Here is a 110998-nt window from a genome sequence, read left to right as displayed (position 1 = left end):
GATCAAATAAATGCAGGCTTGGTGAGCAGAAAAGACTTTCTTTAAAACATTAAAAATCTTACTGTTCAAAAACATTTGACTGGTAGTGTATTTAATAGAAAAGAGTTATTTTTCACAGTATTTCTGTTTTTACTGTATTTTGATCAAGTAAATGCAGCCTCCCGCACTTAAACTACTGGTTATGCAAGCAATTAATAAATGCACACAGTTTTATGCACAATCTTAACGGCTCCATTCAAACACTAATTTCTCTATGCATGTGTGCAGTTTTAATGATTGACATAATTTACAGAAAAAAATCCCTTCTCTACTGTCACATGTAAATGATTAATCCATTAATGTTCAGATTCCTAACCCACATAATTCTGACACACACTCATTACTCAGTCAAATACTCTGTGCATGTGACATTTGTTGTATCAAATTTAATATTCCTCTTTGCGCTCTCTCCGCTGCCTTGAAGGCAGATTAATGAGAAGAAGTCTAATTGGCTGAAATTGGATTGATAAGTGGCTGCCGCAAATTTGCATAGAGAAAGTTATGAATTTTAATCTGTTTTTTCCTTTAAGTGGATATGTGTGATGGAGCAGCTGCTGAATGTTCATTTAATAGAAAAAAAATTTGGAAGATAGGCACCGGAAAGCGAATGAAACAGAGAAGTACAGAGGAAAAAAAAAGTTAGAAGACGAATATTTCGAAGCCTTCTCTCTGGTTTTGAGGCATCTGTACCAAACCTTTCGACATTAGCAAGGACAACATTGATAGGTTTTCACTCCAAAGGGCATGAAGAGCTCTACATATCTGAAAAACACCAAAGGATGAGTTAGAACAACAAAACCCCATGCGCCGTGTGCAGTATGTCTGTGTTTGTGTGAGGTTACCCACATAAAACAGAGAGTCATGTCCTTACAGGCCCCTCTCCCACCTGTGCTGAGACAACAAAGAAAAAGGATTTAAAGGAAAAAAGATTTAGCGTCTTTGAGTGGATCTGAGAGGACGAAAATTAGTCTTTCTCTGAGATATAAAACAGAGAAAGAGAATCCAAGGGCGAAACATGTCTAAACACAATCTCTGTGTCCAAACACATCACACAGAAGTGCTTTAATAAAAGAATATATACGTCAGAACTGCTTTACAGTGTCACATTCAAAGCTGAAAGCTGGTCTCATTGTTGTATTACTCATTATTGCATTAAGGTCATTTTTTAACTCAATAATGAATTCTTAAGTGGCCTTACTAAAATGATTCAGAAACTGAAAATGGAAAAATAAAATTAGTGTAAAATCAAAATGTTAAGAAGTTTGTTTCAATATCAAGGCAGCTAAAAGGTAAATTAGGTAAAAGGCCCCCAGGGGCACAATAATAAAATGTCTTCTCATCTGCAATTACTTCTGATGTAATCACGTTCAACTACTTAATCAACATATGTCAAGCTTCAATGATTTTATTAGCTTCAAACTCAAAACATTTTAATCTAGGAATAAAGTAAAAGAAGCATAAGTATATATTAAGGATGGACGTGTCTTGAGCAGACAAGAAACAAACAACAAGGAGGAAAAAAGTGACAGCTCTCTTCTGTTGATAAATGAGCGGTGAGTGATTGTTTTACAAGGCGGCAAATAAATGAAATATATATTCACACTACCGCACCGAAACTCCATCTCATTAATCCTTGGAAGAAATATTTGATAACACAATTCATATGCAAATAGGTTTAATCCATATTTAATCTGTGTTGGAGAAGCTGGTGTGTTTGTGGATGAATGTGTGACTGGGGTTGCTCTTCATCACTCATATTACTATTTTGCCGCTGTCATTTCTGTTTATCAATGACTTTGACGAGTTCAGAGGATGGCGCAGACACTTACACAAACTCCTGCACATACAAATCACTTTATACTTACATAATGCAGTCTTTTATGAAGAGTAGGATGCAACTGGAGGTTTGATTCAACTGAATTCATGGCCAAATCAAGCTTTTATCAAAGCAGCCAATATGCTGGACAATTAAGATATTTTAAGTTATAAAGGCAAAATAACTTAGTTAACACTCATGCTTCTAATAAGACACATTTCTATCTCTCTTTCCTCAATATTTTCATGTCTGTCTCTACTGTCTAAGTGCTAAATCACCCCCTAAAATGGTTCAACCTTGATTTTATGTTTAATAAAGTCATTATTTTTGTTTTCTTTGCGCACAAAAAGTATTTTCGTAGCTTCATAACATTGCAGTTGAACCACTGATGTCACATGGACTATTTTAACAATGCCCTTACTACTTTTCTGAACATAATAATTACATTGCTTTCTATTCAGGGTCAGAAAGCTCTTGGATTTCATCAAAAATATCTTCATTTATGTACCGAAGATGAACGAAGGTCCTACGGGTTTGGAACGACATGAGGGTAAGTAATTAATGACAGATTTTTTTTTATGGGGTGAACTTTCCCTTTAAATAATTAAGTTGACATAATATTTATTCTATAATTGATGTGTTTAAAGTGGCCCAAGTAGTATTTAGACACTTGAGTCACTTTTTAAAATATATACATAATTACTGGTATTACTATCCTTGTGGGAACATTTGGTCCCCATAACGTAGGGACATTTTTTGTCCCCATGAGGGAAATAGCTTATAAATCATACAAAGTGATGTTTTTTTTCTAAAAAAAAGTTTTTTTTGTGAGGGGTAGGGTTAAATAATAAAAAAATATAGTCTGTACAGTATAAAAATCTGTCTATGGTCCCCATAAAACATGGAAATCAGTGTGTGTACGTGCATGTTTATCCTCCATTTGTGGAGGATATAACAAGCGACTATATATAAGTGTCACTGAATCACTTAATTAACTGATTCATCCAAAAACACTGAGTCTGAAGAATTAAAGAATTGAGTTTTTAAATGAATTTGTTGATGAGTTATTAATGAGTGTGTCACCGAATCATTTAATCAACCGATTTGTTCAAAAACACTGATTCACTAAGGAACAAAACAAGTATCTTTATGAGTGATTTACTGAATCACTTAATCAACCAATTTGTTCAAAAACACTGATTCATTTATGAACAAAGCAAGTATCTTGATAAATGATTCATTACATCATTCAATCAACCAATTTGTTTAAAAACACTGATTAATTCTGGAATGAAACAGGTGACTATATATGAGTGAGTCACTGAATCACTCAATTAACTGATTTATCCAAAACCACTGAGTCTACAAATTAATATAATTTTTGTATTAAGTCAATTTGTTGATGAGTTATTTATGAGTGTGTCATTGAATCATTCAATCAACCGATTTGTATAAACACATTCATTCAAGAATGAAACAAGTATCTTTATAAGTGATTCATTGAATCATTCAATCAAACTATTGGTTGAAATGCACAGATTTACCGAGGAACAAAGCAAGTATCTTCATGAGTGATTCATTAAATCATTGAATCAACCGATTTGTTCAAAAATACTGATTCATTGAGGAACAAAACAAGTATCTTTATGTTCAAAAATATTGATTCATTCAGGAATGAAACAAGTATCCTTATGAGTGATTCACTGAATCATTTAATCAAACATTTTGTTCAAAAATACAGATTCACTGAAGAATGAAGCAAGTAGCTTTTTTTATGCATTTTATTTTGAAGGATTTTCTTAACAGAAGGAACAAATACAGACAACACACAACTCACAGACAGAACACAAACCAACACAAGACATCACAAAGACAAACTACTAATACTGCCAGTCCAAACAAAATTTGCATCTCAGCAGGTCAGTCCATCAGATGGTGAAAATGTTCTTTAGGTGACAGGAATTGTCCATAAAATGAAGAGCAGAGAGGTCCAATGAAGCAAGTAGCTTAACGAGTGTTTCATTAAACCATAATTAAACAAGTGATTATATATATGAGTACATCACTGAATCACTTAAATAACTAATTCATCCAAAAACACTGAGTCTAAAGAATTAAAGTTTTAAAGTAATTAAAGAATTAGTGTTTCAAATAAATTTGTTATTAAGTTATTTATAAATGGGGACCAAATGTCCTGAAATTTCCAGGGGTACCAGGGGTCCCCACAAGGGAAAAATTTTAAAAATTAATAAATGTTTATCTGACAATGTAAATTGCAAAAAAAAAAAAAAAAAAATCTGTGAGTGGTAGGTTTAGGTTAGTGGATAAAAAATATTACAAAACCAATAGAAGTCTATGGCTAGTCCCCATAGATAGCTGTGCAAATGTGTGTGTGTGTGTGTGTGTGTGTGTACCTGGTATTCATCACGTTGTGGGGACCAAATGTCCCCACAAGGATAGGAATACCAGTAGATTTTGACCTTGTGGGGACATTTCTCAGGTCCCCATGAGGAAACAGGCTTATAAATCATGCACAATGAGTTTTTTTGATGAAGTAAAAGTGTGCACAATCTCCTGTGAGGGCTAGGTTTAGGTGTAGGGTAGGTGTAGGGCGATAGAAAGTACGGTTTGTACAGTATAAAAACCATTACGCCTATGGAATGTCCCCATAAAACATGTAAACCCAACATGTGTGTGTGTGTGTGTGTGTGTGTGTGTGTGTGTGTGTGTGTGTGTGTGTGTGTGTGTGTGTTTTATGCTCTCTAGAAGTCAACGACATTGAGTCCAGTGGCAAACTTTATTATCACTGTCTAGTGTGTGGGAGAGAGAGAGATTAGAGTCTCTTGGGGAAACCAGAGATCCCAGTGGCCCTCATTATCTGCCTATTTGGTGTCACTTGTGGTCAAGCATAAATATGTATTGAAAGATCAATGTTTGTGAGTGTGTGGGTGCGGGTGTGTGTTTGCTCAGTCCCAACATCACTGCTGGGCCTTTATGCTCATTGAGACACAGGCCAGACTCTGTTTACTTCAAAGAGACCCTTGTTCACAGCCAAGAATTATGTCTATTAGTGTCATATTCATTTACAAAAACCCATTACAGTCTAAACACTCTCTCAAGCCACAAACAACAAGAGCCACGGACCCATACAACAAATTACGTTATTCCTTCATGAGGAACATTACTTTGACTTGCTTAGTGTACAAAATCGCATTAAGGTGCATATGTTTTCACTCAGGATCAAAGACATTTCTTTCATATGGGTGCACGCTTTCGAAAATCACACATTTATTAAACCCCTCAGTTCATTTCAGCGTTAGTCGCATCTCTTTCACTCTCTAAATGGCTGCGTCTCAGCTTTTTGCTTAAAATAACTTGCTCAATTGAGAGCCTAACCAACCGTATTTCCCTTGGGAGAGACGGAGTAGGCAGAAAGAAAGAAAAGGAGGAGGAAACGAAGAGGAGGCAGTGGACTGTGTCTTTCTTGGGCCCCCTGCAAAGTCTTCTGGGAGCTGGAGGGAGTGTCTGGTCATCAAAAAAAGGCGTGGTTGCATTCAACCATCAAAAAGATCTCCGATCCCTTGGGCCGAGGCCTCCTGTCCAATTCATTCGGAGGAGCTGTCAGTCAAATGAATCGCCTCACTTTCTGACACTGAAGTGCAGCATTTCTGTTCCCAATTAAATGATGGACTCTCTCCTTAAGTACAGCATATACATAAATGCAGCTGGTCCACAAAAGGGTCATTCATTAGTCTGCTCTTCCCGCCATCTGGGATTTTAGAGATGTCGAACTTCATAGCCCTGAGCCATATTCGATGAAGTGATCGAATTTGAGATTTTTACATTTTTTTATCTGCTGATGGTGCAATACATGAGGAGAGAAAAACAGAAGGAGCCTACAGAAGAATACAATCTATTGAGGTGGAAAGTTTGAAAATTCATTAGATGATGTTTTTATGGTTAATTGATTAAAAAATACCTTATATGATGTCTTAGGCCGAAAAAGTTGCCCTGGGATTTGTCAGTAACACTTCACATTTTGTGTATCATGAGTGAATTAATGATTAATTCCCTGAATTGATTTGTTCAAAACAATGATTCATTCACATATAAAATATGTATCTTTATGAGAGAGTCTTTGATCTTGCACTTGACCAGTTTGTTCAAAAACACTAATACATTCAGGAATAAATAATGAATGAGTTACTGAATCATTCAACCAACCGATTTGTTAAAAAAATAAATTAATGCGGGAACAAAATAAATACACAAAAACACTGAGTCTAAATAATTATAGAATTAGTGTTTTAAATAAAGTTATTTATGAGTGTCACTGAATCATTTAATCAATCAATTTGTTTAAAACACTTACTCACTGAGGAACGAAACAAGTATCTTTATGAATGATTTTAGAGATGTCGAACTTCATAGCCCTGAGCCATATTAGATGAGGTGATCGAATTTGAGATTTTTACATTTTTTTATCTGCTGATGGTGCAATACATGAGGAGAGAAAAACAGAAGGAGCCTACAGAAGAATAAAATCTACTGAGGTGGAAAGTTTGAAAATTCATTAGATTAGATATTGATTGGATATTGTTTTTATGGTTAATTGATTCAAAAGTACTTGCTCCATATGATGTCTTAGGCTGAAAAATGCAAAGTTGCCCTGGGGTTTGTCAGTAACACTTTACATTTTGTGTATCATGAGTGCATTAATGATTAATTCACTGAACTGATGCATTAAAAACAATGATTCATTCGCATATTAAATAAGTATCTTTATTAGAGTCTTTGATCTTGCACTCCACCAATTTGTTAAAAAACACTAATATATTCAGGAATAAATAATGAATGAGTTACTGAATCATTCAACCAATCGATTTGTTAAAAACAAATTTAAACAGGAACAAAATACATACAAAAAAACACTTAAGTCTAAACAATTAAAGAATTTGTGTTTTAAATTAGTTTACGAGTTATATATGAGTGTGTCACTGAATCATTTAATCAAACAATTTGTTCAAAAAGAAAAAGGAAGGAAAACAAAGGACGTGAAGTGTGGCCAAGTATGGTGACCCATACTCAGAATTTGTGCTCTGAATTTATTTAAAACACTAATTCATTAAGGAATAAAAACAAGTATCTTTGAGTGATTCACTGAATTCATTGAGTTATTTATGAGTGTGTCACAGAATCATTCAATCAACCAATTTGTTCAGAAACACTGATTCATTGAGGAATAAAACAAGTATCTTTATGAATGAGTATATAATGAATAATTCAATCATTCGATTTGTTCAAAAACACTGATTCCTTCTGAAATTAAATAGGTGACTATATGTGAGTGCTTTACTGAATCACTCAATTAACTGATTCATCCAAAAACATTGAGTCTAAAGAATTAGTTGATGAGTGTGTCACTAAATTATTCAATCAACCAATTTGTTCAAAAACACAAATTAATTGAGAAATGAAATAAGTATCTCTATGAATGAGTCAATGAATCATTCAATCAACGGATTTGTTCAAAAACACTGATTCATTCCTAAATGAAACAAGTGACTATATGTGAATGTCACTAAATCACTTAATTAACTGATTCATCCAAAAACACTGAGTCTAAAGAATTTGTTGATGAGTGTGTCGATAAATTATTCAATCAACCAATTTGTTCAAAAACAAATTAATTGAGGAATGAAATATCTCTATGAATGAGTCAATGAATCATTCAATCAACCGATTAGTATTATTATAAAACACTGATTCATTCCTAAATGAAACAATTGACTATATATGAGTGTCACTAAATCACTCAATTAACTGATTCATCTGAAAACACTGATTCTAAGGAAATAAGTATTTTAAATAAATTAATTGATGAGTTATTCATGAGTGTGTCACTGAATCATTCAATCAACAGATTTGTTTAAAAACACTGATTAATTCCCAAATTAAACGAGTGACTAATGAGTGTCACTGGATCACACAAACTGATTTATCCAAAAATACTGAGCCTAAAGAATTAGTGTTTTAAATAAATTCATTGATGATTTATTAATGAGTGTGTAACTAAATCATTCAATCAACTGATTTGTTCAAAAACACAGATTCATTAAGGAACAAAATAAGTATCTATGAATGAGTCAATGGATGAGTATCTATGAATCAGTCACTGAATCATTCAATCAGCCGATTTATATAAACACAGTGATTCATTCAAGAATGAAACAAGTATCTTTATAAGTGATTCATCGAATCATTCTAACTATTGGTTGAAATACACTGATTCACTGAGGAACAAAACAAGTATCTTCATGAGTGATTTATTAAATCAACCGATTTTTTCAAAAACACTGATTCATTGAGGAAAGAAACAAGTATCTTTAAGAATGAGTCAATGAATCATTCAATCAACCGATTTTTTCAAAAATCGAAATCGTTCGATTTGATTAATTCAAAAAATGAAACATCACAATTGGGTGTTGCTCAGATTCAAGTTTAGATTTTTTTGGTGGAGCAAAAATGAAAAAAAAAAAAAAGCAACTGCCAATATCTGCCTAAAATGTAAGTTACTCAATATTAACTTATAGCAACCTTCCATGACATGTGCTAAAATGACTCAGAACTTTTGATATGCAGGACTTCTTGTATGACTTACATGTAAAGCTCAAGACAGATAAGAAATGTTTCACGTATGTTACTCATGCGGATTACTTTGTGTAGGCTTGTAAATTGAGCTTTCATTAGCGATAGAGATTCCACTGGAGACTGAGGAATTGTCAATCACAGTGATCTCTGCTGTGAGAAACACACAATGTCTTTGCTCTCTCACAAAGACACGCACACATAACGGAGCTGCTTATTAGAGCAGACAGGGGAATCTGGGAGGTCGTCGGGTCAAGAGATCACAGGTCACCGTGTCTGATTTCCCTGTGCTCTGTCATGGGTTGGAGGGGGTGTGGTTTGCAATAAACCTGCCTCTGGCACTAAAACGGAGAATCTCTCCTAGCAAAGCATGATTGACACCTCTGCTGCCTCTAGCCTGGCGTGAGGGTTGTGAAGGTCACATATACAGTATGTTTCAGAGAATCAATGCACACACACATACTGCTCAAGGCTTGTAAATGATGCTGGAGGTGAAGATGCATTGGGAATATGAATCTGAATATCAATTACATTTTAAAGAATTTGCATATCTGCATGCATGATTAAGACTTCATATATGAGATAGCTGTGAAATACATATTCTAAGATAAACCAGTTCTCACTTTATCAAGGAAGAATCCTTTTTGTGCTACTGTGCAGCAAAGACAGGTGATATTCTAGTCTCTCTTCTCTGAGGACCCCTTCAGCTGTCTAACTGCAACCTGCCCCCATTTTCTTTTCCTTCATTTCAGTGCAACAAAGAATCTACTTAACAGATAATTACAGCCCAAGGCTCGGAGAGATTAAGAGACACTGGGAGAAAGAAAGAGAGAATATCAACTGAAATTGAGTTTTCAGATTTTTTCCCCAGATATTATATTTTGATCAAGGCTTTTTCTTCTTCTTTTTCTTCTATTATTAACATTGGGATATATCACTATTGTTATTATATTATTAAACTTGGGACATTGTTACTATTATTATGAATGTTATTGTTGTTTTATTGACATGGGATCATTATAATAATAATTATTAGTATTAGTATTATTTAGTTATTATTATGAATACTAATATTAATAAATTATTATTAACTTATTGATAACAATAGTTAAATCATTATTATTATCTTTTAAAATAATATTACTAATAAATTATTATTAACTAACAGTAATTAAAATATTATTATCATCATTATTATTATATTTTATTGACACAGGGTGTTATTATTGTTGTTTTATTGAGATGGGGCATTAATAATAATAATAATAAATTATTATTATTATTATTAACTTAATATTAAAAATAAATTATTATTTATTATTTACTATTATTATTATTATTTAGTTTATCATTGTTGTTTTATTAACACAGGGTGTTGTTATAATAATAATAAATTATTATTAACTTAATAATAAAAATAAACTATTATAATATTTATTATTATTAACTATTAATAATGATTAATAAATATTACTATTAATAAATATTAAATATGATTATTGTTGTTTTATTGACATGGGGGCATTATTATTATTATGTATACTACTACTAATAAATTATTATTATTCATTTATTATTAATGATAGTTAAATTATTATTATTTTATTTATTGTTATTGTTATTATTGTTGTTGTTGTTTTATTGACATAGGGTAATAAAATAACTAATAATAATACATTATAACAATAATAATAAATTATTATTATTATTATTATTATTATTATTAATATTATTATTAATATTAATATTACTACTAATAAAATAGTATTATCATTATTATTATTTTATTAACATGGGGTGGTGTTGTAATTATTATTGGTGTTGTTTTATTGAGATGGGGCATTAATAATAATAATAATAAATTATTATTATTATTATTATTATTAACTTAATATTAAAACAAATTATTATTTATTATTTACTATTATTATTATTATTATTTCGTTTATTATTGTTGTTTTATTAACACAGGGTGTTGTTATAATAATAATAAATTATTATTATTAACTTAATAATAAAAATAAATTATTATAATAGTTATTATTATTAACTATTAATAATGATAGTAAAAATATGATTATTGTTGTTTTATTGACATGGGGGCATTATTATTATTATGAATACTACTACTAATAAATTGTTATTATTAATTTATTATTAATGATAGTTAAATTATTATTATTTTATTTATTGTTATTGTTATTATTGTTGTTGTTGTTGTTTTATTGACATAGGGTAATAAAATAACTAATAATAATAAATTATAACAATAATAATAAATTATTATTATTATTATTAATATTAATATTACTACTAATAAAATAGTATTATCATTATTATTATTTTATTAACATGGGGTGGTGTTGTAATTATTATTGGTGTTGTTTTATTGAGATGGGGCATTAATAATAATAATAAATTATTATTATTATTATTATTATTAACTTAATATTAAAAATAAATTATTATTTATTATTTACTATTATTATTATTATTATTTAGTTTATTATTGTTGTTTTATTAACACAGGGTGTTGTTATAATAATAATAAATTATTATTATTAACTTAATAATAAAAATAAATTATTATAATAGTTATTATTATTAACTATTAATAATGATAGTAAAAATATTATTATTGTTGTTGTTTTATTGACATGGGGGCATTATTATTATTATGAATACTACTACTAATAAATTATTATTATTAATTTATTATTAATGATAGTTAAATTATTATTATTTTATTTATTGTTATTGTTATTATTGTTGTTGTTGTTTTATTGACATAGGGTAATAAAATAACTAATAATAATAAATTATAACAATAATAATAAATTATTATTATTATTATTATTATTAATATTAATATTAATATTACTACTAATAAAATAGTATTATCATTATTATTATTTTATTAACATGGGGTGGTGTTGTAATTATTATTGGTGTTGTTTTATTGACATGGGGCATTATTATTATTATTATTATTAACTTATTAATAATGATAGTTAAATTATTATTAGTTTTGCTTTATTTATTTTGTTATTATTATTATTGATATTGGGGATTATTTTTTTATTATTAATAATAAATTATTGTTATTTTGAATACTACTACTAGTATTATTATTGTTAACCTATTAATAATGATTTAAATTATTAATAGTATTATTGACATGGGCATTAATAATAATAATAAGATGAAGAAGAAGAAGAAGAATTAAACAATACAATATTATTTACTTTATATTATTACAATATTATTAATAAATTGTTATTATTATAAACATATTAATAATGATAGTTAAAGTATTATTATTATTATTCAATTAATAATAAAGATAGTTAAATTATTATTGTAGTTTCATTGACACATGGGCATTATTATTTTTATTTTTATTATTAATAATCAATTATTAAAATATTCATAACCGTATTAATGCTTAATAGTGTTTTACCTGATTCCCAAAGTATAATGAATAACATTTAACAAACTGACATTACAAAAAACACTAAATAAAGCTATAAAAGATCATTTTGTCCTTGAAAAATTTGGTAAGAAATAAAAAAATTTAAATAAAAATCTCTGACTTTGGTTTTGTGACAAATGTGAACACAGTTTGAGACACTGTTGAGATCTCTTTTGCCTTTCCAGAGGTACATTTCAGACTTTTACTCAAATCAAGTCTCCATTTGCTTGCAACTCTCCATTTAATCTGATTGCTGTCTAAGAGAAGCATCTGCGGTATTACAGAGATCTCATGCAATTTTTCTTTCCAGTGGGTCGCTACTGGAGCTCTGACATCATTATTAACAACATCATACTGCCTCATCCGATCTCTCAAGCTCTCTTTGCACAGATAATGAAGCTTCTCTCCTCTCAACTCTTAACTAAAGCGCTTGTACATTAGCAGAAAACTCAGCGTCTCTGGGTTTATCTCTTAGTTCATCTCTTTTATCTGAGTAAAAAGCAGGCTTTCATCTCCCTGTTTCAAGTGTGCGCCTGTCCCCACCCAGCCTCTCTGCTCAACCAACAGACACCTGCACACGTGCACGGATGTGCGTGAGCGCCGGAGTGCCTATAAGTGCCTCTCCTGCCATAAACCCCTCTGGTTGCCAGGCAACAGGCCCCTTGCTCTTGTCAGAGAGGCTGAATAAGCATGTGTGTTTGTGTTTGTGTGTGTGTGTGTGTGTGTGTGTGTGTGTGTGTGTGTGTGTGTGTTTATGGGGCTTCCCAACCTTTTATACATCGCAAGCAAATACTTAAACTGCAAGCAAATGGTGAATCAGCCAGTGCTAGGATTGTTGTGTCAGCTAATCACTTACGGCAGTCCGGATGTATATTGATGATTGCTAGAAAATTACTTTTTGATTTGAACTGGTGTATAGTTTCTCTATGAGAGTAGCTTTTTATTAAACTGTTTATTATACTTTACTAATGATAATGTGAGTGATACTGACTCTTTTTTTTTTTGGTCAACTAGGTGATTACTTACAAATCATTACAAGCAAACCATTTGATGAATGAGGCGTTTATCTGACAAATTGCAGAATCTAATCAGGTAAACATCTTACAAACCTATGGTACACATCACAGTAATGGTTGCTGTCGTGAGTAATCGGCAATGATGTTTGACCATTGGAGAAAGCATAACGATCAACTTGGCTCATGTGCACCTTGATAACCAATCACATTTTAGCCTTGACATTATTGAGTTTCTGTCAGGGTTGTGCGACAGTCAGTCACCGGTTGTGTATATTGCTGAAATGACTGAGAAGGGCCATAAAATGAATCCTGTCACAAAACTGTCCATGACTTCTCTTATAAAACAGCTGTTTTTTTCAGTGTTAACTCTAAAAATAGACAAAACTTAAATTAAAGTTAAGATAAAATTAGTGCTGGTCAACAATTAATCGTGATTAATAGCATTCAAAGTAAGTTTTTGTTTCTATAATATGTGACACAAAAACATTATTCATACCCCTGGCAAATTCTGACTTAAAGTTACTTTTATTCAACCAGCAAGTTTTTTTTTTTTTTTTGACCGGATATGACACAGGCTTCTCCCAAAAGATAATAAGGCGATGTACAAGAGGCATCATTGTTGAAAAAAATATTTCTCAGCTTTTATTTACATTTGAACAAAAAGTGGCATGTCCAAAATCATTCATACCCTTCTCAATAATCAATAGAAAAGCCTTTTATTGGCTATTACAGCAATCAAATGCTTCCTATAATTGCTGACCAGCTTTTTGCATGTCTCCACTGGTATTTTTGCCCATTCATCTTTAGCGATGAGCTCCAATTTTTTCAGGTTGGAGGGTCTCCTTGCCATCACCCTGATCTTTAGCTCCCTCCACAGATTCTCAATTGGATTTAAGTCAGGACTCTGTCTGGTCCACTGCAAAATGTTAATGTTTTTGTCTGCTAACCATTTCTTCACCACTTTTGCTGTGTGTTTTGGGTCGTTGTCGTGCTGAAATGTCCACTGGTGCCCAAGGCCAAGTTTCTCTGCAGACTGCCTGATGTTGTTGTTGAGAATTTTGATGTATTGCTCCTTTTTCATGGTGCCGTTTACTGTGATTAGGTTCCCAGCGGTGTGCATTGTCTGTGGACTGTCTGCCTTGAGATGTTACCACCAGCAGAACCCAGATTCATCAGGACTGGCTTGGTGGTGATGTCACTTTTGGCTTCCGACCATGTCCTCTGATAATACTTTGCACTGCAGCCACTGGGACTTCAAAACATTTAGATATGGTCTTATAGCCCTTTCCTGACTTGTGAGCAGCCACAATGCAGTGAGCTCCTTTGTTTTAGCCATGACTGTCCACAAACCAACAGCAGAGAGCTTCTGTTTTTCACCTGTTGAGTTGATTAAAACAGCTGTTCCCAATGAATCAGGGTAATCAGGATGCTTTAGAACAGCTTGGACTATTTGGAATGGTATAGAACTTTGGATTTTCCCATAGACTGTGACAGTTTGCAAAGGGTATGAATAATTTTGGTCATGCCACTTTTTGTTCAAATGTAAATGAAAGGTGAGAAATATAATTTTTCCACAATGATGCCTCTTGTACATCATCTTATTATCTTTTGGGAGAAGCCTGTGTCATTTCCGGTCAAAAAAAACTTGCTGGTTGAATAAAAGTAACTTTAAGTCAAAATTTGCCAGGGGTATGAATAATTTCGGGCTTGACTGTATATATATATATAAATACACACACATGCATATATTTAAGAAAAATATGTTATGTTTATATATTAAATATATTTATATATAATATAAATTATATGAATACAAATATATACATAAATACAAGTGTGTGTGTTTCTTTATATATACATAATAAATATACACAGTACACACACATATATTTCATAAACAAAAACTTTTATTTTGGATGTGATTTATCATGATTAATCATTGCCCAGCACTAATTAAAAATGAATGAGTAGCAACTCTCATAGCCTTATAGTCAGCTTATACAGTACAAATATGCAATTACCTTATGTATTTACATCAGTCAAATGATGTTACATTATTCATTTATATAATTAATATTGATGCAATATAATAAATGTAATACAATATAATATAATGTATGACAATGACATTTTCCAATTTGTTTTATTATGCACTATATATAGAGCTGGGTAGATTATGATTTGTAACCCATTTCTGATTCCAAATTACATGGAACAAATGGTAGTTATAACGTAACTCATTACAGTACACATTTTAGGTAATATAATCAGACTAGATTACTTTTGACCTGACTTGTTTATCACACTTATTTAAATAGGATAATCTTGTTCCATATGAAAATACAGAGAGAAAAAATATTCCATTCACTGTTATTAACAACATGACGTGCATTGAACATTATATTATGGTTCTCCAAAAGTGTTTGTGAAGGAACTGCAGAGGGTTTATGAGTTTAATGAAAAGCAAATAATTAATGAAAAAATGTAATTTAAATAATTTAAAAAACTATTTTTATTTGTCTACCTGCATGTCATGTGACCATAACCAATGTCAGAGAACCAATGAACATGGGAATGTGATACATAATTATTAAAATATTTATTTTGGAATCTCAGGGGTAGTTCAAGTAAATTTATTATTTGAAAGAGGATCAAATGACAAAAAAGTTTGTGAAATTTAGAATTTGTGCATTTTAATGTGTTTGGAAGACAAAAGCCTTCCAAAGACATTTAAATTCCTGATTAAATACCCTACAGAATCATAAATCAAATAATGTAGTACAAACTCATCAATTTGCAAATTTCCATCTGCCTAAGGTTCTCACTCGCAGAGGTCAGTACTTGATAAGATTTAGGGGTATTAAATTATAGAATAATTTATCCCATCTAGCAAAAAAATGTTCCTCTTTAATATGTTACAAAAAAAAAAAAAATTCATGAGTTTGTTTTGGTTTTTGATCTCTTTATTGTTTAGGTGGAGGCCTAAAGATTCCGTTTGTGTTGTTTTAAAGACTACTGCGCTCTACAATAATAGTCTATCGAATCTACCTCCTCCCACACCTCATATAGCTCCAGAGAAAGAAACATGAACTGCAGTAAACTATTGTCTACCTTGACATTTGCCGTCTTCACAACGCAGGGACTGACAGACACTAGATCATGATCCGTCTGTGAGCTTTGATCTTGCGGACTGTCTCTCTCAAACACACAGACGTTCACACAGGTGTGTTGCCTCGAGGTAAGGGAATATGTGGGAGGGAAGGTCAGGGAGTTCTTGGGCTGTCTGTCTGTCTCTCTTTCTTCAGGGTAGCTGAAATCTCCCGTATTCTGTCTTACTTTCTCTGTGACTTAAGTGTTACAGTTGCGTATAACTTCTAACAGGTTTCGCCCTGTGGAATTGTCCAATAGAGAACATATGCATCACAGGAGAATTTTGTCATTTATAATTTGTTTTAAAAACATTTCCAACGCATTATTATGTTTGCTAGCATTTGGTGCTGCAAGTAACAGCGACATCTTAACACTTCCGGAATAAAATGGCTGCTACAGCTGATTTTATAGAGTGTTTTCACGACGTGTCAGTTAGCCATATTTGCCGCACTGAACAAAAACAATATCACTGAACCAAATGGAGCACGCAAATTTAGACTATTGCTGCTAAAATTAATAAATTACTGTCATGTTTGGGCTGTACTAATCGGAAAAGTGCACAAAACTGAGGGGTTTGTGGTTGGCCAAACTAAACCAGGATTTTTAGGACAAGAATCTTGACAACATTAGTCGTATCATTTCCGGTCAGGTAGGCAATATATGAGGCTAATATCTTAATTAATACTGCTTATACCATCTATTAACTTTAGTTTGTCAAAACATTGCGTCCATAACTGCTCTGTATGATTTAGCAGCTTCCACAGCGTAAATGAACAGAAAAATGTATTCAGTAGTACATTACCCTTGCAATCAATGCTGTTGTTTACATCTGAATATCTCTGTGTATGGCTGTGTATCTGGGTAACTGACCAAACCATGACTCAAGTGCAAACCATCTATAGCTGGCATTTTTATGCTCTAAACACTAAGTTTGATTAGAAATGACACAAAATAATACATAAATATAAAGTACACTGCCATTTAAAAGTCTGGGGTCAGCAGGATTTTTTCCCTTGAAAAATGAATACTTTAATTCCGCAGGGAGGCATTAAATAGATCCAAAATTACAGTAAAGATATTTATATTGTTACAAAAGTTTTCCATTTCAAATAAACGCCTATTTAGGCCTATTTTAAATTTTAGTAACATTTTATAATTAGGTTACTGTTTTTACTATATTTTTGATCAAATAAATGCAGCCTTATTAGTGGACATACATCACATCTCATATTTTATTTCAAGTTTTTAACACTGTTGTCACCAGCAAGTACAATAAAACAATAAAAAACAATAATATAACAAAACTGTATAGGGACAAAAAAAAATGTTGGATGCAGTGGAAATGACACCACAACTGAGGAAAGCTGATATTATAAGATTATTTGTACTCTTGGCTTAGATAGATATATAAAATGCATTTTAACAGTAAAAAAAAAGTTGAAAACAATTTTGAGAAACAAAATTAACCTGTGGGGCAAAAGTGACTTAAGTTGAAGAAACACCTATGTAAGTCAGGATCTACAAAGTGGGTCATATACTTACTACTTTTCTAGGTTCATATAACTCCATTGTATAGACATGTCGCCCTGCCCCCTGTTCAAACTGGGCAAATCTATCCCCCTCTCTTTTCGATCTGAAGAGGGGGATGAGTGTGTTTTTTGTGGAGGCGGTGAGGGCTGCTCAGCACAAAGCGCTCTGGCAGCACTTCAAACTACAGCCGCTGTTTGGCAAGGCCTCAGTGAAATTCCTTTCCCAACAGAAAAAAAGAGGTGGAGGCAGAAAATGGAGACGTTTATAAAACTTCCAGAGCGCAAGTTAAAATGCTGATGCATTACAGCTCATTTAATGGTTTGTTCATTCAACGTTTGTGTGGATATACATTCGAGCAAACAAAAAATACACAAAGAGCCTTAAAATGATGTGCACTTCCCTTCTATAATGGTAACTCTATAAGGACAAATAATTTAAAAAGCACATCAAACATGAGATTAACGCATCATATCATATCTGCTGCCTGTTTGAGTTAATTAAATCCAACTGACTTGAATCATCCAAGCTCAAGACATCCGTTAAGATAAACACGCTCTCTGATCCAAAGCTCATATGGATCCGATTTAGAAAAAAGGGGGTAGCTAAAGCACCCATATGCGTGCACAAGTGCAGATTTCATCGCCTGCCCTCGTCCCCACACATTCTGATAAGAGAACGGAAATCATCTCCACAGCTCCAAGGCTGATTTACTGATAATGAATCTTCAACTTTGATTTCACACAGATGTAAAGATGTTAAGTGGCCTCCAGAGAAGTGGAAATGAATGGCAGGCAGCAGAGAAGGGAAACTCTGACCCAGTTAAACACATTTAAGTTTATAGGCGTCTTATAACTGCACAGTGAATATAGATTGTACTTAATAGACTACTTTATATGAGCAACATCACACGAGTAGAAGTGAGATATGGCTGTATATCGGCACAGCTGTGATTCAGCCGTAGGTAATCTCACGTCTACGAGTGTGATATTGCATTTACACAACAGTTCAACTGCTTGAGTGTGTAAATACATAAGAAAAACAACGGAGTGTCTTTAAAACCCCTCTTTTGTGGAGAACTACTTTCTTCCGCCATTGATTTTTAAATCAATTTTTAAAAGTTTTTCAGTTTAACAGCTGAACCCAACCTCCATTACTAATTTGAAAAGGTCACTTTACTAGTAATGAAGGAATGTTTAGTTGCTTAATTTAAAGATTATTGTATTACTGTATTAAAAGCAGTGTATTATGTTTAGTAGAGTATTATGAGAGATGGACTGAACAAGTGTGATTATTACCTGCATCTGATACAGCATTCATTCTTCAACTCAATCTCATATTCACAATAAAACATTAGTTTGAATGCCCGCTGAGGAAAGCGTTATCTTTGTCGTAACGTTAATATAGTTTCATCTGTTAAGAGTGATTTCCGATGACAGCGATTTTCAGTGCATTTGTTAGCTGCGTCAAGTCACCTTTATTTATATAGCGCTTTCTACAATACAGATTGTGTCAAAGCAACTGCACAGTATTTAAACAGCACAATAGTGTGTAAGTAACGCATTATTGTAAACAATCAATTTTCATTTAAAGGCAGTTCATCAATGAATTTAGTGATATCATCGTTAGTTCAGTTCAAATAGTATATGATATCGCTGGAAAGTGTCCCCAACTAAGCAAGCCAGAGGCGACAGGGGCAAGGAACCAAAACTCCATAGGTGACAGAAATGGAGAAAAAAACCAGGCTCAGGGGGACCAGTTCTCCTCTGGCCAGACGAAACCAGCAGTTTGTACCAATGTACGATTGTAGAGAACTCATCAGGTTCCTGTGGAGTAGCGCCGATGGCCGTCTAGGTTGGCGAGGTTTTTTAGTGATGATCCGTCTCTGGAGCTCATCTGGTTGACATCCACGGCTATTGAAGTCATCTCCAGGTGGTGATCCATGATCCAAGCTGGGTACGGACTGGATCCGGGGGACTGCAGTGACCATCTGATCTGGATATACAGGCTGGGTCTGGTGGCTACGGTGACCTCGGAATAAGAATGAAACAGACTAATATTAGCGTAGATGCCATTCTTTTTGCGATGCAACAAGTACATCAGGTGTTATGGGAAGTGTTTTCGGTTCCGGTTGACCTAATTAATGCAGCCTAACAATCCTTTATTTTTTTTATTATAATTATAAGAATGTGTTAATGTTTTTATGTGTAAGCCAGGTTAAAGAGATGTGTCTTTAATCTAGATTTAAACTGACAGAGTGTGTCTGCCTCCCGAACAGTGGTAGGTAGATTGTTCCAGAGTTTAGGCGCTAGATAAGAAAATGATCTGCCACCGGCAGTTGATTTTGATATTCTAGGTATTATCAAATTGCCAGAATTTTGAGAACGCAGCGGACGTGAGGGACTATAATGCGATAGGAGCTCGCTCAAGTACTGAGGAGCTAAACCATTGAGGGCTTTATAAGTAATTAGCAAGATTTTAAAATCTATACACTGTTTTATAGGGAGCCAGTGCAGTGTTGACAGAACCGGGCTAATATGCTCATACTTTCTGGTTCTAATCAGAACTCTTGCTGCTGCATTTTGGACCAGCTGGAGTTTATTTATCAAGCGTGCAGAACAACCACCCAATAAAGCATTACAATAATCTATCCTTGAGGTCATGAACACATGAATTAATGTTTCGGCATTTGACATTGACAGCATAGGTCGTAATTTCGAATGGAAAAATGCGGTTTTGCAAATGCTAGAAATGTGGCTTTCAAAGGAGAGATTGCTATTGAATAGCACACCTAGGTTCCTAACTGATGGCGACGAATTTACAGAGCAGCCATCTAGTTTTAGACTGTGTTCTAGGTTATTGCTTGTGGAGGTTTTAGGTCCAATAATTAACACCTCTGTTTTTTCAGAATTTAACAGTAAGAAGTTCTTCGCCATCTATTGCTTAATATCAGCTATGCATTCTGTTAGTTTTTCAAATTGGTATGTTTCGCCGGGCTGTGAAGAAATATAGAGCTGAGTATCATCAGCGTAACAATGAAAGCTAACACCATGTTTCCTGATGATATCTCCCAAGGGTAACATGTAAAGCGTAAAAAGTAATGGTCCCTAGTACTGAGCCTTGAGGTACTCCATACTGCACTTGCGATTTAAATGATACCTCTTCATTTATTGCCACAAACTGATGACGATCAGATACCATGCCAGTGCACTACCATTAATGCCTACATAATATTCAAGTCTATTTAAAAGAATGTTGTGGTCAATAGTATCAAACGCAACACTAAGATCCAGTAGCACTAATAGAGAGATGCAACCACGATCGGTTGACAAGAGCAGGTCATTTGTAACTCTAATAAGAGCAGTCTCAGTACTATGATTTGGTCTAAAACCTGACTGGAAATCTTCACAGATACCATTTTTCTCTAAGAAGGAGCATAATTGTGAGGATACTACCTTTTCTAGTATCTTTGACAGAAAAGGGAGATTCGAAATTGGTCTGTAGTTAATTAATTCATTGGGGTCAAGTTGTGTTTTTTTTAATGAGTGGCTTAATAACAGCCAGTTTGAAGGTTTTGGGGACATATCCTAATGTTAATGACGAATTAATAATATTTATAAGAGGATCTATGACTTCTGGAAGTACCTCCTTTAGTAGATTAGTTGGAATAGGGTCTAACATACATGTTGTGGGTTTAGATGATTTAACAAGTTTATACAATTCTTCCTCTCCTATAATAGAGAATGAGTGGAATTGTTCCTCAGGAGATCTACAGCGCATTATCTGATGCGATACTGTAGCGGGCGGCTGTATGGTTACAATTTTATCTCTAATAGTGTCTATCTTGGAGGTAAAGTACATCATAAATTCATTACTGCTGTGCTGTTGGGAAATGTCTGCACCTGTTGCTGCTATATTTTTCGTTAATTTAACCACGGTATAGAAACAAATACCTAGGGTTATGTTTGTTTTCTTCTAAGAGAGACGAAAAGTAATCTCGATCTTGCAGTTTTTAAAGCTTTTCTTTAAGATAAGTTACATTCATGCCAAGTAGTACGAAAAACCTCTAGTTTTGTTTTCCTCCAGCTGCGTTCCATTTTCAGTCAGGAAGATTACTTACAAAACAGTCTTTTGTAGTGGAAGTGATGGTTCTACCATACTTGTAGCAAGGAGTTGAATTAACAGTTTTAGCTATCTGGAGTATACAAGAGACTAGATAATGATCTGAGATATCACTTTGCTGCAGAATTTTAACGTCATTAACATCAATTCCATGTGACAGTATTAAATCTAGAGTATGATTTCGGCAATGAGTAGGTCCTGACACATGTTGCTTAACCCCAATAGAGTTCAGAATGTCTATAAATGCTGTTCCTAATGCATCTTTTTCATTATCAACATGGATGTAAAAATAAGGGTCTTATCTAGTAAAACGATCAGTCATTTAAAATAAAGTACAAATTTATAAACTTTAACCACAAATGCTCATCTTGCACTAGCTCGAATTCACACATTACAGAATCACGCTGGAAAGGTCACACGACGTAGGCGGAAGTACCAACCCAGTGTTTACAAAACGAACGTGCAAAGACAGTCAAAAATGGTAAAACAATTTCAGACGATTTTGAAGTTGGAAGAGAAAATTTACTTTTTCACCCTACCGTACCTTTTTGAACAAACCACATGTGAACTTTCCAACACGATTATGAAACAGATGTGCATCGCATTTGTTATGAAGTTTATAAATTTAAAGAAAATGACCAATCGTTTCACTAGATAAGACCTTTATTCCTCGGCTGGGATCATGTAGAGCCCTTTGAAGCTGCACTGAATTGCCAATTTGGACCTTCAACCCGTTGATCCCCATTGAAGTCAACTATACAGAGAAAAACTCTGTAATGTTTTCCTCAAACCTTAATTTCTTTTCAAAAGACAGACAAGAACATTTTTGAATAATCCTTTAAAGTAATAACGAAGGTTTCACAAGGGTGAAGAGTGCCAAATAAATGTGAAAACAGTCTTGTACTTAACATTTAATTGGCTTTTATATTTAGGTATCACACAAACACAACTGGAATAAAAGTCTTTTATTGAGTAGCCATGTCATTATGCATGTTCCCAAAAGAAGCCGCACAGGCTGACAAACAATGACGTTGCTTCAATAGAGACTACCTCCAGATAGCATAGAAAAGATTTCTGTCTCTGTGTATACCTCATAAACCCAATCTACCCCCCCACCCCACCCTTGCTGCATCCACACCCTTTTTGGAACAATAGTGACATTGAAAACCACCTCTCCTTGCTCAACTTTAAGCATTTTGTAAGAATGCATATAATTTTTTGTACTCCCAACAACCACCATTTAAACTGATCATATAAAAAGCTACACATTGTTACACTTTCGGTCAGATTACATAGGAACTGAGATTAGTGTTGTACACTAGCACGTGATAAAGATCCAGAAACCAATGAGGCAAGTCCACTACAACTTAACACTATAGAAGACATTTAAAAAAAAAAAAAAGAAAAAAGAAAAAGAAATATGGAATACAAATTAAATGGCAGAAACAAAAAAAAGACCAGGTTTGAAAACCCAACAAGGATCAGTACCATGAAAAGGCTGATTTAAGGAGAAAAAAAAAAAAAAAAGGTTAAAATAGTTCCATCTTAAAAGATCCTTTTCATGTGCACTCGTCAGCATCCGCGTCACAATCCCTCTGTACTTGCATGTTTCCATCCAGGGCAAAAACAAAAAAAGGGGTCGTAGCAATAAAGGAGACTGACATCCACTGTATCCATCTTCCTTTCGTCTGCGACAAGTGTGTTGTGTGTCAGGCACTTTCTGAAACACTAGCCCACCCTCTGGCAAACCTTCCACGACTCTTCAAATCACAATGCAGATTCATTCAACATACAGCTGTGGAGAGACAGAAGTACATTAAAAGTTTGTTTTGAAACTTAAAGCAAAATGCAGTGAACAAGTTTTTAAAACTCATCTTACCTTCAATACATGTAGACCGTGAGTGTTTTAGAGGTCCGTGTCAAACCAGGCCAGCTGATTGGAGTCTGTTGGGGGCAGGCCATCCATCAGGTCCTGAGCGTGTCCCAAGTCGGGCAGTCCCTCTACGGGGTACTCTGCTCCAGGATGGTGGCCTCCTATCTCATGCTCCAGCATGCTATCCATACCCAGACCATCCTGACCGTAGCCAGAGTGGAAAGAACGATAGCTGGGGTCTAAAATGGATATGAGAGGTCCTAAGCAAATGTTTAAATACAGGTTTTCCATTTCAACCATCTAAAAATAATGGTAATTCTCACAATTCTGACTTTTTCTTCAGAATTTTGACTCAATTAAGAGATATAAACACTCAATTCTAAGCTCACAATTACAAGTTATAAAGTATTGGTGTCAAACCTTTTCCTCAGAATCGAATTTAGATCTTGCAGTTCTGACTTTATAACTCGAATTTCGAGTTAAGTCAGAATTGTGAAATATTAACTTTCAATTCTGAGAAGTCCCCCCCCCCCCTCTCAAAATTAAATTATATAACTTGTGATTGAGAGTTTCTTAATACAGAGTTTAAAAAAAGGTTTTCCTGACTCAATTGTGGAGTTCTTCCTCTCGCAATTGACTTAATTCCCAATTACGAGTTGAATTCAGAATTGCAAGTTTGTATCACATAATTCTGAGCAAGTCAGAACAGTAGCAGAAATGGGCTTCAATACTTTTTATAAACGGTATCATTGATTAAACTAAGTTTATACATTAATGAATACATCAAAACATTTAAATATAATTTTTTTAATACAATATATTTAAATAAATATTTAAAAATAAAATATATTAAATGGTTTAATTTAAAAAAAAAACTTAAATGCTTGTATGAAAAATACAAGTCTTACCATCTGCTCTGTATCCAAGAGGCTCTCCCTGAGCACCAATATCAAGGCCTAGGTCACCAGTCTGAGACAAAAACACTTTTAGTTTATAAAAGTGAAATTATAAAATCATTAATGGTCATCTGAGAGCAGGCAAATGTTTGTACCTCATTCCAGGCCATGGGCTCTGTTCTGAAAAGAGAGCTGGTAAGTTCCACAGAAAGACGTTTCTTGTAGTCCTGAGGCTTATCCTCAGACATGCGGAAGAGCACTGCTGCAGCGTATGTGGCTATATAGAGATAAGCACACAAGAGAGAATCAAGATTAATGGAAACCTTGTGTTAGACCACTTCTACTCTTTAGCTGCTAATATAATCCAAAGAAAGATTCGCCTATTGACATTAAGAGAATATTTATTTGTTATAAAGCTGCATGGTACGCGTCAACAGGGTGCAGTCACTTACCCACTCCCTCGTTTCTGGAATGCAGCAGCTCTGTAAGAGGAGCTGTGGCTCCTTCAGCCTCAATGGCCTCTGCTGCCTCCTTATCCTGAGCCAGCTCGCACAACACTCCTGCCGCTACCCGCTGGATGTTCTCAATGGGAGAATACAGCAGCTACAGAGCAAGAGACACACTTTAAGAAACTCGAAAACCACAGCGTTTACTAAATTAATAGATGTAGCCATCTTGCATGTAGAATGTACAAAGCAAGTCATACTTGTACGAATAAGGGGATGGTGTTAAGCCCCCTGATGACGATTCTGTTGTGTACATCTCTGGCCAGGATGTGAAGTGCTCCAGTGCAGCCTTCCACAATCTCCTCCATGCGAACTCCCTCCTGAATATTACAATTAGTATCAAACCTTTAGCTTTCCACAAGTACAAATGTCTTCCCGCTACAAAAAACAAAACAAAAACAAACTCAACTCACCACAAACTGTTGCTGTGTGCCACCCATTGAAGTGCGCCTCTGGGTGTCCTGGTGTGCCCTCACCAGCAATTGGACCAATCGGGGAATTGCACCCTGTTCGCGAAGCGGTGCGTGATTGGCTGGGCATAGCGCCAAATTACGGATCAGACCGACTGTAGCCTAGAAGGATGTGTAAAGACTCATTAGAATGTGCAAGATCATACAGCGCTGTTGCGCTACGAGCATCCAGAGTTCGAATCCCAACTTGAGGACTTTTTCCCGATCCCACCCCCATCTCTTCCACTTTGCTTCCTGTCAATTCTCATTTGTTCCCATTATAGTAAAAGGCAAAAAAATTAACATTAAACCGGCAACTATCTGGCAACGTACCTTAATTAACGGCCAGTGGGATGGTGGATGCAACAGTTTGACCACTACAGGCAGGCCGTAGTGAAGACGCACTGCATTCTGGGCCATCTCAGCATCTTGGTGTCTGGATGTTAGATGGCGTAGTGCACAAACAGCAGGCTCAGTGATGTCCTCTCTGTCGCCAGCTCTAAGCACAGTACGAACCAGGGCCTCGATTCCACCTACTTGGCAAACCATCATCTTGTTCTTGTAATTGTTACAAGTGAGGTTGGATAGTATGCCGGCAGCACAGGTGACCACATTGATGTCATCTGAAGCAAGAAGCTGAACCAGAGTGCCGAGAAGTCCTTCCATCCCTTCCTGTAAGGGATAATGTTAGATTAAATGTGTGTTCACACACCATGTTTGGTTCAATTAATACTAACTGTGGTGCAATTGCTCTGTTAGTGTGGTTCGAGAAAGTGTAAACGCTGCCATTCAAACTCTGGTGCGCACCAAATAAACGGACCGGGACCACAAAAAAAAAAAGAAGGGTCTCGGTCCGCTTCAAAAACTCTGCCGCGGTTTGTTAGAAATCTGAATGTGACACGGACCAAATACTTCTAAACGTAAAAGTAATGACAAGATGTGATGCCATGCACATTTTCCTTTAGTTTGGAGTGTTCTGTGAGTTCAGTCACAAAATATATGTCACTCAACCCAACCAATCAGGTTGTGAACACATCACTATGCCTTTAGGTTCGGTATCTTTAGGTTAGCTTTCAAAAATGCCAGTGTGAACGCTAAGCGGACCAGTACCAAGTGAACCAAACGAACCAAACTACAAGTGTGACAAATAGATTTTTTTTTTTTACATTTCCATGACATTAAACCAAATTGTTGATGGTTTGCTTGAACTAACCTGCTTGGTGGCAGCATCTGACAAGTTTCGGAGAGTCCACAAACAGTTTTGAACCAGACGCTGGCTGGGGTCTGTCAAGTGAAGGCCAAGGGCCTGCATACCACCTCAAATGCAAATAGAAGCACAAGATGAAACACTGACAATATACATGAACAATTAATGCCTACTTAATACTGCCACAAGCAGGCATGTACATACCAGCCTCAACGATAGCAGGTTTGTTGCTGGAGCAGACAGACAACACCTTGAGCACACGACTTGTGGTCCAGAGCAGTTTCTCATACGTGTATGTTCTCATGATGTTGACCAGAGCCTGAGGTCCTCCACTGGCCAGGATGATCAACTGTGGCAAGAGTTGAGACATTAACATGAGCACATCCAACATATTTTTCATCCAATTAGCAAAACCAATCAAGTATGTACCTTGCTCTCCTGGTTGCCGTATGCCAGGATCTGTAAGCAGTCTGTGGTGATGGCAAGGAATTTGACATTGGTTTTGTTGAGCAGGGCCACCATCTTCTGAAGTCCTCCAGCTAGACGCACAGCCATTTTAGCACCTTCTTGATGGAGCAGGAGGTTGTGAAGAGTGGTGATGGCGTAGAACAGCACACTGTCAACAGGGGACCTGGTAACACAATCATGTCCATTTAGTAGAGAACTAGTACAAGCAGTACATCAAAATGAAACAAACTTCAGCTTCACGTTTCTGCTTTGCTGCTCTTACCCCAGCATCTTGACTAGGGCTGGGATTCCTCCTGACTTAAAGATGGCGAGTAGGCCTTCTCTGTGATGGGACAGGTTGTGTAAGGTGCCGGCAGTACAACGAGCCGTCTCTACATCATTGGTGTTCTGCATGGTCCTCACGATGGCCGACACCATCTGGGGAGAGCGCATGATGGCGTGGCGAGAGGCCTCTTTCTTGGAGAGCTGGTGCACCATCACTGCGGCTTTGTTCACCACCACCTGGACAGGAAGAGTGAATGATTATGGGAGGAAGCGAGATGAAGCCGATTTGAAATGGCTGACTACTTGTCATTTAGCAGTGCAACTGCAAAGGCTGATCAACCAAGGAAATCTGGAGCGAAGTGACTAATTTGCTTGCAGGATGCAGAAATTTTTCAAGGGTCACTTCAAACAAGCGACTCTTTCTACCAATCTCAGATCTGCCAACAGGAAACTGCTACCTTATGCAAACAACATCCAAAAGCAAAACTTCAAATTGTAGGGCTAAAAATAATCTTAAAGGCAGCTCTTTTCGCTATTAGATCTTCCATTTTTAGCTTCAGCTGGAAATAAATGTTCCCTGAAGCAGGAATACACGTCTTGTCCTAAGAAATTGCAATTTTGATGGTTTAACATCAATAACATTGGGACGTTTCTAACCTGGTCCTCGTCGTTGAGAAGTTTGGTGAGCTCAGGGATGGCTCTTGTGGCCAGTTCAGCATCATCCTGGTAGTTAATGAGATTGACAACGGCATGTTTGAGCATTTGGGAAGGTTCGGCCAGCCGCTGCACGTTGGTGGGGTGGGCCGTGTCAAACTGGGTAGAAGTGATCTGCATGCCTTCATCGAGAGTCTCAGGAAACATGGCAGCACGGACACGCTGTGCACGGGTCATGGCATACTGTCCGTCCAGGTCTAAGGGAAGAAGTTTGCGATTAGCCAGACAGGAAGCAGATAGGATCATTATGAGTTGGACGCAAATACAGCTACATACCTGCCACCTGCTCAGGTGTGAAAGGTTGGTTGAAGCCCTGTTCCCACTCATAGAGCACCTGGTTGTCCAGATCCTCCTCCTCAGGGTTGCCTTTGCCTGATAGAGATGGCGCTGTGGTGGTGGCCCCAGAGTGAATACCTGAATCCAGGTAGGACTGCTGCTGCCAGTGACTCACAGCAGCTTTACGATCTTGCTCCATGGCCATATCAAGCTCCATAAGGTCAGCTACAGGACATAAGACATCAATATTCAATGCAATGTTCTTTCCAAAAGAAAGTTTTGGATCTACTCTAGTCTTATAATCAAGCTATATTCCTACACCTCACTGAATCTGCAGTTAAGCAGAAGATATTGCATATTTCAAAACCTGCAGCTGCGATGACCTCTATAAAAGCATTGCCACTAAGGTTTTATCTTGGCTATTTTTCATTTTTATTGCCATATCAGCAAGGCTATATTCATAAAGTCTTACATTAAAGTTAGATCTTTTTAGTTTCAATATCAGTAAAAACTAGGGATGTAACAGTATTATCAATATCGTGGTATCACGATAGCAAACCTTTCGAAATTATCATGGTCACATGACAATATGAAACAAAAGGCCTTCAGGGCAAAAAGCGTTTTTAAAATCCATTTTAAAGTTGTGTTTGGGAACATTATGCTATGGCACAGTATCAAATGAATTAAAACCAAATGCACAATACGGCTTAATCCGTTTCTCAAGTTGGTTTTCGCTGCGCGTTTCAAAGCAAAGTGCACCCTTCGTTTACGCGAACAGTTTGTGATCCAGTGTTTTCCGCGCCTCAGAACGGCTCAGTTCACAGTAAATGCCGTAAACCAGTTTATTGCATGTGCTGTAAGTTTAACGCTCGTTTCCGAACAACAGACACCAGTTATGCTTTATTTTTGCAGCAGATGATTACAGCATTTCACTAGATTTGTAGTGAGACGTGTTTTAAGCTTTTCACTGAAACTTTTTTCCATCAAAATAAAAGCTCTACTGCCGTTTCAGTCAAAATAAAAGCTCTACTGCCGTTTCAGTCAAAATAAAAGCTTAAGTGCTGTATGAATTGCTGACAAGTTAAAAGTAGAACGTATACCTATGAAGTATTCGTTTTCATTTATTTTACAGTGTAGTTGTTTTACAACATAAATATACAATTGTTATTATATTATAATTTGTCTGGCCTCCTAAAACACCAGTGAGAACGTAATTTAGACAGACAGTATGCCACATAACAGAGGGTTGAGTCCCCTTTAAAGTTCAGGTACAAGTCAATTCAATTATTCTCTTAAGAGAATAGATGGGAGCTCTTAATCTTGAATTCTCAAAGTGAATTAGACAGAATTTAACCATAAAAATTAAGTATTTGTCTTTTTTAAAGAAACATTGTATCGTGGACTTCATATCGTGATATCGTATCATGAGATTGATTGTTACATCTCTACTAAAAACCCATCTGAAATTTTAATTGAATGCCAAATTTATAATTAGTCAAAACATGTTGTGTGGCTTTTCATGCTGGGAGATTTAATACAAATAGTATTTAATATTACTAAGTTAAATAAGCATTTACTTTGGTTTTGATATATTTGGTTTCTGAGGGTTAACCGAAATCATTCAGTAAATAAACCTGTTCTTTATCAGCTCATCTGTGTTTGTGTCTGCGTCAAGGAGAACAGTCATTGGACAAACATGCTGATAAACTGACAGGTTAACTTGGAAAAATACTCACACTGGGTAGCCATCGTTGCGTCAATCCCTCAGCCCGAGCGACTTCCAAACCTGTAGAAAAAAAAATAATAATCAGGACAAAAATAAAACTACATAACTGAACCAGTTAAGCATAGGAAGGTCAAGAAAGAGCTCCATTTAACAAATTAGCAGCAACATTTGGCTATTCCCCCTCAGACACCAGCTGTTTTACAAGCGAGAAAGAGGCTTTAATCTGCATTACAGACCCTAAAGGTAGGGTTAAGTGTGGGAAACTCCCCTCATTTAGTCTGTAGGGTGTCACGCGAGAAGTCGAGAGAGGGAGTCAGGACGGTGAGTCATCTTGGCAATGCCAGTAAAAACATGCTGAGGGGGTTAGTCAGCTTCATTCATCCAAAGCTGATGAGAACAATACAGCATCAGGCACCACAAATTATGCTATTATAAACAGCCCGAGGACACGAAATCAACACTTAAGTTGCTTATTAGGACCTTAACTTAATAAAATCAGATTTACCCGTTTCACTATTAAATCAGCAAATTTGACTGCAGGTTGCAGACCATTACTCTGGGATAATGGGATAGACCCAAATTCAAATTTTGCAATAAAATTTGTATCCAAATTGTCAGTTTCAGGTTATAAACAGGTGACTCGAGCTGAAAACTTCCACCTGATTATATATTCAGAGGGTGGGGGGTTTAGATCACTACAGAAATAGATAATGTACTAAAAAAAAAAAAAGAAAGAACATACCCGTACATGTAGGGTCACACACAAAGAAAATGATTCAAAGTAGACACTAAACCACCAACTAGACTTTTTACAATCAAGCAAAAACTAGACATTTTAGGGGTATTTACACAAACATTCTTGTTTAAAAGCAACTGGGTGGAGTGCAACAGAATGGAACAGAACGCAGGGACCTCAAGACAGATTTCTAAAAGCTGGACTATTTTTAACCTGACACACCGTTGAAAAATGCAACCTTTAAGTTGTAAGATGCTTACATGTAAAATGACTGTGACTTGTCAAAGAGTTTTTTTTACGTGACAGAATGCTGACAGCATTGTTCTGTGCTTTAACTTATTTAAAGAATGGTACATTAAAGTATTACAATTTTAACAAATCTTATTTTAAAACGTGATTTCTTCCTGTGATGGCAAATCTAAAGACTGGAGTAAAGGCTGCTGAAAATTAAGTATTATTGTGGAAACTGATTTGTTTCGAATACAAAGCTAGTTCATGTGAAACAAGTCTCTTGTAACAAATGTCTTAACCGTGACGTCAACTTGCTCAAATGTTAATTTCTTAATTCATAGTGACCCCAAACCTTTGAATGGTAGTGTATAAAGCATTTACAAACAGTATGCATTTGCTAGAGAACATGTAAGTGTCTTAAGTTAAATCACAGTGCTATAATGACCTCTCTAAACCTCAGATGCCTGAAATTCTCCAGAGTCTCGCGCAGAGCCTCAGGCTAGTGATGCCAGTTCATGGGGTAGAGGACACATTTAGAAGCGTGAAAAGATGCCACAACGAAACGAAAGCTGCCAAGCATTTAGAACGTAAAATAAGTTTCCCTCACGCTGGCCCCAAACCAGAGCAGTCGATTTTTATTTCCATAGGAAACTGCTCATGTCTGCTTCAGGGCCAGTCTTCCTTCCTGCATGGGCCTTCAAGCGCGCCAAGCAGCAATTAAATCAATGAAATGAGTCTAACATCCCTCCTCGGCTCAAAGAAACTAATAAAAGCCGTCCAAATGAACACATCTTTCAGTATAAATCAGCATCAGATTAAACTCTTCTGTAGAAAAAGGGTTAATTGATAGCCTCACTGACTATCGGGACATTTTCGGAGAATAAACATCTAGAAAGCGGACAAGCCTTGGAAACGGAAACGTTGACAAAATCTGGCTTCCTGCTGCAGCGGAGAACATCAGTGCACACATCCTGCGAGCCTCAAAAGACCCGATATGAGTCACGATATCGGGGTTAAATGTAAAGTACATACTGCGACAACATGGGAAGAAACCGAAAGGCTCATTTCCAACCAAACTACAAGTTCAGCAACATCAATCAATGTGGTTAACCAGACCGCAAACAAACATCCTAAGCATTAATTTGATGCCGTGGAAGAGAATCACATGGCAAAGTAGATCAATGCAAGTTTACAACTACGAAGAGTTCATAATACATTTGCAACTAAAACCTAGTGCTTGACCAATATGAATTTTTGGATATGTAGATATCCTTCAACCTTTGCGATATTTTAATAAAAATATTTTAAATCAATTATCCAACTACTCGATTAATCATCAGAATCAATCGATTACTAAAATAATCGTTAGAACTCAAGTAATGATTATTACTTGAGTCCCTTCGCAGACGCTTTGGAAACATGTTTACGCCAGGCACGCCACGGCACAAGCATTGACTAGAGTGGCCACATCGGAGTAGGGCTGCAACAACTAATCGATAAAATCGATTATTATCGATAATGAAATTCGTTGACGATTCTCATTATCGATTAATCGGGTCCGCCCCACAGTGCACGTACAAATTCAGAGGATTACGTCAAATTACAGCACTGAATGACGCATTTCTATAGACAAAATGCATCTAAAAATAGTGGAGGAAACAGACCGAGATGCTGCAGGAGAGTTACAAGATCCAAGCTGCACAAAACATGAGAATTCCTTATTTTAAACTTGAAGCTAATAGCGTAATGGCTTGCCCTGTGAGGCGCTTTGAGATCCGTTTGCATCCTCAGCATGAAAACTTTTAGTTTACAGTCATATCATTATCTGTAAATATCACAAATTCACACGAGCATTTCCATTTATGCATAAAAGTCCATTCTGGCAGTCTGTGTTAAGTTTAAATCTTTACTGAATGAGTGTGTCAGACAGGAACACAGAACGGGAGACAATTAATACTCAGCGCAAAAAACATTTGTGCTGAAACATCTGTCGTTGAATGTTAAATTTAGATTTAAATACAACATGTAGTGCACGTATTTAGGGAGGGTAGGAACTGTATGGCTGTGACCATGGCAGATTTTTACCACCGCCGGTGGTGCGGTGTTTTATATATAAATAAATGAGGCTCAAACGTTATTCACAAATGTGCGTGTTTATTTTAGCAATTCCGTCGGTGAACAAGCAGCCTACAAAACGCTAAAATAAATCAACGAAATAATACATTTAAATAAGTAGCCTAAATAAGTGTTAAATAGGCTATTAAACAAACATTCGTTGCAAAAATTCCTAACAACCTCGACAGCTCATCAGAATTACTGGCCGAGTTCTCTTTCCCATTGCACAGCTGCCGTTTTTAATAGCAAAGTAATTACATTTATTTTCGTTTCTTTAGTTTATAAAGTTCATTTAGAAATATTTGGACCACGTTTTGTTTGTGAAATTAAAGTTTTCGGGTTTTAAGTAAGGCCCGCAAGCGGCCAGCGGCAGACAGATCAATTTAGCCTTCAAGTCATCACGATTTAAATTAAAATCCTTAGATATAAAAAAAAAAAAAAAAAAAAAAAAAAAAAAAAAAAGCATATCACAATATTAGTTTAATCGTTTAACCTAGATAAATGTGTACTAATAGGCGCAGATCCAATCGTTTATGCGGAGAGTGAAAGCTTTGCAGGACATGGTGCCGCCAGCGCTATGCGAAACTTAATTTTTGCTCACAAGAGTAATACATTTACTTTAAATTACTACTTCACTACTATAAAACGAAATAATTCAAATCGAAAACAAAACTCTTTCATTAGCTATAGGCCTAATCCATAAAGATGCATTTAGGCTTTAAAAGCGCGTCCAGTGAGCAGAAGGCGAATTAGGAACGTCAACTTCATCTTTGCGACACTGACTCAGAAAATACTAGTTTATTAATAAATAATTTGAATATCTCCTTTTCCCCCCGGCACATTCATGGTAATTGCTTTAGCTGGGGCTTTGCGGCCAGTTTAAGCTTACTGCCTGCATTTGAAGGCGGAACTCTGCTGAAGGCACTTGTGCTCGCTGCTGCTGCTGTTGGCGGGACACTTACCACCGCCACGGCAGAATAAATAGCAGAAACACTATTTTATGCTTGTTGGTGTGTTTTTCTTCAGATATTTGTCTTTTCTCTTTATTACGACAGGTGAACTGTTGTAAATTGTTATCCACTGTGTTTTAATAGCAGTCAGAATGTGGAATAGTGTGATTTTGAAAAAAAAATTTGATTTAAGCCAACTAATCGATTATCAAAATAATCGTTAGTTGCAGCCCTACATCTGAGCCGTAATGCACCACAAGTGTGCACAAGTAAATAAAGGTTTATCCAAGCATTAAAAGGCAAGAACTGTTTTCATTACAGTTAAGCAAAATATTCCTTTTTCGAATTGCCTTAAACCATCTCATGCGAGCCTAAAACTATATGGGAGCTTTACATGTTTTCATTGGGTGCACTTTCATTTCACAATTTCAATTTGCTCAATTGGAAGAAAAGGTACTACTAATTTACTGAGGTAATGAATAAACCTGTAAAGCGAATTGAACTACAGTTGTCCCACGGTCATGGGTGCAGAGACTGTGTGAATCAGAACATGGCTCAAGTCACATGCACTCCAGAGCTCTTGTGCTAAATTGCAACCCTCTGCAAGTAGGTTAAGTGCCGGTTCTCAGCTGGATGAGCATCCAGGCTGTCTGAGAACATATGGCTGAGTGAGAAGAGCTTTTAATGATGAAGCTGCAGAATCAGTGTCACCCTTCGCACTCACCAAAAACCACCTTGGTACAGCATTCTAAAGCAGTACTGTAGCAGAATATTCAACACGACCTCCAAAATATAACATCAAGAGCTGCTTTCACATACAGGTATTTACAGGAAACCTTGCTTATGATAACATCCTGCAGTCAGCGCTGGACATTCCTTTCCTGTGTGTGTGTGTGTGTGTGTGTGTCTGCATGACACAAGATACAGCACTTCAAAATACAGGCCTGTACTGAAAGACCCCGCTAGCGGGAAACACATCGCTGTGAAGCTGTGCCAATGTTAATAAATTAGGCTTTTTAAGGGTGCATGTGAAGGCAGAGGGCCTGATTTGAGAGCAAACACAGGCAGCTGTGGTAGTTTATGCAAAACGCATGTGTAACCCTCCACAGTGGTGAGACTGACCTGGAATTAATTTACCAGACAATAAACACTGAAGGGAGTCAGACACGAACTTGCAGGGTTTTCCTTTGCGGCACCAGTCAGCATTCCATGCAGGCGCACGGGAGGCGGACGTGCAGACGAATCACTGTGTGATTATGGGATGGATTTGGAAACTGAACCTTCAAAGTAAAGGAAGGCCGCCTGATTAGCTCTCTTAATGGACTCGTTTAAGGTTTATTCACTGTATCCTGTTAACACAAGCCCAAATGTTGCTGCACAGGGCTGGTGCAAGCAAAGCGGTTTGCGAGAACCATTTTTAACATTTAAACACCATGTTGATTCAAAACCTTAGTATTTGATGACAGAATAACAGATTTTAAGATGAACTGGCACCAAAAAATAATTGTTTTGTGCACACAAAAAGTATTCCTATAGCATTATAAAATTATGGTTGAACCATAAATGTCATATGGGTTGTTTTACCAATGTCATTACGTTTCTGGGACTATGAACATTTTAGTTGCATTGCAGTCTATGCAGGGTCAGAAAGCTCTTGAATTTCATCAAAACAAACATCTTAATTTGTGTTCCACTGATGAACGAAGGCCCTAAGGGTTTGGAACAACATGAGGGTGAGTAATTAATGACAATGTTCATTTTTCAGTGAACATATACATCACACACACACACTTGTATCAAAGTCACACACGAATGAACCATCCTAAGGATGAGGGACAAGATTTGTCTACTCTTCAAACAATCTTTTGTTTGAAAGAATTTGATATAATTTATCAAAAGTAAACATGTCTAACGTTAGCTGTTAGAGAAGCAGTATCTTCTGGTTGCTGAAAGCATTTAGAGTAAACAAGCCAAATTATGTTCCAAAGTTGATCATTTTCTTCCATAAACAGGCATTTCTGTGTATTATGGGAAACCGATGTTGTTTTTAAACAGACTGCTGCGGGTATTTCCCGCACAGGTACGAAACCCGTGATACGCTCGCCGCTAAAAACGCGACCGCACACACGTAATCGCGGAAAAAAGTTTCGACCTCTTCAATTTCCACAGCGCAGCACGCTGCAGTCGGGCTTTAGCTCCGCCCACACTTCCTCCAGCGGAGACGCGCACGGTGGCTGATCTGAGGTCAGCTCTGCCGTGGCTCTCAAGGTGGGTTCGTCTAACTAAAGTGTTTGAAACAGCTGTTCCAGGCTCTGGGAGCAAAGAAACCCGAGCCCCTCCTGAAAGCACGCAGGAATTCGGCCATCGGGGCCTTTGTTTCGAGGAAGAGTAATGAACCCTGAAATGTTTCGACTTTAAAAACCTGCCTATCGGATGACAGAAAAATGTGAACAACTATAAGATCACGCAAAATCTGAGACGACAAAACGAAAAATTATTCGCGTAGCCAAAGCTCGCTTTTCCCTGACAAATCCAAATGGACTTGACAACCCATCCAGAAACACTTATTAAAAAAAACAATTTTAAAGATCATAACGTTAACTAATTTCAACACGGTCTAATAGTCTTTGAGGAAATCTCGGATTGACTAACGAACTTCACATTACACTCGTTTGTCAAGTTGACTAACCTAACGTTACTTGTAAATAAAGTTATGCAACAGAGCAAAAATATCTAAAACAAATAAAGAGAAACAGATTTTCCTCCATTCTTAATAATTGATGAAACTATTGCATTTCTTTCTGACACACTTTTACCCGACTGACTTGGCAGTTTTACAGACTACAACATAATCACAATCATAATCGATCGTCTCAGTTTTCACTATTATTTGTAAATGACAAAACACAAATAAAACTTCCCCGGTATGTCTGACGACATAAACTGTTGAAGCAGAAGAAACTAAATCACTATGTGGTCAAAAAAAAAAAAAAAAAAAAAAAAAAAAAAAAAAAAAAAAAAAAAGTAGCATATTAGTGTGAACACCATCATGGTGAAATTATGTGTGTTTATCAATATTCTAGTTTATCGATTGAGATCTGCTGGTTTGCTGTTAACGTTAGCTCGCTGCTCAAACCATAGAACTGAATGAAAGCTAACGTTAGCTACGATTAGCCAGTGTTTGCGGAGCTACCGTAAACAAACAAAACAGTCAATGTGCATAGTACATAAACCTGCAAGTTAGAGGAAAACGAGTAGAAAATAAAATGCAAAAACCCATACGAAACGTTTTTAAAATGCTGTTTGCGGAAGGTAGATCCAGCCTCAGGTCTAGCATGGAAAACCCTGGGAAGATCCTCCCGATGCTCCCATCTCCAAACTACTAGGAGTTAAATCATTCCGCGTTTAAAACGCTTACCTGAAATTAAAAACGACGAATCCCTTTGTTTGGCCAGCGAAGCCTGACCAATGCGTCGGTATCCTAATAGGAATGAAACAGCCGAGCCAGCCGGTGAGATTCCCGGACGGGTAGCTGTTCTCCTGCGTTAGCGGTGCGGCAAACCTTCCGCGCTGATGTGAATCTAGACGTTAAAATGGCGTCGCTGAGACGCAGCTCTTATACGAGGAATGCAGTTCGTGTATCCCACCGCATCTGAAAAACTAGGGCGCAGCAGCGGCTCACTCTGGTATGACGCTAAGCGTTTGTACTGTATGTATAAAGTGACAAGAGGTGACCAACAAATACTTTATTATATTCCGAGTACCTCGTCTGAGGTCTGGATGTTTTTTTTAAGCCGACACCGGGAATATGGTATGCGCGGAGTAATATACCAGCTACAGGAAGGGCGAGGTGCGTCCATTAGGTTGGAATGTGGGTGTTTTGAATGGGATGTCGGGAGCAGCTATACAAAGGTAACATTTGTATTAGGGATACAGGGAACGCTGCTCATGCTGCAGGATGGTTAATTTAAGTCACACTGTTTTTCCTCGTTTTCGTCTTGTAATTTATATACTGCTTTATCTTTCATAATTTGTTAAATCATTAGGAGCAAACGGAAACTGAACACTATAGTTTTGCTCATGCAGTAGACCTAAAGATGTGTATGTTTTGTGGTTTAAACGTCTTTTTGTATTTACCATTTAATTTAACTGGAATAGTAAGTTAGTTTTGAAAATAACAATATTCTTTTTACTTAAATACATTTGTGACCCTGGACCACAAAACCAGTCATAAGGGTCATTTTTTTTAAATTAATATTTATACAACACCTGAAAGCTAAATAAATAAGCTTTCCATTAATGTGTGGTTTGTTAGGATAGGACAATATTTGGTCAGAGATACAACTATTTGAAAATCTGGAATCTGAGGAAGCAAAAAAAAAAAAAATTACTAATCAAAAATTAATTAGTTGGCTAATTTATAAAATAGCTTGATGGGACACAATCCTTACATAATATCCTAATGATTTTTGGCATAAAAGAAAAATCAACAATTTGCTATTGCTACAAATATACCCGGTACTTATGACTGGGTCACATTTAGCTGTTTGCTTTTAAACTTTTTTGTCCCTTTTGTGATTTTACTTAAAATACTTTTTTTTTCTTTACTTAAAATAATGTAATTTACTGTTTAATGTGGTTTAAAAACAGTACAACATGAATGTAGAATTAAAAAAGAAAGCACAAATGCTGTAAATATTTTGTATTTTTTATTATTTTAACAATAAAAAATAAACAAAGTTCACATATCATGTTCAAAAATTGGCAGATTAAAATATGATGTCAGATGATTATACAATAAGAAACACACATACAGCATAGACTCCAGATGAGAAACGAACAAAGTATTAAATCAGATAATAATTGAGACTTACAGACATAAACAGCAGCTGTCAAACACTGAGAGTGGTTTAATCACTATTCATTCTGCAGATGTTAGGTGTGTGTGTGTGTGTGTGTGTGTGTGCGTGTGTGTATCAGTACGCTCCTCATTCATGCCACTATTAAACAGTCAGTATATACAAAGGTAAAAGTGTTACCACTTCCAACAAGTGAGCATCAATTTCTCTTAATATAAATGTTAAACATTTATCATCTACAGATGATGAAAATATACAATCATATACATTTTAATAGCAATACAGACTTTGACTGTTTACATAACATGCATCAGGATGCAATTTAGAGGTCACATTGTTTTATAGATGCATATACACTTAATTTGAATCCAGTGTAACAAAACACCTGGAAAATGTCATCAGTTTATTAATCACAAGCATTAGTGTTTGGAAGTGCTTGTGTGTGTGTGTTTTCATATCACCCTCCAATGGTAATTGTGTGTGCAGATTTTGGGGAGTGGCCACACTAAGTGCTTCTGAATGGTGGGAGTGCCCTTAACAACTTTAAGTGCTTTATGCCTTTCATCAGGCCAACCCCCATGACCCGCTCCCAAAAACAGATAGGATCTCTTATATTATAGACCTGTTCACCTTAAGTAAATACATAAATAACACTCTAACATAAACATGGCAATTTCATTATTGAGAAAATAATTTTAGTTTAAAAATAAAATCATGATCACTATTGTTTCACTTATGTTTCTGATGCCTATAGATTATAAATCATAAAACTACATGTAGCTTTATAGTTAACAAAATTATTTTTATTTAGCTTTTGTTTTTTGTATTTGGTAAGAGGTACACCTCACTTTCAGTTCACGCTGAGAGTACCAGGTGCGAGGTAGTCAACCAAAGCTCCAACAGTCATATTTTAATAACCTCCTCCTGTTCCCTATTTCCCTAACACGCCATTCCCTAGTACAGACTTGCCAAATTCACTACGGCCTAGAATCCGCCTGTCTACCTTCACAGGCAGATACAGGAACAATACCTTAGAAATATATTGATTTTGTTACATCTTACAATTTCGCTTTGAGCTTGAGTGGATCTGTTGTCTTATTTGCATTAAACAAAAATATATTTATAGCATGAACCATTTTAACATTGAAGTACAGTTATGAAAATAATTGAAAAACCTTAAATATAAAATGTAAATCCAAACTGTGTTATAAAATGGTATGGCAGAGAATACAATTGCTGCAAAGTAAACTAATTAACAATAAACTGTATAAATAGATTGTGTTTGTCATAATCAAAGAATTAATCAAAACTATGTACAGTCAAACCAAAATCTATTCAGACACCTTCAACATTTCTCACATTATCAGTTTATTCGCTATAGTTTAGAAAATAGTAATAAAATATGACAAGAACTCAGAGTTAAACTGGGTCAGAACAAATTCAGCTTGATAATCACAATTGAATTACAAACAGTCAAACCAAAGTTTTTTAGACACCTTTAGAATTTCTCACATTATCACAGTTTATTCGCTATCGTTTAGCTATCGTTTAAACATATTCATCTTGATAATGTCAAATAACTTTGATAGAAAGATAGCAAAACATGATCCTGTCAAAGTATCAAATCAAATTTTTGGTCCCAAATTTGTATCAGTTTCACTGGTAGTCCACTGTATGAAGGATTTTTGTGTATAATATGGCACAGTTTACTTTATTTTTCTATCCTCACTTACGTAAATGAACTATAACGCAAAAGTGCCACTAGTAAAATGATATAACATATCAAAAACGTTATCTGGTATCTGAATAATTTTTGGTTTGATCATATGCATTTAAAATTTTCCAACTATGGAACAAAAATGAATTATCAAAGGCTACTACTATTGCTATCTTTATATTCATCACATTCTTTTTTATGTAATACAAATTACCCAGTCCTACATCGACATTGTGTATCCTCAGGAAATCAGTGAGACTGAGGCCTTTGTAATGAAGATTAGCAAGCTCAGATCGATTGCAGATGGTATATTATAAAACGAAGAGAAATTATCCATATTGATGCCACGTTTGCTTCACCTTATATCACATTTACATTTGCACATAAACCCCACAGAGATCGAAGGAGGGCTTCTCGAGTCATCCTAATATAGACTCCATCTTGTTCTGCTTTCACAGAGCTGCGTTTGTCTTTTACTCTTTTACTTTTTTCGGAGGGATCTTCTTAAAAACCAGAGCACACCTTAAACCTAGCAGAAAATCAATCAGCTCTCATCTCCTCGCCTTAAAAGGTAGAATTGTGTGTGTTCGTGTGTGTATAAACAGCAGAACAGATGTAAGTAATCGGCCGCCTCGCAATACAGCTTTGACTCTCATGTGTGGTTAGTTCAAACATTATTCATGTAATATTAGCATCTGCACGCTTGTGAACATATAGGGATTTTAATGGGTGCAGTTGAAATTTAAAAACTCATATTTTCTCTTCTTTTTTGCCTTGTATTTTCCACTAAGCAAATTATATTTAATACACTATGTTGAGACTTTGCTCTTTTCTTTCCTACTGGTTTCGTTTATACACGGCTTGACTATTGTCCTTTTTTTTCCTCTCTCATCCTCTCCAATGATCTAATCCTCTCCTTCTGCTCATGCTCAGTTTACATACACTCACATACTCACACACACACATGCTTGTTTTTTATTAAATAAAATTTTCTGTCCTGTTTACCTAAATCAAACCCTTACATTAACCTTATTGCATTTTTTAAATATTAAAATATGCTGTTTTTCTCATAGGGACCACTGACTACTGATTTCAGTGTTTTAATATCAGTTCACAATGCAGGCAAAACCTAAGCTTAAAATATTAATTCAATATGCGATAAAGAAAATGCATAAGAGCTCAGAATAATCAAGCAAATTGCTACTTATATACTCAGTCTTACTAGTTCATTTTGTCATCTTGGTTTCTACATCAGATACTGCATTCCAAAAATACTCCACATCTCTTGAACACTAAGATGTGCCTGAATACTATATATTCATAATGGCAAACATTAGCATAAATGTATTCAAGCAAAATCTTACCCATAATAAAGCGTAACTTCTTCCACTCCTGATAGGTCAGACTCACATATTAGTAACCCAGATATTCACCTGCGCTGTATATAAAAAGCAAGTTTCTAATTAAATTGGCTTTACAGTATAACCCAAAAACAGAATCTGAGAGTGACTGTGGCTGCTCACGTTTACTGTTCGCATCCATTTCTGAGTTCATCCCTCTTTCCTCCTGGGATAGAAGGGGCATATGCGCGCTCCAGGAGGGGTGGGTTGGCGGGGGTGGCACCCTGAAATTTTAAGCCTAGTTTTCTAAGCTCTTTTTGTCGGGAAAAGACGCCACAATCTGGGCCTCTTCTCCCCAGGAGCCATTAGGCATGGTTTGGTGGCCAGCGTGAAAGGAGTACAAGGACTTGGCACAAAAGAAAAAAAAAAACTTTATGCTCTTTCTTGGAAAAGACGGCTTCAGATATAGTTTTTGTGCTTTTCGGCAAATGACGCAACCCTGGCGTTTTGGTAATGTGCGAGATGAGAAGTGAGGGGGCTCGGCTGGCATCGCAGCTCTTCAAATGAACAGCGGGACGTTTGGCCAGAAAAGAATGCGGGATTATGCTTGGATAAGGAGTCTGGATAAGCCTATATCTACATTATTTCTATTTAGCACTCTCTCTTCATTGTGTTTATCATTTGTTCTCCATCCATATTTTGCACACATGCCTACAAACAGATGCGCACTCTTTTCTGCACTGGATTCATCTATTATAGGCCTTTTTGAGGCCTGTTCATGCTAAACGTGTTCTTGCATTTAAAAATACGAAGTGAAGCAGAATTTTGATACGTGTTCGTGGTGGCGCTAATGCACGAGAAAATGAAAAAGTCTAGTGGATGTTTACATAAAAACACAATGCATTAAAAAAAGCAATAAACTTTTTTGCTGCAAAAGTATTCAACTGCAAAGCCACAATATTTAAGAATGGAAAAGGTCTCCAAATGCGCTTTTAAAAGCTGACCGTATTTTAATTTGACACGGTGTCTTAAAAATAGAGCGCTCAAGTGCAAGATGCTGAAAAAATAGAGAGAAAAAATGACAGTCAAAGCAATTTTGTAAAATATTATTAGAAACTAAAATAACTATTTTCTATTTTAATATATTTAAAATGTAATTTAGTCTTGTTGGGGCAACGTAGAATTGTCAGCAGGCATTACTCTAGTTTTTAGTGTCACATAATCATTCAGAAATTATTTTAATATTCTGATTTGCTGATCAAAAAGCTTGTATGTCTTATCAATATTAAAATTTGTGGTAGTTATTTTTCTGGATATGGTGATACCTTTTTTTCAGGATTAAAGTACAGTATTGATTTGAAAGCATGAATTATATATTATATAGACACTAAAAACTGGAGTAATTCTGCTTTGACAATTCCGCTTTGCCATAACAGGAATAAATTACACACACACATATCATACATATATTTAATTATCATAAGTATCTAATTATATAAACAGTATAAATATCTTTCCTGTCACATCTGTGACCCTGGACTCTGGAATTGAGATTTATATGTCATCTGAAAGGACAATATTTGGTCAAGATACATCTGTTTGAAAATATGGAATCAGAGAATGCAAAAAAATCTAAATATTGAGAAAATCGCCTTTATAGTTGTCCAAATGAAGTTCTTAGCAATGCATATTACTAATTGAAAATAAATTTTGGATATATTTAAGCTAGAAAATTTACAAAATATCTTCATGGAACATGATCTTTACTTAATATCCTAATGATTTTTGGCATAAAAGAAAAATCGATAATTTTGACTGTTACTTTTTGGCTATTGCTACAAATATAGCTGTGCTACTTCAGATTGGTTTTGTGGTCCAGGGTCACATTTGGTCAATTTAATGCACCCTTGCTGTATAAAAACATTGATTATTATTTTTTTTAATTATTATTTTCTTTTGTTTTTTTATTATTTTTTTTTTTAAATAAGCTGATCTTTTAATTTGACATTGCATTCTAAAAATACAGCACTTATGCACAGGATGCTGAAAAAATAGCAATAAAAGACATTGTCAAAGACGTAGGCGTAGCTCACATTTACATAGAAACTATGACAAACATCTTTGACCATTACAGAAATGAAACTATTTCTGCTCCTTTCTGTTACTAGTCAAAACCAACAAACAAACAAAAAAATTGTAAATGGCACCATTTTTTTTTTATATATATACAGCACTAAAACCCATTTATAGGAGAATTTGTAGTGTCGTTAAAACTTCAAAAGAATATAAATAAAAATGTGGGGGACACATTTTGGACAACAAACACCACCAAGTAGCCAGATATTGATTCAAATATCTGACACACTTTGTGTTGCAAATAGTTATAAATGACGCATAATGTTGGCTTTATGCAATTTACAGTAAGCTGTATCGTCACACCCTGTGGTTTTATGAAATATCTTTCACCCAGTGTCAATCTGGTTATGAAATGACACATTTGGCTCCTTTATTTTCTCTACAATAAGTCATAAACATCTATGCTGGTAATTAAAAGCATACCAGTGGCACTAAAAATAAATTAATTTCCTGGAATAGATCGTATGCATGTGTGAGTGAGAGAGAGTGAATGTGCACACGCATTGTGAAAGCTATATCACTGAAACCATAGCAATACATTTTTTTTCCCACAGGCTAATTTCTCTCCATTTCACCTCCTCCTTATCCTCATCCCCACTTATAATCACATCCAGAATCAGATCTAAAATGTGCATATGTGACCCTGGACCACAAAACCAGTCTTAAGTAGCACGGGTATATTTGTAGCAATAGCCAAAAATACATTGTATGGGTCAAAATTATCGATTTTTCTTTTATGCCAAAAATCATTAGCATATTAAGTAAAGATCATGTTCCATGAAGATATTTTGTAAATTTTCTACCATAAATATATAATAACTTGATTTTTGATTAGTAATATGCACTGCTAAGAACTTCATTTGGACAACTTTAAAGGCGATTTTCTCAATATTTCGATTTTTTTGCACCCTCAGATTCCAGGTTTTCAAATAGTTGTATCTCAACAAACAGACAAACATTGTCCTATTTTAACAAACAATATGTCAATGGAAAGCTTATTTACTCAGCTTTCAGATGACATACGAATCTCAATTTCGACAAATTTACACTTATGACTGGTTTTGTGGTCCAGGGTCACATATGTGTTTCCATCTCAGAGAAAGATACAAGACAAGTGAAGCCTGCTGCTGGATTTTGCTTCAATACAGCACAACTAGATGTTCTTCCTCTGATCAGCAGCATTCACACCGCCACAGACGGTTTTCATAACACTTGTATATGTGCGTCAAAAAATAGGACATCATCCTGTGACAGATGCTGCACTTTGCATTATTTATAGACTGTAATAAAGAACAAATGCAATTTTGGTATTTTCTTTCATAGCTGAGGTAAATAAAATATAAATATACGGTGTATCACTTGAAATTAGATTTTTTTGAAAGACGTCTCATGCTCACCAAGGCTGCATTTATTTAACCAAAAATACAGTAAAACAGCAATATTGTGAAATATGATGGTGACACTTTACAATAAGGTTCTATACGGTTCTATACAGTCTACATTTACAGTATTTATAAAATATAATCTTTGTTAATGGTAGTTAATGAAAATATAATCATTCATTGTTAGTTTATGTTAATTCAGTGCATTAACTAATGTTAACAAACACAACTTTTGATTGTAATAATGCAATAGTATATGTTAAAATGAACATTAATTAAGATGAATAAATGCTCGTGTTAATGAAAGTAGTTAACTAATGTTATCTAATGAACATAATTGTAAAGGGGTCCTTGTTAAAATAAAAAATGGTTATTTTAAATTATAATAATATTGGTAACAATATTCTTATAAACTAAAATAACCATTTTCTATCTTAATATATTTTAAAATGTATTCCTGTGAAGGCAAAGCTAAATTATCAGCAGCCAGTCTTCAGTGTCACATGATCCTTTAGAAATCATTTTAATATGCTGATTTCCTGCTCAAACACATCTCTTATTATTAATATTAAAATAGGTGGCACTTATTTTTCTGGAAATGTGACATTTTTTCAGGATTAAAGTACAGCATTCATTTTAAAATTTAAAGATTATACGTTTATAAACATTATGACTATCATAAATATGTTTAATTATCATAAACATCTAATTATAAACATTATAAATATCTTTACTGTCACTTTTTAAATTTAATGTATCCTTGCTTTATAAAAGCATAATTTCTTTTTTCGTTTTTATTTTTTATCTTACACACTCCAAAAAATAAAGGTGCTTTAAAGGTTCTTCACAGCGATGCCATAGAAGAACCTTTTTTGGTTCCACAAAGAACCATTTAGTTAATGGTCAGTCACCTTTGTATAATCTAAAGAACCCTCTTTTGCCACAGAGAACTTTTTGTGAAACAGAAAGGTTCTTCAGATGTTCAAGGTTCTTTATGGAACCATTTAGACAAAAAAAGTTATTCTATGGCAAAATTTTGAACGGCAGTGTATCATGGTTTCCACAAAATATGAAGCAGCACAACTGTTTTCAGCATTGATAATAGGAAATGTTTCTATCTCACAATATTATTGTTTTACTGTATTTTTGATCAAATAAATGCAGCCTTGACTAGCGTAAGAGGCTTCTTTCAAAAGCGATCTTAAAAAAAACTTGCCAACTCCAAAATTTGAACTTAATTCCCTTGAATTAATATTTATAGCCTACTATTTTATATCAATTTATATATATATATATATATATATATATATATATATTGTGACCCTGGACCACAAAACCAGTCATAAGGGTACTTTTTTTTTTTAAATGTAGATTTATACATAATCTGAAAGTTGAATAAATAAGCTTTCATTGATGTAAGGTTTGTTAGGATAGGACAATATTTGTACATATTTATACAACTATTTGAAAATCTGAAATCTGAGGGTGCAAAAAATCTAAATATTGAGAAAATCACCTTTAAAGTTGTCCAAATGAAGTTTTTAGCAATGTACATCAGTAATCAAAAATGAAGTTTTTATGTATTTATAGTAGGAAATTTTCTTCATGGAACATGATCTTTACTTAATATGTTAATGATTTTTGTCATGAAAGAAAAATAGCTAATTTTGAGTCATACAGTGTATTGTTGTCTATTGCTACAAATATACCCGTGCTACTTAAGACTGGTTTTGTGTTCCAGGGTTACATATATAGCAAATAAGTAGGATACACACATGCACACACATTTACCATTAATGTGAAGGCTTATTTTAGATATCATACACTCATCATGAGCTTGCATGGAATGCTAAACAGATTATATGGCAAATGATCTACCTTTGTTTAATGTAAGTATTGATTAAAGACAGCAGGGGGTGAAGCTAAGAACTAATCACACACACATTCCTTACTCACACACTTATATATGCTGTGAGCACAACCTTGGCATCAAGACATGTCCGTAAGACACCCAATATACATGTATCTTCAATGTACACACAAGCTTTCTTAGCCGCTGCTGGAATGATGACCTTCATCTAGCGTCAACCTTGACAGGAAAAAAAAAGGGGCGGAAAATAAGTGAAAATTTATGTCTGGGCCTTTTTGGATTATATTATACCATACAAGAATACCCTATATAGCCCATCATTTCAAGATGCCCTTGGACACAACAGCCTTTGAGATGAAGGCCTCATTTTATATCAAAGGAGACATAAATTCCATTTTGCTGCCTGACTTTATAGATTGACAAACAGTTGATGCTCAGTTCAGTTCAGAGAGAAAATGTACAGGGGAAAAGCAATGTGAATCAATTCGGAGGATAGTTCACCCTACAGCAGGCCTTTATTTTTAGAGTAAATAGGTCTGATATTATTCAGTTAAAGCTGTGGTTTTCGTTGATTAATCTTAAATTGTATGTTTCAAAAGGGTTGCGTAACTTGTGGTACAAAACAAACGAAATTATTTTAATTATTCTGCTCATAATTGTATTTCAAATTGCACCTCTTTCAAGCCAGCACAGTTTCAGTTACCCCTTCGCATCTCTGATTGGCTAGTAAAATACCTAAACACAAAACAACAGCTTCTGATTGGCTACAACATTTGTTTGCTTGATTCAGAGCTGTAGGCATAGTACACCTTGTGCCTTCAGTTTAGACATTCACAACTGAGAAAAATCCAAAGCGAGAGAGATCAAAGACGTGGTATTTTATTATTGTAAAATCACGTAGACTCCCAGTATTATGCTGTCTGTTTTCATATGCAGCAATGTAATTGACTAAATTATATAATGGCAAATTATTTTTACTACGGTCTTTTTTGAAATCATTCCCTTGCTATGTTTGATGTTTTAAATGGGGGGGACATGAAATGTATGAACATGAAAATTATTGCAGTTGCATAGAAATGGAAGACTTCAAGAGAGAAATAAAGATGTTTTAAAGAGAAACGTTATTGTCACGCGGGTGTGCAGGACGAGACGAGACGATAGACGAGATTTACAATCAACAATAAATTTAATAGAAATCTCCAAGATGAACAAGGCAGGAACAGGCAGGAACACAGAGGGCTTTCACACACATCCAGGAAACGTTAAAGACCGACAAAAGACTAAACTCAAAGACAGACTTATAAAGGGTAACTCATTATCAAACACAGGTGACACAGATGACTAATAATTACAAGGACAGGTGCAACAGATGACGGTGACGAGGGCTAAACCAAATGACAACAGAATGGCAGGGGAAGACAATGGGTGAAACCAATGACAGACAGGGTTGTGACATCACGCCCCCCTCCGGAAAGGCGCGTCCTCGCGCCGTGGAAAAAACGAGAGGGGCGGAAAAACAGAGTACATAAGGGAGGAGGCTTGGGCGGAGGACGGTACCCCTGGAGGGGGACAACAAACAAAGTCCTGAGAGTCCAGGGGGGCGACGAAGGTGGGAGGAGCCAGGGAGGAAACAGGAGGGACCTGAAGCAGGAGGAACTGACCCAGACCACAGCCATGATGACGGCCCACTGTGGAGCCGACGGAGGGAGGAACCATGGTGGAGGAAGGCGTGCCGACTCCATGGGGCCGACCGACAGAGGCGGAGCAGATGGCGGAGGAGCCCGAGGCGGAGACGGAGAGCCGATGATCCGGGGTGACGCCGAGGATCCGGAGGGCCAAGGTGGAACAGGCTCTGGCGCCCGAGGCGGAGGCGGAGTCCCGGAGATCCGCGGCGGAGCCGGAGCGACAGAGGATGGAGGCTGTGCCCGCAGGAAGGAGGAGTCCCAAGGAGCCGGTGGGACGGCGCGACGAGGCACAGCCGGAGGAGCAGAGTCCTGAGGAGCCGATGGGGTGACGACTGACCAGGGCGGAGCCGGAAAGACGATGGAGCCCGGTGGAGCTGGTGGATCGACGGGCGACGGTGGAGAGGAGGGCGTCGAGAGCCGTGGTGGAACCGCGGGGTCGAAGGGCCGAGGCGGAGTCCAGGACTCGGAGGCTGGAGGCGGAGCTGAGGAATCCTCCAGCCGAGACGCCGATGGAAGCTGGCAGTCCCGCGGCGAGCCCACTGCACAGGTGGATGACTGAGGGTGAGCAGGGGGACTGACAGGTGATAGCGGAGATTCTGGAAGGCTGGGCGAAATCAGCGATGACTCTGGACGACTGGACGGAACCAGCGGAGATTCAGGATGGCTGGACGGGACCAGCGGAGACTCAGGATGGCTGGACGGGACCAGCGGAGACTCAGGCATAGGCAGAAGAGGGCGGGTGGGTGGGAAGTTCAGGCAGGTCAGTGGTTCTGTGGAAAAGTCTATTAAGTCCCCAGAGTGTTGCTCATTCTCACCCCCAGTGGTGGTGCAGTGGGCAGGGCTCTCTGTAGCCCTCTCTTGCTCCACGTCGTACTCCACCGTCGCGGATGTAGCAGTCGGCTCTCGCACCTGGTCCGATGGGTCCGGCTCTGGCTCTGTCGCTCTCGGCTCGGGCTCTCCATCGTCGGTGGGCTCGGGCTGCAGCTCCGCTTGTCGGGGTGATGTTGGGCTGGGTTCTGGGTCTGGAGTGGGGCTGGTGTCATCCTTCGTGGTCAACGAAGCTCTGCTGGACACCAGCACCCACTCGATGTAGTCGGCGAGGCTCTCTCGAGGACCCTCCCCGGACAGCTGCCTCTGGATGTTATCATTAAGTCCCACGCGGTAGAACGTGCATAGGCAACTGTCCGGGTAGTGCGTAAACGGGGCGAGGAATATAAAGTCTCTGGTGTGGTCCTCGAGAGAGCGGTTCCCCTGCTTCAGGAGGAGGATGAGGACGGCGGGATCGTTCATGACGGGGGGGAAAAAAAAATAAACTAAACACTGATACAAAAAAAACGGAAAATAAACGCAGGGGAAGACGCCGTGAATTTTTTTTTTGGGTCGGTCTTTCTGTCACGCGGGTGTGCAGGACGAGACGAGACGATAGACGAGATTTACAATCAACAATAAATTTAATAGAAATCTCCAAGATGAACAAGGCAGGAACAGGCAGGAACACAGAGGGCTTTCACACACATCCAGGAAACGTTAAAGACCGACAAAAGACTAAACTCAAAGACAGACTTATAAAGGGTAACTCATTATCAAACACAGGTGACACAGATGACTAATAATTACAAGGACAGGTGCAACAGATGACGGTGACGAGGGCTAAACCAAATGACAACAGAATGGCAGGGGAAGACAATGGGTGAAACCAATGACAGACAGGGTTGTGACATCTATAAAGCGGTTTATTCTTTTAAAAGATCAAATGTTCTAAATATTATCACACACTTCTATACATATATTCATGTTTTGTCTTTTATATCTAGGTCTTAGAATAATCAGTAAATTAATAATTTATATTTATTAATTATTAATTTATTATATTTATATATATACACTAGTCAAACTTTTTTTTTAACAGTAAGACTTTTAAATGCTTTTTAAATCATTCTTTTCTGCTCACCAAACCTGCATTTATTTGATCCAAAACGCAGCAAAAAATAATATTGTGAAATATTTTTACTATTTAAAATAAATTTTCAGCATCTTTACTCTAGTCTTTAGTGTCACATAGTCCAGAAATCATTCTAATATGCTGATTTGCTGTTCAGAAACATTTATTATTATTTTTTTATTATTATAATATTTTAAACAGTTGAGTACACTTTTTTTTAATTCTGTGATGAATAGAAAGATCCAAAGCATTTTAGAATTGATTAAATTGATAAAAATACTTTTATTTAGCAAGGATGCTTTAAACAAAAACAATGATAAAGACATTTATAATGTTACAAAAGATTTCTATTTCAGATAAATGCTGTTCCTCTGAACTTTTAATTCGTCATAGAAAAACTCTACTCAGCTGTTTTTAACATAATAATAAGAAGAAATGTTTTCGAGCAGCAAATCAATATATTAGAATAATTTAGCTTTGAAATCAGGAATAAATTACATTTTAAAACATACTCAAATAAAAAAAAGTTATTTGAAATAGTACAAATATTTTAAAACGGACTGTTTTTACTGTACTTTGGATCAAATGAATGCAGGCTTGGTGAGCAGAAGTGACTGCTTTAAAAACATTAAAAATCTTACTGTTCAAAAACTTGTGTGTATATATGTAAAATTGTTGTATATTCCAAACACTAAATATATAATAAAGATTTTTCCTGAAATTAATTGCATTTTCAAACATCCATTCACATTTATAAAGACAACGGTAATCTCATACTGGATTACAGTTGATAGACTTGATAGAAATGAGAAAATTATAAAGATATTTATACTGTTGCTGTACGTCTTATATTTAGCATGTAAACAGTTTAAAATTAGTCGAGATATTAATAGAAAACCTACTAGATAAAGGTATTATTAAACACGTATTAACACGTTACATTGATTGTCTGCATTTTCTGATTGCGAAATCAGTTAAACAGCAGCAAATTACATCCAGATGGAAATGAGATATGTACTAATTGTTCAAATTATTACACAGAATTAAGTCATATTGTACTAAAAGGGATATGCAAGAATTTTCAGTTAAACACCCACAGAGCTCCTGTCTAGGCCTGTGTTTCATGTGAATCTGTCTAATACCAGTGTTCTTGCGTTCCTTCTAGACGGATACAAGGGATTATAAGTTGTCTTTCATCTAATAGCAGTTTGCACTTTTCACCTCATCTACTAAAGCCTAGTAATCATCCTAAGCTGATATACTGCAACGTGCAGTAAACAGCCCATTTCATGCCCTTGCATGTGTTAAATCTAACTACACACTAAGAGATACTAAAAAGACTCAAAAGAGTATATTGCACTCGCAGATGCAGTTCTTTGTCACGTTTTTATTTTTTACAACCCATCCAGCTGAGGAAAGTGTGTGTTATTTTTTGAAATCACAAATTTAGCCTGTATTCAAACCCACATTCACATGTTCTGAATAGGTTGTAAATTTAGTTGCTGCTAGGCCCGCAGTGACTATTATAGCATTTTCAGCACTGGCTTCCAACCAAACCAAACATCCCAGACTCTCCGCTATGGCAAGGATTTGAAAGCGAGCCAACGGAGAAGAATCTGAAAATGTGAGCATATGCTGACTTTAAATGATATTTCACCACAAAGCCGCTGGAGAGGTGAGCCAAATATCGATCAGCTCCTCAAAGCTGCACGGTTTTACCTCAGGTGTCGCATTGATTGAATTATGATGACGAATCTTCTCAAACCTCTCATTATGTGATAAACTGTTTATCATTATTCGTCTATAATGAGTGTAAATAGAAATTTAGCGACTTAAATAGCTGAATCCTAACATTTACATACCTCAGATCTTCATCTCCTCCTGAGGAATATATATTATTCCCAGCTATAGCTGTGAAAAAGCTGGAACTTTTGCATGGCGATTAATTCAGACTGGAATCTCCTGATCCAAGGTTGACTTTCGAGGTCCAGAAGGACATAAAATGATGTTAAAAGAAACTTAAGAAAATTAATAAGCAGACCAAGGCTGTGTTGAGTCCTCTGTGGCTTTGTAAGAAGAAAGTGAGACTGGAAGACTGGAAGACTGAAGATTTCGCTTTTCTTTCTCTAAATAAGTGGAGCTTCAGGCCCCCCAACTGTGCACAGCATGGGCCTAGAGCTGGGAAAGCCAGACACAGACTCACTTAGCACAGAAAATGATATAAGGAGCGTTCGTTTTATATTACGTAAAAGCAAAAAGACATCAGAATACCTTAGAAATATTTAGGCCAACTTACAGGAAGAAATCCAGGTCATACCACTGGAGCTGTCCTAAAAGATAAAGACGCATTACTTGGTTACATTAATAGAATTAAATGAGTCAAAAGTATTCAAACACCTTCGTTAATTACATTACCTCATATATACACTCATTATGCTTGTAACAATGGTATGTAGCATTTTGAGGTTTGTTGGCTTAATTTGCATCATTGTAACACTAAATGTGTGTTATTAAGGCTAGAAACCTTCTACACATATTCTAATATGGTATTATTTAAACGTACTTGCTCCAGCTCTGTTTTACCATACAATATAATAGTGAAGCTACACTGAATCAGACTGTCACATTCGGTCTCTTCAGACTGAAAGGGCAATGAAAGGACCAGTGCAGTTTACACACTAGCTAAACCAACACAAACACACACACACACACACACACACACACACTCTCTCTAGTCTGTGTCTGGAACCTAATATCATGTTAATGACCCTGTGCCTAAAGGCTGCCGTGCATTATGAGGTTTGTGAGTAGCCTGTCGGTCACTTTAGAGCGGGTGGATTAGGGAAATGCTGTGGTCCCAGCGCTCGGCTAAAGAAGAGCGGGGTCGCAGGACTAAAGGGTTTACCCTGCACACATAGCCCCAGACGGACACTCTCTCATTCGGCTGTCACTTTGACTCACCTCTGCGAAGCTCCGCACCCTTTCCTCACAATAGAGTCTCTCTTGTTTTCTTTTTCTCTGTGGCCAGACGCTCCTGCCTTTGTCCACCTCCAGCTTCCTTTTTGTTTGCTTTTTTGTCATTGAGGCTTTATTTTCTGTCTTGCTTGCTTTGTATTTATCTATGTTTTGTCCTTTATCGGAGCCTGTTATGATATTCATTGCAATGTTACATGAAAAGTAATTGGTAGAGCAAGATTGTTTAAAGTTTGTTTATTGTTTTAACGCCATATTAGCATCAACAGCCGTATTCATTAAATAAAAATGCGTAATAGATCATAACTAACTCTAAAATTGTTCAGTTTAATATTTGATTTTATTAGAAATAACATTCTCATGTTGTTTTTCTAATATTTTCTGCACCCCACAAAGCTGTTTGTTTGATCTGTTACATTTTTAAATATAAAATGGTAAGGATCTCTATTTATGCATCTATTAGCCTAGAATACAGATATGTATGCACTAATGGGATTCAATAGGAGGCACTGAGACTGCAGAGCACAGTTCCGTGGCTTGCTGTTATGCCATATGTTTAGACATAACAGGCTGTTTTCCATAAATAGCATGGTTAGAAGCATTTCATGCTGGTTGGTCATTTTCAAAACTTTACCGAATGAGCAATATAGCTTGAAATGAGGTACAAAACATGCTTGGCTTTTAAACGCACATACTGCAACAGGCTATTTGTGACAGAAACAAACACAAGCATGCAACAACAATGGCCTCTCGTTAGTGACGCCTCACATATGCTTTCAAACACAAAAGATTTTTAGCTTCAAAGCTTAAGCTAATGATTGAAGACCTACTGTTGTTATACATGGATCCATGGATTATGGATTGTGTCTTAAATTTTCTATATAGAGATATAGAGAACTGTGTAGTTATCTTCAAGTATATACACTAAAAATGTTGGGTTATTTATTTTTTTATTTTTTTTACCCAAATGCTGGGTTTAGTTTGTTGGGTCATTTTATTGAGTTGTTTTTAATATTTTTAGCCAGGTGCTGGGTAGTTTTTTCTGCACTCTAAAAATGCTGGGTTATTTTTCTTTTTTTTTACCCAAATGCTGGGTTCAGCTTGTTGGGTCACTTTATTGGGTTGGTTTTTATATTTTCTACCCAGGTGCTGGGTAGTTTTTCTGCACTCTAAATTTTATTTATTTTTATTTTTTTTTTACTTAGCTTTTTGGGTCTTTTTTTTTTTTTTTTTTTTATTGTACACAATTTTTTTTTTTTTTACACCCAAATGCTGGGATTTAGATTGTTGGGTCATTTTATTTAATATTTTCACCCAGGTGCTGGGTAGTTTTTCTGCATTCTAAAAAATTCAGGGTTGTTTTTTTAACCAAAATGCTGGGTAATTTTATCATCTTATTTTTAATATTTTCTACCCAGGTGCTGAGTAGTTTTTCTGCACTCTCAGAAATGTTTTTTTTTTTTTTCAACATCTTAGCTTCTTGGATCATTTTATTGGCTTATTAATTTTTTTTAATGCTGGGTTATTTTTTTAAACCCAAATGCTGGGTTCAGTCTGCTAGGCTATTTTACTGGGTTGTTTTTATGTTTAACCTGGTGCTGGCTACTTTTTATGCACTAAAAAATGCTGGGTTATTATTATTTTTTAACCAAATGCTGGGTAGTTTTTCTGTAACTATGCTGCTGGGTCATTATTATTACTGGGTTTTTCTACCCAACTGCTTGGGTTGAGCCTGTCTCCGATGAAATAACCCAGAGTTACAGTCAGAGCTTTTTGCATCCTCTGCAGGAGAGAGCGGTTCTCCACGCTGCTGATTTGGTGCACTTCCTAAGTAAAATAAAGGTTTGTATACATCTTATTTCATTTATAAATAGTGCTGTAAATGATATTATTTCACAAGGACGAGATGTCAGTCAGCTAAGTCAGCAGCAGCCATTTCGCATGATGGAATCACCTTTTGTCTTGCATGACATAAACTGATTTTATTTGCTATAATACTGAATTTCATTTAATTTGATGTTAAAATATGTTCTCTAATCTCAGTGTTTGTTTATTAGCAGGTTATGGAGTCAATCACAGCATGTTTCAATGAAATCAGTGAAATGCAAGGCGGCAGTCTGAGGTCATGTTAAACAAGTTTAAATGTATGCAATATTGTATGCTTTATTCACCCAAATAAATTAAATTAGTCTTTTCGTCCATGGGTGTTCTTACTTAATAATAAATGTTCATCTTTTGATTATTGTTGTTGCCTCTATAATTCTGTTCTATAATTCTTAAAAACATTTAACCCAACCAGCTGGGTCAAAATAACCCAGCATGTGTTTTGTCCAATGTTTACCCACAGCTGGGTTGCCAAATAACCCAAGGTGGATTGTTTTTAACCCAGCATGTTTTTAGAGTGTAGAATTAATCGCTCTCCACATACTGTTAGTATGGATACAAATAATTTTTAATGCTACCATGAAAGCAGCCTGACAGGCAGCAGAATAGAATCTAACCAGAGGAATATTTAATTAAAATAAACCAAATCACACTGTATCATCATCATAAAGCAAATAAGCCAGAATATGAATGCTTAACAGACAGATGTTTACTTGTAAATTTAAATTCAGATTATCCTAACCCACATAATCTATTGAGATTGTGTGCTTATGTTTGCGGTCTCAGAAACCCGATGATGATTTCCAATTTATGGTAATAATCCAACAGTTTAAAAAAATTAACCTTATTTTCCCATTAAATGATTATAAGTTCCTCTGACGTAATCAGAAGCCATCAGACAAATATTATTATTGCAATTATGGTTGAACCACTGATGTGACATGGACTATTTCAACAATGTCCTTACCTTTCTGGGCCTTGAATGTTGTAGTTGCATTGCTGTCTATGCAAGGTCAGAAAGCTCTCGGAATTTAAATAACATAATTTGTGTTCCGAAGATCAACAAAGGTCTTACGGGTTTGAAACAACATGAGCTTGAGTAATTAATAACAGAATTTTAATTTTTGGGGTAAACTAAGCCTTTAACCATCTGTCCGAACTAAAAGCAAGTAACCAAAAGCAAGTATCTCATTTAGAAATGAGAATGGTATCCAGTTACGCTGTTTCTGTTTCGATTGCAATGAAAATATAGGATCTCAGAAACCAAACATATGTAACATATCTCACAGAGAGTAATTAAATGTTAAGATGAATCTCTTTTCCATCTATTATATGCATAATTCACACAGAAAAATATTTATGTCATCATATGGTGTTCCAAACCTGTAATCATTACTCTATTTCATGAAACAATGCAATGAATGTTAATAAGTCCAACAGCTGACACATTCTTCGAAATATCTTCTTTTGTGTTTCACAGAAAATTAAAATTAAGTTTGTGAGACCCCAAACAGAACACAAGGCCATAATGTCTGAATTGAAATGCTTATTGCGTACCGCGGTATTTGCACATCGCAACTTCACTGGAAAACCTTCTGCATTTGCAACCTTGGCCTCCACTTCCACAACTCCATTTCTACCGACTGCTGGAAGAGATGTCTAAAGTAGATATTTGAGTATGTGTGTGCGCATGTGTGCGCATGATAGACAGGGACACTGTCTCTTATGTTTCATTATCATTCCTGTTGCAGACCCTCCATGAAAGAGCAAAAATCCAGAGATTTATGAGGCGGCTTACCCCCCGCAGAGCACATCATCAATGCTCGGCGCTAACCAGACTAACTCACAAAACACGCACATATATACTTAGACTCTCGCTTTGCCCTCATCTATGTCTAAACCTTCATATGAGCACATACACAGATGCTTCATGACGTCTGCATACTGACAGACAGACAGCACTGTATAGGGAGGCTTAAAATAGTCCAAGTGCGCACTGTCAACGGATTGTCGCATTGTGCGTGGACGTGTTTGCACGTGCAATTGTTAGTTTCTTCCAAATAAGAGACATATCAAAGCGTGATTCCTGCTGTGCGGGCTAGTTAGAGCGAGCAGACAAGGGAATGAATTTTTCACAGGCTAGCCTCTCTTTCTTGACACACACACACACACACACACACACACACACACACATACAGTCACATTCTGCTTTAAGTCTTTTTCATAAATAATAGTGTGTGCAATTTGAGTGACAGTGTGGGCACAGGCAGTACAAATACTAATTAAGTTTCACAGCAGGGGGCGGAGCTGTAAGAACGATTACTTTTGACAAAGAGGAAATTAAACTTGCTGCACAATAACATCATTTGCATATTTATTCACAGAGATATGCTATAGATGGTTTGGACTGGACTGTTAAGTGAGAGCTTAGTTCTGTCTGGTTATTTCCAGGAAGATATTTCAAACTTTGCTATAAAACCCATAATTTAAATTGCTCAGTGAGTAACTTGGACTTCCACTTGAGTTAAGATGTTTTCAAACTACTTTTCTTATTTAAATTTTTTTGAAGACCTTGTTTGGGATCTTAGCATTTGCTGTTAAAGTTTACTTTTGCTTTCGAAAAATACGTTCTCAAGAAAGACAGATGTGTATCTGTCTGTGTTACGAACACAAACAAGCCTGCCAGGTGACTCACCTCAGATAACAGTGAGTTCATGCATGGGGTGAGGGGAGAGAATGACCTCTTTGGATGAAAGAATGAGTCATTATGAGTAACCCTACACGTGGTGTCACTCACTCCCACGCACACAGGCCCACGTATCGGGTTAAACAGCTAGTTCACCCGAAAATGAAAATTATACCGTGATTTAGACCAAGAAACATACTTAACGCAAATTAGCGAGAGCTTGGCCAATGCGCGGCGCGTTTATCTGGCCGTAACAAATCTCATTCAAACGCCTCAGACAATAAACATAATGTATTATTGTTCAGGAACGTTTCTATGAACATATTTATTTACTTGTTAAGCAAGACAGTCTCCGCCATTGACCCGAGGACAGAACACTCACCGTAAAATAGAAGAAGGTCAATCTAAAAGCTCTTTTAGCGCCCCTTACCGTAACGTATGCTTGCAACGGCTTTGTTGTGCGATTAAGTTTGAGTTACTTATGAGTAAAACGTTGAACACACATAAATCTGTTGTTGTTTGAGGGAACCTTGAATTTTTTTTAACATGGAGATACTGAGTTATGGACCTGTCAGTGAGAAATTGTGGCAGAAACAATTAAAACACGTTTATGGAAATTTTGTTGTAATGCAGGCTATTTTTTCCCCTAAATTTATAGTAAAACTGCCTAGATTGCTCCTCAAAAATATTTTAGTGTATATATGTGTATATATGTGTCCCTGGACCACAAAACCAAAATGTCATGGGTATATTTGTAGCAATAGCCAAAATACATTGTATGGCTCAAAATTATGTATTTTTCTTTTATGCCAAAAATCATTAGAACATCTTGATTGAACATGAGCTTTACCTAATTAGGTAAAGATCATGGTCCATGAAGATATTTAGTAAATTTCATATCGTAAATATATAAAAACTAATTTGTTAATAGTAAATGCATTGCTAAGAACTTAATTTAGACAACTTTAAAGGTAATTTTCTCAATTTTCTCAATTTTTTTTTTCTCAGATTCCAGATTTTCAAATAGTTGTTCTCGACCAAATATCGTCCTATCTTAACAAACCATGCATCACTGGAAAGCTTATTTATTTAGCTTTCAGATGATGATTGACCCTTAAAAAAAGTACCCTTATGAGTGGTTTTGTGCAGGGTCACATATAAGATATAATCATTCACTTTGCAGGCTTCATTTATTAGATAAAAAAATAGCAAAATCGCACCTGATTCACATTAGTTCTTTGTTTTGTAGGAATTAATACAATATTTTTGTAATTGTTAAGAATTATACTTTTTACTGTATTTGTTTTGTACATAGAACAACCTGGTTTCAAAATATAGCAAAAAAAAAGTTGTATAGACCACTTTTACTTGTTTGTATGAATTGTGGCCACCGTCCAGTTTTATTATTTGGAACAGAGCAGCATGAACATTCTTCATAACATCACTTTTTATGTTCAAATGAACCAAAAAATATATATAAGTGAAAAATTAAAGTTGGGAAGGAAAATTAAGTCAAAAATATCTTATATGTATAGCCACAGGTGTATGTATTTAGCCATTTGTTACTCTCCATTGTCTAACACCCTGACAAAGGCCTATTTGGGCTGATGCGCATCTTTTTAGTAGCCCTGTCTTCGAAAAAAAAGGATTTTTACTTTGCTTACTATGTGAATGTCTGGATGTAGATTTTATTTTATTTTTTTTATTTTTTTGTATTTTGCAACGGGATCTACTTTTCCACTTTTCATTTTCTTTTAAATATCTTAATTTGTATTCTGAAGTTGAACAGAGGTCTTACAGATTTAGAACGACACGAGGATGAGTAATTAATGACAGAATTTTCCTTTTTGCGTGAACTATCCCTTTTTAGGATGAAACTACCTCTTTGTAGTAGAAATGACTGTACTGGCCAGTCTCCAATTCTCTCTTTTGTATATGTGTGTTTGCATTCTTTCACAGATGTGTTGTTTCTTGTCTTTAAGTATCACTGTTACCCTGCATAATAAACACACTCTCACATACAGGAAAGGGGCCCTACCATGTGATGCTGACTTCCTGCCATTCTATTTTACAATCAATTCAAAGGATAAAAACAAAATTATGTGTGGGCTTGTGAAGGCCGAGTAGTAGTTTGTGAAAGATGTGTGTGGGTGGTTTGTTAATGGCTGTGAGAAACGGGGACAGTGTGTTTATGTGCGTGTGAGCACAAGTGTGTGTTTAGGCTTGTAAGTCATTGCTGAGTGATGCACAGTTTTATTGTGTGAGCAGGTGAGTTTGCTTACAGATGAAAAGAGCTGTAGTTGTAAATTCTGCAGCACTCGGGTGGCTGGGTGTGTATAGTGTGCTTCTGTGTTGGCTTTCTTTGAAAGACATTTCATTGTTCATTTCAGACATTGTTTTGGATACTTTCAATCTTATGTCAACAGACATCATCCTTCTATTATATCAGACTGCTGTGCTACTACGGAGTCTATTAGCCTATTTCTGAGCACTGTGCTCTATTGCCATCTAGTGGAATCTCTGCAAATTTATTTTGTCAACAGTTTTGATATTATAAAATCAGATTAATAATCTAATTAATAGACTAATTATTACTTACAGTTCCACAGTGATTATAAGGAATGAGATTCATACGCTGACGTTCACATTTTGTGAAAATGGAAACCCAACTGGCTTCGTTGCAATAACAATGGACTACAATGCTCAGAGCGCAATGCGTGAGGTGTACGGTTGCTAAGAAACGCAGTCAAACGAAGATGGACGCTTCAGAGACGCTAACAGATGAAGTTACTTTACAAGGTGAAATAACACTTTTATATGCGTCATTTTGACTTAACAACGTGTTTGAGAAGTACTTTATGTTTGTTTATCGTCGTAATGCAATTTCGTACGAAATGTTTAACAAAATGCGAACGTTTTAACTCTATGTTATCAGCGGTAAACAAACTTGAAATTTGTTTGCCAAACAAGCAATTGCTGTCATATTATAAAGATATATACTAATTGTTTAGCTATTTTTTTTTTGCAGTGGTTAATAGTTATTAGCCTATATATTTTCTAATTTGTGTGTCAAATGCAAAATGAATTCACACGATACTCCTGATTCAATGGCATTTTAATTTTAGAGCAGACAGCTGTTGTGGGGGATGAAGAGTGTGATGGAAACCCTGAGGAAGAGCAGAAGAAGTCAATCCCAGATGACATGTATTACAGCTATGAGGAACTGTGCTCCAAACCCTTCATCACCGCAGACTCCAACATCCCACAAAACCTGCTGCACCTCTCGTATCCACAGCAGCTAGCATAAAAGTTAAAAATAAAAATATAAACAGTTCTTTTAAATTGTAATAATATTTCACAATATTGCTGTTTTTTGATAAATGAAATGCAGTCCTGGTAAGCATAAGCAAAAGTCTTCCAAAAGCATAAAGAAACTGCAATTATTCCAGACAAACACAGTTTTGAACAGTAAGATGTTTAATGTTTTTTTTAAAGAAGTCTCTTCTGCTCACCAAGCCAGCATTTATTTTTAACATTTTTGAAATATATTTACTATTTAAAATGACTTTTTTAAAATATATTTTAAAATGTAATTTATTTCCGTGATTTTAAAGCTATTTTTTTAGCATCATTACTCCAGTCACATGATCCTTCAGAAATCATTCTAATATTCAGATTTTCTAATCAAAAAACATTTATTATTGTTATTATTATGTTGAAAACAGCTGAGTAGAATTTTTCAGGTTTCCTCGATGAATAGAAAGTTCAGAAGAACAGCATTTATCTGAAATAAACTTTTGTAACATGATAAATGCCTTTATCATCACTTTTGGTCTCTTTGAAGCATCCTTACTAAATAAAAGTATTAATTTCTATAATTTCATCCCCCACTCTTGATGATATAGTGTTTAATGTTACAAAAACTTTTTATTTCTGATAAATTCTGATCTTTGGATCTTTCTATTCATCAAATAATTCTGAAAAACAAAATGTACTCAACTGTTTTAAATATTGATAATAATAATAATGAATGTTTATTGAAGAGCAAATCAGCATATTAGAATGATTTCTGAAAGATCATGTGACACTAAAGACTAGAGTAATAATGCTGAAATTTGAGCTTTGTTCAATAAATTACATTTTAAAATATATTCAAATAGAAAGCAGCTTTTTTAAAATAGTATAAAAACTTTACAATATTACTGCCTTTGCTTTATTTTAGATCAAATATATGCAGGCTTGGTGAGCAGAAGAGAATTATTTTAAAAAATCATTTAAAAACTTTTGGCTCGTAGTGTATGAGCAGATGAGCAGTAGTATACTGCCACCTTGTGATAAGTTTGTTGCCCTGTAATAAAGGTTGTGGGATTCCTGACTATCTGTTCATTTCATTTGCTCCTTAAACTGAGCCCAGACATTCGTTTGGCTATGACTGTGGGCGGAGAGGAAACCTACAGCTGTTGGATGAGCATACATTGGCCTTCATAGCCGGGAATCTGCTTATCCTATTGGATGTGCACACCAAAAAGCAACATTATATCCGCTCTAGTAGCGGGGGCGGCATTGGTGCTATTATGGTATATTAATACTGATATTATGTACAATTATGTGGTTGCTATACAGATTTTTTTGTGGACTCAAAGCCCTAATATTTTCTTTTCTCTCTCCAAAGTCACATCCAAGTAAGCAGTATTTTGCAGTGGCAGAGAAAGGCCATCAGCCTAACATCATCATATATGAGTATCCGTCCCTGCGGCCTTACAGGATTCTCAGAGGTAGGACATAAAAGGACTTGGTTTGAGACAGAATCATGCATGCATGATTTTACTTATTGTTTAATTTGAAGGTGGCACAGGCAGCACATACAGCTTTGTGGATTTTAATCGTGATGGCTCTTTACTGGCCAGTGTGGGTGGAGCTCCAGACTACATGCTGACACTGTGGGACTGGAGGCAAGAACAGGTGACACTGTGCAATAAAGCTTTTTCTCAGGATGTCTACAGGGTCACCTTTTCACCTGACAGCGTTGGACAGCTTACTACATCTGGCACTGGGCACATTAGGTTTGTATTGCTATAATTTATTCTCTTATGTATTTGCATTTAAAAACTTTAAAAACATATATAACATATATAATATATAATATATATAATATATTTTTAAAGAGGCCTCTTCTGCTCACCAAGCCTTAATTTATTTGATCCAAAGTACAGCAAAAAAAGTAACATTTTGAAATATTTTTACTATTTTAAATAACTGTTTTCTATTTGAATATTTTTTAAAAGGTAATTTATTTCAGAGATTTCAAAGCTGATTTTTTGCAACATTACTCCAGTCACACGATCCTTTAGAAATCATTCTAATATTCTGATTTGCTGCTCAAAATCATCTATTGTTATGTTGAAACAGCTGGGTAGAATGTTTTTTTTTTTTTTTCAGGTTTCTTTGATGAATAGAAAGTTCAAAAGAACAGCATTTATCTGAAATATAAATCTTTTGTAACATTATAAATGTCTTTATCATCACTTTTGATCAATTTAAAGCACCCTTGTTAAATAAAAGTATTAATTTCTAGAATTTCTTTCTAAACAAATGTATATGGTGTAGTGTATAATGTTAAAAAACTTTTTGTTTCAGGTAAATGCTGATTTTTTGATCTTTCTATTTATCAAAGAATTCTGAAAAAATTACCTCAACTATTTTAAATATTGATAATAATAATAATAATAATAATAATAATAAATGTTTCTTGAACAGCAAATTAGCATATTAGAATGATTTCTATATGATCATGTGACACTGAAGACTGGAGTAATGATGCTAAAAATTCAGCTTTGCTCACTGGTATAAATTACATTTTAAAATATATTCTAGTAAAAAGCAGTTAAATAGTAAAAATATGTCAAAAATGTACTGTTTTTGCTGTACTTTGGATCAAATAAATGCAGGCATGGTGAGCAGAAGAAAATTATTTAAATAAAAAAAACATTAAAAATGTTCCTGTTCAAAAACTTTTGACTGGTAGTGTAATATATATATAATCAAATAAATGTATCCTTGGTGAACATAAAAGACATTCAAAAAAATGATAAAATCTTACTGACTTTTTTGAATGGTAGTGTATATATGTGCTGAGAAAGTTCATTTTTTTAGATTCTGGAAAATGGCCAATACCTTCACTGGTTTAAAGTTGCAAGGGTTGCTGGGAAGTTTTGGAAAAACAACAGTTACAGATATAGAAGGATATGTGGAGCTTCCCGATGGAAAGGTTCAGCATCTTCTTACATTTTGCATGTTTACATACACAAACCTACACATTTTTTTAAATGAACAAGTTCCTGAAGAAACAAATTTTCCTTCTCTCTCAGGTTGTGTCAGGATCAGAGTGGGGGAACATGCTCCTTTGGGAGGGGGGTCTGGTAAAAGTGGAATTTTGCCGTAAAGGTGGACGCACATGTCATAGCGGAACCATTTACCAGTTTAACCTGGATGAAGGAGAACTAATGACCATAGGATCTGATGGAGCAGTCCGAGTAAGTACTGGTTGCTTATCAGTGAGACTGTGCTACTTCACTGATTGTTAAAGTTTTTAAAGTGACTTCTCCATCATTTTCTCAGAGCTGGAACTTGGAGACCATAGACACTGCAGATGCAGTTGATGACAGCGGCCTGTTTGAGATCGAACCCATGAATGAGATAATAATAGGCCGTAATGTCAGTTTGTACTCTATGGTCAAGAGCTCCATGCCAGAAACCTCCATCTGGTTTGCTCAGGTATACAACCTCTTTTGTCTTCTTCTTTTTGACAGTGTTTTTGAACAGCAAAGGCCTAGTCTGAATACTTTTTGTGTTTTTAACAGGACTCTAATGGCTGTATTTGGAAACTGGATCTCTCATTCTCCAACATTGTGAGTTGTGTTAAACAGGTGCTTAATCTGCTTTGGTTTTCCAGGATAGGTCTGATAAGCATGTTTTCTTTTTTGCAGACCCAAGATCCAGAGTGTCTCTTCTCATTTCACGCTGGTGCCATTCAGGGCATGGATGTTTCTGAAAGCAGCCATCTCATGGCCACTACGGCCTTGGACTGTAAGAAAAAATTAACACTGACCAAACATACACCCACATACACAGACCTATGACGCCCTTTATAAAAACATTGACAAATGCCTTTTTATCTTACCCAGCCTCAGTCAGGGTGTTTGACTTTCTTTCAAAGAAAGAGCTTACGATAAGCCGCTTCAGACAAAGAGGCACAGCGCTCACATGGGCTTCAGACATGGTAATGTACATGAATATCAAATAAATTATATATATAATATATACAATATTTATATATAAATATTTATTTAAAAACGCTAACAATTTAATGATTAATACATTTATTTAACATTTATTTATATATAATTTATTTAAAATCTAAAAACCCAATAAAATAAAAAATAAATATCCAGTATGAAACAATACTGATAAAAGCAGAAATCTCTAATATCAAATAATGGTACCATACCCAATTTTTGTGCATATTATTTGTTGATGGAGTGTGTTTGTGTCTCTGCAGGTGAACACTGCTGGGGGTCTGCTGGTTGTTGGTTTTGATGATGGTGTGGTTCGTCTCTTGGAGCTGTATAACACTCAAAGTCTGCACACGGTTGCTGGACGCACACGCTCTGGAGATGCTGAACTCCGCCTTAGACAAGCTCTCAAGCCCCACAATGCACCTGTGACCGCCATCGCTTATGAGAGAAATAAAAAGATCATGGCTACTGGGGTAGGGGTTGAGTGAGTGAGTGAGTGAGTGAGTGAGTGAGTGAGTGAGTGAGTGAGTGAGTAAGTATGATTTGTGTCAAAGTTCTGCTATGTTAACATGATATTCTTGCTTACTCTTTCTTTAGAGCACAGACTGCACTGTTTTCTTCTTCACGGTGGGAGAAAGATATACGCCAATAGGGTTTGTTACTGTCCCAGGGCCTGTGCAAGGGCTGGAGTGGTCACCTCAGTCACATGTGAGTGATGATTGTTTGCAGTGAAGCTTGCCGAGGCTCTTGTTGTGATCATATCATAGGCTGATTTAATGAAGCACACTGAAGGTTTGTGTATGTGTTTAAAGGAGAAAAACACGCTGCTGATCTTCTGTCAAAATGGTCACGTGGTGGAAGTTCAGTGTCCTGATCCTGGAGCTCAGGCTGGTGGAAACACCTTCCAGCTCTCAGATCTTCCCACAATGCATTTCTGCTTCAGCAGCATCAAGTCCAGAATTAAGGTTTGTCGACTCCCTTTTTGAGAGCCAGGACATTTTTTAACATAAGTCTGATTGTATTTGTCTGAAAGAAGAAAGTCATATACACCTAGGATGACTTGAGGGTAAGTCATGGGGAATTTTTCATTTTTGGGAGAACTATCCTTAATAAAACTGATTCTTAATATCCACTGTGATGATACAAACACAATTATTAAAATCACCACAGTGGTCCGTAGGGAATTGTAGTATATTGTTTAGTGTTCTTCTGTGTTTTTTTAATGTTATGCTTGTGTGTTTACAGAGAGATGCAGAGGTAGCACTCAGGCAGGCTAGAAAAGAGGAGAAAAAGAAAGAGAGGGAGAAACGCTTGAAGAAATTGAAGGAGCAGAATCCAGATGCCACAGAGGAGGAACTACACGCGGAAGAGAAAGAAGAGGATGAGGAGGAAGAGGAACTGCCTCCTCTTTACATTCCATCTCCACCCAGTCCTCTACACTATGGCTTTTACTCAACACCAGGGTCATTCTGGCTTTCTATGGTACATACACTCACAGACATACAATACATTTCAAAAGCTTGAAATAATGACATTTTAAAATATATTACAAATAGAAATTGTAATAATATTTCATAATATTGCTGTTTTTACTGTATTTTTAATCAAATACATGCTTCATGAGCATAACCTTCGTTAATCTTTGTAACACAAATTAAGATATTTTGATGAAATCCGAGAGCTTCATGACCCTGCATAGACAGCAACGTAACTACTACGTTCAAGACCAAGAAATGTAGTAAATGACATTGTTAAAATAGTCTGACTGAAAAAATGGTGGATGATGTTGTTATTTTTGTTTTCACACGAAAAGTATCCTTGTTGCTTCACAACATTGAGGTTGAACCACTGATGTAACATGGACTATTTTAAAGGAACACTCCACTTTTTTTGGAAATAGGCTCATTCTCCAACTCCCCCCAGGTTAATAAGTTGAGTTTTACCGTTTTGAAATCTATTCAGCCGTTCTCCTTTTCTGGCCATATCACTTTTAGCATAGTTGGCATAGATCATTGAATCCTATTAGACCAATAGCATCGCGTTCAAAAATGACCAACGAGTTTAGATATTTGTCCTATTTAAAACTTGACTCTTCTGTAGTTATATCGTGTACTAAGACCAGCGGAAAATGTAAAGGTGTGATTTTCTAGGCCAATAAGATTAGGAACTACACTTCCATTCCGGTGTAATAGTCAAGGAAATTTGCTGCCATAATATGGCTGAAGCAGGCGGAGTAATATCACGCAGCGCCTGAAATTAGTTCCCAGCTAGGTTAGTGTTTGCACATGTGCTGCGTGATATTATTGTGCATGATTCGGCCATGTTACGGCATCAAACTTCTTTGACTATTACGCCGGAATGGAAGTGTAGTTCCTAATCTTATTGGCCTAGAAAATCGCAGCTTTACATTTTCTGCCGGTCTAAGTACACGATATAACTACAGAAGAGTCAAGTTTTAAATAGGACAAATATCGAAACTCGTTGGTCATTTTTGAACACAATGCTATTGGTCTAATACGATTCAATGATCTATGCTAAGCTATGCTAAAAGTGATATCGCCAGAACAGAAGAACGGCTAAATGGATTTCAAAACGGTAAAACTCAACTTATTAACTCGGGAAGAGTTGGAGAATGAGCCTATTTCCAAATAAAGTGGAGTGTTCCTTTAACAATGTTCTTACTACCTTTCTGGGCCTTTGAACGTGTCAGTTGTGTTGCTGTCTATGCAGGGTCATTAAGCTCTCAGATTTCATCAAAAATATCTTAATTTGTGTTCTGAAGATGAACGAAGGTCTTACGGGTTTGGTAAATAAAAGAAGGTGATTAATAAATTACACAATTTTTGGGTGAACTATCCCTTTAAAACGGTTACAAAATCTTACTTATCTCAAACTTTTGACTGGTAGTATAACTTACAGTACATGTGTCACTAAAATGCCTCTCTCTCTCTTATTCAGGGTGGCTATGATGCAGGGTATTTGTACCACTGTAAGTTCTCTGAACAGCAGAACGAAGATCCGTTAGAGAGGAAAGATGAGCCTTCATCCTTTATACCTGTGCATGACGCAGACCATAACCCTATTCTCACCATCACCTTCAAGTGAGATTTTTCCGTCTCTGCAGTCTACACTAATAGCCTAGGACTGAGTAAATCATAATTAATTTCCTGATTTGTGACCCTGGACCACAAAACCAGTCATAAGGGTCAATTTTGAGATACAATTGAGATACAACTATTTTAAAATTTGGAATCTGAGTGTGCAAAAAAATCTAAATACTGAGAAAATTGCCTTTAAAGTGTCCAAATGAAGTTCTTAGCAATGCATATTACCAAAGACTATAGAATACCAAAGACATGTCACTCGTGTAGTTTTGAATGGGGAACAATGAAACGGTCATCATGGCCGCGAAGCTCCGCCTTCTTAGTGAAAGAACCAATTGTTGATCAGTAAAGTCAGCGCGTCACTGCATCTGCCGTTAGAAGTCCCGGTTGCTATAGAAACGATCGCCGCTCTAAGACGATCATGCGCACTGGCTCATCTAGCCGGAAAAATAAGCGTTTTTTAACGCTATTCAAGCACAAGGAACTATATTTATGAGGCAGTTCTTGTTGGATTTCTTTGGAGATTTCAAATATGAAATTTAATCGTAAGTTTGGCGAACAGTTTTGGAGAATTTGATGTTTCCCCATTCAAAGAGATATGAGCTGCACTTTGATGCCCGAGAGGCGTTTCAAAGATGGCCGCCGAGTGACATGACTTGTCTTAAAAGGACTTTGATATTACTAATCAAAAATTAAGTTTTGATAGATTTACAATAGTAAATTTATAAAATATCTTAATGGAACATGATCTTTACTTGATATTCTAATGATTTTTGGCATAAAAGAAGAATCGATAATTATGACCCATACAATGTATTTTTGGCTATTTCTACAAATATACATGTGCTAAATAAGACTGGTTTTGTGGTCCAGGGTCACATTTGATTTCACTTTCAAAGCAACATTTTTAGTCAGCAATTAGTTGATTTTTACCATACCTTGTTTCTTACTCTTCTTGTCTTAGTTCCAGCAGCCAGTTGTTGTTATGTGGCATGAAGGATGGTAGTATTCGGGCGTACCCTGTACAGGCTTCGGACCATCAGCTCAGCTCCATGCAGGCATACTGGGCCCTCAGCGTCCATGACAACCACTATGGCCATGTGCGCCACATTCGCTTCAGCTTTGATGACACATTTGTCCTGAGTGCAGGAGAAGATGGCAACATTTTCTCCTTCAGCTGCTTGCCAGAGGAGGAGCTTCAGAAAGCCATGCTCAAACAGGCCAAAGTGCCCTCTCCACGGGTTAGTGTATGTGTTCATTTGCGGATGGGTAACTGTGGATTTGTTTGTTTCAACTCTACAATTTTAACTCATGAAAAACAGGTTGGGCTGGAGATGGAGAAAGCAGCACAGGACATAGAGGATCCTTCTGCTTACAGGTGACTATGTGCATTCAAATAAAGCAAGTAATAAGGGTCAAGGCTAGTGACTTTCTATCTGTGAGCCACGGCCCTCCAGTGGGCTACAGAGATACTGCATAAGGGCTGGCAATTAAAAAAATCTTTTTTAAAATATTGAAGGAGATGTTCACTTTCAGAACAAAAATTTACAGATAATGTACTCACCCCCTAGTCATCCAAGATGTTCATACGTTCTTTCTTTAGTCGTAAAGAAAATATGTTTTTTGAGGAAAAGATTTCAGTATTTCTCTCCATATAGTGGAAGTTTGAACTTCCAAAGTTAAAGGGATAGTTCACCCAAAAATGAAAATTTGATGTTAATCTGCTTACCCCCAATGCATCCAAGATGTAGGTTTCTTTGTTTCCTCAGAAAAACACAAACGAAGATTTTTAACGAAAACCGGTGCAGTCTGCCAGCCTTATCATGGACGTGGATGGGCACCAGACCTTTAAAAGTAAACAAAAACATGCACAGACAAATCCAAATTACACCCTGCGGCTTCGTGAATGATACATTGATGTCTTAAGACACGAAACGATCGGTTTTTGTGAGAAACTGAACAGTATTTATATCATTTTTTACCTTTGATACACAGCCACGTCCATCTGTCATGTGCACGAGTTTGGCATCAGTCACGTCACATGAGCACGCGCTCTGACGTAGAATACGCAAACGACGTAAGGGAAGAGCACAGAGATTGGCCGGATGAGTTTGCGCAAACTAATGTAATCTTTTAGCTTTAAATCGGTTTGAACAATCAGGATACGCGCAAGTATTTACCATTTTGAATAGCCGCTATACCCACAATCTCTGTGCTCTGTGTAAACAATGAGTGTCGTATACATGCGACAGATCGCTTCCGGTGTTTGCGTATTCTACGACAGAGCGCATGCTCATGTGACGTGACTGATGCCAAACTCGTGCACATTACAGATGGACGTGGCTGTGTATCAAAGGTAAAAAATGATATAAATACTGTTCAGTTTCTCACAAAAACCGATCGTTTCGTGTCTTAAGACATCAATGTATCATCACGAGCCGCAGGGTGTAATTTGGATTTGTCTGTGCATGTTTTTGTTTACTTTTAAAGGTCTGGTGCCCATCCACGTCCATGATAAGGCTGGCAGACTGCACCGGTTTTCGTTAAAAATCTTCGTTTGTGTTTTTCTGAGGAAACAAAGTAACCTACATCTTGGATGCATTGGGGGTAAGCAGGTTAACATCAAATTTTCATTTTTGGGTGAACTATCCCTTTAAGTTTAAATGCAGCTTCAAATGCTTTACAAAAATGGTAAAATAGCTATGTTGGATGATTTTGAAGTTGAGGGAGAAAATGAGATGGGAGTTTTTTCAACATACTTTAACTGTCTTGAACCTGAGCAGAGCAGAGCAAGACAAGACAAGCGTTTAAGGTTAAAATTAGGGATGCACCGATCCATATCGGCCGATCACTTGCGCGTTTTGTCAGTAAAGCCGGTTCTGTAATCAGCGGTAAATGCCATCAGGTGCGTGATTTCACGTTGAGCCGTATATACTACACACAGCCGTTGTTCACTGACGAGCTGCGCACATTCACGCTGATAATGAACGTTAAACAATCGGTAAACAACGGCTGTGTGTAGTATATACGGCTCAACGTGAAATCACGCTGATTACAGAACCGGCTTTACTAACAAAACGCGCAAGCATGATCGGCCGATTCGTATCGGTGCATCCCTAGTTAAAATGTATACAAATAGATTTTTTTTTTTTTTAATAATTGATCGTTGTAGATTGTTTCTTGGCAAGGGGGTGAGTTCATTCTCTGTAAATTTTGGTTCTAGAAGTGAACTTCTCCTTTAATTTTTTTCTTTAATATTTTGATTTACTATTAATTATTATTGATTATATATGTACACTACCAGTCAAAAGTTTTTGAACAGTAAGATTTTTTAAAGTTTTTTAAAGAATGTCTCATTTATTTGTCTCATATATTTGATCCAAAATACAGCAAAAACAGTAACATTTTGAAATATTTTTACTATTTTAAAAAACTGTTTTCTATTTGAATATGTTTTAAAATTACATTTATTCCTGTGATGTTTCCTGTATTCCTGTTAGCTGAATTTTTAATATCATTGATGTAGTCGCATGATCCTTCAGAAATCATTGTAATATTCTGATTTGCTGTTAAAAAACATTTATTATTATTATTAATTAATATAATATAATAATGAATATAATAATGAGTTTTTTAATGAATAGAAAGTTCAGAAGAACAGCATTTATCTGAAATAGAAATCTTTTGTAGCATTATAAATACTTTTTATCAATTTAAAGCATCATTGCTAAATAAAAGTATTAATTTCTATAATTACTTTCAAAAAAAAAATTATGGCTCTAAGCTTTTGAATGGTGTAGTGTATAATGTGACGAAAGCTTGTTATTTCAGATAAATGCTGATCTTTGGATCTTTCTATTCATCAAAGAAGCCTGAAAAAAATTACTCAACTGTTTTTAACACTGATAATAAAGTATATTAATAAAAATGTTTCTTGAACAGCAAATCAGCATATTAGAATGATTTCTGAAGGATCATGTGACACTAAAGACTGGAGTAATAATGCTCAAATTTCAGATTTGATCACAGGAATAAATTACATTTTAAAATATATTTAAATAGAAAGCAGTTATTTCAAATAGTAAAAATATTTCAGAATTTTACTGTTTTTGCTGTACTTTGGATCAAATAAATGCAGGCTTTGTGAGCAGAAAAGACTTCTTTAAAACATTCAAAATCTTACTGTTCAAAAACTTTTGACTGGTATTGTATATATCTTTTGTGCAGCATAGAAACAGCTAAACAGAAGCTGGAGCTGGACCGCATGCACAAGGAGGCAGAACAGAGGAAACAGGAGCGGCGTAAGAAGCTGGCTGAACTGCAGAGTCGATTTCAAGCTTTACTGGAGCAGAACCGGAGCCTTCCTAAACACATCTGCCTCCATCGCTCGGTGCATAGATCTCCTTGCTCACTCACCTGTTTCAATGTAATGATTACATAGACACAACGATCTAACATATTTCATGGGTGTTTGTAGGAGTTTGAACTGGACCCGAGTTTCCGTGAGGAGACTGAAAGACAGACAGAAGAGACAGTGATGGAGGTCAGGAAAGAATTGGCCTGGGAAGAGGAGAGACACCGCATCGGCCTTAAAAAACTACAGACCATGTACTAAGACCATGTTTTCTCCATTCTTTTTCTGTTACACATTTGTGTCTCTCAAAATTTCATAGATGTGTAAATTCTCTCATCATTTGTTTATTGTTTCATATTGCTGTTGTCTCTGTAGGTTCTGGGAGTCCGTGGTTGAAGACACGGTCACGGTCCATGCATTTAAGGGTGGGCATAAGGTCTCCAACTACAGGCTGCTGGCTCTGTCTGCCATACAAATGCACCTTCACCAGCATGGCACAGCGGCATCTCAGAGCAGACCCATGGAACAGGATCACTGGCAGAGCAAACAGCCTGGCAAAGAAGCCAGCAACATTTCACGTAGGACAGGATTAGTTTGTGAAATTAACATTAAGACTTGAGTGTGTGTGCAGTCATCATTCTTCTTCTCTCTTTCTAAGCAGTGCTGGATGAGCTGGTAACAGATTCATTGATGCAGTCAGGAAGGATGCAGTCAGGGCGTAAACTGGCAAGCAGAGAGGCGGAGAAACTCCGTAAGGCTGCCGAGAAGGCAGAGAAAGCCCGAGCCATGATAGAGAAGAGGAAAAAAGAGTGGGCAGAACTGTAAGAACCAGTGTGTGTGTCTCTTTCAGTCTGTGTTTATGCGTGTGTGTGTGTGTGTGTGTGTGTGTGTGTGTGTGTGTGTGTTTGTGTGTGTGTGTGTGTGTGTGTGTGTGTGTGTGTGTGTGTGTGTGTAACATTGTTAATGCTTCCTCAGCTATGCCTCTAAGCCTAGTGAGGACTATGAGGACCCTAAGGATGTGGAAGCAATCCGATTGGCTAAGGAGAGAATGGGCGACTTTAAGCTGAAGTCAGCAAAAGACTTTACTGTTCCTGAACACCTGCGGATGAATGTGGAGAAGAAGAGAGTGCAGTTAGTGGAACTGGAAAAAAAGGTGAACGTGTCAGCAGAAATTCAGCTTTCTTGAACCCTAAGCTTTCTACAGCATAGAAGTAATATTATAAACGCAATAGCCAAAAATACACTGTATGGGTCAAAATGATTGATTTTTATGCCAAAAATCATTAGCATATTAAGTAAAGATCATGTTCCATGAAGATATTTTGTAAATTTCCTACTGTAAATATATATTTTCTCCATATTTTGATTTTTTTTGCATCCTCAGATTCCAGATTTTATCCTATCATAAAAAAACATACATTAATGGAAAGCTTATTTATTCAGCTTTCAGATGATGTATAAATCTTAGTTTCAAAAAATTGACCCATGTGACTGGTTTTGTGGTCCAGGGTCACATATATTATAGACAGTGAACTTGAACTATGCAACACTCACTGTGTTACCATACATTGATACATTTTGATATTTTTGACATTATTAATATTTATTTTGAATAAATATGTATTTATTATAAAATAAAAGTTTGATCTTATTTTGGTTTAATTTTCAATAAATTAAAGACAAAAAAGGTTTAAAAAAAGCTATCATTATGTATGAGTACTTTAAAATATATATATACATTAATGTTTTTTTTAATAGATCAGTTATAAGAACTCTGTATTTAGCAATCCACTAATGAGAACTGATAAATGAGTCTAATGAGTCTTTAATTTTGTTTTCTTGAGATTTTTGAGAATAAAGTGTCATGCAAATGGCAGCAACACATAGGATACACATAAAATAAGACTTCACTAGTGTTATTTTAGTATTATTTATATAATATTATAGTTTTTTATTTTTAATAATCTTTATTTTATATTTTTAGTTTTTAGCTTTACTTTTTAGTAATTATGCTTTTTTATAATATTTTAAAATAATTTGTTTCAGTTTTTCCTATTTGCTTTCAGTTACTAATTTTTCTCATTATTTTTAACGTTGAAAAAAGTTGTGCTGCTGTTTTTTTTCTTTTAACCCTACTAATCCTAAATGTTTGAACGGTAGAGTTCATTTTCACCTGTGTATTTTGTCGACAAGATTATTTTTATTACCAAAAAAAAAAAAAAAATCAGTAAGAGTATAATGTTTAAAATTTAAATGAAACAAAAGTCGTTCCAAACCCGTAAGACCTTTGTTCATCTTTGGAACACAAATGAAGATATTTTTGATGAAATCTGAGAGCTTTCTGACCCTGAATAGACAGCAATGCAACTGACACGTTTAAGACCTAGAAAGGTAAGAACATCATTAAAATAGTCCATGTGAAATCAGTGGTTCGTCTGTAATTTTCTGAAGCTTCAAAAATACTGTTTGTGCGCAAAAAAAATAAAAATAAAGACTTTATTAAACAATTTCTTTGGTAGTTGCGCCTGTCTATGCTCTCGGACTTCATCTAAAAATATCTTGTGTTCCAAAGATGAACAAAGGTCTAATGCACTGGTCTCAAACTCAATTCCTGGAGGGCCACAGCTCTGCACAGTTTAGCTCCAACCCTAATCAAACACATCTGATCCAGCTAATCAAGGTGTTCAGGATTACTAGAAACTTCCAAGCAGGTGTGAGCTGGAGTTGGTTGGAGCTAAACTCTGCAGAGCTGCGGCCCTCCAGGAATTGAGTTTGAGACCTCTGGTCTAATCGGTTTGGAATAATATGAGGAATTAATGATACAATTTTCATTTTTGGGTGAACTATCCCCACTATTTTTTGTTATGACAAACTAAATTATTTTATCGCTGTTTAACTAAAATGTTTGCATGTGATGGTCTATGTATTTTAATATATGTTACAGATCTTCGAGAAGAAGTCTGAGATGAACTCCCGTGTGATGGCTCTTAGAGACAGCAAGGTGGAGATCGTGTCTCAACTCCATGCCCAGATGGAGCAGCTACAGATGATCCAGCAGCACCTTCCACCTAAAAAGCGCTGCCCACTGCCAGCTGTTCCCGACTTAATGCCAGAAGAGATGCCTGAGAGGAAACACAGATACACCCGGGCCACCTTGGAGCGTTACGCCGCTCTTAGAGACAAGTTGGCTTCCACTGGCCTGGAAGAACAACAGGATGGCCAGAACATCCTGGACCTGCTTGAACAAGAGATGCAAGACACACACACTGAGTCTCAGGACATGCAAATAGAGAACGAAGGTGAGAAAATACACTCTCAGAAGGAAGAGAAGCTCACAGAACTAGAGAAAGAGATGAGAGAAATTGAGGAGATCCGAAACCTGTGTCAGCAAGACCAGCTTCTTAAACAGGTGCGTTTAGTACATGTTGTGAATATCAAGGGGATTTTATACATCACAATCCTTCAAACCATCCTTCTTTCAATCTTTCTGCAGATGGAAGAGGCAGTGTGGCGTTTCGACGCTGATCTGCGTGTGTTGCGTCATGAGAAGCACGAATTGGATGTTTATATGAAACTGGCTGATCTGAGACATGTGACACTTTTTGAAGAGCTGCTGCTTCTGAAGGAGTTTGAGAAGAGGGAGGACATACTACAGGAGCGGCTCACCACCTATATACAGGAGGAGGAAGAGAACAGGGTGGGTTTGCTTTCATTTGCACATGTGGATTTATCATCCAGTAAAGAATAGGTCTCATATTCAGCATTTTGTTTGGGTCAGGCCAAGATGCACGACTGTAAGAAGCAGATGGAGCTAAAGAAGAGAGACATCCTGAGACTCCAAGGAAAGGAGAAAACAATCGCCGCTACTTTTCAGGCCTCACTGGGGGAAAACAACAAGTTTGAGGAATTCCTCACCAGAGTGTTTAAGAAAAAGATCAAGCGTACAAAGAAAAAAGAAACGCAAGGACGTGACGGTGAGCTGCAAGTGTTCTGTGTGTTTCATTGGGATCTTGAATCTCACAAAAGCGGTCTAAAAGTCACATTTCACCCCAAAACTAAAACAAAGGAGTCATATTTTGTGTTAGAAAGTGTGATAAGACCCTTTACCATTTCACCATTTTCAAAATACAGTCAAACCAAAAATGATTCAGACACCTTATATCATTTTTGATATTTTTTTACTAGTGGGTGCGGGACACTATAGTTCATATGTAAGTGAGGATAGCAAAATAAAGTAAACTGTGACATATTATACCTAAAAATTCACACAGTGGACTACCAGTGAAATTTATACAAATTTGAGACCAAAAATTTGATTTGACACTTTGACCTGATCATGTTTTGTTACATACCTTTCTATCAGTTATCTGACATTATCAAGATGAATTTGTTCTGACACAGTTTAACTCTGAGTTCTTGTCATATTTTATTACCATTTTCTAAACTGTGATAATGTGAGAAATGTTAAAGGTGTCTGAATAAATTTTGGTTTGACTGTAATTAAAAGATTTTCATTACTGTTTCAACTTTCATTACTAGTTTAATTTTAGTAATTGTATGTACTTTTGTAATTTTTATAATAATAATAATAATAATAAAAAAAAAAATATATATATATATATATATATATATATATTTAAGATTAATTTGTTCATTTCAGTTTTATTTGATATTTATTTACAGTTATTAATTTTAGTGATTTTTAATTTTAATTAAATGTATGTTTTTCATCTAATAATTTTTAATTCAGTTTTATTTCAGTTAACGAAATGTATTTTTAGTCAGGTTTTTCTTAATTCAAATGTAATATTCGTTTTGTTCCTCTTTCCATCAGGTGATGATGCAACAGAGGAGGAAGATGACAGTGATGAAGACTCTGATGAAGAATCAGATGGGGATAATGATGAAGATTATGATGACTCTGAGACTGGAGTCCCCCTGGATGACAGTGTGTGTCCACCAAGTAAGATCAGCAACCAGCTCTCCAGAGAGCAAATATCTTGTTGTTCACATGTGCGTTGTGTATAATATATAACATGTATTATGTTTTGTATACTACCATTCAAACATTTGGGGCTAGTAAAATTAACATCAGATTTTTCTTAATGCATTCTTTTATTAAATAAGGACACATTAAACTGTACAAAATTATATATATATGTGACCCTGGACCACAAAACCAGTCTTAAGTCGCTGGGGTATGTTTGTAGCAATAGCCAAAAATACATTGCATGGGTCAAAATTATTGATTTTTCTTTTATGCCAAAAATCATTAGGAAATTAAGTAAAGATCATGTTCCATGAAGATTTTTTGTAAAATTCCTACTATAAATATATCAAAATGTAATTTTTGATTAGTAATATGCATTGTTAAGAACCTAATTTGGACAACTTTAAAGGTGATTTTCTCAGGATTTTGATTTTTTTCACCCTCAGATTCCAGATTTTCAAATAGATGTATCTCGGCCAAATATTGTCCTATCCTAACAAACCACACATCAATAGAAAGCTTATATATACATCTCAGTTTTGTACCTTATGACTTTATGACTGGTTTTGTGGTCCAGGATCACATATGCTTATTTGCTATTAAAGAAAATGAATTATAATTATTATCAGTATTTAAAACACTTGAGTAAATTTTTTTCAGGATTCTTTGATGAGAAGAAAGATACAAAGATCTGCATGTTTCTGAAATACATAGCTTCTGTAACATTATATACTTACATTCAAAAACTTGGAGTTAGAATAATTTTTTTGGGGGGGGGGCGGTGATAGAAAATAATACTTTTATTTAGCAAGGATACTTTAAATAAATAAAAAGTGATGATAAAGACATTTATAATGTTACAAAAGATTTATATTTCGGATTTTTATTTTCTTCTGAACTTTCTATTAATCAAAGAAACTCTACTCAGCAGTTTTCAACTTAATAATAATAAATGTTTTTTGAGGAAAACAATATTAGAATGATTTCTGAAGGATCGTGTGACTGAAGTAATGATGCTAAAAATTAGCTTTGAAATCACAGGAATAAAACACATTTTAAAATATATTCAAATGGAAAACAGTTTTTTTAAACAGTAAAAATATTTTTAAAATTTTACTGTTTTTGCTGTACTTTGGATCAAATAAATGCTGGCTTGGTGAGCAGAAGACACTTGTTTAATACAAACATTAAAATCTTTTCTGTCCAAAAACCTTTGACTTGTAGTGTGTATGTATATAAATTATGTACTATATAATGTATGTTCTGTGTGTGTGTGTGTGTGTGTGTGTGTGTGTGTGTGTGTGTGTGTGTGTGTACCTGGTATTCATCACGTTGTGGGGACCAAATGTCCCCACAAGGATAGGAATACCGGTAAATTTTGACCTTGTGGGGACATTTCTCAGGTCCCCATGAGGAAACAGGCTTATAAATCATGCACAATGAGTTTTTTTGAGGAAGTAAAAGTTTGCACAATCTCCTGTGAGGACTAGGTTTAGGTGTAGGGTAGGTGTAGGGCGATAGAAAGTACGGTTTGTACAGTATAAAAACCATTACGCCTATGGAATGTCCCCATAAAACATGTAAACCCAACATGTGTGTGTGTGTGTGTGTGTGTGTGTGTGTGTGTGTGTGTGTGTGTGTGTGTGTGTGTTTTAGACTGTGATCCCGAGCTTTTTGAGAACACACTGAAGCTGCGTGAACATCGTCTAGATGTGGAGGAACAGCTGCAAGAGGAGTTAAAAAATGTCGACATTTTAAAGAAGGAGTGTGACACACTGACTAAGAAAGTGAGAGAAATAGTTCTTCCCACTCCTCTCTCCTTTCTTTCTGTTATTACTTTTTCAACAGAACAGCCTTAAGAGACAGTGCATTTGTTTTTGTAGGAGAAGATTGTGCAGAACAACCGTAAAGCAGCAGAGGGCGATCTGGAGCTCATTAACCGAGAAAAGCAGCAGAAGCTGAATGAAGTGGATGTGGTGGTGCCACTCAGACTGCATCAGGTGTGAACATAATAGAGACTTTGCACTTACATCACCTTTTGGTCAGTTACCTGGATGTGCAGCCATTTTGGTGATTCTCGGATGTAAACAAGAGCATGTATAACTTATGTTGTCCAGCCAATTTATGCTGTCTAAACCATGGAAAAAATGTGTGGAAGCTGCTAAATCATATAGAGAAGGACTTAGTATGCAGAAAAGGATGCAATATTTTGCAAAAATAAAGTTATTATGTGGTAAAGATATGTACAAGCAGTATTAATTAAGATATTAGCTTCAAATGATAAGAACAAAAAAACTAATGTTGTCAAGATTCTTGGTCTGGAAATCTTGGTTCAGTTGGGCCAACCACAAACGCCTTTTGTTCCTCAGACAATTTTTTTTGCACTTTTCTCCTTGATTTGATTTAACTTTTGGCAGTCTATAGTACTCCAAATGCTTTTCCCAGTCTGACCGATTAGTACAGACCAAACCATGACAATAATTGACCATTTTCATCAGCAATAATCAGCTAAACATGTGAGTTTTGTTTGGTTCAGTGGCATTGTTTACATTCAGTGTTGCCAATATGGCCGATTGATGACGTAGTGAAAACACTTTTACATATTTGCTGTTACTATTAAGTCTCCCTCTAATTTTCTCTGTCTAAACAGATTGAATATGTGAATAATGGTCTGTTGCCGGGTAAGCTTGACTCAGCATTGGTCCTGAACACAGCTGATCTACAACGTCTGCAGAAGCGTATTGAAGAGCTCCAGCAGGAGAAGATTGAACAGCGAGAACTGTATAAACACGCCAAGCAACAACACGTACAGCTCAGACATGATCTTAAGGACATGGAGGGCAGAATAAAGGGTCAGAGACAATTTCAAATCACACACTTGCTGTTAGTTGTAACATGTACTATAAACTCTTACTTAGTATGTTTTTTTCACAAACTGAGGGATGAGACAAGGATATTAGATTTTCTTAAAACTCGAGCTGTGAGTTTCAATGAATAAAGTGTTACATTAAATATATTTCTTTGCAGGGTCGGAAGCACGTTGTGAGCAGTTGATGCTCAAGAAGTTTGGAAAGCTGGTTGACCTTGAAGTTCTGCAGACTCTGTCAGGCAACAGAAGAGTAGAGGAGATGAGACAGGAGATCAGAGAACAAGACGCCAAGTACACAAAGGATCTCAAACACTGGGAGGTACACCAACACTTACACTACCTTTATACTGTTCAAAAATGTTTTAAACAGTTTTACAGTTGAGGTCAAAAGGTTACATACACCTTGCAGAATCTGCAAAATGTTAATTATTTTACCAAAATAAGAGGGATCATACAAATTTTTTTTAGTACTGACCTGAATAAGATATTTCACAAAAAAGGAATTTACATATACATTTACAGCTGTGTGGTTTTTTTGTGATAGTCCCTTGTTTGTCCTCTGTTCTTCCACACAAATGCTGCAAATTCTTTGGTTTTTCAGCTTTTTTGTGTATTTGAACCCTTTCCAACAATGACTGTATGACTTTGAGATCCATCTTTTTACACTGAGGACAACTGAGGGACTAATATGCAACTATTACAGAAGGAAAACAATGCATTAAGAGCTGGGGCGTGAAAACTTTTGGAATTTGAAGATCAGGCTAAATTTAACTTATTTTGTCTTCTGTGAAACATGTAAGTATCTTCTGTAGCTTCTGAAGGGAAGTACTAAATGAAACAAATATGATATTTAGGCAAATTAAGAAAATTGTACACATCTCCATTCTGTTCAAAAGTTTTAATGCATCATTTTCCTTCTGAAGCATCGGTGAGCGTTTGAACCTTCTGTTATAATTGCATATGAGTCCCTCAATAGTCCTACTTTGGTGTGAAATCTTAAAATCATACAATCATTGTTGGAAAGGGTTCAAATACACAAAAATACAGAAAAACCAAAGAATCTGTGGGACCAGAAGGACTTTTCTGAAGAACAGCAGGCAGTTTAACTGTTCAGGACAAACAAGAGAGTCATGAACAACAATTACTAAACAAAAAAAAAAGTCACAGCTTTGGATCATTCAGGTAACAACACAGTATTAAGAATCAAGTGGATGTAAACTTTTGAATGGGATAATTTTTTTAAATGTAACTATTATTTTCTCTTGTGGACTATATGTAAACATATTTTATGTGAAATATCTTATTCAGTACGAAATAAAAAATAACATGCATTTTGTATGATCCCTCTTATTTTGGTAACATTTCTGCAAGGTGTATGTAAACTTTTGACCTCAACTGTATGTAATAAACCAATTATTATGTTAAATTTGCCAAATTTAGAGCAACTGTTCATATGTGTTTACCAGGCAAAAGTTATAGAAGCAAAAGAGGCACTGACAGAAATCACAAAACAGAACACAGAGAGACTACGTAAAATGAACAGCTTGCTCAGCCAGAAAAAAGCACTGGATGAACAACTCAATACCAGACAGCGGACGACGGTATTCTGTTCTTATTCACATTTAGCATCTGCAGCTGTATATGCAGGACACTCCTCAGACATTGAAAATGTGTGTGTGTTTGTTTAAGGTGGGTCAGTTCCGAGGCCGTCTGGTTGAGAAACACGAACTGCAGAGGCTGCAGCAGCTGATAGCAGCTCAAGCACAGGACATTGAGGTTCTCAATGATGAAATCCACGCTCTTTCACGCAAAGACGGCCATGTTCTCCCTCCGCTTGAACCTGTCCTGCCTCCCATTCCCACCCTGCCCCACAGACACACAACAAGCAATTCTGGTGTGCACAGAAAATTCAACCTCAGCAGCAAAGCTGTCAAATAGATCCATACACACACACTTTTACCCTAAGTGCAAAATCAACACGTTAGCATACTAGCTATCAATCTGTTCCTGTAGACATGTACAACAGACTAAATATGCAATTGTCTAACAATAAAACTCTTTCCTTGATGATTTTAATGTGTAATGTCTCCTTCCAGCTCCTTTTCAGGCTGGGAAAAAAATTATGAATACTATAGACTGCCAAAAAGTTATGACAAATTGAGGAAAGGAGTGCCACAAACTGTCTGTTTGTGGTTGGCCAAACTTAACCAGGATTTTCAGTGCAAGAATCTTGACAACATTCTAGTTTGTTCGTAATATGGCCGAAGCAGGCGGAGTATTATCAGAAATGAGGTCCCAGCTAGTTTAGCATTTACACATGTGCTGCGTGGTATTACTGCTCCTGCTTCGGCCATATTACGGCAGCAAACTTCCTTGACTATTACGCCGGAATGGGAGTGTAGTTCCTAATCTTATCAGCCTAGAAAATTGAAGCTTTGCATTTCCACCGGTCTTAATACACGATATAACTACAGAAGAGTCAAGTTTTAAATAGGACAAATATCGAAACTCGTTGGTCATTTTTGAACGCGATGCTATTGGTCTAATAGGATTCAATGATCTATGCTAAGCTAGGCTAAGAGTGATATCGCCTGAACAGGAGAACGGCTGAATGGATTTCAAAACGGTAAAACTCAACTTATTAACTCGGGGGGAGTTGGAGAATGAGCCTATTTCCAAAAAAAGTGGAGCGTTCCTTTAAAACATTTTAACCTATTCATTTTAGTTATTTAGTTGTGCTCTTTCCTGCTTACTAAGTCTTCTCTATATGATTTAGCAGCTTCCACACATTTTGTCTGTGGTTTAGACAGCATAAATTAGCAGAACAGCATATTCAGTAGTACATTAATCGTGCAATCCATGCTGTTGTTTATATCCGAGTATCACCAGTATGGCCGCACATCCGGGTAACTGACCAAACCATGATGTACAGTGCCTTGCAAAAGTATTCATACCCCTTCATTTTTTTCACATTTTGTTTTGTTGCAGCATTATGTTAAACTGCTTTAAATTGTTTTTTCCCCACATCAGTTTACACTCCATACACCATAATAATGACAAAGCAAAAACCAGGTTTGCAAATTTTACAAATTTATTAAAAATAAAACACTGAAATAAGTACAATGCATAAGTATTCCTACCCTTAACTCAGTACATAGTTGAAGCACCTTTACAGCCTCAAGTCTTTTGGGGGTATGATGTGACAAGCTTTGCACATCTGCATTTGGCAATTATCTGCCATTCTTTGCCTCACCTTTTCACCTCTCAAGCTCTGTCAGCTTGGATGGACATTTTCTAGAGTCCTAGTTGTTCCAGTCATCTTCCATTATGGATAATGGAGGCTACATGCTTCTGTGAATCTTCAATGCAGCAGATTTTTTCTGAACTCTTCCCTAGATCATTGCCTTAATGCAAGTCTGTCACTGAGCTCTCCAGGCAGTTATCTTGACCTCAGGACTTGGTTTTTGCTCTGATATGCATTTTCAGATGTTAGACCTTTTCTGAGAGGTGTGTGCCTTTCTAAATCATACTCATTCAAATGAATTTGCCACAGTTTAACTTAGGGCTGGGCGATTAATCGAAAAATAATCGAAATCGACATTCAGAACCTATAATCGATCAAATGTTTCCAGGTCGATTATTTCGATTACTTTCCCTTTAAAAACAGTACCGCGTGTGGAGTCACGTGACCCCGCTCCGTTACATTACGTTATTCCGCCGACATGTCCATGGAGAGCTTAAAAAATTTACAGGATATACAAGAGTAATTTTGTTTAGAAGACAGTGCTTATTTTCTACTTTGAAAGTGCATTTTCGGTTTTCGGCCGAAAGACTTTTATCACCGAAACAACACGGCCGAAACAGTATGTTGACACAAACAGAAACCGCAGCCTGCACGTGCTTGTCTGAAGCAACACGTCTGCGGTGTGGACGTATGGAAAGACCCACGGATAGCGATTTGCAAAACTTGTTTTGCCGAAATTTCCAGAGGGGTTGTGTCTGCAGTCGTGCGTGCAGTGATAAGAGCAGAGATCGAGACAGATGTAGCTTTCAGTGAGTGAAAAACATTAGCTTTACGTTGGTGTTACGTCACAATATTTTAAAGATATGTATTTTCATACTGTATTTTTATTAATATTTATGTTTTAAACCATGGAGGTGAGCCAATGGATATCACACAAGCAACGTGAAAACTGCGCAATGTTAAAATGAAAGTGAAAACTGATTTTCAGCATCTGACGTGCATTCTCTCAGAGACAATGAGACACGATTATACTTCATATGCTGATATTAATTTAGTCCCCTAATATTTTCCTTGTGCCCTGAATATGGTGGGAAACGTATAAAAAGAAACGTATATTGTGCAAGGTTTGTTTCAGAAAATCGGTTCTTGAAATAAAGCTCTTAATTTTAATTGAAAACTGCAGTGTTATTATGGGTTAAGAAAGTATTAATTATGATTTCAGGTGTTAAATGTGGGGACTGAAAGACAAGAAATGATGAAACTTCAAAAGACTATCCATTGAATAAATCTGAGCGCTGCACGTTTCAAAGTCATTTGTTGCGCTGCTTTGTATACCAGTCTGACAGCGCCTCCTGCTGGAAGAGAAACGCGTAGTCTTGTAAATGTGAATTTTTTTACAGTCTATGATGTGATGGATCCAGAAGATAATGTTATAAAAATTTAAACAATTTAAACAAAGGCAGTAAAATATATGTATATGTCAAGTAATAAAATACTTGATTGATAATAATTGTTTAAATTAATATAATTGATTTATTCTTTGAAACTTTAATATTAATGTATGCAATTGCAATGCCTTGATTCTAGTAAGATTAGTACACAGTCATAGCCATAAATGGAATGGTACTAATAATTGGCATAATTCTTTCGGTGTTTCGGTTTTCGGCCTTGGTTTCCTCTTTTTCGGTTTTTCTGTTTCGGCCAAGAATTTTAATTTCGGTGCATCCCTACTTGTCAGTGAACTATGAGGGCAAAAAAATAAACATTATATAAATATAATTAAATATAATTTTATTAATAAATAAAATAATCGTTCATTAATCGTAATCGAGTTAAAATGTTCAATTAATCGAGATTTTGATTTTAGGCCAAATCGCCCAGCCCTAGTTTAACTCCACTCGAAGTGTAGTAACATCTAGAAGCAATATGAATGCTCCTGAGCTAAATTTCGAGTGTCCCAGAAAAGGGTATGAACACTTACGCAACGGGATCTTTTCAGTTTTTTTATTTTTAATACATTTGCACAAATGTTAAAAACCTATTTTTTGCTTTGCCATTATGGAGTAGGGAGTGTAGATTGATGTGGGACAAAAAGTCATTTAAAGTAGTTTAACATAAGGCAGCAACATAACAAAATGTGAAAAAAATGAAGGGGTTTTGCAAGGCACTGTAAGTGCAAACTCTCTATAGGGTGACATGCTGTATCTAAAACACTTAAAGTGATAGTTCACCCAAAAATTTTAATTCTGCCATCAATTACTAAACCTCAACGCGTTGTGGTACTTTTGTGAACGCACATCAAAGACTCACACGGAAGATAAGAAATTGTTGAATAAAGTCCTTATTTTTGTTTTCTTGTAGTTTCATAAAATTACGGTTGAACCACTGATGTCACATGGATTATTTTAACAATGTTCTTACTACCTAACTGGGCCTTGAACATGTCAGTTGCACTGCTGTCTATGCAGGGGCAGAAAGCTCTCAGATGTCATCAAAAATATCTTAATACTGTATGTGTTCTGAAGATGAACAAAGGTCTTACGGTTTTAGAACGATGTGAGGGTGAGTAATTAACGACAAATTTTTCATTTTTGGGTGAACTATACCTTTAAACACTTTCTACATTAATTATACATGCTCTTTGGTGAAATAATTTTAAATAAGAGACTCCATGGAATATTTCTAGGCTACTTATAACACCACTGACCTACTAAGGTAACCTAAGTAAAAAGATAAGAAGCAAAATGTGAAAATTGTTAAAAATATGTCAACAGTAAGAATAATATTTAAACAGATTTGTCTGCAGATTGTCATTTCCGGATATACCTTCTCCTGTTTTTACTATCACTGAAAAAAACACATAAATTAAACTAAATAAGGAAAGCTATAAAATGTAGCCTAGTAAACGTATTCCGAGAAACTGTGTCACGTCCTTTGTGTGACATTCTTGTGTTGTGAGCTGCTGCAGGAGCGTGAGGCATGCGCGGCCATCAGCGTTTGACGTGTGACGTTACAGGCATTGCGGCGCCCTCAGATTGAGAATGAAAGGAGGTGATACAGGAGGAGAGGATGATGTAAAGGATGGGTAAAATATCTCCACTAAGAGGAACTGAGAATTAAGGTTGAATGGTTAGGGAGATTCGACGCCTGCTGTTGAAGACATCTGGAACTATCGCGGTAGTAAAACAAGCCGACAATCTAGGTTCTCGGCTTTTTAGAGACAATAGCAAAATTGAAATCTGTGCTTTATAACTGTCGTGACTAACGCCGTTCCTTTGAAAAAATCAGTTTATCTGTGGTGCGCCTTATCATCTGGACGACGTTTTAATGATTTCCACACTGACTGGAGTTACCTTTACTTGTAAGTAAGCAGATTTGTTTATGTAGACACTATCATTGTCATGACATTATCTTGTTTGATAATATACACTAGTAGCAACAAGGTGGATTGTAATGAAATACAGATGTTCATTTTTTTATGACTTAAAATCAGTTTGTTTACGCAAGGTGTAGGTACCGCAGAAGATGCGGAGGAACGTCATGACGACACATGCGTAGACACGCCCATTACAAAAATAAACCACGTGATCTCATGTTTTACAATTCATGTAGGATGTTTACGATAACACGATGCATGTGGGTGAGGGATGTTCTGTGTCTCTGTATTTGCACAGAGCATATAACTATACAATATTTTCTGTAAATCTCTATAATTAAGATGATCCATGAGTTTCATTCTACAGGAATTGTGTGATCTGTTGTATTTGTCTGCACAGCATGTTTTAGCAAATAGCTTGTTTGTCATTTCAAATGTTTTAAATGTATATACACATACAGTATACAAGTATACACCACCAGTCAAAGTTTTTGACCTTTTTTGAACAGTAAGATTTTTTTAAATGTTTTTAAACAAGTCTCTTCTGCTCACCAAGCCTGCATTTATTTGATCTAAAGTACAGCAAAACAGTATAATTTTGTGATATTTTTACTATTTAAAATAACTTTATTTCTATTTGAATATATTTTAAAATCTAATTTAATCTTGTGATTTCAAAGATGAATTTTTACTATCATTACTCCAGTCACATAATCTTTCAGGAAAACATTCTAATATTCTGATTTGCTGCTCAAAAAAAAAAAAAATTATTATTATATTATTATGTTTCAGCTTTTTCATGAATAGAGAGTTCAGTACAAACATCATTTATATGAAATAGAAATCTTTTGTAACATTACAAATGTCTTTATTATCACTTTTGATTAATTTAAAGCGTCCTTGGTAAATAAATAAAATAAAGTATATATATATATATATATATATATATATATATATATATATACTGACTCCAAGCTTTTGAATGGTATAGTGTATAATACTGTTTTAAATATTATTATTATTATTATTATTAATAATAATAATAGTAAATGTTTCTTGAACAGCAAATCAGAATATTATAATGATTTCTGAAGGATCATGTGACACTGAAGACTGGAGCAATGATGCTGAAAATATAGCTTTGATCACAGGAATAAATTACATTTTAAAATATATTCAAATAGAAAACAGTTAAATAGTAAAAATATTTCAAAATTGTACTGTTGGTGTTAGTGTTGCTGTACTGGATCAAATAAATGCAGGCTTGGTGAGTGGAAGAGACTAATTTAAAAACCAATAATTCATCTGTAAGATTCTTAGATCACTAATACCGAATCAGGGCTGTTTAATAATCTTCAATCTCATTGTCTGTGTTGTTTACAGAGGGCCAAAGCTGGACATGTTCTAGTATCTCACTGAGAAGCTGCCAAGCTGGACGAGTCCAGTTCTGAGTGCTCGAGAACAGACCCTACAGAACCCGTACACCTTGGACCCATCCCAGAAGAGCAGTATGTAGGCGAAGGAACCGAGGAACCAGTTCCTTTAGCGTCACTCGGCCGCTACAGGGACGCAGAAACAATCACAGGTCAGGTGACTACAAACTGTGTCGTTTTGTTACAAGATGCACTAGTGTTGATTTTCACATCTCTCTCTGTCTCTGTTGTAGATGTTTGCAACAGCACAGAGCTCCCTGAGGTGGAGATTATCAGTCTGCTGGAGGAGCAGTTGCCGGTCTACAAGCTGAGGGCAGACTGTGTGTATGGCTATGAGCACGACGACTGGATCCACACACCTCTCATCTCGCCCGACACACGCATAGACCTCACCTCTGAGCAGATTGAGGAGACCCTCAACTACTTTTGTAAGTGAAAAAAGGCTTGTTTTCATTAGAAAGGATTTTAAGCATTAACAGGGGATCTGAAGGTTATAAAAAGGTCTTAAAAAATCTTAATTCGCCCTTGCCACGAATTAAGATCTTAAAGGAACACTCCACTTTTTTTTTAAATAGGCTCATTCTCCAACTCGTCCAGAGTTAATAAGTTGAGTTTTACCGTTTTGAAATCTAATCAGCCGTTCTCCTGTTCTGGCGATATCACTTTTAGCATAGCTTAGCATAGATCATTGAATCCTATTAGACCAATAGCATCGTGTTCAAAAATGACCAATGAGTTTCCATATTTGTCCTATTTAAAACTTGACTCTTCTGCAGTTATATTGTGTACTAAGACCAGCGGAAAATTTAAAGATGTGATTTTCTAGGCCGATAAGACTAGGAACTACATTCTCATTCCAGCGTAATAGTCAAGGAAGTTTGCTGCCGTAACGTGGCTGAAGCAGGCGCAGTAATATCACGCAGCACCTGAAATTAGTTCCCAGCTAGGTAACTTCCAATGTGATGAAGTTAGCCATATTACGGCAGCAAACTTCCTTGACTATTACGCCGGAATGGAAGTGTAGTTCCTAATCTTATCGGTCTAGAAAATTTTGCAGCTTTACATTTTCCGCCGGTATTAGTGCGTGATATAACTGCAGAAGAGTCAAGTTTTAAATAGGACAAATATCGAAACTCGTTGGTCATTTTTGAACACGATGCTATTGGTCTAATAGGATTCAATAATCTAGACTGGAGATGAACATAAGACTTATGTGTTTGGAACAACACGAGGGTGAGAAATTAATGACAGAATTTTATTTTTGGGTGAATTACTGCTTTAAATTCATTAAGTCATGGTATTAAATGTTGCATGGCAGTGCAAAATATCTTCCTCAGTATCTAAACATCCCTAAATCAAAGTACATTTACTTGAGATCCAAATTAGAACAAAACTGTTTAAAACAAGAACAAATATCTGTGAAATTGAAATTAAATTGGGTTTAATTTTCTTCGTTTTTATTATAAACTCACTTTGATCTCACATTTTGATCTCAGATCTTCAGTTTCTCAGAAAACAAGACTTCTTTTGTCATTTTGATTTATGAATCTTTAGTCATTTGCACATACTTTTGATCTTTAACTAGTTATAATTTTTTTATCTTACATTCGTTGATCTCATGCATTTTTGCATTGTGCTAGTTTTAGAAGCATGAATTAAAATTTACCATTTTGTTGAGAAACTGCCACATATAAAATGCATTGCTAAAAATTTAAGTTATAATTTTGTGGGTCAGTTGGCTGAAAAAACTGCTTTTAAACCTTGTGGATTTACCAAAATAAATGCTAGACTGGAGTTGGAGGTTGTCTGCAGATTCCTCTACCTTTGATCTGGTGGTATGGTATCATTTGAGTTATGATAAAACCATTTTGTCTTGCCATATGATATTGCTGATTTTTCAGATTTTAAAGGACCTAGATGTAACACAATATGTAGTGAAGATAAATCAAGGTCATTGTGAAAAATGAACACTGACATGGTTTAGCCAGTAGATGGTGCTGGTTTCTTTTGTTTCTTCAGTTCTTCTGCACTGGTCTTGGGAGTGAGATACGGAGTTTAAAATAAAGTAAAATGATGTAAGCCCATATATTATGCTCAGCCCATATATTATGTAAGCAATATACGCCACGTCACATAGAGTTTTTAATTACTGTTTTACAGGCCTCAGTGTAGTTGTTACTGTTTTCTCAGCTGCCTAAACTGGTGTTTGCCATTCATGTGACCTGTGAACTGTGTTGTATGTTAAAACATATAAATGTTAAAATAAATAAAAGACACATATTAATGTTGAAGTGGGGATAGTAAAAGATAAAAGATTAACTATCGTTTAAAAGGGAGTGAATTTTTTAAATATTTTTAAAGAAGTCTTGCACAAAGGATGCATTTTTTTTATCAAAAACATAGGGGAAAAAACAGTAATATTGTGAAATATTATTAGTATTTCAAATAACTGTTTTCTATTTGAATACATTTGAAAATGTAATTTATTCCTGTGATGGCAAAGCTGTATTTTCAGCAGTGTCACCTGATACTTTTGAAATCATTCTAATATCCTGATTTGGTGCGCAAGAAACATTTCTTTTTATTATTAGTGCAGATTTTTTTTGTGGAAACCGTGATACACTGCAAAAAATGCTTTTCTTACTTAGATTTTTTTTTGTTTTGTTTCCAGCCAAAATATCAAAAAAATTTTTAAATCAAGATATTACATTCTCAATATTAAGTGCATTTTTGCTTGAAATAAGCAAAATAATCTGCCAAATGGGGTAAGAAAATTAATCTTGTTTTCTGTTTGAAATAAAAAATGTTGCTTACCCCATTGGCAGATTATTTGCTTTTTTTTTCTGAGAACAAAAAAATAATTTTTACTCGTCTAGAAAATCCTTCTTGATTTAAGAATTTTTAGATATTTTGACTGGGAACAAGACAAAAAATAAGTAAGAAAAGTATTTTTTTGCAGTGTACATTTTTTCCTTTACTTTAATAATAGAAAGATTAAAGTTAATTTATAAATAGAGTAATCATACTAACCCTGTTAAACAGCAGTGTATTTTTCCCACCTTAAATAGGTCTTTTGCCTAATTGGTTTTATATAACAACATTTATTTCTCTTATTTATTTGCGCTGAACTTGTAAACAGTGACACCTTTTCATTAGCATTCTGAGAATTTGTGTAATTAACCTTTCTGCAACCTTTTTTTTTTTTTTTTTTTTAAAGTGGCTCTGGTTGTATAACTGTTATAGATTTCCCCTCCGGGGTATCAGACATATTGGAGAGTCTGACGCACATGCATCAATGTAAAAAAGGCATTTAATGCACGATTTGAAAGGCTCTCTGATTGGCTGCTGCATGTGCCAGTGTGGAAGAGCAATAATAAGTTGACCCACTTTTAAATTTAAAAGTTAAATGTTGGATATTCAGATTATTTAGATTGAGTTGGATATTTGCGTGCAAGATCTTGACTCAAGCCCATCTGATCAGCTCTTACTGAGTCATGTTTACAGACTCACGCAGACAGATTATTAATAAATACTGACACAGAAATCAGCTGTGCCATAATCAGCTTAGCCATAATGACTGTTATGAATAAGTTAATTTTGTTTTTCTTACTCTGCAACAATATTATATTTCAGTTTCTGGACGGCTATTTCAGTTCAATAGAAACTTCACTTAATTAATCCTAGAGAGAATACTAGGGTGGTTTCTGTTAACCATGCCCTTTGAATTCTCCTTTTTCTAAAGCAAGCATTTTGAATTTCTAAAGAAAAGTATCCATCTTATTCCTCAACGCCTGAGTAAGCCTATGAGCGAGACTTCTGGTTCAGTAGCTGCTATAGGAATAATGGGAAGAATAACAATGTGCAGTAAATGGTAAAACTGCTTCAAACTAGTGTGCTCATAATTAAGATAATACATTAAAAGTACATTAAAATAATGGTAAGACACATCAATTTGCAATATCAAGCAGAAAAACAAGTGGTTTTGTACAGTTTTGAATCGGAGAAGACCAGAAGCCAGACCCTTAAAATTTACAAACAGCTGCATCCGCTCTTAAGCGAAAACTAAGGAAAATATACTTTCAGAAATTTCTCAGCTGTGGTCAAGTTCAGGCACGTAATAATTTACTAAATGGCAAGACTATTATCAAGATGACTAAGAGCAAATAAACAACTAAAATGAACCAGTAAGGGTTTGAGAGTTAGGTTGTTTGAGTATTTAAAAGTTTATTATTTTGAAGTTTTTTATTTTATTTTAAATCATCCTTTGGAATTTAGATATTATCATTTTAAAACTATAGCCAATTACAACAATATATGTGCTAACATTCAAAGGTTTGATATCAGTTAAAGGTAATTGCGAACAAGCGATGCATTAATCTCATCAGAAATACACTAAAAACAGTTATATTGTGAAATATTACTAACCTTAAAAATTATTTTCTATTGTAATATATTTTAAAATCTTGTTTATGCCAGTGATTGCAACAGCCATTTCCAGCCTTCAGTGTCACATGATGCTTCAGAAATCATTCTAATATGCTGGATTTGCTGCTCAAGAAACATTTCTTATTATTATCATTTGTGCTGCCTAAAATGTTTATGTTAAACCAGGATAAATTTTTTTTTAGGATTCTCTGATAAATATAATGTTTAAAAGAACAGCATTTTTTAAAACAATACAAATCTTTTGTAAACACTATAAACTTCAAATTCAATGCATCCTTGCTCAATAAAAGTATACATTTTCTTTAAAAATATAGATAAAATAATAAATTATTGTTACTAAATAGGTGTTTCCTGACTTAATTGACTTTAAGCATTAGTTCATATCCAGAAAAAATTTTTACAGATAATTTACTCACGTCCTTGTCATCCAAGATGTTCATGTCTTCCTTTCTTCAGTTGTAAAGAAATTATTTTTTTTGAGGAAAAAAATTCAGGAATTTTCTCCATATAGTGGACTTCTGTGGTGCCCATGAATTTGAACCTCCAAAATGCAGTTTGAATGCAGCTTCAAGCGTTTGGTTATTTTCAAAAAAAAATTACAATTTATATACTCAAAAATACTCTTAAAAATAAAGGTGCTTCACAATGCCATAGAAGAACCTTCTTTCTCTAAATGGTTCCATAAAAAACCTTTAACATCTGAAGAACCTTTCTGTTTTACAAATGTGGCAAAAGAAGGTTCTTCAATTATAAAAAGTTAAGAAAGAGATGGTTCTTTAAAGAACCTTTGACTGAATGGTTCTTTGTGGAACCAAAAATAGTTAACATCTTTCTTGTAAAGCATCTTTCTTTTTAAGAGTGTGCTAGTCTTGTCTAGCTCTGCGATGTGCAGACTCTATGCACTCCTGTTCAATACAGTTAGGGTATGTCGAAAAACTCCTGTCTCATTTTCTCCTCCAACTTCAAAATCATTCTACATAACTGCAGAAGTACCGACCAAGTGTTTACAAAGTGAATGTGCAGAGAAGATCAAACACCCTTTACAAAATAAGGTAAAATAGTGATGTAGGACGATTTTGAAGTTGGAGGAGAAAAATGAGTTGGGAGTTTTTCGACATCCCCTAACTGTCATAAACCGGAGTGCACAGAGTACACATGTGCATTGCAGAGCTAGACAAGTTGAGCATTTATGGTTAAAGTACATAAATATTAATTTATTTAAGAAACTGACTGATCGTTTCGCTAGATAAGACCCTTCTTCCTTGGCTGGGATCGTTTAGAGCCCTTTGAAGCTGCATTTAAACTGCATTTTGGAAGTTCAAACTCACAGGCACCATTAAAGTCCACTATATGGAGAAAGATCCTGAAATGTTTTCCTCAAAAAACATAATTTCTTCACGACTGAAAAAAAAGGCATGAACATCTTGGATGTGAACTAATCCTTTAATTATCAGATTGTCATAAGAAACCTTTACAAATGACATTTCATTGTATAATATGATGATAAAAAATATACTGGCTAGTATGAATGACCTACTAGTTCACACTGTGGATTATATATAGCCAGTGTTTAATCTTTACATTTGACCTTGTGATATCAACATTACCGTCATGTCCTGCATCCCCCCTCCATCACAACCTCTCTCTCTTTCTCTCTCATTCAGTCTCATTCCCTCCCTCCCACAGCCTCTCTCTCTCTCATTGTAATGTTAAATATAGTCACTCTACTCTTGTTGCTGTAACTGACCACACTCTCAGCATCACTCAGTACCGCTACGGGAGGACGAAAGTGTAGCGCTCACGTTTGATTTGGTTTGGTTTGATTTGGTCTGCTCCTCTCCTCTCTGCTGATTGGAGAAGGAGTGAAAGGATGCACAAGATCATGGGAGCAGAAGACTTTGAGCTGGAGTGGTGCTATGAGCAGTATGCCGATGGTAAAGTCCTGTGTGTGTTTGCATTTTTAATGCACTTTTAGTGTCTCCCTAAGTAGTTTTTGAAAATGTTGAGGTGTTTAGTTTGCATGTTGTTGGCTAGTAATCTGTAAATGTTTGGATGAGATTCAGAGGTGCTTTAAAGCAAATCACATTTTACTTTTTACTCTCTTTGTCCTTTTGAGTGTAGCCTGAGGCCTTTAGATGTCTTTATGTGTGTGTGTGTGTATGAGAGAGAACAGCATGTTTATCCTATTGTTTGCTCCTCATAAAACTTTTCTTTTCTCGTTCTTATCACCAGTCTGGAAGCATTTAATGTTTTTGCAGTCAGTGTCCCAAGGCTGAGCTCTGATTTTAGATTACAGTCCTCATTTAAATTAAGCAGGGATAAAGTTAATTCTTTGTCTTTTGGAGACTTTATTGCATAGTCCTCCTTTCCATATCCTGTACTTTGAATTTAGTATCAAATGTTTCATTAAAAAGATGTCGGAAAGTTATTATTTTGTGTTTTATCTCTTATTACTTTTTGTTGCATACTTGTGTGACTGTATGAGTGTGTGATATAACCGTAATTGTGGCTGATCTGATTCTGGCTGACTGTGGATGGGGTTGCTGAGTAACAGCACCATGGAAACAGTCGCTGAGGCAGTCATGCATGGTTTGTCATTGATGTTATTGTAAGAGCATGATGGTGCGAGGTCAGCAAGCCAGTAACTAGGTTTTTGCCTCCTCTTTATCTACTTTAACTGGCATTACATGTCTGTAGGCTTGAAATTTCTTCTGTCAGGATCATTTTTAAGGTCAGGACTATGAGTTTTGCCTCTTTTTTTATCTTTTTAGGTTGAAGTAAAATTGTTGAAGTTGGTCTGATGTACTCGAGTGCTTTTTCCGTCTGTGTTTCAGTACTATGTGCTGAGCGAGTGGGCCAGATGACTAAGACCTACAATGACATCGACGCTGTCACAAGACTTCTGGAGGAGGTAACGTTTGATAAAAATGTATATGTATTTATTACGATGGGGTTGGTAAGACTTTTATTTTTTATTTTTTAAACAAATTAATACTTTTATTTAACAAGAATGCATTAAATTAAGTCAAAAGTGACACTAAAGATGCTTATAATGTTATAAAATTATTCTATTTAAGTGCTCATCAATCTGTATTGTTAAAAGCGCGGTACAGTGTTGTTTTCGTCAACGATGATGATGACGAAATCATTTCGTTGACGCCACTTTTTTTCATGACGATAACGAGACGATGACGAGATAAAAATGGCTCGTTGATGACTAAAACATGACGAGACGTGTGTGAGTTTTCGTTGACGAGACGAGAATAGACGAAAATGTTAGTGGGTGGTCCGTCAGACGTTTAAAATGCATGACATTTCTGCTTATTGTGCATGCCAATTAAAACTTAAAAAGTATCTGACGCTATGGCAAGCCGTTTTAGCATTAAATATTCTTTGCTATACTAGTATGGCAAGCCGTTTAGCATTCCATCCTTTTTTGTCTTTTATGTTCTAAAACATTCCTTCATTATTGTAATTATTGGTGAAAATAGTCGATCCGGAAGCTCACATTGTGTTGAACTATAGATCTGCTATTTTCAGAACTTATAAGTGACACTACCCAACAGCAAAATATTTACTGACCTACATTAATTTGTTAAAAGACTACTTTTTTCCCTTTTTTTTTGACTAAAACTAGACTAAAACCTTTTTGACTTTTCGTCGACTAAAACTAGACTAAAACCTTTTTGACTTTTCGTCGACTAAAATTATCACATATAGAAGTGACTAAAATTTGACTAAAACTAAAAAGCATTTTAGTCCAAAAGACTAAGACTAAGACTAAATCTAAGATGGTTGTCAAAAACAACACTGGCGTGGTAACACTTTACAATAAGGTTCATTAGTTAAACATTAGATAATGTATTAACTAACATGAACTAACCATGAGCAATACATTTGTTACTTTAATTACTAATCTTTATTAACATTAGTTAACGGAAATACAGTTGTTCATTGTTTGTTCATGTTAGTTCACACTGCATTAACTAATGTTAACAAAATTGTAATAATGTATTAGTAAATGTTGAAATTAACATTAACACAGATTAATAAATGCTGTATAAGTGCAGTTCATTATTAGTTCATGTTAACTAATGTGGTTAACTAATGTTAACTAATGAACCTTATTGTAAAGTGTAACCAAAAGCGCTATATAAATAAAGGTGACTTGACTTGACTTGATCCGTTGAACTTTCAATTAATCAAAGAATCCTGAAAAAATGAATCAAGGTTTTCACAAAAATATTATGCAGCATATTAAAAAGAAATAATAATGAATGTTTTTTTGAGCAAATCAACATACACTACAAGTCAAAAGTTTTTGAACAGTAATACTTTTAATGTTTTTTTGTTTTTAATCTGCTCACCAAGCTTGCATTTATTTGACTCAAAGTACAGCAAAAATGGTAGCATTCTGAAATATTTGTTCTATTTTGAAAACTGTTTTCTATTTGAATTTATTTTAAAATGTAATGTATTCCTGTGTTTTCAAAGCTGATTTTTTAGAAGAACAGCATCTAAAATAGAAATATTTTGTAATATTTATAAATGTCTTAATCGTCACTTTTGATCAATTTAAAGCACCCTTGCTAAATAAAAGTATTAATTTCTATAATTCTTTCACGCCCCACAAAAAAAAGATACTGTCTCCAAACTTTTGAATGATATAGTGTATAATGTTACAAAAACTGTTTAAAATATTGATAATAATAATACATGTTTATTGAACAGCAAATCAGCACATTACAATAATTTCTGAAGGATCACGTGACACTAAAGACTGGAGTAATGAAGCTGAAAATTTAGCTTTGATCACAGAAATAAATTACATTTTAAAAATATATTCAAATAGAAAACAGTTACTTTAAATAGTGAAAATATTTCAGAATTTTTGCTGTATTTTGGATCAAATAAATGCAGGCTTGGTGAGCAGAAGAGACGAACTGAAAAATTTGTTCAAAAACTTTTGACTGGTAGTGCATTAGAATTATTTCTGAAGGATCATGTGAAGTAATGGCTGCAAAAAAAAATCAGCTTTGGCATCAGCACAATAAATAACATTTTAAAATAAATTCAAATAGATTTTTTTTTAAAACAGTAATAATATTTCACAATTTTTACCATATTTTTGATCAAACAAATGCGGCCTTGGTGTACAGTATATAAGAGACTTATCAACCCCAAACCTTTAAACAGTAGTGGATTTTCAGCTTTTTTTTCAACTCTACAGAAAGAGCGGGATTTGGAGCTCGCTGCCCGCATTGGTCAGTCCCTCCTGAAGAAGAACCGTGTTCTGTCAGAGCAGAATGAATACCTGGAGGAACAAGTGGGCACCATTAGGGAGGAGGTACATGAACAGATTCATTACTAAGTTGACTCTCTGGTGGAGTTTACTCATCCGTGACCTGTGTCCAGCTATTTTTAGCTGTAAAAAATGGCTAATTTTGCTCCTTGACATTGCAAATTAGTATGTCTTACCATATTGTTTTAATGTATTATCTTGATTATGAACATACTGGTTGTAATGCAGACAGTTTTACCATTTACACGCAAAAGTGTTGCAAGGTCTTGAATTTGGCTCACAGTTTTTTATGGTTAATCTCTAATCTCTAAATTCAAGTCTGTCAAACTATTAGTGATAATATGAGTTATGATAATTAGCACGGAAATGTGAGCAATGAATGAATTCTTATTGTTTAAATTGTGTTCACATTATTGTACACAGGTGGCTCAGCTGCATCATGAGTTGAATCTAAAAGACGAGCTCCTGCAGTTCTACACTAATGCAGTGGAGGAGAGTGAAGAGGGGTCTGGATCGCCCACGTCAGTCCACTGTTTTATAACACTGTTCTCTTTTATCTATCGCTCAAGGCCAGTGGAGCCAGTTCTGTTGGCTTCAGTTAGGTTATTATTAGCTCAGGTGTTTTTAAGGGCTTCTCAGCTGTAGTTTAATTTTGTAATGTACAACAGTACAGTAGTTCTCTGATGAAAAGAAAGAAAGCAGAATTGTCAGATTTCAATGTGCCCATATTAGGATTGATTTCGTAGTCATGTAGTCTTTTTTTTCGGGGTCAGGAGTCAACAGGGAAGAGCAGGAGTTTCTGCCCGTAGCGGTTCCTCTCTGGACATTCTGCAGCAAAAACTTCGAGACCTGGAGGAGGAAAATCTCTCTCTCAGATCAGAGGTACATGCGCATGTGAAAAACAAAAAGTAAATGCATATACACTGCCATTTAAACGTTTGGGATCAGTAGGATATTTAAGACTTTCCTACTCCTCTAGGCTGTGTTTATTTGATTAAAATACAGAAAAAACTGTAATATTGTCAAATATTATTACAATTTAAAATAGTGGTTTTCTATTTTAATATACTTTAAAAATAAAATTTATTCCTGTGATGCAAAGCTGAATTTTCAGCATCGTTACTCCAGTCTTCAGTGTCACATTATCCTTCAAATAACCATTCTAATATGTTAATTTATTATTAATGTATTATTTTAAATAAATGCTGTTCTTTTTTTTATCAGTCATTCATCAAAGAGTCCTGAAGAAATGATGAAATTATGCCAAAAAATATTAAGCAGCACAGCTATTTCCAACATTGATAATAAATCAGCATATTAGAATGATTTCTGAAGAATCGTGTGCCACTGAAGACTGGAGTAATGATGCTGAAAAATCAGCTTTGCATCCCAGGAATAAATATAAAGTATATTAAAATGGAAAACTGTTATTTTAAATTGCAATAATGTTTCATAATATTAATTTTTTCTGTATTTCTGATCAAATAAATGGAACTTTGATGAGCATTAGAGACTTCTTTAAAAAGATCTGATCTCAAGCTTTTGAACGGCAGTGTATATATATATATATATATATATATATAAACACACATCACCATTTGAAAGTTAACACAGTAATATAGTGAATTTTTATTACAATTTTGTCAGTAATTTTATTATAATTTTGTTTTCTATTTTAATATATTTGAAATTTAATTATTTTAATTTATTCATGTGATGACAACGATGAATTCATTGATAGATCAGAAATTTTAGAAACACAGCTTTTACTTGAAATCTTTTCTAACATTTACTGTCTTTTTTAATCAATTTAATTGGGCTTTACTGAATAAAAGTATTCATTTCACTAAAAGGAATTAAACCAAACTTTCAAATGATAGTGTATATATAAATATAAGAAACATTAACTAGCAAAACTATAAAAAAGGGAAAGAAGACATTTTGGCCCGGAGCAATATGTGTGCCTCTGTCCAATTTCCATGTGCGAATAGAAAAAAATCATTGATCTATATTGTGCGTGCGTGCATGCCATGATCGCAGTAGTTTGTGAATCTTACCGAATATCTATAACCTCTGTTGGTCAGAGTCATTCTGAACTCACAGTGAGCTACCAGCAAATGGTCCAGCAATTATTCTGCTTTACTTATGGATGGTATTTCATGTTTCTGGAGGTTTATTGATTCAACCATACAAAGATTGCAATCTTTGCTTTTGTTAAATGTCCCATCTTGTATTTAGGAAACATTTGAAGGTACTTAGAAATTACACCAACCAGATTGAAAACCTCTTTATATTTTAACTTTTAAAAAATTACATTTTGATCTTTTAGTACCTGTCTCTTTTTCTGTCCTTAGGCGAGTCAACTGAAGTCTGAGACAGAGTCATATGAGGAGAAGGAACAGCAGCTGGTGAATGACTGCGTCAGAGAGCTAAGTGGGTGATAGGTTGATTCAGGGCTTACGTAGAGATGTAAAGCTCTATATTTTGACAAAACAAAAATAAGTCCACCCTTTCTCCTCATAAAGGGCAGTCCAGCATCCAGATCTCCAGTATAGCAGAAGAACTGGCCAAAAAAACAGAAGATGCCTCTCGCCAACAGGAGGAGATCACTCACCTTCTCTCTCAGATAGTGGACCTGCAGAAAAAAGCCAAAACTGTGAGATTCTTTTAGTTTTTCACTTTATTGGTAAATGAACTGTTAGATAAATACAATGATGAGATTTGTTTTTGTGTATGTCTTTGACAGTTTGCCGTTGAGAATGAAGAACTTTCTCAGCACCTTTCGGCAGCTAAAGATGCTCAAAGACAGCTTACGGCCGAGGTACTTTGTTTACTTTTTCAAACAGCATAAATCAATATTCCATGTTTTTGATCTTACAAAAACATACCTTCAGAATATATTCATTTGTTAATTCTGTGTGAATGAACTTGACAGTTGTTGATTCCTCACACACACAGCTGCAGGAGCTGGAGGAGAAATACTCAGAGTGCATTGAAATGCTCCATGAGGCTCAAGAGGAGCTCAAGAACCTACGGAACCGCAGTGTGTCCGCAGGAACTCCTCGACGCTATCACCCTCTGGGACTTTTTCCCATGGTAAACACACACACAGAGTTATATCATTCATTTTAGGCCAGTGCACTAAAACTCTAAATCTTTGTCCTCACAGGAATAAAATATATTAAAATAGTGAACAGTTCCCTGCTGAAAAAAGCAGCTAAAACCAGCCTATGCTGGTTGGCTGGTTTTAGTTGGTCAACCAGCCTGGTTTTAGCTGGTCATAGCTGGTCATCAGGCTGGTTTTAAAGGGGTTTTGGCCACTTCCTTAGCTGGACCAGCCTGGCCTGTTTTTTTTTCAGCAGGGTTCTTTAAAATTGTAGTAATTTTTGTCAGTGTACTTGAAGCTATATACATAAAAATGGAATTAACAAATTCTCAAATCCTAACCAGTTTGTTTTGACATTTACTTTAGTAAAGAAGGCTACTTATGATTTCTTCATGTAATAATTCTTAAACTAGATGAGTACTGTTGAGAACAAACTTTGAAGTTGGCTTGAGAATGCCTAGCCTGAAAGTTTGAACTTGTAAAAGCTTGAAGTTTGAAAGTTTAGACAGATAGATTAAAGAGATGTTGTTAACGTTGTTAGCATAATTTTAGCATTATTAGAATATTATGAACAATTTTTTAACATGTTGCTAGCATGTTTCTATCATGTTTCTAACATGTTTTTGACATTTTCTAAACATAGCATGTTGCTAGCTTGTTTGTAACATAGTTAGCATGTTGCTAACATATTGATAGCATGTTCTTAGCATGATTAGAACGTACAAGCATCTTTTGTAATGATTAACATGTTTTTAACATGTTGCTAGCATGTTTCTAACATGATAAGCATGTTTTAGCCTGAGTTAAAATGACATGAATGAAAAAATCCAGCTAAAAACAGCTAAAACTAGCTGATTCCGTAAATAAACAGCTAAACAGTCAGCTAAAACTAGCTGAATTAGCAAAAAACAACTAAAACTAGCCAATTCAGTTAAAAACCAGCTGTTTTGAAAAAAGCCAACTAAAAAACAGTTAAAACCAGCTAAAACTACCTGTTTTAGCAAAAAGCCAGCTACAAAACAGTTAAAAACAAGCTGCTTTAGCAAAAAGCCAGCTAAAACTAGATGATTTAGCAAAAAAAAAAAGAAAACACCTGTTGATTCAGTAAAAGACAAACAAACAAAAAAACACCTAAATACCAGCTAAAACCAGCCTAGGCTAGTTGTTTAGTCTTAGCTGGTTTAATCTAAAAATAGCTGTTTTAAACTTGGTTGGTATTTTAGCAGGTCTTCCTACTAGCCAGTCAATACTAAATCGGACTAATTGAAAATATAACTAATCGAAAATATAGTAGTACAAAATTAGAATTGATTATTAGATTTTTACAGATATTGTATACATTGAAAGGGGGCTTTAAAAAGTCTGAGTAAAGAACAAGCCCTAAATAGAAAAACTGTGGCAAATTTAATCTTTTAAAATGAAGTCTGACAAAACCTCCTTTTGGGGATGTCCACATTTGTAAAAACAGTGTAAAATATATTAAGTGCATTTTTTTTTTAATTGTAAAAATGCTGAAAGTCTCCTGTTAGGTTTGGTGTGTGGGCTAGGTTTTTAAGAAGCTGTCGTGTGTATGCGTGCATACGTTTTTAGGACTCCCTGGCTGCTGAAATTGAGGGAAGCATGAGGAAGGAGTTGAGTCTGGAGAATCCTGACAATGAAGAACAGAGGTTTGGAAATGTTCCTCCCTTTCCTTTCTGTCAAAGCACATTTTCTTTCATTTTCATAATCTAAAAAAAAGTTTAATATCTCAATTTGTCTTTACATTCAGTAACAAATTGTGCTTTTTGTCTCAAGGGTTCGTCATAAGCGTGTGTTTGAGACCGTGAAGAACATCAACCAGTCTGTCAGACAGCGACCTGCTAATTCTGCTACTAACATCCCTGGGTCCAATCAGACACTCTCCTCTCTGAGCTCCGCCCTCTCTGACAGCCATAGCATCAATGCAGCGCCTGATAACCGTACACAGAGCATGCTCCAAGAAACTGGCTCCTTAGATGCTGCGTGAGTCTATTATGAGGCTATGTTTACAGTAAACTGTACACTAATAACTTTAAATAGACCATTAGGTGGATCATAATGCAGTCACTGCTTTGCTGGAGAAACAATATATGTACGGGCCTGTTGGCCACTGGTTCTGGCACACTTGTATGATATCTATAAAAATGATATATATTTTCAAATTATTATTTTATTTTAAAGGACAGAAAATTTATATTTTCTGTCCAAACTTATTTCAACTCAATTACAATTTATGTATGTATATAAATTACTTAAATTCTAGTGCTGTCATTAAGATGCAATATGTCACACATTATGATCGATCAAAAAAAGTGTCAATTACTACTTTTAAATGTTTTAAGAATTAATATTACAAGGTTGAAGCTAGATTTGGTCTTTTGAATTGCTATTCGAAGTGTCAGTTTAAACATTTAATCTATTTGCTATGTCGGATTGGACATTTGATTCATCGGTTGAGTTGATTCTTATTTTTTAATCATAGACTTATTTTTTATCATTAGAGTAATGAATTATAGATTTAATTATGACAGGTTTGTACTGGATTGCTCATTTTTGTTCCCTCCAATGAAGAAATGAAATCACATTTTAAGTTTTTTTTTTTATTTAAGCAGCTATTGTGAGAATATGATTTATGTTATCATGTGAACATTTGATTTTTGCGACAGCATTTTAGTGCCTCATAAAAAAAATAAAAAATAAAAATTATATATATATATATATATATATATATATATATATATATATAATTACAAGAATAAAGTCATAATATTTTGAGAATAAAGTCAAAATTACGAGAGTGAAGTTGAAATTACGAGAATAAAGTTGCAATTACGAGAATAAAATCATAATATTTTGCGAATAAAGTAAAAATTATGAGAATAAAGTCAAAATTATGAGAATAAAGTCAAAATGACGAGGATAAAATAATAACGAGAATACAATAATATTTTGAAAATAAAATCTAAATTTCGAGAATAAAGTTGAAATATTTTGAGAATAAAGTCGAAATGTTTCGAGAATAAGGCGAAATGTAATAAATAAATAAATAAATAATAATAAAATAAAGAGAATGAAGTCGAAATTACAAGAATCATTTTAAAATATTTTAACTTTATTAACTTTTATTAACTTTATTTATCTCAAATTATTCTCATAATTTCAACATTACAATTGAAATGTTTTGACTTCATTCTCGTAATTTCGATTTAATTCTCAAAATATTCAGTTTAATCTCTTAATTTCTCTAAGTATTTCGACTTTATTCTCAAAATTTCTTCTTAATTCTCGAAGTATTTCAACTTTTCTCAAAGTATTTCGACTTTATTCTCGTAATTTCAACTTTATTGTCATAATTTTGTCTTAATTCTCAAAGTATTTCGACTTAATTCTCAAAGTATTTCAAATTTATTCTCAAAGTATTTCGACTTAATTCTCAAAGTATTTCAAATTTATTCTCAAAGTATTTCGACTTAATTCTCAAAGTATTTCGACTTAATTCTCGAAGTATTTCGACTTAATTCTCGAAGTATTTCGACTTAATTCTCGAAGTATTTCGACTTAATTCTCGAAGTATTTCGACTTAATTCTCAAAGTATTTCGACTTAATTCTCGAAGTATTTCGACTTAATTCTCGAAGTATTTCGACTTAATTCTCGAAGTATTTGAGAAGGGTCTGGCTGCAGACATGCACCTCCACTGTCAGACCTGCACTCTCAGACCTGCACTCTCAGTCACCCAAACTTCCTCTGCAGGTGACGTCACTTGCAATCGACACCTGCACACTACGGTACCTGCTACGTCACTTGCAATCGACACAAAAAAAACGGAAATAAGTTTCCAGTCGTTCGTTCGCGTTGCCAAAGACGCTGTATTGAAGCGGTTATATAGTTTAAAGTACCCGTTGCCAGTAAAGACGCTGCTGTTAAATGGTTTATAGTACTTTAGTAGTATAACCATACAGAAACTTTGCCCCCAGTTATTTTTTGCTGCTTGTTGTACTTTATCATTCAAGTAGGCTACAACTATATTACATTACCAAACTATAACATTAACAAAAATTAAGCAGATGCTATTTTTAATTTTAGTTTTTTTTTATTGTAAGCTAGTTACAAAGAGACAGACTATTTACTATTATTTGGAAAACTAGCAATAGTTTTATTAAATAGTAATATAAAAATAAGTAAAAGCTTAAAACACTTCCATAACAAACAAAAACAGAAAGAATACAAAGAGGCAAATTATGTATTTTCTTTTATTTCTGCAAAGAAGCACATTATGCATTTCCTTCCTTTTCAGTTTGACAGAATACTTTCAGATTCATAACATCAACTACATGTTCAAGGAAAAAGTCCATGTCCTTCATCGCAGTAAAGATAAAGCTGAAAGGTTCCAGAGCAACAAGTCTGTCCTCTGAAAATTCAGCCTTCTGTAATTTGTCCCTGGCCTCATCAACATCTTTATCCTCCATGCAGAGTACTTTGGGCAGCTGAACAGAACCAAGCAGCACACTTGGCTGTTCCAAACATATATATGTATACGTAGATACCCCATTGGCCCGCTCCAAGCACGTAGATGCGTCCGCCATATTACAGCGGTCCACTTGACGTCATTCACCATACTGTAGGTTCGCAGACCAACGGCTGTGAAGGACTGTTATATTTCGAATATTCAGTGATTACTATGGTGATTTACCTAGATCTATGGGTGAATGACGTCAAGTGGACCGCAGCAAAATGGCGGACGGCTTATGTATAAAGGCCCATAGAAACAGTCGATAATGAGGCATACATATATATCAACGGTTCCAAACACCACTTGCTGGCTTTATTTAAATCTCCCATCAGTTGATTCTCTAAAATAACACAAAGAACAAGAGAGATACAAAGGTAAGATACCAAAAACATTAATTCAGTATTGTGCAAAAAAGAAACAATTACTTGTGACCAGTCCTGTAACAAAATAATGTACCTCTTGTGATGATTCCATCAGTACACCTATACTTGCTTCATCTGCCTAAGAGCAGGATAGAAGAAACCAGTTATACACACACATACATATATTTATAATATATAAAATGTCACTCAAATGAAGTAATCTGAATTGAGAAGAGTAGGAGCAGAACAAAACATCAAATGTGGTGCTTTACAATGTTTCACACTACCTGTTTTGCTAATAAATAAACACCACATTTAATTGTCTCATTCTACTTATAATATCAGTAACACAACAATCACTTCCACTAAACTATACAGTAGTTTACGTGTAAGCTATATAATTAACTTACGAAAGCATATATACCATTCTGTTCAGTAGTTTAGCTTACTTTAGCTGTATTTAAGTCAGTGACAGAGTGGTTGACTAATTAGTCTATACAGCTTAGGGCTGCACGATTTCAGCAAAACTCATAATCACGATTATTTTGGTCAATATTGTAATCACGATTATTTAAACGATTATGACAGGGTCCAAAACTTTCTATAGTAATTAATTTAAATACAGCTAAAAAGATACAAAAAAAAATAAAATAAGAATAACAGTGCTTAAAAAAATACTGAATACTTTTATGCAAGTCTAAAGTAGTCTAACAATACTACAGAAATTAAATGTAATTATTTGAATGTAAAATAAAACAGCATCTTCAGTGTAATAGTTAAACATGCTTTGTTTCTTATTAAAACTACAAACGTCCTTCATTCAAAAGCAGTGACTGATTTTTCTTTTTGTATTTTTAAGTTTTATTCATATTAAACACAGACAGCAGAAGGAATCTTATGTGTTGCGCTTAACCACAAGGACACAATATACTGTTACACACGTATTTTTATTCTCAACTGTTTATGGTAATTTAAGACAGAACTGACAAGCGTTTACATGAATAATCAACAAGCGCCTCATTTTCAAATATTTTTGCGTGTATTTGACCGTTTAGGCGCGCTCCTGAGTTAAAAAATAACTTTACAAGTCCATGTTCGGCTCCGTCTTTGAGCGCATTCAAAAAACACCGCAACTTTTCCTACGCGCTATTAAAAACATAACATCAAAGAAACATGAATAAATCAAGCATGTCCCGTTTTATGAAAGTCACGTTACATGATTTTGCTGTTTTGCATGTGAAATTAGGCTTTTATGGAAGAGCGAAAGCGCACCACTGGAAAGGGGGTGGAGTGGGGAACAATAATCGTTTCATCTCGATTACTGCATTTTCATGATCGTTTGAAGCAGAAATCGTAATCTAATTTCGATTAATAGCACAGCCCTAGCTAATGCAACTTTTTAAACACAACCAGTGAGCAGCGAACACGTTGGCAAACATAATTTTGTATATCAGAATACAATCTAATAAAACGTATAATAAACACACACAGATACACATATGTACTTACAGCAAGGGCGAAATTGTCAATCACACATTGGGGGGGACAGCTGTGGGACTTTTTGTGTTTGCGCATGCACACATTAAAAAAAAAAAAGCCAGAGTCCAAATGTTTGTAATTGTATAACACAACAAGGAATTTTATTACATCTGATCGTCAAACCAACGTATACTCACCCTGTAATGATTACAGCATCAGCATACAGGCTATTAAGTCACAAAGTGGAATTTAAAGGGATAGTTCACCCAAAAATGAAAATTCTGTCATCATTTACTCACCCTCAAGTTTTTTAAAACCTGTAAGAATTTCTTTCTTCTGCTGAACACAAAAGAAGATATTTTGAAAAATGTCTGTAACCAAACAGTTGATGGACCCCATTGACGTCCATAGTAGGAACGGCATGGGTAGAAACAAAACTCACTTTTGCACTCACACTCTCTCACACTTACACACAGTCTCTCTCTCACATGCATGCACACACACACACACACACACACACAGATATGTGGTTCATACAGGGAATCTCCATAGGCGTAATGGTTTTACAAATGTAAAAACTGTATAATCAATGCCCCTACACTAACCCTACCCCTAAACCTACCAATCACAGAAAACTTTTGGCCTTTTTTGAAGTTCAAAAAACACCTTTAGTATGTTTTTTAGCCGTTTGGTTTATGAGGACACATATGTCCTCATAAACCATGTTTACGTTGTAATACCCAAGTCATTATACACATTTGTGTCCTCATAAACCATATACTATACAAGAACACACACACACACACACACACACACACACACACACACACACATATAACAGCAAGGCCTGACAGGAGGAGGACAGTGTAAAGGTCCTACAGACCCGAACACCATACAAGGGTTAAGAGCTATTAATGTCATGCTGTCCGGTACCTTAGAACATTAAATTAATTACTTCTCACTTCTCTGTTAAAAATGCCTAAAATCTCCAGAAACGTACTTTCTTTTTCTTTCCAAAGAAATTACGGATGTCAGCTGCTGCAGTCTTTCTCTTGTTCATTTTTGGCCAATACTGTGAAATATAACAGCAACGCAATTCCAAGGGATGAAAATGGTGAAGTAAGAAAGAACAAATGGCAGGACTCTAAAATAACTTGCTAGATAAACCCAATTCAGAGAACAGGACCGTGGCTCAAAACGCTAACGTTAGCTGTAAAAAACTGGGTTTGGTACAGTAGATTTGACAAGCCTGTCACTGACCGCTATCCCAGTTTGCTTTAAAGCCAGACTACATGCTATAGCGTGTAAGTTATACAGTAACGTTAGCTAGCTGTCGGCTAGCTTGTCAATAGACCCATTCATACAAGCTGTATAATATTACAATCGAAATTTACAAATTCTACAATTCGAAATTCTAGTGAAATTCACCTGGTCATTATCTAAGGGATTATGTCATCCAAAAACACCACTCATAGATATGTGCCAAATGTCTGTCAGATTTCGCGCTCTTCTTCTGTTTGTTTTTTCCTAACTCACTGACGGTGGCAGTGCACGAGCTACTAAAGGTATAGGGGAAATAGTCGAATGGATTTGGGAAATGGACCGCAGTGGCGATTTCTTTAAGACTGCAAGGGAAGCTCAGCTTCCCCTATAATGTCACAAAATTAATGGTCAAATTACGTACTATTGTATTAACATTTTATTGACTAAAAATGCGTTAGAAAACGTTCATCTCAAAGACGAATTCGTTCAGAATCAGTTACTGTAGATATAGCAGGTCGGCTGACTTGATTTTCTTCTCATACATTCCCGTAGCGTCACAGTGCATTTCCCCATTGAAGCCCAGCGTCCATTGACTTCAATGGGGCTGCTTTGAACGTTTTTTTTCAGTGCTTTGAAACTAGACGGTCATTGGATAAACGCTGCTATTATGTCCCGCCCACGGACGCTCAGCGTCTCTGGGGGTGAATGAGGAGTGGGCTGGCCTGGACGCTGAGCTTCTGCGTGATGATTGGAGGGTCTGTCGAAAGATTGCATCTCCTTTTGACTGACAGCGATTTTGTCCTATAAGGAATCGCTGAAGCTATTCGTTCGCGCTCTCTGCGGCCGCTCAGTCCCATCGTGGATTTCTCAAGTTCAGTCGAAATAAAAACTGCTGCAACCTATTTCTTTATATTTGCTTGGCGAAATTGCTTGATTTTCATCATACATTTCACACAATTATACACCACATTCCTTGTTTCACTTTTGCAGAGTTTAATATTTTTTTTAGATCATTCATTCATATGAAACTGCACACGAAAAGTCACTGGAAAAGACGCCTAGTTGGTACGACAGGGTCACAGACCATTTTCTTGAAAAGGAACGTAGGGCAGAATTTACTTTTAAATAAATAGACAATTTTATGATGTAGACCGAAAATGAGCTTCCCCT

At 35.6% G+C, this 110998-nt stretch overlaps 3 protein-coding genes across 3 annotated transcripts; 2 read left to right on the top strand and 1 right to left on the bottom strand.

Moving 5' to 3' along the window:
• Positions 1-22740: 22740 nt before the first annotated feature.
• Positions 22741-37776, bottom strand: LOC141289523 (catenin beta-1-like). The gene is made up of 16 exons (XM_073821636.1): positions 37620-37776; positions 30180-30229; positions 28444-28668; positions 28111-28364; positions 27452-27690; positions 27151-27352; positions 26926-27070; positions 26728-26831; positions 25848-26186; positions 25479-25637; positions 25266-25385; positions 25012-25162; positions 24715-24836; positions 24572-24632; positions 23670-23902; positions 22741-23585 (listed from the first exon to the last, which is right to left on the bottom strand). Exons 2-15 carry the CDS (start codon positions 30190-30192, stop codon positions 23697-23699), a joined length of 2340 nt encoding a protein of 779 aa, XP_073677737.1. The 5' UTR covers positions 30193-30229; positions 37620-37776; the 3' UTR covers positions 22741-23585; positions 23670-23696.
• A 23655-nt stretch (positions 37777-61431) lies between these two features.
• On the top strand, positions 61432-83288 carry LOC141289345 (cilia- and flagella-associated protein 44). Its single transcript, XM_073821460.1, has 33 exons — positions 61432-61474; positions 61801-61960; positions 63090-63252; positions 63348-63450; positions 63522-63738; positions 64829-64943; positions 65044-65208; positions 65294-65449; positions 65536-65583; positions 65662-65761; positions 65860-65954; positions 66234-66443; positions 66568-66678; positions 66783-66935; positions 67216-67452; positions 68929-69071; positions 70039-70315; positions 70397-70452; positions 73302-73464; positions 73552-73682; positions 73804-74006; positions 74090-74249; positions 74404-74581; positions 76373-76837; positions 76922-77125; positions 77207-77402; positions 78263-78391; positions 80075-80205; positions 80302-80418; positions 81069-81270; positions 81446-81606; positions 82754-82888; positions 82977-83288. Exons 1-33 carry the CDS (start codon positions 61432-61434, stop codon positions 83223-83225), a joined length of 5376 nt encoding a protein of 1791 aa, XP_073677561.1. The 3' UTR covers positions 83226-83288.
• Positions 83289-89341: 6053 nt separating this feature from the next.
• Positions 89342-106626, top strand: trak1b (trafficking protein, kinesin binding 1b). The gene is made up of 14 exons (XM_073821459.1): positions 89342-89492; positions 89574-89768; positions 96621-96697; positions 99017-99133; positions 99512-99609; positions 99862-99970; positions 101443-101521; positions 101614-101744; positions 101835-101909; positions 102047-102184; positions 103785-103861; positions 103989-104195; positions 105883-105999; positions 106509-106626. The coding sequence occupies exons 3-14, from the start codon at positions 96647-96649 to the stop codon at positions 106624-106626; spliced, it is 1317 nt and encodes a 438-aa protein (XP_073677560.1). The 5' UTR covers positions 89342-89492; positions 89574-89768; positions 96621-96646.
• The last annotated feature ends 4372 nt before the right edge of the window (positions 106627-110998 follow it).

Source organism: Garra rufa, chromosome 17, assembly GCF_049309525.1.
Source record: "Garra rufa chromosome 17, GarRuf1.0, whole genome shotgun sequence".
NCBI classification, from domain to species: domain Eukaryota; kingdom Metazoa; phylum Chordata; class Actinopteri; order Cypriniformes; family Cyprinidae; genus Garra; species Garra rufa.
The sequence above is the reverse complement of the archived record's forward strand: the minus strand, read 5'-3'. Positions and strand labels throughout refer to the sequence as shown.

What these genes read in the sequence shown, in the direction of transcription:
- LOC141289523 (XM_073821636.1), bottom strand. An exon ending in GCACACAGCAACAGTTTGTG is followed by an intron (nt 25,386 to 25,478) that starts GTGAGTTGAGTT and finishes TGTAATATTCAG; the next exon opens with GAGGGAGTTCGCATGGAGGA. An exon ending in AGCCCATGGCCTGGAATGAG is followed by an intron (nt 24,633 to 24,714) that starts GTACAAACATTT and finishes TTTTTGTCTCAG; the next exon opens with ACTGGTGACCTAGGCCTTGA.
- LOC141289345 (XM_073821460.1), top strand. Translation starts at nt 61,432, where the DNA reads ATGGACGCTTCAGAGACGCTAACAGATGAAGTTACTTTACAAG. An exon ending in GCATCAAGTCCAGAATTAAG is followed by an intron (nt 66,936 to 67,215) that starts GTTTGTCGACTC and finishes GTGTGTTTACAG; the next exon opens with AGAGATGCAGAGGTAGCACT. An exon ending in TAGTGGAACTGGAAAAAAAG is followed by an intron (nt 74,582 to 76,372) that starts GTGAACGTGTCA and finishes TATATGTTACAG; the next exon opens with ATCTTCGAGAAGAAGTCTGA.
- trak1b (XM_073821459.1), top strand. Translation starts at nt 96,647, where the DNA reads ATGACTAAGACCTACAATGACATCGACGCTGTCACAAGACTTCTGGAG. An exon ending in AAAGACAGCTTACGGCCGAG is followed by an intron (nt 101,910 to 102,046) that starts GTACTTTGTTTA and finishes TCACACACACAG; the next exon opens with CTGCAGGAGCTGGAGGAGAA. An exon ending in CCTGACAATGAAGAACAGAG is followed by an intron (nt 103,862 to 103,988) that starts GTTTGGAAATGT and finishes TTTTGTCTCAAG; the next exon opens with GGTTCGTCATAAGCGTGTGT.